The sequence below is a fragment of the Ruditapes philippinarum genome, unplaced genomic scaffold (genome assembly GCF_026571515.1).
Source record: "Ruditapes philippinarum isolate M1 unplaced genomic scaffold, ASM2657151v2 ctg526_1_1_1_1, whole genome shotgun sequence".
NCBI lineage: Eukaryota > Metazoa > Mollusca > Bivalvia > Venerida > Veneridae > Ruditapes > Ruditapes philippinarum.
The window spans coordinates 899-103623 of NW_026857311.1; the positions used below are offsets into that span (position 1 = coordinate 899).

Genomic DNA, 102725 nt, shown 5'->3' on the forward strand with positions numbered 1-102725 from the left:
TTTTGGCAGAGTTATGCCCCTTTTACTTTGAAAACAATATGAAATTTTCAGTTTCCGTTTATTATCTCCCCAATGGTACAACACATTCAACTCAAACTTGACATATGGATGCGTCAAAGGAATGCGCAGGTCAAGTTCAAATTTGGTCATGGTTCAGTGATTTTTGGCAGAGTTATGTCCCTTTCACTTTGAAAGTAATATGAAATTTTCAGTTTCCGTTTATTATCTCCCCAATGGTACAACACATTCAACTCAAATTTGACATATGGATATGTTTTTGGAATGCCCAGGCCAAGTTCGAATTTGGACATGGTTCAATGATTTTTGGCAGAGTAATGCCCCTTTCACTTTGAAAATAATATGAAATTTACAGTTTCTGTTCATTATCTACCCAACAGTGTTACATATTCATCTTAAATTTGACATGGATATGTCAAAGAAATGGGCAGGTCAAGTTGTAATTTGGTCATGGTTTGATGATTTTTTGGCAGAGTTATGTCCCTTTCACTTTAAAAATAATATAGATACATCTTAGGAATAAGCAGTTTAAGTTTGAATTTGGTCATGGTTCAATGATTTTAGACAAACTTATCTTTCCTGAATGTTGGTAATATTTTGAACTTTCAGTTTCAGCACTCATACTTTTAGCCATTATTTTGGCAACAAATATGCAATATGCTATTTTTAAAAGGTTAAGACTGAATAATTTCAGTGCCTTGAACATTGTATGAAAATGGTTTGTGTTAACATTGAAAAGTTCTTTTAGGGCTTTGAACTTAAAATGAAAAAAAAAAATTAATGCATTATCTGAAATTTTGGCTGCATGCGGGGGCATCCGTGGCATGATGACACATTTCTAGTTTTTATTTTATTTTATTTATTTAAAAATGGCGAGTGCAGTAATAATGATGATTGGTGGTGCAGCGGTTAATGCGTTAGCCTTTTCGGGTAGTAATTATTTGTTTTCACATATGGGTAAAAATAGTGACGAAGAAAGAAAAAGACACGATAAAGCGATGGAAAAATTACAAGAAGAAACAACTGCATGGAATGAAAAGAGAACAGAAAGATTAGATTTTATTAATGAACAAATGAAAAAGGAACGTCATGCTACGGAAGAATTTGATAATGCTGATACAGCAATGAAAGAATATTATTATATTACTGGAAAACAATTACCGGCTTTACCTCCTAAACCAGTATTAAGTGATTTTTACACTCCGTCAGAAGACCAGAAAAATAGAGAGATTGCATTTATTGTTGGTGGTATGGCATTAACTGGTTTTCTTGTATATAAAATTAAGTAAAATAACCATAAGGTAAAGTATCTATTCCATTATCACATATATATCTTTTATCATCAAATGGTGACATACTTATTTTATTTATTTCATTAACATACATTTCGTGTTTATTTGAGTTTAGTGTATACATTTTATTCATTTTAGTTTTATTATTAAACAGACAATCTTTATAATCATCAAATTTAATATCTTTCTTTATTGTTGTTTTTCCAATTCCTTTTAATTTTTTTTCTTCTTCTACTTTTTGATTACTTAAATCTGTTAACGTGAAAGAATATGCTTTACTTCTCAGGAAAACTATTTCATTCATAATTTTACCATTAAGTTCATCTTTAAATTTACCAATTACTTTTTTATTTTTTTCCGAATATAAAGGATGATCTTTAGGATAACCTGATGTATCTAATTCATCTTTTATTTTTTCCATATCTTTATAAATATCTTTAGTTTTAATACTTAAGAATATAGAATCGGTATCGCTTGCAACTAATTCATTCTTTTCCCATAATTTATTAACAACATTATAATAAAAGTCATACATTAATTTTTTTGAGTAATCTAATACAGCTTGTCCTAAATAAATAGGTTTATTAAATTTAACGGAAGTAACATTATTTATTATTGCAACAAAGTTATCGTTAAATATTACTGAATCTTTAAAATTTGGTTTGTTTATATATTTTTTTACTTTGTCTTTATTGTTAGATAATATAATTTCACTTCTTCCTCTAATATTTTCTAATGTCTTTCCGTAGAAACTATTGTTCATTAACTTCCATAAGTCTTTTTCAAAATCTGATTTTCCATCCTTTCTTTGTTCGGTATTAAAATCAATATATTTTTTTAACCATTATTTTCTTCAAAGGAAATAGTTCTATATACTTTTGTTACTTTCATACCGAGTTTAATATATTCCTTTAAAATACTATTATGAACAATATATTTCTTTTTATCATATAATGTTAAGAATAGTTTTTTTTCTTTACCTAATGGTTTATCTCCTAATAAATTTAATTGATAATCAGATAATTCTTCTTTGTTTACTTTTATTTTTTCTGGTGCTAGAGGATATCTAAATGTTTTCTTTTTGCATTTATTTGTATATTCTAAATCACATTTAATGATACATCCTCTACCTTCTGGAATATTCTTATAATAGTTGGGATCTTTTTCCCATTTAAAATCTCTTGTAGGTAAAGGTTTTGACATTGCCCAACCGTATAGATTATTAGCATCTAGGTATAATAAATACTTTTCTTCTAGAAAATCGTTTAAGTTTCCTCCATTCTTTAATATTTCTAAACATTCTTTCATTTCATTTTCATCTAATATTCTATTTCCTTCATCATAGTTAGGAGTATACTTATTAAATGCTTTTACATGTCTAGGACCTAGAACACCAGAAAATCCTCCTCTAATTCCTTTCTCAAACATTTGTAACATATCATAATCAGTTAATAATTCTAATTCTATTTCTGTATATTTTAATCCACATTGCCATGTTAAACCCGGTGCAGAATAACAATAACAAGGATCAATTTCATGATGTTTTAAAAAGAATTTTCTAAACTTTTCGAATGCATCTGTCAATATCAATACATCAGTTTTAAGATATAAATCATGATAATCTTGTAAAGTCTTACAATTAAAAGTTTCCCATACTTTTGTGCATGATTATATTCTTCTTCTGTAATTGTTTTTTGAGTTAATGTTGAATAAAATTTATCTATTGAAGGTAACTCTTTTTCTTTTAATCTTTCAGTAGAATCTATGTATTCATATGGATAGAATCCTTTTTGTTTTAGAAGAGAAACGTCATAGTTTGTAAATTCTTTTTCTAAAATAGGAAACTCATCTAGTGATTTAGCAATATCTGATAAACCTTTAGACAAAAATCTGTATGAATCAAGGAATCTTAATTTTTTAAATCTTGTTCCGTAATCTATAGAAATATATTCTTCTGAGTTTTTAGAAAGAAGTTTTACTTTATTATGTTCATCTTCATACTTCATCAATTCTTCAACTAAAAAGTGGAAATCATAATGAGATCCATTATGAAAGAATACAGGTAAAACTTTAATTGTTTCTTCTTTAAGGTATGTATAACTTATAATTTATTTTATTAAATATACTCATTAATTTTTCTATATATTTTTCTAAAGCATCATCACCAACATAAGAAAAGTATTGTGATTCATAGATTTCTGGTTTTTCCGAATGAACGTATATTCCATAACTATTTATTTCTTGTTTACTTATCGGGTTTATATAAGATTTATTAGGATTTGGTTGAGATGAGTTTATAGGAATATTATTTGATTCAAAATCAGAATAGATAACAAATGGTAATTTATCTTTAAAATGATAATTTGTAAATTTAAGAGTATTTTTACCTGGTTTAGGCATTATTGGTTTACCGGATTTATTCTCATAACATATTTCTTTATGTATAATTAATGTTTTTTCTCTTTGAAATCCTTGTAAACAATTTCTACATATAAATGATTTATGATTATTCTTATCATACATAAAACTATTTAAATCTTTAATTAAACAATAATGAGTATTTTCATCACTTTCAATATATAATAGATCAATTACATTTTCACTTTCTATGTTTGAAACATAAACTGGATATAAAGAACGTTTATCTGTTTGATTCTCTAACGCAAATACGTTGATACTTAGATTATTTTGTTTCTCTACTTTTGGTATATCTTTTATTGATACAGGATATTCAATTCCTTTCATGTTAATTTCATTTTCATATTCTTTATATTTAGTTACTCTTTGTTTATCTCTAGAAGTAGGATATAACTTTGATAATATAGACCAAAGAAAACATTTATTTTCATTTTTGTTTTGAACATTAATAATATTATTTGATTTAAATTGAAGAGGAATATAAGATGAAGCTTTCTGATAATCATATTTATATTGTTTTACTATTACACTTTTAATATTGTTGAAAACAAAACCAGATCCTCTTTCTTGAAATTCATCTATCCAAGCTTCAAATTTATCTATTAAACTTACATAGAATTATGATATATTGTTTTGTGTTATGATAACTTGAACAGGATGAGAGTAATGACTTTCTATTATATCAAATGCCATAGGAGTTGAAAATTCACTCGTCATTATTATTTTTATTTTGGAAGGAAATTGATTAATAACTATTTTATCTTTTAATAAGTTTATATGTTTAGTTATATCCTCTTCATCTATATCATTAATAATAATTTCTGTACTAATATCTTTGAATGATTTTGTTTTAGCTTTCATTTTACTAGGCTCGTTTTGATTTTAAAATAAGTTTTTATAATTTTTTAAGTATGATTTGGATTAATCCAAAAATTACCACAGTATCTTTTAGGTGTTTTTCCTATAACACGTTTGAAGTTATTAGTTTTTTCACAAATATCACAGAAAAATTCATATATTGAATAAGATTCATAGTTATAATCATCAAAAGAATGTTGATAATGATCAACCTTTATACATATCATATCTTTATCACAACATTTTGGTCTATCAAAATTTAGAACTTTACCACAATCTATTCTTTTTTCTTTTAATTTTTTATTATGTGGAGAACCATTTTTATGATTACCATAAATACCTGCATTTTTAAATTTTCTATCACAAACATCACAATATTGTTCTTTTTGTTCCCAATACATTTTGCTAATGACTTAAAATTTTATATATTTTAAAGGGAAAATAGCAATTTACTATATTACTATGGTGTGTAAAAAACGTTATTTTAATGATTTATTAGTTAAGAAATAACATTTTATGTAATTAAGACGTTATTTTAGTGATTTGGTTACTTATCATTTTGGGGTGAGCTAGACTCGTTCAGTTATCATACTACTGAGTAGTGTGATATGCTACTATTACCTGAAAAAGGGAAAAAAACAATTTTTGGGTGGTGCGCTAGACACGCTCAGAGGCCTTACTACTCATTAAGATGTTACATGGGGTACATGAGACTCCATCTAAATGTTGATAATTTACGATACCAAAATAAAAGTCATCACGCTTATCATATATTTTTATGTGAATAGTATCGTTGTTGATAGTAATATAACGATCCAAAAAAAGAGGCATTAAAATTTCAATTATTCAACGATCGAAAATATAACTTCTATGATTGTATAAACGAGGCCATTTTTACAGCCTCCACACGGCAAAAATAACATTGACATAGCAAAAAAATGAGAGAAAAAAAGTTTCCTAAAGACCGTCCAAAATGATGAAATTAAAGAAATAAAATATAATGATAAAAATATAAGCACACCTTTGTGGATAGGGACCTTGAATCAAAAATATCCAGCTGGCTATATGATTTCTCGTGATTTTGCTTAAGTGCCTGCTCGTACCTGACAAAATGCACCGAGGGTTGGTTTTTATGCCCCCACAATGTGGGAGCATATAGCATTGCACTTGTCCGTCCGTCCTTCCGTACGTCCCGAAATCTTGTGAACGCAACTCCTCTAAATCCGGACGGCAAATTTTGCTTAAACTTCCAGGGATGAACAACCTTAATGTGTAGATGGTAGTAAAGGAAGGAATTTTCGTTGCGAACAAATTTAACAGAATTATAGACCTTTGTTTTTTTTTTTCACTATATACTACGTAGAAATTTTGTGAACGCAACTTCTCTTAAACCGGATGGCAGAATTTGCTTAAACCTCCAGGGATGAACAACCTTAATGTGTAGATAGGAGTAAAGGAAGGTATTTTTGCTGCGACCAAATTTAACAGAATTATGGCCCTTTGTTGATTTTTTCACTATATACTATGTAGAAATTTTGTGAACGCAACTCCTCTTAAACCGGATGGCAGATTTTGCTTAAACTTCTAGGGATGAACAACGTTAATGTGTAGATGATAGTAAAGGAAGGAATGTTCGCTGCGATCAAATTTAACAGAATTATAAATACCTTTAAACGTCTATTTCTACAGAACTAATTGATAACTGATCACCAAACTTTGTCTGTAGCATTCTTGGGTAGTCTTTAATCAAGTTTGCACATATTGATTTGATTGGCCCCGTTTAAGCTAAAGCTTAAATGCCCCAGGAAATGACATTCCTTCAAATTATTGTTTTAACATATTCTATGCTCAAATTTATTATAAGAAAATATTGATAATGGATAATTTCCAACACTGAAAAGCAGTTGTTTCTGGTGAGCGAATCAGGGCCATCATGGCCCTTTTGTCTTATTTGTACAATTATTTAGTCAAATTTTAAAATAATCTTCTTCTCTATAACCATATGCAAAAGCTTAGATGTTTGGCAAGAAATATTGGACATTTGTAAAATATGTCCCTGTTCCTAAAATATTTGCACCACATAAGTTGTCATGGATTTTCCTTATATTTATTTGGAAAAAAACTTCTTCATCTCTAAAGCCACAAGTAATTTTAGAGCAAAAGTGGCATGAAATATTATCTAGAAGATATCAACTTAGATTGTTCAAATTATAGCAAGGGATAGTCATAGATTTCTTGACATGTATACAGTAGATTTTATTAAAAACCTCTTCTCTCAAACAATTTAGGCTAAAGATTAGCCATTTTTCATGAAACATTGTTATGTAGAGCCCTACCAAGTTTATTCTAATGATAGCCTTGGGTTTAAATTTGCCCAAATCTGGGAAGGTAAATAGCTTTCCTAATATGTTTATATTTGTCACTTACATGAGCTACAGCTTGAATATTTGGCATGAAACATAGTATTGTTAACCCCTTCTATGTTTGATAAAATTATGGCATTGAGACTAAATGGGCTCCAACCATGAGATGGCATGTCCACCTGTAAGGGGCTATGGATTTTCCTTATATGTATAACAACGAGTAACTTCCCTTGCACCCATTGACTTTACATAACAGTCATTGACTTCCATAACAACCAGTGACTTACATAGTAACCAGTGCCATATGAACCTGTGGCTTCCACTGTAACAATTGACTTTTCATAGCAACCAGTTCAATAAGAACCAAGGATTTCATAGCAACATTAGGGGCGTCCGTGGCCGAGTGGATAAGGTTGTTGACTTCAAAACCACTTGCCCCTCACCGCTGTTGGTTCGAATCCCGACAGGGACTTTAATACTTTCATGTGAGGAAGCTATCCAGCTTGCTTACGGAACGTCGGTGGTTCTTCTCGGGTGCCCGTTCATGTCTGAAATAATGCACGGAGGGGCACCTGAGGTCTTCCTCCACCAGTAAAGCTGGAATGTCGCGATATGATCTATACTGTGTCGATGTGACGTAAAACCCAATCAAACAAACAAACAATCATAGCAACCTTTGACTTTCAATAGCATCCAGTAACTGTCATAGCAATCAACCACTTTTATACCATTTTTAAATTTTGCTTAAATTACTGTGACTGTTGTAAATATACAACACTTATAAACATACTTACACATTGAATAATTTATTGTTTAGTATAAAATTGACTTGTTAATGACCTTGACATCCTATGAGAAGACGTTAAGTGTGGCCCTTGATTTATACAATGATAAATTTACATGAATTTTGTCAAATGATTTCTTTCTATCTGCCAGCAAATGAATTAAGTTACAATGCAACTTATGGCAAAATATTTGGGGCATATGGCTTTATTTGTCATGTTTTAGGTTATAGATGGGCAGCATTACTTGTAGCAGGAAAAGATACGGAAGATGCAAACAGGGTTGAAATATCAAAGGCTTTGACCAAAGATGTTAAGGACTTGGAGAAGCTGTTGACATCTCTTGCACCTCGAGTATTTGGGATAAGGTTTGTAAATGATCTGTGTATTGTTCACCAGCGTAGAGTTTGTCAATATATTTCTTTTTCAATTAATACATTTCAATATCAAATTTTTACCAGGTTTTCAACGAAAATGGGGTTATTTTATTGCCGAAGTCGGCGGGTGGGCGTTCGGGCAGGCGTCAACTTTTGGTTTCCCCTCAATTACTTAAGTTTGCTTTGGCCTGACACCAAACTTGGTGTGTAGGTACCTTATATCAAGAGGCAGCTTGGGATTGCTACCCAGGTGTCTGTGATCAAGGTCAAGGTCACTGTAGCTAAAAATAGAAATTCAGTTTCAGCTCAATAACTTGAGTTTGCATTGGCCTATTGACACCAAACTTGGTGTATGCCTGTATGGATAGCTTATATCAAGAGGCAGCTTTGGACTGCTACCCTGGTGTCTGTGATCAAGGTCAAGGTCACTGTTACTAAAAATAGTAATTCAGTGTCCGCTCAATAACTTGAGTTTGCTGTGGCCTATTGATACCAAACTTGGTGTATAGATAACTTATATCAAGAGGTAGCTTGGGATTGCTACAAAGGTGTCTGTGCTCAAGGTCTAGGTCACTGTTTGCTTTGAATTGTTGACACCAAACTTGGTGTATGTGTAGGTTATATCAAGAGGCAGCTCGGGATTGCTACCCAGGTGTCAAAAGTCAAGGTCAAGGCCACTGATACTAAAAATAGAAATTCAGTTTCTGCTCAATAACTTGAGTTTTGCTTTGGCCTAATGACACCAAACTTGATGAATGAGAAGCTTATCGTTGCAGCTTTGGATTGCTACCAAGGTGTCAGGTGTACCCAGTTTTCACGAAATAACTTGAGTTTGCTTTGACATTTTGACACCATACTTGCTTTGTAGCAGCTTTGGATCGCCACTTAGATATCTGGGAGCAAGGTCATGGTCATCTGCTTACAATAGAATTTTCAGGTTCTTCTCAATAACTTCAGTGTTTATTTACCTATGTCACATCAAAACTTGGTCGTTGAAAACCTGGTTTTCGTCGCATTGCGGCGCTTCTTGTTTTTCCATAAAATTTAATAAATTGGCATTGTGCATTTTAATTCTAAATATAAAAGGGGGTGTATTCAACAAAGTGTCACAGTTCTGAACTTGTCATAATTTAGGGGAGGAAGTGTGTAAACAGCCAGATAGCTTAGTTGACTGAGCATAGCTGTGGATCAGTATTATGTGCCCAGGTCAGGCTGCACATTTATCCCAACCTGTGACACAAATATATGGTACCTTAATCCCAAAAAGAAAAAAAGTGCTGCCTTTAATCCTTAAAGAAATTAACAAAAATATTTATATTCATAATAGAAATTGAAAACCACAAAACTGTCAGTTTAAATTATATTTTTAACTGGTTTGTATGAAAAAATCATGCAGTTACGAGGGGTTATCCAAAAATTCGTGGACTTTCTTTGTTGCGTAAAATATATTTGAGATATTGATTAGAAATTCTTACACTGCTAAGAAGAATAAATAACAAATAAACACAGAAAAATTCATGTTAATGTCTTTTTATATTACAACAATATTTAATTTTACATAAACACATGTCAGCGACCGCGGCGCACTCCAAAAAGTTATTGACGTCAACGTCATAGTATTTAACTCGTACAACTTATGCTCCAACGTTACGTTAGTCAATAACCATTACTGCTTCACAACGTAATGTCCATCACTAATTTTATATGCCACTTAAGCAATTATAATAGTGAAATTTTATTTTCTCTGTTCGCCTTCTGTTTTTTGTTGTTGTTTTTTTTAAATGTTTTTGTAAGTGCCATTCCCAAATTACAACAAATTTTATGATCATGATATTTTCTAATTTCTGCGTGTCCGTCATTTTCCCGTTGTAAACAATATCGTCGATTGGCGTTTCTGGCGATTTCAACAAAAATTAACGGAAATAATGTCCATAATTTTACAGAATTACTTGAATGACATCATAGAAGAAATATACGATGTTTAGCGGGTTTTCTACGTTAATTAGTAGTTTTTTAGCAAAAAATATACGATGATTAACTGCGCTTTTCTACCGTGCGCCGGGTGCCGTGTATGTCCTTATTTAAAAGCAATATAAAATCATTATTTATTGACACAGTTAACTGTTCGTTTCAAAACGTGTTGATAATATTCTACAATGTATGCTGATAAAATTTCATTACAATACACGTCGACGTTCAAAAGATATATAAAAAGTCCACGAAATTTTGGATAACCCCTCGTATATCAAAGAAAATCCAATAAACCTAAAATGTTCAATTCGTCCATCACAACATTTTTATCAAATTAGCCCTCCTACAGGTACAGTTACTGTTGACCAAAACTGAAATGGCAATGGTATAGGTACCCATAGAACTATTATCTAAGACATACCAATCTTTTGTTAGTACCATATGTTATGTAGAACAAGGTACACATAAGAAGTGCCCTTTCACATATCTAACAGTCATATGACGATCTGTTTAATCCGGGCATTCATTTTCCAGAATTTACCATTTGACACTCAAGGGAAAAAAATCTTTGGGATTGTGTTCAAGTTACCAAAGCCCTTAATATGCTAATTGCAAATGCAGAAGATTTTCTGCTGTCTTAGGCAGTTCCATACTTTAATAAATCTTGTAAATGTCCTTAAGATTGCGAATCAAAATTGTATATTGACAGAAAGAACACAGTCAGAATGATTCTGAGAATCCATAATTTACTAAGGATGTTTAAGCCACATAATATTGTTGTTGTTTTTTTTGACATACAAATTTATATAAATTACAATTCTCGGTTTTAATCGGTTGTAATTACTGGCCCATTTTTGCCAGGAGAACTTATTTCACTAAGAATCGAGATGATTGTATATTTCTTAATGCTTCCATGTCGCCATTTCTGGATTACTTGTAACGCAAGGACATTGTTCAGACATTTTAAAACAATATTTAATAGAAATGCTGTAATAACGTTGCTACTGCATCTTTCTAATTTGCCTTACCTTAATTGTTCTATTTACTTAGGATAAATAATACTGAAGTTTCTAGAAGCTCAGCCTGGCATCATCATGAATTTATAAACTAGCATATCCCATTCAACGAGCACATGTAATTTGAGCATGAGTCACTTGTAAACAGTAAAATATTTTGTAGCATGTTCATAGTGCATTCTGACTAATTTTAAAGCAAACATATTTATAAATAAAGATTTTATGACAAAATTTTATTAACTTTTCGAACAACAATCTTGAAAAGAGTGAGAAGATTTGCTGTATGCATCGACCATAGCGAGTCAATGCTTTCTGACGGGGTTTATATATGTTCCTTTTCCTGTTCACAATTCTCAGATACTCTCTATGCTTTATTTGCTACTGTGTTTTTTAAAAAAACACCCATCAGTTCCTAAATAAACCTGACTATTTATGCATACATATTCTTTTCAGCAACAACAACGTTCGAACAGTTGTACCCTCTGCTCCAGACAAAATAGATGATGGAGAAAAATTATGGCCAAAGTTCAAAGAAAGCATCCGTGACTTTAGTCAGAGAACAGATATAGATACCATGCTCATATATATTTCCTGCCATGGAGCTCGATCAAATAGGTCTGAAGATTTCAAGTTTCAACTTGGATCAAGTCCAGATGACAGTATCACTCTTCAGCAATTTGAAGAAGAGCTAGAGCTTTTGGGAAAGATTGAAAAACTGATAATTGTGTTAGATCGATGCTACCCTCCATTGGTAAGATTAGAGAAAAGGGACAGAGAATACATTCAGATGAACTCTTGTAAGCAGGACCAGAAGGCGCAGATGGATATTAATGGAAGCCTCTTTACAAGATTTTTTATCAGAGGATTAAAAGCGAAGTCAGAGGGGAAAATTTGTCCAGATAATTGTGAGCCTTGTATTGACTACTGGGATGGGAGTAAAGATTTCATAACAGTTTACAATTTATATGACTACATCAAAGGTCATTTAAGTGATGAACAAACTCCATTCTGTACGACTCAAGTGACTGATCATAACATTGCATTCTACACAGGTGATAGAGTGGAAATACAATTCAGTCATAAAGACTCCTCTAAAAACATACCGCTTGATCATATTAAAGATATGGAAGAATTGAAAAAGAAATTGAAAGAAGCGTTTGGTCGTAAGTTATAACTTTTATATATCTTGAGAGTTATATTTCAGTTCAAGAATTTTTGACAGTTATAGATACATGATTAAAAAAAATATTCTTACTTTATCAGATTCGATTAAAAATATGCAATATCTTGCATCAAAACAAATACAAAAGCTAGATAGCTTTTACCTCACCTGTCACAAAGTGACACGGTGAGCTTTTGTGATCGCCTTTCGTCTGGCGTCTGTCTGTCAATCAGTCGTCCATCCGTAAACTTTTACGATATCTCCCTATAAGCCGCTAAACCAATTTCATCCAAATTTCACAGGAATGTTCCTTTGGTAGTCAACTTTAAAAAAAGTGTTCAAAGAATATAATTCCAAGCAGAACTCTGGTTGCCATGGCAACCGAGAGAAAAAAAACTTTAAAAAATCTTCTTTTAAAAAACTGAAAGAGCTAGAGCTTAAATATTTGGCATTAAACATAGTCTAGTCAGTGCCTACAACGTTTGGTTAAATAAAAGCCCTGGGATCAAAATTGGCCCACCCCGGGGGTCATTAATTTTCCTTATTTGTATAAAGTACAAACTTAAAAAAAAAATTCTTTTAAAAAACCCAAATAGCTAGAGCTTAGATATTAATCATGAAACATCTTCTAGTGGGTGCCTACCAATTTTTTTTTTTTTTAAATCCCTGCGGTCATTGGCCCGCCACCCCATGCCAAGGGGTCATTGTTTTTTCCTTTATGAAAAACCCAAAGAGCTAGAGCTAAAATATTTAGCATAAAACATCTTCTAAAGTGTGTCTACCAAGTTTGTTCAAATAAGGGCCCTGGGGTTAAAATTGGCCCCGCCCCGGGGATCATTGATTTTCCTTGTATGTGTATAGTAAAAACTTGAAAATCTTGAAAAACTTGAAAAAGAACTAGAGTTAAGATACTAAGCATGAAATATCTTCTAGTGAGTGTCTACCAAATTGGTTCAAATAAAAGCCCTGGGGTCAAAATTGGCTCCGCAAGAGGGTCATACTTTTTCTCAATATGTTTATAGTAAAAACTTAAAAAATCTTTAAAAAACCCCAAGAAGCTAGAGCTAAGATATTTAACATGAAATATCTTCTAATGGGTCTTAACCAAGTTTGTTCAAATAAAAGTCATTGGGCTAAAACTGGCTCCCAGGGGGGCTATATACAGGTGAGCGATTTCAGGGCCATAACGGCCATCTTGTTTTATCTTTTTCAGAAGAAAGAGATGAAGTCTGTATACTAAAAGATACCTTCAGGAAGGTTGAAAAACTGGACCAAAATCTCGATTGTGACACCATAGACAAAGTAATGCTTGCTTGGGTCCAAAGACACAGACTATATGTTACTTTTAACCCTTAACTATATTGTTAATCCAGTTTTTAATGTCCCCCTTTGAAAAGGGCGCACATATATTGTTTTGCAAAATGATGTCTGTTTGACAACTGGCACACTATTGAACCCATACTTTCTTAGTTATATTGATTTTATCCAGTAAAAACACTAATTGATTTTGAGGTCATGGGTCAAAGGTCCATGTCATATTGACATTGTATCCTACCAATAATTTGACAACACATAAGCCCTTGGCCCTAACACTACTTTGGTGTATTATTATTTGCTAATACATGATCCCTATTTATTATGTGGTCGCATATTCATAGGTCAAGGTCCAATTGACCTTGTATGTCCACATTGTTTCCCGACCGAACATGTGTAAATAACGATGGGTCCTTTTGCCTCAAATTACATAGGTGCATTTGTCTTGGCCAGTAGATGACCCCCTTCTTTTTTTTGGTGGAAGACCAAGTTCAGATTGGTCTTGACTTTAATCTTGCATGCGAAAACGTTTTCCGACATGAACTCTTTATTTATATTTTTGCATTTTATACTGTCAATATATCCACTGTTGGTTTCGTTTAAGCCAATCATTCTTAAATTGCTCTTATTTGCTTCGTGTTCAAGATAATAATTTCAGTACCAATTTCTCGAAACTCTTACATTTTCAGATCAATTTTATCACTAAATATTCAACCTCTAAATATGGTCTCTCTAAAAAAAATGACCTGAACTTTTTAATTTCAAATTCAATCAACATCAGAAACTCGACCATGGTTTGTTTCTATGTTGCCAGAATCAGTTAACGTTAATTGACCAAGAATGCGACAAAATTTACTGACCTAAGCAGAATTTTTTCATGAATAAGGTTTAAAATTTTCGGTGAGCCGATAAATATTTGATTTTCGAGCAATAAACAATTTTATACCTGTTTGTATAACTATAAAATATTGATAGGATCAAGGTTACGCACACTAGACTTGTAAGAATAACTATTAAGGTTGCAAACATTCTGTAGTGTATATCATAACTTGTGTAAGTAGTGTATGGCTTATATACTCTCCTTTCCCAATACTTGCTTGCGACCATGTTGTTATTATAATCAAATACGCTCTCTGCATGTAATTTAATCAACACCTATACTTTTTCCTGAATACAGCCGACCAAGTATAAGAATAACGAATTACGTTGTTTGTCCCCATTTGCTCCCGTATGTTTTATAGTGCATTATCACAACTGTTATGTAAAAATATTTAATACATACAATGTAAACAGTCAAACCGGACGCACCAGAACGTATAAAAGTGCAGGTTACATGTGCAAATTGATAAAATGTAGCGCAATATTAGCAAAGTTTTCTAATAGAATTCCATTAAGTTCACTAATGCAATAGAACACAAAATAACCATTTGGTAATCCAAAATGGTCTGTTTACACCCATAAAAAATATTTCTTCCGGCTCGAATGAAAATGACAAACGTTTCAATTGTACTAAGAGCACTTCAAAACAATCCAGAGCCACCAATACGATGAATATTTCGGACCATAATTCAACTTTTAGAATCAGTGACCACTCTGGATAAATGAAACAAGAAAAACATAATGTGAAAATTGCTGTCTATTAATAAGATAATGAAAGAGGAAATAATTTCATACCGCCTTTGAAAGCACTAGCTTAAATAATTATCAGCCAGTATTGGAGTCAAGGATTCGAAAGAATGGAAAATCACTAAGATAAAGAATTGGCAATTTGGCAAGGTGAGGTCCCTGAAGAACAATAAAAACTAACATGATTAGAAGGAGCCGGTTCAAGCAGTCGTTTTGTTTGCTGTGGTTGTATATTTGTATGTAGCACGAACATGTATATTTTACATATTATATCTATAGTTTTATGAGACTATTACCTGTTTGAAGGTTAAAGTGAAAATAAATAAAGAGTAAATATTAAATTATAACAAAGGATTGCTAGCCATGTGGATTCAAAATTTACACCCATATCTGTGTTTGAAGCTTTCAACTTACTGAAACACTTTCTGATGCGTTCTTGTAACCAACCACGACGGTATGACCATTTATCTTTGTATGTAAGCATCGTGCCATAAGATTTATTAAAGGAAAGTGTACACATATACAAGTTTGTATCATATGATATATTTGTTTACATGCCTCAAAGATGTATTAGTCATTTGTATGAATTTGTATGATTATTGTCATTGATTAACCACGTGTTAATGTTACTGTCATATCTATGTAAACATTTATGAGTATATGTTAAAGAATTATTTGTATAATCTGCGCAAAGGAGTGCCTTTGAGTTTGTAAATTTTAAAAGTCAGAAATCAGCTCACAATATTTTTGAGCATTTTTTTCTAAATTGCATTTCAATATTTGTTATTTTTCTCAATTATTCCAATTATGACTGTATGCACAATAACGTTTTTGATTGTATCGTACCCAACTATTTGCTCATATTTTACCCAAATTTGATTGTTGTATTTCATGAATTTTGTAATTTAAGAATATATACAGAAGATGGTTTGTTATGACAAAAAAATCGTAGTTATGGATATTATTCGTACCCAGATAAATGCAATATGTTTTAAGTGTTTAGTAACGAACGTTCTGAGTTCAAAAGACTAATATTTTGAGTTAAAAGGTAAAATATTTAGTGACAAACATTTTGAATTAAAAGGAGTTTTCTTACCTTTTTAGGCACTTCCCTCCATGACCTTTGTCGTCAAAAATCAAATATGTAATTTCAGCCATTTATTTAACAACACATATCGAGCTAAACAATATACAATAGAAATGACAGTGCCCTAATACTTTAAACAATTGCTAAGTTATAGAACATTTATGTAAGAATTATTTTCTTGTTTGCATTGATAGACTGATGTTTTCTTTAAATTGATTTAATTTATACTATTGATTCATGAAGGTACATGTATATGCCTTAAACATGAAACATGAATTGATTATGAATGAAACAAACAAAACCAACAGATGAAAGTTATAAACATTACACTCTGGACTACATTAACATTTTCTTGGTGAAGGTATTGAAATATCTAATTTGATTTTACGTTCAAAGTATGTATTTATGACCCTTGGCATGTACATGTAGTTATTGAATTGTCCGTCTGTCCGTACCATGTTAACATAGACCGGTTAATTGGATGTATCCTAAGATCTATCTATACCATGGCTCTTACTTATCAATACATAGAACATGATCTTAGTAAATTACATAACTAATGCCACCATTTCTTCCAAGAAATTACCAGTTTTAGCACTTTGAATATGGATATGGTTACCTTAACCGGCAAGTTGTATAAATTATATCATAAATTTGTACTAATGGCTTTATTATGGCTTCATAATGTAACACAAGATTATCAAGTCCACATATATATAGCTCTATTTAAATGGAGAAAACGCTCTGGCGTCATTTGTATCAGCTATTAACTATAACGAAAGTTATCTAGTAACTTGTATGGTCTTTTTCTTTGAATTGGATTAGGGGTAAGTGGGTCAGATTTTATACATTACAGTTGCTAATACTGCCTGTATTCATTGATGATATTTTTCATTTTTGGAAGGAATATACCTTTGATTGTCCTATGTGTGGAATCTGGGCGGGGTGGGGGGACATTTTATGTTGCGAAACACATGCCTGTTAGATACGAAGGAATCACAAGGTCAAGGTCTGACACCTGTGCTAATAGCTTTTTTGTGCTTTTACCAATGTTTCATATTTTAAGAAAATCAAACAGTACCTTAGGTGGTGCTTTAAATTTGGGGTCACTGAATTGAAGGTCAAAGTCTTGCATTTATATACCTGCTAGATTCTTATTGGTAAGTTGACTATTTTTCAACTTCTCCATATAGCAATGACCTGCCAATTTATATTTTTTACAATAACAAATGGTCCAGACTCTGTCAAGTTATATAACTGTGTTTACAATTTTTGGGCATTTTGTCTATAACTGAGTGAATGCCATTGCTAAACCTTTTTGAAAATTTGTTGACAAGAATCTGGGCGGGGGGGGGGACATTTTATGTTGTGAAACACATGCTTGTTAGATACGAAATGCATTAATGTCGTTTTTATAATGAGTATGAGATTGCAGTGCCTTTAGACTGTATAATATGATTGCATTTTATATTACATAATTATATCTAGACTTAAAGTTTGCTGTATATGTTCAGTCGGTTTCTCTGGTTGTATTAATACTTTGTTTTGTATAACCAGATTTCTAATTTTGTATAATAAAATATTTTCATTATATCTATGTTTTCTTTATTAAACCCTGCAATATGATGTGGCAGAGGCAACATGAATATTGAAATAACTTTCTCCCGTCTGTACGTCCGTTGTCTCCATCGATTCTGTAAATCCTTTACCTTTTTTAGGATTTTCTTTGTTCAAATATACATTTCATCAAGGCAATGTGCAGAAACCTTGCCGACTGTGTCGTCTATTCCTAAGGGTTATCATTGAAAGTCAAGTATCAGGCAATGTAGCTCTGTTCCATTAATCCTGTACCGCTTGAAGGATTTTCAGCATTTTGAATCTTAGAAGTCTCTAGATAATATTACAAAAAATGTAAGAAACAATCTCGACTTTAATAACTTAAAATAAGGATGTAAAATAGAGTATATGTTAAGCAAGTCACGTATACTGTCATACCGTATTTTATGCTTAAGGTAGACCATTGGTAAGAACGACTCCGTGGTCGAGGAGTTACCGTCGATGACTTCTAATCCGATTACGTCTCTGGTGTGGGTTCGATCCCCGGGAGATGCTTTGGTAGTTTAGCTCGGAGGAAGGTATTCTAGTACTGGTGTAACTCTCCAGGAACGATGGTTAGGAAATTACCCGCCTATATGACTGAAATACTGTTAGGAAAAGGCGTAAAATGAAACAAACAAACATGGGTAATGGGCACTATAAGGAACTTTAAAATTGACAACATAGGACAGTTTTATGTCTTTAAGGTCACCTGTATACAAAATTTAAAGTCTTTTGACGTCGTATTTGTGATATGCAGGCTTTATAAGCTAAGATCCCTTTCACAATTCCATTTTATTTAGTTCCGCCCATTGTTTTCTCGTTTAGGGCACATGTATTTTTTCCTTGGGGACCATATGCCGCTTTTCATGGAATGGCACTAACGTGTCACATTGAAGGTTCCATGATAACCGCCATATGAACACATCTGCGGATGTTTCAAAATTCTAAATTTTACCAGTTCATGTTAAATGTTGAATTCTGCTTAAGCCGGTGCTAGGGGGCATGGACAATAGTTTGCACTTGACATCCATGAACAGGCTCAATCAAACCGAGTTTGCAACATTTTCAATTTTGCTGTGATGGGCTTTTTAAGGGATTCTTATTTCTCTCTATTTCGAATAAAATTGACCATGACGTTTATGAGTTATGGATATATTTCTGAACTTAAACTTTACGATTACTTTTTCAGAAATGAGGAAACTCCTAATAATCTATAATATCATAACGAAAAATGTTTTCCTATTGTTCATTGTCAAGAAACAAATAATAACATTCTGGTAACAGATTACACGAGCAAAATGATTGTTTCTTAACAAATTTGTTTTCATATGTATAAATGTTACCCCACTCCACCCCCTTTAAACAATTATTTGACTATTCCCCTTTATAAAAACCATTTTTAAAATATCCCTGAAATATACCTTAATGACGGGCTGTTTTCAAAGTTTGCCTAAATTTTCTTAGATCATGCAAAATATAAAATACTTTTATCGTGTAGTTTTTATTAGCTCATTCATTAATTTCTTTTCATTTATATAATTATTTATTCATTTATTTATCAATTTATTTTTTAATTCTTATTATGTTATTATGTTTTATTATTAGCTCACTGGTGCACCGAAGGTGAGCTATTCGTATCAAAGGAGGATGCTTTGCGTCCGTTATCCGTCGTCATGCGTCAACAATCGTCTTTTTCTCTATAACTGCTGGGAATATTTACTTCAAATTTGATCTGTAGCATCCTTGTGACAGTCACACTTACATTTGCTTATATCATTTCAATTGGCCCCTTTAAGGGGTCAACAGAGCTAAAAATAAAAACCCTTTAAACATTTTAAACAACAGAACTAATTGATGGATGATCTCCAAACCTTGTCTGTAGCATTCTTGGGTAGTCTATTATCAAATATGCTCATATTAATTTGCTTGGCCCCTTTTAGGGATCTTTAGCAAACTACCCGCCTATATGACTGAAATACTGTTGGGAAAGGGCGTAAAATGAAAGAAACAAACAAACAAACTCTCAAATTATAAGAGATAACAACATGAAACTTTGAAGGTAGATAGGTCTCATTGGGTAAAAGTGCAGTGCTAAAGAACCATAACTCTGCCTTGTCTTATTTTGAAGTTATTGCCCTTTGTTTATTTGTACGTTTTGACTTTTGTCCGGGACAGATGAACCACATACATTCCTGAAAGATACTCATATAAAGAACTGTGGGTGGGTTTTATAATTAATAAGTCGGTAACGATCGATGTTCGATTAAATTTTCTATTGGCACATCTCATGTAACGCTCTTTAGATCATTAAGGCATGAAATTCTAAATAGGCATTATTAAAATATAGGGGAAAATCACCGTTCTGCTAGAAGGCTCACCTGACATAGTAACCTAGCGGGGCATTCTAAAACTGTTAAATCAATGCTCTGCTGGTTTGTAAATATATGTTCGTCCTGAATGCTCAGCTGGCAGCCCAATTGTGCGGGGCATTCCGTTCCGGAATATAGTATGAAATAAATGTTCTGCTGGAAAACTCAGTTAGGAAAATAATTTACCAATATGTAACGAAATATTGAGAATAAACAAGACCCTGGTGGTTTTTAAATTATACTCTTATATAGATAAGATAATTATATTAAATCTGTAAAATCGGTAGTTTTCGATGACCAAAATTTGTTTTGGTACATCTCGAGAAATGTTCCAATAGATATTAATTTACAAAAATATGCTGTTTACTGCTTATTTCACTCTTAAAGTAGATTGATTAATATAAATTAATAAAATATTATGATTAGATGATCTAAGATATGATATGACTTAACATGATAAAGGTATAAGAAAGATATACAGGATATTTGTTTATGTGTAAGATGAATTTTATTTCATCTCGTGAGCTTTAAAATCAGTATTCCCACGAGTGGCGTAGCTGAAAAATAAGTTTGACATTCAACGTTAAATGGAGATGATGTTATTTATTATATTAAAATATAATGATCACTTATTTTAATAATAAAAACAAATAATTCCAGTAGAAGAAAAAGTCACACCATCCGACCTTATTTCCGTTACTAAAGTAGAAGTTATATTAGACCAGACATTTAAGGAACTCCACCAAGTTTTTTTATATGATGCAACAGGAAATATGCTTTGGAGATAACTTTTCCTATTTATGTAGGTCTAGAGCAATAACTTTCAGATCATTCACTCACTCTGTGTTTCAAGACTTTTTGTTTTGTTTTATAATTGTGAAAAATGTCCCAAAATTTAAAGCGTTTTATTGCTGTTTTCTCAAATCGGCTTTTCAATTTATTTATAAAAAATGTCATATACTATCTATCGCAATCTCTCTGTTTTATGTGCTCCAGCGGGTCTATGAAAAAAATCGATTTTTTTAGCTTTTATACTTCAGTGGAGTTCCTTTCAGCCAAATTGAATCATATCAGTTATGAATCGTAAAAGTAATGGGTGTATAATTAAATATATATTACCGTGTATTGACATCATGCACAACTTGTAAACAAATACAAATGCAGATTATAGGCTCGAGGCTTAATATTAACATTTAACACCATATAAAATGATATATGTGTTTTTTTGTAAAACATATTTATAAATTATCTTGTATCGTGATATAAAACATTTAGTCTTCAAATTTACTGCGTGCCACATTTTTACAGGGTTTCATAAACAAATTAATCATGTCAGTCCATATATAATTAAATAATTAGATAATCGATCCGTAGTAGATGAAATCGTTTTAATAAACAAAAAGATACATGGGTAAAAAAAACACTATATTACGAAAAAATTTTAATTACCTCACGCATTTAATTAAAAGTATTGGAGAGACCTCTCCACAATGTTGAGGATGACAGCTGGCGGCATCTATTTTTGCGTATTAATTTGAAGTAAATGAATCCCACTAAAATCATTCGAACCAGTCCATAAACATTGCTATGCGCATGCTTCGCTACTAAATACGACTTTACCAGCACTATTAAGTGTTGAGAATTATTGAGGTTTATAATATTTTAAGCTATATAAATTGATTTTTGTTTTGTTAATAATGATTTCGAAAAATAGCAACAGTAAACATTTTTAATTGCTACAATATTGTGAAATTTGAAACAAGTCCTCTGTTTTTATTTATAATGGTGTATCTGGCCAACATCTCTTTTACTCATTTTGTTGTAAACAGTTTAGGTCATTTACAGGTAAGTTATTTATAGATACATCCTTCCTCAATCCAAATTAGATGAATGTCGCGCAACAGTATAAGTTGCATAGAATCAGCTTTCCCAGGCATGCTTGTTCTAAATATTTAAATGTCGCGCGCAAATTTAAAGTACTACTTTTAGCCCTGCAGCATCACAAAATATCAGATTTTATGAATGAAATTCCTTAGCTGGAAAAAACAAATTAATCAGTGTACTTTTCTGCTGTTAAAAAGTTTAAAGAATTGTCCATCAAAAGTCTATCTTGTACGCCATAAACGGTACCAATATATTTACTTTATGCAAGTATATGTTGCACTTAGTTGAATTGATGAACAAAAAGTTATTCTAATGAGTAAACATGTACATTATAATTTAACTATTATGTATTTGTATATTCACTATATCTGAATCACTTGTGCGCCATGTTGAACATTGTTAAGGCATGCCAGCACTTTTAATATAGGTCGCGCAACATTCAGGTCGCACAAGGAGCCGTGAAACTAGTTTCTACATGTTGGTCGCACGCCAGTCTACTTTTGTACACCACGCTATCTGCATGCGCAAACAAAAGCTTATACAAGTTAAATGATGATGCTGCCTCCAAATGATGTGAACAGGTAATAAATGTACTAAATCAGCCCAATAACAGTTGAATATCCCAAGCACAAATATTTTTTTCTCCATGTTCTAGGTATGTGCTCGTTGTTTAATAATTAAGTTACATATTTTTTTGAAAAAATTGAACCTAATGATTAAATTCGCATAGTAATACTATGTTTGAAATTCTGCACAGTTTGTCTGTATTGTTAAAGATATTGAGTTTGGGTCGAAATATAACGATTCTCAGTTACACGTTGTTTACTTATTTATAAAAGATTAAACTATTTGACGAAACACAAGATTGCATATTTGTTTACAATTCACATACCGGGAAATAAGGTAAAGAAAAAAAATCTAAGCAAAAGAGAACAATCGATTGTCACAGAATCCATTATTTGTGATACATTTTGTTATTTCTTCTCATGCCTTCTTATGAGAAGGAAGAACTATGTTTTGATGAATTTCTGAGACGTGACGGTATTAAAAGCATTCAAAATGTACATGGAGCGCGCCTTTTTGTTTTATGGACAGCGCCATTTTGATTTTAGGGAGTTTTACTTTTAGTTTAGAGGTAAACATAGTTACTAAAAGCAAACGACACACAACGGTATAATTGTGATCATTGAACAAAAGAAGCAAAATTTATAAAAAAGAAGCAAATATGTTAATACTCTTCACACATTGTATCTGAACTACAATATTAATGCCATTCTGCGTGTTTAAATAATTTATTCGTCTCCTGTAAATGCGTAATGCACCCCATCCCTTCAAAATAGACGAGTCTATTTGTTTATTGCATCTGTCTAAAACTTAACGGTTGAGAGAGAACCGCCTCTCTGATAGTGGGCGTGGTTCAGGCTTTGTAACTTGAAATTCAACGATTCGTCCTAATGTTGTACAGTAAGACTGCTGGGAACCAGACTGTTATCGTTACTCACATACCCAAGATAAAGGCTGTTTGAAGTGAAAATGTAACATTTTTCATTGACGCACTTATAGTTTAACGTGTTTACGATAATTTTTTTGACGTCACTTCAATAATTTAAGTGAGGAACTCGTATATTATTAGTTATGAAAATTGTTTACAGGTTATATGGCCTTATATAAACGGCTATTTGTAAATATAACCCGAGCCGCTATTGCAAACAGCCGTTTATATACGGTCATATAACCTGTCAACAATCTTTTTATCGAATTTATATACAGCAAGTATCATTTTTTAAAGAAAAAAAGTAAAATTTCTTCATGAATGACAACAGCCGTGTATATAAATGTCACGATTATCCAATGAAAAGAAACGTGCAGTATTATAAAATACAAAAACAAATGTTGCTGTAATGCAGCAATTGAGAAGCCCTGCGCAACGTAATTGTGGTCTTAGAACAAAATAAGCAAAGTTTATAAGAAATGGCAAATATGTTAATACTCATCACACATTGTATCTGAATGCCTGTTTAAATAATTTATTCGTCTCCTGTAAATACGTAGTGCACGCCCAACCTTTCAAAATTGTTTATTGCATCTGTCTAAAACTAAACGGTTGAGAGAACCACCTCTCTGATCGTGGGCGTGGTCTAGGCTTTGTAAATTGCAACTTAACGATTCGTCCTATTGTTGTACAGTAAGTCTGCTGAGAACCAGACTGTTATCGTTTTGGAATTAGTGATGTTGGCATAAATTGGCATTGAGTTAGTTAAAATTATTGAACGAGTTGACTGAAATTAGATTGTGCGAGCCTCTGGAAAGCATAATATTAATTTATTCAATTAATTCAATAAATTTCAATAATGAACATACACGAATATAATATTTTCCTTATCACTTACCCAAGATAAAAGTGATTTTACGTTTGAAGCTGTTTGAAGTGAAATAGTGATATTAATGCCATTTTGCATGTTTAAATAATTCATTCGTCTCATGTAAATACGTAGTGCACCCCCATCCCTTCAAAATGGACGAGTTTATTTGTTTATTATAACCCCGCACAACGAAGATGTAAGGGGGTATACTGGAATCAGCTTGTCCATCCGGCCGCAGTCCGGGTTTCCGGACGTCTCCCCGTCTGACCGTTCGTCGGTTTTTCCTTATCCGCCCAATAACCAAAGATTCCTTTAACCCACAGTCTTCATATTTGGCATGCTGATTAGTCATGTCTAGTAGATGATCCCTTTTGATTTTGAGGTCGCTGGATTAAAGGTCAAGGTTACAGGGGCCTTGACTAAAAAAAAAATTGTCCGCCCAATTACTTTAGATTTCTTTGACTCATAGTCTACATATTTGGCATAGAGATTAGTCATGGATAGTTGATGACCTCTATTGATTTTGAGGTCACTGGGTCAAAGATCAAGGTCACAGGGGCCTTGACTTAAAAATCTTGTCCGCCCAGTAACTTAAGATTCCTTTGACCTACAGTCTTCATATTTGGCAATCAGGTTAGTCATGACTTGTAGATGACCCCTATTGAATTTGAGGTTTCTGGATCAAAGGTCAAGGTCACAGGGGGTCAAGGTCACAGGAGCCTTGAATAAAAAAGCCTTCCCGCCCAATAATTTATGACTTCTTTGACCTGCAGTCTTCATATTCGGCATGGAGGTTAGTCATGATTAGTACATGACCCTTATTAATTATGAGTTCGCTGGGTCAAAGGTCAATGTCACAGGGGCCTTGACTAAAAAGCTTGTCCGCCCAAAAACTAAAGATTCCTTTGACCCACAGTCTTCATATTTGGTATGAAAGTTAGTCATGATTAGTAGATGACCCCTTTTGATTTTGAGGTCACTGGGTCAAAGGTAAAGGTCACAGGGACTTTGACTTTAAAAGTTTGTCCGCCCAATAACTTAAGAAACCTTTTACCCACAGTTTTCATATTTGGTATTGGGGATGATTTTGACTAGTAGATGGCCCCTATTGATTTTTAGTTGACTGTGTCAAAGGGCAAGGTCACATGGATTTTTACTATAATAAGTTTGTCTGCTCAAGTGCTTAAGAATGCCTGTCCGCAGTGTATTGATTTTGACATTTTCACATTTGAAGCATGTAGAATACATAACTTAGCAATGCCCCAGATTTGGCAGGGAGGTTGTTTTTGAGCTCTAAATGGCCACTGTTGATTCTGAAAAAGTGGTATGCGGGTGTATTCACGCCATGACAGTGACAGTTCTAGTTGCATCTGTCTAAAACTTAACGGTTGAGAGGGAACCGCCTGTCTGATAGTGGGCGTTGTTTAGGCTTTGTAACTTGTAATTTAACGATTCGTCCTAATGTTTAAAAGTAAGACTGTTGGTAACCAGACTGTTATCGTTTGTGAATTAGTGATGTTGGCATAAATTGGCATTGAGTTCGTTAAAATTATTGAACGAGTTGACTGAAATAAGATTGCACGAGCCTCTGGCAAGCATAATAATAATTTATTCAATTAATTCTATAAATTTCAATAATGACCATACACGAATATAATATTCTCTTTATCACATACCCAAGATAAAGGATGTTTGAAGTGAAAATGTAACATATTTCATTGACGCGCCTATAGTGTAACGTGTTTACGATAATTATGTTTGACGTCACTTCAATAATTTTAAGTGAGGAACTCGTATATAATACAAGTACACATGTTGCTGCAATGCAGCAGTTGAGAAACTCCGCGCAAAGAAAATGCGCTCATTACAGATACATTATAAAATCATTCCTGCGCAAAGGTCATTATCTATTCAGATTAAGTACTATTGTACATTATTCCGGAAGTTTTGTAAATCATTTTTTAATTCCGTACCCGGGTGAGATCCTTTCGTAAATGTTGCACAGGACGGAAAATAAAACATGCATTAACGGATAACATCACGCGAGCTGAGCATTTTTATAATGGATGATCCAGGGCGCCATGTATAACTTAATATAGCTGGCTGCCATTATATTTTTTCCATGTTCACGTATACACATCTTTATTGTTCAACTGAAATAGCCAATTTAGAATATCAACACACTATGTGTCCTAGATAGATACTTTATTTCCTCCAGAATTGAAAAGCATGAACATATATAGCCTACAAATTATATTACAAAAATATATGCAAGATCAGAAAAAAATCAGATACATTACATATAACATTGAACATTGGTGAAATATTTTCATTTATCCAATATCGTAATAGACAATGCATTTAAAATATCAATTGCATACAGAAACCTTAATATTAACATAATAAATAATAAAAATATTGATTAACAAATGCATGTATAAAGCCTACATATTTGACATAAATCTGCGATTAAATAGTCAATTCATATGAAGGCATCTTGCTGGATGCCCGACCCCTGCTTAGGTGTTTCCGTGGCAGTCCGCGCAAGCCTTATCTCATTCTAACTAGGACCAGGGTTCGTTTCACACACACAGGCAGTGCCCATACAAAATATAAATGAAACACATAAACTTTTGTAACTAAACTTAACTTATTAAAATTTATTAATATAGATCAATTGTTTAACTCATACAAATATGTCATCGTATGCCTAATAGTCCTATATTATTATTCCTTATAATGTAGCAGATTATCAGCTAAACAGTGTATCGGTTAAGGTTTAATGGTTACAAAATAATGTAGATACCAAAGATACTGGTAGTGTACGCGCAAGATTTGGGGTTTTTACTTATATATTTCCTATGGATTTGGGCATTGAGATCCACACTTTGAATAGAAACCTTTCTGGATAAGGCAATTCGTTCAGTCTTCACTGGCAATAGTAAATATATAAACCACTGTTAACAATAACAAACAAGTGAAAGTTCACTCTAGTTAACTGTCACAGTTTTCACGTGTTAATTCTAAATTTCGTCCTTCAAATTAGTCAACTCAATAGTAGAACTTTTCTACCAGACGACTGATATGAGATGACGAACGATATGCTAATCGCGCAGTAATTTATAGTACCTCCCTTGTTAACGTTCATCACATTAATTATTTAATAACATGAGACCGGCCAGTCGGCAAATTCAGAAATGTGACCAATATATTTAAAGTACATAGATTACATTGAACTTATAACCTCGTTATGTCAGCCATTTAAGAATATAGACAAACATTACACATGTTTATTATAGTAAATATGCATCTGAAAATCATTATAATTCATATTATATGAAAAAGGCAAAGCCTCAAAGCGAGCTCGATGTACTTTTAACGTTAAATAGTATGAAATAATCGCTCATTTTTATTTCAAATGCAGTGACGAGTGCGTGTGACGTCACGTGTATTGTGTAAAATATGGCCCCGCCCCTGTCGTTAAATGAATAACGAGTTTTGAAAACGTTGATAAAACTTTGTTTGTTTATTTTATTTCACTCTATAATTTTTCAAGCGAAATAAAGATTATTAAAGTGAAATAAATGTAAAACTTAAAACGTTTGCGACATTAATGTTTTGCACGTGCTGTTTGGCGCTACATTGTGACGTCACGTAAACAATACTTTAAACGTCTGTACAGCGTTAACGACTGAATAAAAGATATTGGTGTTCGGAATTATTTTCTTAGTTAGACCATTTTCTTTCATTCTAGATAGTTTTCACAACAAAATTCGACAAAAAATTGTTTTTATTTATCAGATTTTTCAAACAAAATGGCGCTTTCAATTTTCATTTTACATTTTACACAGCTTCCGTTATTCTGGTTCCCTGTCCAATTATGGTTCCCATAGACGTGCGCGGGTAACCAGTCTTCACATCCGTTTTCAGTCAGAATTCCTCAGTTTTTATCGTTATCTTTAAATTCGAAAAGTTGCGATGTGTCCAATTTGGTACTTCGGACGAAAGTTTTCAAAACCATCACTTAGCAGGTACTCGCGTTACCGTAAAGCTCGCTTTGCGAGCAGGCCCTTCGGGCCAGCTCGTCGAGCTCGCTATAAGATAAACGCAGTTACATAGAAAGTAATAATCAAAACAATGCGATGGTTCGTACTCAGAAATATTCGTACTCAAAGTCGGAAAATGAATAAATGTATAAAGCATTGATAAAATAGCCTGAGCATCACATTACCCCCACCTCTCAGGAATCGGTCCCCGATTAAGAAGTGTGTAAGTTAATTTTTACATATTTTTTTTTAAATATTTATTTAAAGGTACACTATTAAATACTTATTATCATTATGCTTAATTGATTACTGAAATACATGTAAATAATTAACAACACCAATTAATTAAGAGTTATGTTGTTCACTTGTATATATAATCTTTTTATAACAATTTAACAATTCAAAATAACAATTTATTTACAATTAATAGTAGGAAGTCTCTTTAAGGTTACAAGTACCAAAGCAATTATGACTGTGGAACCAGTGCAGATGTCTATAAAAGATGTAAGTATACAGCCTTTAAATAATTGTTTTGTGTCAATGATTTAAAAATATCACTTTTACTTAACATGCGAATAGACTTCCATAACATATGAAAACAATAATAATTTAACATGTCTAAAAGTAAAACCTTATAACATTGTTTCATAATAGTACATGTATATTCCACAAAGATAATAATTCAAATGTCTTTACATATTCTTAATATAAGAAATGTGTAAGTCTCATCTGTTAAAGTAAGCAATTATGTCACTTATAATGCACTAAGTGTTCATAAATTTTAATATTTAGTAACATTGCATTACAAAGTATAATGTCATATGTTATATTAATAACACTACATGTATACATGCGTATTTAACATACATGTATTTTATTGCGTCAAATTATTTTACACAAAAATTTAATGTTCATTGTATTATTTCTTAAAGTATTTCAGACACACTGAACTGTGCATGGCACAAAATCCTGTAGAATAATCACAAAATATGTATATCACGTAAGTATGTGTTTGTCTCACAATTAAAGTTAAGATAATTAATTCTCACGAAATTGATTAAAGTTTTTTTTTTAATAAAATTTATGGCAAAATGTTTACTTTGAAATATTTGTTAACACTAAAATTAGTTGGAAATATTAAACGTGAAATTTATTTGTATAAAAGTAAATTAATCTTTTAAACTCCACTGAAGATATCTGTAATACTGTTCCTTTAGTTTGTTCATCAGGCTGATATTGTGTTTATCGGTAAATTTCGTTTGTCATATGTATTTCTTTTATCTAAAAATTCCTTTTATCTTTCAATAATTATTTTCTAAATATTCCTTTTATCATCCTGTCTATATTTGACATTATAACACTTTATTTATTCTTGTTTAAACATTTTCTTTTAAACTTATCCTTTTGTCACTGCACTGTTTTTCCAGCTTTGGGAGGTTGAAATATTTCGCCTCGAGTTGTAATGCAGCCAAACTTCCTCTGTCTGATGGTAAAAGATCCCTTGAAAGGTTCATCACTCCTTGTTGACGGTATCTTAAATGATTTAAGACATATGGGAATATGTCAATGAACAATTCATCTTTATTTAGCACTACTTTGTCCATTATGCCTTTCACGGTGGTATTTAAAGTTGAAAATTTTCTTCCTCCTACATTCAGCGTAACTATTTCGATCTTTTTTGTGTTTCTTCTGTTTTCTTACTATGTCTTTCCTCCTTGTCCTTTGTGTGTTGTCTCTTTTCTTCTACTCTTCCCTTTTCTTCCTTTTCTTTCTCTGCTTCCATGTTTCTCTTTTCTTTCTCAAGTCTAAGTTCCTTCTCTTTTCTCTTTTTCTCCTCTGCTTCTTTTGTTTCTTTCTCTTTTCTTTCTTTCTCAAGTCTAAGTTCCTCCTCTTTTCTCTTTTTCTCCTCTGCTTCTTTTGTTTCTTTCTCTTTTCTTTCTTTCTCAAGTCTAAGTTCCTCCTCTTTTCTCTTTTTCTCCTCTGCTTCTTTTGTTTCCTTCTCTTTTCTCAAGTCTAAGTTCCTCCTCTTTCCTCTTTTTTCCTCTGCCTTTTTCCTTGCTCCATTCTCTTTCCTTTTCTTTTCTATTCTCTGTCTCTCCTCCCTTTCCTGCCTATGCTTTTCCTCCGTATCCTTCACTTCTTTCTCTTTTCTTTCCTTCTCAAGTCTAAGTTCCTCCTCTTTTCTCTTTTTCTCCTCTGCTTCTTTCCTTGCTTCATCTTCTTTTATTTCCCTTTCTATTCTGAGCCTCTCCTCCCTTTCTTGTCTCTTCTTTACCTCTGCTATCTCTCTCCTTTCTTTCTCTTTTCTAAATCTTTCCTGTTTCTCTTTTCTTTCATTTTCAATTCTTAGTCTTTCCTCACTTTCTTTTCTTAATTTCTCTTCATAACATGGTTCCACAATTTGAAAGTCCTCCTCCAGATCAAGTAGATCCCTAACAGCGGTTACCGTTTCATCTTCTCTCGAGCTTGTACTACTTGATCTGGATGTGTCTGAGGATTCAGAGCTACTTGAGCTAGAACTTTCCCTTCTCCTTTTCGTACATCTATTTTCTCTGCTTTGCGGCCTTCCCCTCTTTCTTTCGAATAATACTGGTCTTGTCTGTTTCCTTATCATATTATACCCTTGCCTTTTGTCTATTATCAAATCAGGAATTGTTAGTTTAAATCTTTCCATTATGTCATCAGCTTCTTTCCCTTTTTCACCTGTAGCCTGCACAAACCTAATTTAATTTTCCTTTTTGTCGTGACAAGTATTTGCTTGCGGTGTGTTTCTATGATAGACCTTGCAACAGAATCGACACTTCCATGTCACACCAGAGTGCTGTTCTAGAATATGACTGTAACATCTGCTTCGGGTTGTAAAGGAGATATCTCCACAAATCTTACATTCAAAGGGTTTCTGAAGATAGACAAAATAAGTTTCCTAAGTATAAACTTCATTATCTCTATATTTATCCATTAATACATTTCGTGAATGTACAATAAATTACTTTGTTTCAACAAGTTAATGAAAGGTAATTTCTTATCAAGTATATATATTACGTCAATGTTCAATGTATATAATAACAGTCACTTATATTAATCTTTTCAATTTATTAATAAATCCATGGTGAAAGAATCATATAAAATTATCTTTTCATTTTAAATAAAATATGAAAAACAAGATCAACAAGGAAAGGCGGCGTTCAATGAACGCAACCCCCATATGACCCAGCAACAAGAACCAATGGCAAGGAGCCCAGGCGGACCCCAAACATAAAAAGGACAGGGCAACGACACGTTAATCAATAAATGATAAATAATTTGTAACTGATTAGGAAAGACATTATCAACTGAATATGATATATCTTTATACAATGTAGCAAAAATTAGCAACAACAACAACAGAACAGTAACAATAAAACTAACGCAATACCAAACAGTCTATACTGTTGTGAATTATAGGTGTGCTATTTACACCTATTTATTTAATTAATGTATGCTTTTAGCTTATCATGATGAACAACTCTAGGTCGTTCTCTCTGACTACCCTTTATTCGATATAAAATGTTGCTAATTTTTTCAATTATTTGATATGGACCTTTCCACGGTCTTGTTAATTTTCCACTTCTACCAACTTTTCTCTGTGGGTTATAATACCAAACAGAATCACCTACTACATAAGAAGTCTGATTAGCATTTAAATCATAATTTCTTTTCATAGCATCACTTGAAATTTTTAATTTCTTTCTGGCAAAATAATGAATTTGATAAAGTTTTTCCTCTAATTTTCTTACATAATCACTGGCATACCTGTTTTCTTTTTCAGGATTGTCTACAAGAGGAGCTCCTATCAATAGGTCAATTGGCAACCTCATCTGAGTTCCAAACATCATAGAGAATGGTGTGACACCAGTAGATTGATGTACAGCAGTGTGATGTGCCATCATGCAGAAAGGTACATACTTGTCCCAATCGTCACCATTTTCAGAAACAAATGCCGTTAACATGTTTAGGACACTTTTATTAGTTCTTTCTACAAAACCAGCCCCTTGAGGTCTAAAAGGTGTATTTCTTGCCTTTTTAATGTCAAACAGTTGACAGAGTTCTTTAAAAAGATTAGACCCAAACTGTGGACCTTGGTCTGTATGTATACTATAAGGGTATTCCAAATCTTTGAAAAATATTTGATATAAGTGCATCTGCTACTACTTGAGTTTCTATATTTGGTAATGGGATTGCCTCAGCCCATTTAGAGAAATAATCAGTGACTACCATTAGATATGAATTATTTTTTTCGGTTTTCCCTAAAGGACCTACAAAGTCTACCCCAATTCTTTCCCATCTTTCTCCGGTGACAAATTGTTTCATATAAGCTTTTTGTTTCTGACGAATTGGTTTTCTGGACTCGCACACAGTGCATTTTTCTAATCCAGTCTTCAATATCTTTTCGTAAGCTATAACCAGAAAAACCTTTGTCTAACCCTAAATATTGTTTTTCTTCACACCTAAATGAGCTGATGTTGTTGAATTATGCATTTGTGTTAATACCTGTTTAATAAAGGACTTTAGGAAGAATAATCTGATATTCTAAACTGAGTTATCTATGTCACTAACCCCATTTTCTGTAAAGGATATCTTCTTTAATTATCAATGATTCCCACCTATACCAATAATACTTATATTCGGCATTATATTTAAATACCATATTCCAATTTGGTTTGTTTCCAGACAACACCCATTCGGACACTTGACCATTATTGAATCTTCTCTTTTGCAACTTGGCTAAGAGCTCTAAATTTAATTCATTAATATCAATGTCACTGTTGTCTTCAGTATTTTGTGTTTGTTTGACTTCATTATCTGATTGTTTGGTGCTTGTTGATGGTTTATTTAGGTTTGTGTGTGAGTTATCCTTATTTTTGTTCAAGCAGAGATTACTATCTTTATTGGACGGACCTGGTAAACATTCATGTGAAGTGTTACTGTCAGACTTGGCAGACCTTATCCCTATAGTTAACATTTCACTAATTTGACCTTGAGACTTGACAGGTTCTTTGCATCCTGTCCTATTAATTTCCTTTTCAGTCAGCAAAGGTTTTCCATTTTCTATTGTTGCGCCAGACATTGTTTGACTGACCACCATGCAACAATTCTTGGAAGCCTTATCTAGACAATTGATCTTACTTTTATTTAGAATAGTAACTAAATCTGCACATTTATCTCTGTCCGTACAGACATTAACACAAAAGGTTTTACATATATCTCTACTTGTCATATTTAGTAAAATAAGACAAAAAGCAACTGTAATAGAAATTGGAATTTGGGTAACTACCACTATTATTAAGATAAGACTTAATATTAATTTTTCAGTTGTGACTCTACATAGACTAAAGTTAGTATTTTCTGAGCTAACACTATCGCTCGGTTTGTTTTCAAAGACAGGACAAACAGAAACAATTTCTGTACATAACACCTTTTCGTTATTTTGATCATGTTTGTCTTCAACACGTTCACAATATGAACAGCTTTTGTTATAACAGGGACGACGACTTAATGCGTCAGCATTACCATGTATTTTACCTGGTCTATGCTTTATTTCATAGTCATAATTTTCTAAAATGCTTACCCAACGACATATCTTAGACTCGCATGATCTGTACGAATAGTGAATTTTCTTCCGTATAAATAATGATGGAAATGTTTTACCGCAGTAACGACAGTCAGTATTTCTCTGCGTGTCACGCAGTAGTTACGCTCAGATCTTGAAAAACACTTAGAAAAATAGGCGATTACTTTTTCTTCTCCGTCTTGTACTTTATGGAGCACCGCATCCATACTTGAATTACTCGCGTCTGTATCAAGTATGAAATAATCATTTTGGGTAGGGAAAGCTAGTATAGGACTTGTTATCAAAGCTGTTTTCAAAGCTTGAAATGCATTTTCACATTCAATTGTCCACTCAAATTTCGTATCTTTTTCTGCTAAAGTATGTTAGGGTTTTGCTTTGTTTGAAAATTGATAAATGTACTTTCGGTAAAATGAAACAAGTCCCAGGAAACTCTTAACATCTCTAACATTTCTTGGTGTGGGCCATTCTTTAACACTTTTAACTTTTTCTGGACATGTGGAGGTCCCTTCTTCACTTACAACATAACCCAAAAATGTTACCTGCTTTTGAAAGAAATGGCATTTTCTAGGATTTAATTTTAAGTTTGCTTGCTTTAATCGCTGTAAAGCTTCTTCAAGGTGTTTTAAAGTATCATCAAAGGTCTTTGCAAATAAAATTATATCATCTAGATACAAAACTAAAGTTTTCCAGATAAGACCCTTAAAAACCATTTGTACTAGTCGTGTGAATACACTTGGACTATTAGACAATCCAAATGCTAACTTTTTAAACTGCCATTGTTGACCACCTTGAAGACTAAAAGCTGTTTTCGGTCTACTCTCTTTATCAATGTCTACTTGCCAAAAACCTTTTGACAAGTCACAAGTACAAAACCATTTAGAACCTGATAAAGCGTCAAGATTATCTTCAATTCTTGGCAAGGGTTGGTATTCTTTTTTTGTAACTTCATTTAATTTGCGAAAGTCACAACAGAAACGAACAGACTTGTCAGGTTTTGTAACCATAATGATAGGTGATAACCAGGGTGAGCAAGCTGGTTCGATTATCCCGTCTTCTACCATTTTCTTTATTTCATTTTCAGCCACCTCTCTTTTTGCTAGAGGTATTCTATAAGGATATGTTTTGATAGGGGTACTGTTTCTAGTATCTATATGGTGTTCCACTAACTTTGTGTGACCTATATCTCTATCATTTTTAGAGAATACATCTTGATACCTTACTAAAATTTGCTTAAGTTTAGCTTTTTCCTCAGTATTTAAATGAATGGAGGACCTTTCAAAAAGATCAGTTAAATGTGCTGGTATTTCAGTATTGTTTGGACTTGCAACCTTCTCTTTGCTACTGCATACACTGAATTTATTAGGTGAACTGTTCTCATTCACTGTTACAGACTCTAAATTACCCACAACTGTATTTTTATAAATTTTGCAAGGTTTTGAATTGAAATTAGCAATTCTAATAGGAAAATTACCTGTATTAGGATCTACTAAAGTTTTGGCTACCAGTAAACCAGATTTTTCTACAAAATTTGTGTTGGCCTCTATTATAGCTGAACTATTCTTGTCTACTGCATCTAAAGGTTTACCCTCTAAAATTATTTCAGTTTCTGGTGGTATTTCTATTGTCTCAGCTACAACTATTCTACAACATGTGTTTTCATTATCCTTTTGGTGCATATAACATGGTATCTTATCTCCTTTTAACGTTATGTACTTTTTACTGAATATTATGTCACACTGATTTTGTAATAGAAAATCTACACCAAGTATACCACATTGCTGTATTTCAGGATATATTACAGGTCTTTCTGAATATGGAAGCCTTTCTATTGTCTCTTTATCTAAAATGCTTACATTAGCTCCACTATCTACTAACATTGACACATGGTTACCATATAAATATGCTGACAAAAAGTAACCATGATCTGAGCCTAGATTATTTAGTGCAATCTGGGACCTGCATTTCTTGTCAAGTTGTGGCCCCTCCAACTTGGCATTTGTTCGTTTCCCTGATTAAAATTTTGATTTCTTCTATTATCATACCTTGAACTTGGTTGGTTTTCATTAGATCTAGCATTATACTTAATATTCCTATTTTCATGATAGTTTCTAAAGTGATTGAAATTTTGTCTTGTTTTCTGTCTATTAACTTCAGGTCTAAATTCCTGAGCTTGATATGGTCTGTTAAATGTAGGTTTCGACATGTTAGGTTTAGGTAGGTAAGGGTTGCTATGAGAACTATTTTGTGAGGATATAGAATTTGTAGGGTTTTCAGTTCTTTCCTGTACACTTCCTATCAGTCTACTTCTCTGTCTGTCAGCAAGCCTATGAGCTTCCATCCTGACAGCTATTTGTTCAGCCTCAGATATGCTTTTTGGGCTAACTTCTCTTAATCTTAGTCTAATATCAGACTCATTCAGGGCATCTATAAAACTATCTAAAGCTAAAGCATCAACAACATCTGGGTTTGCGGTCGGATATGCTTTTCTTGTCAATTTACGTATTGACTGGGCCAGTTCAGGAATGGACTCCCCCTTTAACCTTATTCTAGTTTTTAGTTGAGTACGAAATACTTCGGCCTTATTTTCAGAACCAAATCTGCTCTTTAGTTTTAAAATTAAACTGGAGAAATCTCTTCTTTCAGTTTCAGACAATTCTGTTAACAGAGATCTAGCAGTACCTGACAATGTACTTGCCAAATATAAGGACTTTTCGACATATGTCCACCCATTAATTTCAGAAGTTATTTCAAACTGTGTGAGAAAATCATGTAGATCTTCTTCTCGACTAAAATTCTGTGGTTTCATTTTCAAACCAATTCTCTTGTCATGAGATATCACATTATCAGCAGATCTTACATTGAAATTTTGGCCTATATGATTATTACTAATATTACTTGGTCTTGATGTTGTTATATGAACAGGAATTTGAGGATTAACATTATGCTCAAAATGTACATTGTTTCTATAATGATTGAAACTGACCTCATTATCAGGATGTTCTAATTCAGACAACCGTGATCTAACAGATGAAATATCATTTTCTACAGTACCTAGTTTATTTTGTATTTTACTAGTTACATTTTCTAAAGTAAGGCTTAAAGTGCCTATTTCGTTTACTAGATTTGAAATTTGACTTCCCATAAAATTCTCAAGACTATCAATTCTAGAACTAGAATCATATTGTTTTTCATTAAATACATTTTCAGAAGAGCTTTGATCGCCTTCACTATAATTACTGTTATCCATTGATTCAGTGTTTTTCGGATTCACAACAGAATAGCTTTGATCAATATCTGATTCAGCAATTTTGTAACTAAGTAAATTATATAATTTTATCAAGGAAACAATTTAACTAACAACCTGGAAATATTTATATATACTATATTTCTTATTTGTTACTTATCATAAAGACTTATAATGTAAGTTCATAATTCTGTACTAATTTACTATTATAATTTTGTCACTGTAACTTCTCACAAGTGTCAACTTATTATATCATTATCTTTTCCAGGTTGTCAACAGAACATCAACAGATAACCTTCCAGTGTAGAGAAAACAGAACAGAAAACTGTCAACATAACAACATATCTTATCCCAAATATTTTAACTTTTCTTTAAATTGTCTAGACAATTGTCAGGAGTATTCAACTTTTCAAATGGAAACTTGTATTTTTTTTTCACTTATGTGTAATACTAACCAAATTCCAAAAAAAGTCCTTGTTCTTATCTATATTTTCATAATCAATTTATCTAAAACATTTGTGATAACCATGATCTTGTTAACTAGCTAGACCTTGTAAATCCCACTTCTGACACCAGATGTGGTGCCCAGACCCCTGCTTAGTGTTTCCAGGGCAGTCTGCAGCCTCACATTAACCCAGGGTTCGTTTTACACGGCCCAAGTACCAAATTATAAATGAACACATAAGACATTTTGTAACTTAAAACTCTTTTAATTAAAATATTATATAGATCAATTTGTTTAAATATAAATAGTCATGGATGCCTAAAGTCTATTATTATTATTCCTATAGATGACCAGATTTCAGTAAACAAGTACCAGGTTTGGTACAATATAATGAGATACCAGATCTGGTAGTTACCAGATTGGGTACTATACCGGATTGGGCATTATACCAGATTTGGAATGAACCATTTCTGGAACAATCCGTTCTCTACACTGGCAAAGTAATTATAACTGTTAACAATAACAACAAGTGAATTTTACCTGTAACTGGTCCATTTTCGGTAATTTAATCGTCTACAATTATCAACTCAATAGAGAACTTTTCTACCAGACGACCTGATATGAGATGACAACGATATGCTAACGCGCAGTATTTATAGTACCCTGTGACGTCATCACATTAATATTCAAAACGGTATGACTAGATATCGGAAAGGGCCCCTTTCCGCGAAAAGGACTTGACATGATCGGAAAGGGCCGATTATATGCTTATTAATGGCATTTTTTCAAAAAAGATTTCACTAAATATAATGACAATTAATTAAAACAAACACCTTTGGAATTTAACTGATATTATTCCCCCATATTTTTTTAGATTTTAAAAGATAATCTATCAGTCCTCGAAACACACTGATCGGAAAGAGCTTAGGATTTATCGGAATTTTCTTACATAGATCTATTAGAACTATTTCAGAAAATATTATCAATATTAAAATATGTCAAAGAAATAAACAAATATATTTATATTTTTGTCCTATATTTGTTAAGTTATTTAGCACAATAAGCCAGTCATCCCTGCGTTGCTCGGAAAGGAGTTGGCATAATCGGAAAGGAACTATTGCTTTCATATCAATGGAGATATTTGAAACAATTCAACGAATGTTATGAATGTTATTTGCAATTACTTATATACACTCATATAAATATATAGTTATGCTTCATATTTGGTAAGATATTAAGACAGAATATGTTCAATATTCCATATTCCATTCCCCTGTCTGATCGGAAAGGACTTTATTATGTAAAAATTATGTTCTTATTTAGGGTTTCTATAAAGTATATTAAACGTATGAAGAAATGACTAGATTTGATCAAATGAATAAATTTCTTAAATGTGAGCGTAACATTTATTGATCATCTACACATTTGTGTCGTTATAGATATAATACGGGTGGTTTGGTGCAATTTAAATACATGTATATTACCATTTGAGCCCCTGAGGGATAACTAGATTTGGGATTGTTAAATTAATTCCCGTATTACATATATTTGGAATTGAAATTATTTCCCAAGTACATATATTTGGATTTGAAATCATTGCAATTAATATACATGTATGAAACAGAAACATTCAAATATAACTTGGAATACAGCTTGATTTTAACTTCAAGATTTAGACATCATCAGTGTATTTATATTTAATTTATTTTTTTTCACTTGCCTTACAGATAAAATGTGTATTATTGTAATAACTTGGATTTCCCCCCAAATTACTTTTTTCTACTGCGACCTAATTTACAAAATTAATTGGCATCAATACAGATGTGTAATTATCTGATTATGACCTTAGATATTTTCAATGATAAGATTAACGCGCTTGTTAACATAACAAGATAAGATAGATAAAATTGGTATATCACCCTGATCATTATTGACGTGCGCGTGCACACACGCCAGATTCTAACAAGTGAAAGTCTCAAGCTATGCAGTGACTATGGCGGAGCAGTTTTATAACAGCAGCCAAGCAGGGATTCAAGTTCAAATTAATTTGGAGTGTGTGTCTGTTTGCGTTTATTACATGTTTTACTACATTTATATCCATTTTCGGTAGAAATAAAACAAAATTTATTAAGCAAGATTACATGAAAATAAACGTATGTCAGCATATAAGAATAGATAATAAACATTTATATATACAAATGGCAACTGAAAATCATAATAATATAAGATAAACGCAGTTACATAGAAAGTAATCATCAAAACAATGCGATGGTTCGTACTCAGAAATATTCGTACTCAAAGTCGGAAAATGAATAAATGTATAAAGCATTGATAAAATAGCCTGAGCATCACAATATCAATGGCAATATATCACTTGTGACGATAACTGTAAAACTTAAACTTCACATTCTATGTTTGGCGTGGTTTAGGCTTTGTAAAGTGCAACTTAACGATTCGTCCTATTGTTGTACAGTAAGTCTGCTGAGAACCAGACTGTTATCGTTTTGGAATTAGTGATGTTGGCATAAATTGGCATTGAGTTAGTTAAAATAATTGAACGAGTTGACTGGAATAAGATTGCACGAGCCTCTGGCAAGCATAATAATAATTTATTCAATTAATTCTATAAATTTCAATAATGACCATACACGAATATAATATTCTCTTTATCACATACCCAAGATAAAGGATGTTTGAAGTGAAAATGTAACATATTTCATTGACGCGCCTATAGTGTAACGTGTTTGCGATAATTATGTTTGACGTCACTTCAATAATTTTAAGTGAGGAACTCGTATATAATACAAGTACACATGTTGAGAAACTCCGCGCAAAAAAATATAAAAATCGATATGTAAATGGGCCAAAACAAAAACTTTAATGGACTTTACTTTTTAAAATGTCATTTGCATGTTTCGCGGCAAAAAATGATGTAAATCATTAAAGGGCGTCCAAGCAACCAATGCAGCAAATGACGATGAACTATAAGACATCTAATGACAAGATGTACTTATAAAGTTTCCAATGGTTCATTGGATTTTACCAGAATTGTATATCATAGATAAATGGCTGACTTGGAGGACAAAATACATTGTTCATCATGAATTTTGGTAGGTTTGCTAGAGATTAGAATAGTATATGTACTTTCTTTGGAACATACAAAACAGTATTCAAAATGAACTAAGTTTTTTTTTTATTATTATTATAATATATACAAATAGTAACAATAGGGACTAATATAGTAATACAATGTATTACATTCACATTTTCAAGTCAATTTAAAGTAATGATTTCTATTATTGCCTGGGATTTAAGATAAGTAGATATACTTCAAGTCCCAGATAAATACTGAAAGTATAACACACACTGGAATGAAAAATGGGATGAATTTTAAAAGACCAAATTTATAAATTTTTGTGTTATACACGTATTATGGTGATACATTATTTATCAATAAAATTGAAGACTGTTACCTGAATTTTAGACAGGTACGAGGAAATTCATTAACATCATGTTCGTTGGATTCAAATATATTAAAGCTACTTGACATTGGTGATCAATAAAGTGTTATTGTTAATTGATTTATGGGAGATCAATCTACTATTTTGTTGATTTGCTTCAAAACCCTGTGTTTACATCCCTACAGATACACCCATAACATCTCATGTTCAAACTGCAGACGAAAGTTTCTGTTGTTAAAATGTCTCAGTATTCGGCAAGTCAACAGTCCACTCAAACCACCATAAAACCGATTGCCTAACGAAATAGAAAAAACATATTTCGAGAAATCAGGGTCAATTTAAATATTCACGAAATTAAATTTCAAAAGTGCAATCAGGGCCATAAAAAGATAGGAGCTATATACCGGAAAATTCCTACGGAAAAGACAATTTCAAAATAAAAATACTATGATATAACAATTCGTGAAAAATAACCTGATTTATTCGTAAAGAGTGCATTTTTTGTTGAATATGTTTGCATTTCATTTCCTGCAAAATTCTCCAGTTTGTTATTTATTGTCCTTTAGACTAAAATTACTTCTATAAATAGATTCTCGGTCTTTCACAATGTTAAGGTCATCTAGCTATTTAAAGCTTTTGAAATCATGTACAGCACTAATATACATATCACTATAAAACAATAAGCAATTTCATGTAGAAGAAATAATTAAATCACAGAGTTTAAATTCATTTTTGTTTTGTCTTTTGTTCCCGTTCTTATTCATCACGGATTTATATTCCGTGTATTCATTAATTAATAATCACCGAAGGGGAAACCAATATATGACTGTACATAATAGAAATCGAAAGGAGTTCTAGTTTTTAAGGCATTTTTCGCATTGAAATGATTTTCTAATTTTTCACCTCTACACACGTGCGTATAAATTTGGCGTATAGGCAGCTACGCAACTGTAAACATTGCCCATAGTTTGACCAAACAATATAATTTCCTGATAACTAATCTAGCATTAAGTGCATCATTATAAATTTGGCGACAAGTAAAGGCGGAGCCGTACTTAAACAGAGGCGGAGCAAATAAAGTGAGTGACACTCTCTCGGTCGTTACCTCTCTCAACCGTTAAGTTTTAGAACGATCGCCGAAAACGAAAGTGCAAAGGTAAACGTCGAGTTCGGCTTAGGTAATGTTTTAACTTATTTCTCCACTGTTACTTAACCGATTTTTCCAAACTTAACCACTTTGTAAAGCTAAATATTTCTTGTTTTAAAGTAGCATTAGCTTATTTTCTGCAATTGATTATTTCTTTGGTAAATTGACGATATATATGACGTATGTATTTCAGAATTTTGCGAACGATGATGATATTTACAAATAAACTAAGCCCAAAACGCATTTGGTTGTATCAAATCCCGTATTTGATATTAAATATAGTCATTCTTCTATGTATGTAGAGTGATCATCCATGATTTCAGTCGACTTATTGCAAGATTTTTGAAAAACGACCTTTTACTTTCAATTTAGATGTTTACTGCGGGGGTATGACTTAATACCGGATATGACTATAAATACCGGATATGACTTATATTTTACCAAGTAACTATTTTTTAGTAATTTTTCTTGGTACGATGTTTTATAATAATAAAATGATTTTACATGCAAAATATAGTTAAATTTGGTCCATAAATAAAAAAGTTATAACTTATATTCGAATTACCATCTATAAAAGTCATATCCGTAGCGGACAGAATATACCGAATATGACTTATATTATATTAATTAATTATTGTTTTTCTACTTTTCATGATTCGAATTACGTTCTATAAAAGTCATATCCGTAGCGGACAGAAGATACCGAATATGACTTATATTTTATAAATTGATTATTTTTTATTGATGTTTCTTGATACGATGTTTTATAATAATAAAATGACATTGTAATGCAAAAAATCGTTAAGTTTGGTCCATAAATAAAAAAGGAATAGGTTATATTTGTTGCGTTTTTTTTATAAAGATCATATCCGTGAAGACCAGAAGATACCGAATATGACTAATATTTTATAAAGTAATTGTTTTTGTTTTTTTGTCTGGATGTGATAACTAATTACAATGAAATGAAATATCATGCAAAAAAATCGTTAAATTTGGTCCATGAATAAAAACGTTGTAAATTATATTCCTTGCGTTTTCTATAAAAGTTATATCCGTGAAGGACGGAAGATGCCGAATATAACTTATATTTGATAAAGTTTCTGATTTTTGTTGGTTTTTCTTGATATAATAATTTAAAATAATAATATGTAATTACATGAAAGAAATCGTAAATTTTGGTCCATAAATAAAAAAGTTTTAAGTTAAATTTGTTGCGTCTTCTATAAAAGTCATATCCGTGAAGGACGGAAGATACAGAATATGACTTATAGTTTATAAAGTTTCTGTTTTGTTTTCTTAATACGATATTTTATAAAAATAACATGTTATTACATAAACAAATAGAAAAAATTGCTTCATAAATAAATAAGTTATAAGTTATTCTCGTTTACGCTTATGCAGGCAATAAAGGATATATAGTAAGGCGCAGACTATAGATATAGAGTGTTTTCACAAAACCCAGGCAAAGTAGAACAAAAAGGTGTAAATTAGACACCTTCATTTTCACCTTATATTCTCTGCGTTTCTTGCAAGTACCATATACTCTACAGTATATTGTCTGCATGTTACTATATGTTCTATACAGTTGATAAATGAAAGGAAGAGTATATATCTATATTATCTGCGTTTCTTGCAAGTACTATATACTAAATATCATCTGCATTCATTTATATCATACCATTCTTCATAATTAAAATACTTAGCATTACTTTCGTGTATTTTCAGGCTACATTTACAATTGACATGCTGTTTTCCGAAGTGCAATAAATATGGCTACATCAGTAACAAAAGGTTTAAAAACATTTTAAATGACTAAAAAAGACTAAAATTTAATAACTTTGACTTATCTTTTTCAACTTAACTATATGAATTATATGGAGATCTGTCTTACGTTCATGCTGTCTTATCAGATTTCAGATTAAAAGTTTTGTGACTGCAGTGAATTCTTTTACTATAACATTTTCATTTCTTAAGGTATCTAAATACAAACTTTCAAACTAGAAATATATGTTCCTAATGATTACCCACATAATATTTGACAAAATTCATATCTCGGTAGCACACTTTGTTTCATAATTTTCCTTTTTTGAACTTAGAATTTATGTTAAAAGACGTTATTTTTACTATTAAACTTCTTCATTTCATGAAGCGTATTCTTTAAACTTTAAATATTTGTTTCTTATTATCACCTACATAATATATGACAAGATTCATAACAATAGCACGAATGTGTCCAGAATTATCCCCCAACCCCTATTCTTTGCTTTTTCTTCTTTATTTTTCAAAGGATTACTTTAAACTTTATTTTTTAAGTTTTATATCAACTTTGATATCATAATAATAAAAATGGGTCAATGACAGAAAAGGCCGGGTTGCATTTGAAGACCAAAGATCATGAGGCTGTGATGTTATGAAAAACATTGACCATTGACCATTCATGTTGAAAATTTAACTAAGTTGGTAAACAGGAAGTGGATGAGCTACACACCTGAAATCGAATAAAACCGTATGGGACCATGTGTAAATGCTATATGCCAAATATCAAGAGGCTGTGATAAGTAGTTGCAGAGAAAACATTTACGAAAATTTTCTACCATTGACCATTTATGTCGAAAATTTAACTAAGTAAGTAAATAGAACGTGGATGAGCTACACACCTGAAATCGAATCCCACGGTATAGGACCATGTGTCAATGCTGTATGCCAAATATCAAGAGGCTGTGATATGTAGTTGCTGAGAAAACTGTTACGAAAATGTCCTACCATTCACCATTAATGTCGAAAATTTAACTAAGTGGGTAAACAGGAAGTGGATGAGCTACACACCTGAAATCGAATCCCACCGCATGGGACCATGTGTCAATGCTGTATGCCAAATATCAAGAGGCTGTGATATGTAGTTGCTGAGAAAACTGTTACGAAAATATTTTCCCCGCCCGCCCGCCGCCCGACATTCACCATACTATAACCCGGATTTGCACCAGTGCAACCCGGCCAATAAAGGTTCATAATTCTAGCGTAAATATTTTCCGAAGTATCGTCCTGTTAAACTTCAGGAATTTAATAAAGACTAAAAATGTATGTTTATCATCACGTCAGCTCCTGTTTAATCCGAGTACATAAACAGAAGTTTCTTCATATTTAATTATAGTGTGGAACAGTCTATCTTAATACCATAAAGGTGAATTAAATGTTGCACATTCTATTGATACAGCGTTTGACTGATTATTGTTAAAGTAGGTAATAAATGTCGCAATAGCTTAATCGGTAGAGCCCTAAGTTCAGAAGAAACCTAATGAATGGCGGTAGGGTTACAGTCTTTAAAACAAAAAATTGTGTGTGACTGTGTTTCTTTTGTTTCGTTTGCCTCCTTTATGTACGAAACGATAAAGCGTGTTTTATTTGATTGATATATTTATGTTACTCTTTAAACGGAGTATCTTCATCTCATTTATTCCACTTTCTTGCAAATCAAGCAGGCGTTTCCGTTAATGTTACCCATGTTGGAAATTTCATCTGGTATAGGGGGTGCTAGATGAATCGCCTGCTGTGCAATGGCACGCTTCGGATGACGTAATTTGACCGTTATGAATGAATGTAATCTAATACGCTATTGAAAGAAAAAAGTAACGGCTGTTAATGACATAGATTTCAATGGACAATTGTTTCATTAAGGTTAAGAGTTCAAAATATAATGGAATATGGTGATATATGCCAGGCAAAATTGATGTTCGGATTAGAATTTATGTCCCCCAGGAACCCAAATGGGCGGGTCCCCAGGGGATGGATATTCCGATCCAAACTGCAACATATGACAATATGATTATCAATCTCTTTTTCCATTTCTTATTATGTATGAGCCGCGTCACGACAAAACAAGCATAGTGCGTTTGCGACCAGCATGAATTCAAACCAGCCTCGCATACGCGCAGTCTGATCAGGATCCTTGCTGTTTGCATATCAACCCTTTTACAAGTACTGAAACTGATAGCGAACAGATGTTCAGGGTGAGCTATTAGTATCAAAGGGGGATATGCTCCAGCGTCCGGCGTCATGCGCCAACAATCGTCTTCTCTGATACCGCTGGGCAGATTTAATTCAAATTTGGTCTGTAGCACCTTATGACAGTCCCACTAGAATTGCTCATATTATTTCAATTGGCCCCTTTGAAGGGTCAACAGTGCTAGAAAAACCTTTATACCCCTTCTCCTGAACTTATTGATGTATGATCACCAATCTTTGTCTGTAGCATTCTTGGGTAGTCATTTATCAAATTTTCTCACAGTAATTTAATTGGCCCCTTTTAGGGGCCTCTAATGTTAAATAGAAGATAAATCTGTCAACATCAGCATTTACTGAACTAAGTGATGGATGATCATCAAGCTTTGTAGCATTCTCATGTTGTCTTTTATCGAATTTGCCTATATTTATTTGATTGTCCCCTTTAAGGAGCCACTTAAGCAAGAAATAGGAAAACTTTTAAATATCTTATACTGAACTAATTGATGCATGAACACAAAATTTTGTCTGTAGTATTATTAGGTAGTCTTTTATCAAATTTGCTCATATTAATTTGATTGGTAATTTTTGATGCCAAATAGAATTTGATATCAGCTCAAGTTGATATTTTTGATATCACGTGACCTACTTTCTTGCTTTTTTATACACAGACATGAAATTTCGAACAAGGGTGTAATACTTCATGCTGAATTGATCTTTGATATAATCTTACCTTTTTTTTTGATATTGACCTACTTTCTTGTTTATTGACATACAGACTTAAAATTTGGACTAGGGATGTAATCTTTGATGCTGAATTGAATTGTGATATCAGCTTACCTACTATTGATATTATTGACACCATTTGACTTTCTTTCTTGTTTTTTGACATACAGATTTTAAATTTGGACATGGGATGTAATTTTGATATCAAATTGAATTTGATATCAGCTTACCTACCTTATGCTGGTATTTTTGATATTGCATGACATACTTTCTTGCTGTTTCACACACAGACATGGAATTGGAATCAAGGATATGATTTCTGATGCCGAATTTAATTTTTGATATTTTCTGACCTTCTTTTGATATTTTTTGATATCATTTGACCTACTTTCTTATTTTGACATACATACTTAAACTTTTGACTAGGGTATAATAAATGTGATGCCGAATTGAATTTTGATATCAGATTACCTTCTGATATTTTTGATATTGCATGATCTTCTTTCTTGCATTTTGATGTACAGTCATGAAATTTAGACCAACGGTGTAATTCCTCATACTGAATTGAATATCAATATCAGAAGACTTACATTTGACATTTTTTATATCGTTTGACCTACTTTTTTGGTTTTGACATACAGACTTGAAATTTGGAGCAGTTACGTAATTTCTGATGCTGAATTGAGTTTTGATATCAGCTGGCATACTTTTGATATTGTTTGCGCTATTTTCATTTATTTCTTGACGTACTGTTATGTGACCATATAGAATGTATAAAAATAAAAACTTTAAAAAAATTGTTGTTCAAAACTGTAACTTTCAAACGTCTACACCTAACATATTTTGCATGTGACATCAATGTTTTTTATTAACAAAAGTTATAAAAGATTAACCCTGTTATAGTGGCCATTTATTCTACATTTATTCTAGATAGTCTTATAGGCTCACACTTGAAGGATAGATATTTTTAAGAAAGCCTTTCCAAAATTTTCAGACAATATATTTCATTTTATATTGTGAATAATGAAATGATGGGTCAGATAAGTGATCTAGGGCCATCTTGGCCCTCTTCTTTATTTTATAGAAATTTATATAAAAAAACACACAAAACAGTGTTGTGAAACTATATAAATAAAGGGCGAAGTTGAATTTGACCTGGACTTGCCTTTTGGCAAGTTCATTTGAAAAATTAGTTCTAAAACTGAAAAACAGTTGTGTAAGCGATTCAGGCCCTCTTGTTTACTTGTCCTTTTGGAAACGGCCAGAAATCTTACACCTTTTTTCGCTTAAAAATGACTTTATCCGATTTCAAGTTTATTTGTTAAAAATTACTTCAAATCTTTTTGTCTAACAAAAATCAACAATTTGTTTAACTTCCAAGGATAAAAGTATTTTTCAAATGGCTATCTGTAAAAACCAGTTTGATCGCATGACAAAAATAGGTTTCTCAGGAAATCTGAATTTCAAAGAAAGCATACACAGTGGTCATAAAGATCTACAAAGATTGAAAAATTAGTTGTAAAACTGAAAAACAGTTGTGTAAACGATTCAGGCCCTCTTGTTTACTTGTCCTTTTGGAAACGGCCAGAAATCTTACACCTTTTTTCGCTTTTATAAACAATTTTATAGCAGTATTCCGGCCCATTTACATTTTGACTATAAATTTAAGCAATGGTTACAGATGATTTTAAAAGAAATATGATTTTCCGACATCTGAGTCATATGCATCTTTGGAAATTACTTATGGACACGGAATAGAGCTTTAATTATTATTCATGTGCATTTGAACTGGAGCTTATTTTTAAATATAGCAATTTCTCCAAATCTGATTAAAATCAGCTCCTCAATAACGCTATGCATTAGGATCTGGTATCCACCAATAGATAGTCACCTCCTTGTGGTCTTTCAAATAACCAATCATTTGCGAGTTATCAATATTTTGAAAGCGGTGTGGTTTAATTTTAACTCTTGGAAAAATAATTCTGAGTAGGTAATTTACACGATTTCGAATCAAACATGGCGTTTTCCATATAGCCGACAGGTAAACTGGCAAAACAATCTTGCCCACTTAAAAATGACTTTATCCGATTTCAAGTTTATTTGTTAAAAATTACTTCAAATCTTTTTGTCTAACAAAAATCAACAATTTGTTTAACTTCCAAGGATAAAAGTATTTTTCAAATGGCTATCTGTAAAAACAAGTTTGATCGCATGACAAAAATAGGTTTCTCAGGAAATCTGAATTTCAAAGAAAGCATACACAGTGGTCATAAAGATCTACATAGAAGAAATAAGTAGTCAGATTGCATGTTCTCCATGGTAACTTTAAACAACAGGCAAATCTTCAATATATACAAATTGCTGTACTATTTTAATTGCAATTAACGGTACTGTATTGTATGAAAATCAGATTAACAGCTTGAAAACTGCTAAGTAACTAGTACGGTTAATTTTTAGCTAGACTTTAGCATGTTATTCTTCTGGCTAATATAATTTTTGGCCGGAATGTACGTGTGCAAACCCGGGTTAGAGTATGGTGAATGTCCAGCGGCAGCGTGCGGATGGACGGGGAAAAAGTTTTCGTAACATGTTCAGCAACCACTAATCAGATCCTCATGAAATTAAGTATACAGCATTTACTTGTAGTCCCAAACCGTGGGTTTCAATTTTAGGTATGTTGCTCATCCACTTCCTGTTTACTGACTTAAACAGGAAGTTAAATTTTCAACATTAATGGTCAGTGGTAGGAAATTTTTGTAACATTTTTCTCAGCAACTACTTGTCACAGTCTTTTGATATTTGGTATACAGCAGTAACACATCCCGGTCGGAAAAATCCATCTTATCCCAGGATTTTTATGGAAAATTAGAGGCTTGAGTATTGGAATGCATTTCTAAAAAAAAGTAAATCCCTTGATACATATAATCAAACGCTCAAACGCTCCGCTTCCTATATTGAATAAGTTAAGTGGACAATTCATTTCCGGAGCTTCTATTTTTAGTTTCGGGATAATGTTTTCAACAAAGCTTAACAATGCTATGGTGCATCTTCCCAAGATAAAATTACTGAAACACTTGATTGAAACAACACAGAATTTTTTCCCAACAAAAAATAAAAGCTGATGTGCGCTTTAATTGATATCAGTATCAGAAATGAGGAATGATGAAATTTGTATCAATGTACTTTTATATTTTTCAGATGAGACAATTTGTAAAAGAGTTCTAAATAGAAGTGTCAGGAGACTTATAGAAGATCTTGATGTTATTACAGTATTGGATTACTCCATAGAGAAAGAATTTCTTTCGGCAGTAGAATGTCGTGATATCAAGGTATGTTTTTATGTGTGTCATTGGCACACCTCATTTGTTCATTGGCCATTGTCTGTCATCAAAAATATATTCAAATGAAAATACTCTTCCAAATTTGATTACTTTTGGCAGAAATGTTCCTGGCCTAAAGTTTAACCCAGTTCAAAGGATTCTGGTACATTAAGCAAAATATAATTAAAAATACATTTTTTTAATTCTTCTATTACAAAAGTGTAATGCCCACAACTTATATATTGCATTGAAAATGGTCTAGTTGGTCTCTTCAAACTTTCTTTTTCAAAAAAAGCCTGGAGTCAAATTTTTAACTTGTGTTTTCCCCTGAATGTATATAGCAAAAACTTCTCCTTTTTTAATCAATACAGGCTTAAGTTTAGATGTTAGGTATGCAAAATTGTTAGTGAACCTCTACCCAGTTTATTCAAATTATAGCCTACGGGTCAAAATTGACTTCTGGATTTTAGTTCTGCCTCTACAGATTAGTGATTCAGTAAGTTTGGTTTGCTGCACTAATTTGCCGCCAGAGCTAAAAATAGAAAAAACTGCTGTCGGGATTTCAATGAAACTTCACAGGAGTGATCGGTACCATCCCTAGTTATTGCCCACACCTTCTGCTTATACTACAAAAAATGGCTACAAGAGCTATAAATAGAAACATCTTGTCCGGCTTTCACAGTTCAAATTGCTGGTGGAATTTCAATGAAACTTCACAAAAGTGATCATTACCATCCTTGTAAGCATTTCACCAGCATGTTTTGCTCAGATGCCCAAAATGCCACCAGTGCTATAAATAGAAAAGTGTTATCCGTCTTTGCTGCCGGATTTCAATAAATAGGAGTGATCAATACTATCCGTAGTTGTGCATATCTCCCACACTTCCTGCTTGGCTGCTTTCACAGGTTTAACTGTGTTGTAACTGCATGTGGGAGTCAATGAAATTACATAGGAGTGATCAGTATCATCCCTATATGTGCATATGGCCGGCACGTTCTGCTTCACTGCACAAAATGACTGCCGGAGCAATAAATAGAAAAATCTTGTCCAGCTCTACAGGTCATCCACAGGTCTAACTGCTTGCATGATTTAAATGATCACTTCAATACCAAGTTGTGCATATCCCCGGAACCTTTTGGCTCCGCTGCACAAAATGGCCGCCAGAACTAAAAGAAAAAAATCTTGTCCGGCTTTAACAAGTCAAACTGCTGGAATTTCAATGAAACTTAACTTGAATGACCAGTCCCACCCCTAGTTGTGCATATAGCGGGCATGTTTGGCTTTGCTGCAAAAAATGGCACTCGGAACTAAAAATAGAAAAATGTATCCGGCTTTCAAAGGTCAAACTGTTGACAGGAGTTAGCCCAAAACTCACAGGTGTGATCAGTACCATACCTTGTTTTGGGAGACTATGTTTTTGAGACAAAAACCCCTTCTTGTTTTTCTAGTGGAAGTTATTCATACCCGGACAAACAGCAAGTGTGGATATACCAACATATTTAAATTGGAAGAAAAGGAAAACTAAAAATATTTTCCTTTAATTTTATTTAAAAAAATGTTTAAAACCACTTACCTCTAGATAGTAAATGAAAAAAAAAACATGTAAATATTAAATACTGATATAGTTGGGTTTTATGTGTAAATCCATTATAACTGACATCTTACTCAAGTAAGAATGTGGACAAAATCGTCAATAAAGCGTATTTTTCCTTTGCATAATATACTACGTTAATAATGCAGTAGGCTGTAGCTAATATAAATAGGGGAAGATAATTCATATAACACGGTCACGTATTATAGATGTGTCTGTTAAAATCACTGTATCCCGCCGATTTCTTTCAACTATGTAACTATCATGTTGTTGATGAGGAATTTTGAAATATTAGTAAGACGGCAGTTTTTCTGTTATGTTTTGGAGGCATTCTGCTTTAAATTTTTAATTGTTGCTTTAAACAATATTAAAAGTATGCCAAGTGTGACTGCCGCCCCTGGGACCATTAGATGTTATTTAACATTTGATTTGAATAACTTTTTTTTAATGAAATTGAAAACTAAATGTTTTATGCAGTGCTTTGGTGCTATTGTATTTCTAAATGAAAGTATCGTTTCATTGTGTAGTTTTTAATGCCCGGATTTCAGGATGAGAAAGTTACTTCAGATAAGATACGAAAAGTCATAGAAAAGGTTAAAGAAAAAGGTGTTAAGGGGTATGAACAATTTAAGCATCTCTTGGAGCTGGCGCGTCAAGAACATTTGGTGAAATATTTGACAAATCAGGAATCTGTCATACAGAAGGAACTTCAGGATGAGACAGCCAAACAAGAGAGAATCAAGAAACAAATTGGTAAATTGATAGAGAACATCTTTATATACATGCCTGTTTATCCTAATCAATTGTCATTAAATTGAAAAAGTGGCTATCAAGTTTAAAGTAATATTTTGAATATTTAAAAAGACAATTATTGGGAGACAATAATAAAAACGCATTTGTGATAAAAATTGAAGACCCGTTATATCTGTTGCTATTGATGCTAGCTAATGACATTTCTATATGTGTAGGCTATATAAGCATTTAAATACATACACTTCAAAACAACAAGAACCCCCCCCCCCCAGAAAATGTAAATTAATTTACCTTTAATTTGTATCAGCATCCATATTTAGAACATGGCAGAATAATAAAATATTGAACCTGACAGACATGTTAATCACAATGACGTGATCTGCATAGCCAAGGTCACACCATGTAACCATGCATAATGTATGAATGTCCGCTCTCTATTCTTAAACCACATGGAAACCACATGGAAAGAAATAAAAACTTTTAGTAGAAATACTAATAGCATTGGGACAATGTGCAAGAAAAACAGGTTTTGGCTTCAATACTAAAACTTAGACATTTGGAGTGTAGCATTGCCTGGTGAAATTCTACATCATGCCCCTTGGATTAGCATTTGCCTTGCCCTTAGGATCATTTACTTAATAGAGACTTAAATAGGAAAATACATAAAAATAATCTTGTGTAAAAACTAAAATGGTCAAAGCATATATATCTTGTATATATCATTACCAACTGTAACAAAAATAGCTCTGTCTGGAATGGGGGAAGATCATGTACATGCATTTATTCTACGCAAACTGAGGGCCTCTCTGTCTGGTAAGCCACTAAATCGAGTACAGACCCTGGGTATGTCATTGTCATACCCTAAAAGGATAAATTGTGATGCACCTATTTTTATTATGCCCCCGCCATAAAATGACTGGGGCTTGCTCAGCAAAACAATATAATTGGAAAAAACCTAAGATTGTATTAAATGCCCTTTCAAATTTGGTCTTCTGCAAATGCTTACGTATCTTGTATTTTCATTGTATTGGTTTTACATGTGTTAAGCTAAAACTTTCAATCTCTTAACTATATAGTAGATATTATGCAATTGGTAAAACGACTGCAATCATTTATCCCTATTTAGTTTGTATATCACATCTTCATTCCAAATGATTTACAAAATACAGAAATAAAATTAATTTAAAAATGGATCAGGTTCTTTTTCAGCTGCTCTAGGGAGAAGAGCCGCCACAAATGAGGACTTAAATTACATTTCACAGTGTATTGGTTCAAACTGGGAAATACTAGGACCACCTCTTCTCAAGAATAAATCAACGGTTACAATAGAACATATAAAGGAGGATCACAGATCATGTCAACAACGTGTGTATAAATTACTTCTAATGTGGCGCCAACAGACTGATGACCAGTCACTGGCTCATTTGTTTCATTTGATGTATAAAGCGGGTACATCTGTCACTATTGATTGGAATGAAATTGCACACAAACTCAAGATTGAAAGAAGGGATATTCATGCATGTAAGTTCGGTGTTAAGTTTTCAAAAATATTTTTTTAGATGTCAACTTGCTTTTACTTTTTTATGTCACCGTAGCAGCTACGACATGGAACATTGTCTGGGGGACATGTATAAAGATGCCCTGCCGAAGGAGACACAGTGGCCTCCTTTCTGATCTTTTGATGTAGAAAAATCTGGAAAAAGTGTTATCCTACAGAAGCATTAATGACAATAAAATAACTTGAAAATTGCATGAAACTCCGGCCATGTGCTCAGTTTGAAATGTAAATGGAATTTTATACATGAAATAAGCATGAAATTCCGACCATGAATTGAATTAAAATTCAGCTGATTCTAGATTTTGACTAAGTGACCATCATTTTTGTCCTTTGATGTACAACCATGAAATTTGTGCACTGTTTAAGATGTAAAAATGACCTTGGTATCAGTTTACCTAGATTGTGATGAAGTGACCTCTTTTGTGATTACAATTCGATCATCGTCCGTTTGTCCGTAAACTTTTACTTGAAACAACATCTCCTCATAAACCACTAAATCAGTTTCGCCCTAACTTCACAGGAATGCTCCTTTGGGGTCACATTTATGAATTGTTCAAAGAATTCAATTCCATGCAGAACTCTGGTTGCCATGGTAACCGAAAGAAAAACATTCTTTTAAATAACCAAAAAGGCTAGAGCTTAAAATATTTTGCACGAATTATCTTCTAGTTAGTGTCTACCAAGTTTGTTCAAATGAAAGCCTCACTGTCAAAATTGCCCCCAGGGGGGGGGGGGGGTCATTAATTTTCTTCATATGTATATAGTAAAAACTTAAAAAATCTTCTTTTAAGAAACCCAAATCTAAGATATTAAGCATGAAACATCTTGTAGTGAATGTTAACAGAGTTTGTTTAAATTAAAGCCCTGGAGCCAGAATTGGCCCCATTGGGGGGTCATTGGTTTTCCTTCTATATTATTGTAAAAACTTAAAACATCTTCTATTAAAAAACAAAAATCGCCAGAGCTTAAATATTTAAGATGAAATATCTTCTAGTAAATGTCTACCAAGATTGTTTAAAAAAAAATCCTGGGGGTCAAAATTGGCCCCGCCCAGGGGGCATTTATTTTTCTTATATGTTTACAGAAAAAAAAATCTTCTGGTAGAAAACCCAAAATTAGCTTCAGCTTAGAAATTAAGCATGAAACATTTTCGAGTGGATGATTACCAAGTGTGTTCAAACAAAAGCCCCGGACAGTCATTGGTTTTTCTTGTATGTATAGAGTTCAAGCTTAAAAAAAATTCTTTTGAAAAGCCCAAAGCGCTAGAGCTTAGATATTAAGCATGAACAATCGTCTAATGTATGTCTATCAAGTCTGTTCAAATAAAAACCCTGGGATCAAAATTAGCCCCGTCCCAGGAGTATATTGATTTTCCTTATATGTATATTGTAAAAACTTAAAAATCTTCTTTCAGATAACCAACATAGCTAGAGCTAAGATATTATGCATGAAACATCTTCCAGTGAGCGTCTACCAAGTTTGTTCAAATAAAAGCCCTGGCATTTTGGAATTGTTGTTTTCCCTGAGCAAAAGCAACCAATAATGTTTAGCACATGTACTATTTTAGATTCAAATATGAACTTTGTGATATCAGTTTAAGATTGATATTTTATATCTTCTTTTTGTTTATAGTGTACAAAATTACTTGTTCATTGTCATGGAGAATTTCTATATTCATATGAGCGATTTCAGGGCCATCGTGGCCCTCTTGTTTATATACAGCTTTCACATTTTAACAGTGTGCCACATTACAGGTGTAAAACTGAAATTTGATATTAAATGACCATGATATTAATCTAGTGATCTACTTCCTTGTGTTTGACGTACAGCTATGAAATTAGGACCATGCATAAACTATAATTAGAAAAATATATTTTGCGTGAAGTATGGTATAGTGACCGACATTGTTCAAATAAACACTAGCTTCCACTGCTTTCCTACAAATAACTGTCTGTCTCCCGGTGAGCTCTTTTGGGTCAATGCCCCATTTTTAGCTCATCTGTCACAAAGTGACAGGGTGAGCTTTCTTGATCGCTTTTCGTCCGGCGTCCGTCCGTCGTCCGTCCGTAAACTTTTACTTTAAATGACATCTCCTCATAAACCACTAAGCCAATTTTATCCAAACTTCACAGGAATGTTCCTTTGGTGGTCACCTTTAAAAATTGTTCAAAGAATTTAATTCCATGCAGAACTCTGGTTGCCATGGCAACCGAAAGAAAAAACTTTAAATATCTTCTTTTAAAATACCGTAAGAGCTAGAGCTGAGATATTTGGCTTGAAACATCTTCTAGTGAGTGTCTACCAAGTTTGTTCAAATAAAAGCCCTGGGGTCAAAATTGGCCCCGCCCCAGGGGGGGTCATTTATTTTCCCTATATGCATATAGTAAAAACTTAAAAAATCTTCTTTTAAAGAACCCAAAGAGCTAGAGCTAAGATATTTGGTATGAAACATCTTCTTATGAGTGTCTATGAAGTTTGTTAAAAAAAAGCCCCGGGGTCAAAATTGGCCCCGCCCCAGGGGGTCATTGATTTTCCCTATATGCATATAGTAAAAACTTTAAATATCTTATTTTAAAGAACTCAAAGAGCTAGAGCTAAGATATTTAGCATGAAACATGTTCTAATGGGTGTCTACCAAGTATGTTCAAATAAAAGCCCTGGGGTCAAAATTGGCCCCGCCCCGGGGGGTCATTGATTTTCCTTATATGTGTATAGCAAAAACTTAAAAATCTTCTTTGAAAAAACCATGAGAGCTAGAGCTAAGATATTTGACATGAAACATCTTCTAGTGAGTGTCTATCAAGTTTGTTCAAATAAAAGCCCTGGGATGAAAATTGGCCCCGCCCCAGGGGGTCATTGATTTTCCCTATATGCATATAGTAAAAACTTAAAAATCTTCTTTTAAAGAACCCAAAGAGCTAGAGCTAAGATATTCAGCATGAAACTTCTTCTAATGAGTGTCTACCAAGTTTGTTCAAATAAAAGCCCTGGGGTCAAAATTGGCCCCGCCCCAGGGGGTCATTGATTTTCTCTATATGCATATAGTAAAAACTTAAACATCTTATTTTAAAGAACTCAAAGAGCTAGAGCTAAGATATTTAGCATGAAACAAGTTCTAATGGGTGTCTACCAAGTGTTCAAATAAAAGCCCTGGGGTCAAAATTGGCCCCGCCCCGGGGGGTCATTGATTTTCCTTATCTGTACTGTATGTGTATAGCAAAAACTTAAAAATCTTCTTTGAAAAACCCAAATAGCTAGAGTTAAGATATTAAGCATGAAACATCTTCTAGTAAGTGTCTACAAAGTTTGTTCAAACAAAAGCCCTGGGGTCAAAACTGGCCCCGCCCCAGGGGTGTCATTTATTAACTATATGTGTATAGTAAAAACTTAAAAAATCTTTTTTTAAGAAACCCAATGAGCTAGAGCTTAGCTTGAAACATCTTCTTGTGGGTGTCTACCAAGTTTGTTCAAATAAAAGCCCTTGGGGTAAAATTGGCCCTGCTGGGGGGCAGGGTGGGGCGCTATATACAGGTGAGCGACTTCAGGGCCATCATGGCCCTCTTGTTTACATACAGGTATATTTGGACCATGTCTACAGTTTAAGATTAAACATATATGTAGACAAATGCTATAATAGTTCATTTATATTTTGACCTAGTGACCTTCTGAATTCTGTAAATTCTACTGCGTTATCACAGTTTCATTGATTAGCAACTAAAAATGTAATATTGTTACTGTTTGATGTTGCTAATGTATAATTTACAGTGTGAACTCAACTGTAGGATTTTTTTCACAATTGAAATCTTGTATTTATTTATCATCTGGAGGCCAGTGAATTGAAAGGATTTACTTCAAACTATAATATCATAATAATATGACAACGTTTATAAATTTAATATCCATATTTCCAGAATTATCCCCACTTTAATTTAAAATATTCCTCTTTTATTCTACATTTTCTATATTAGCTTACCAGAACCGAAGGTTAAGGGTTATTTGTATCAAAAGGGGATGCTCAAGCGTCAATAGTCCGTCATCATATGTCAACATACAGTTTCCCTAAAACTGCTGGGCACATTTACTTCAAACTTGGTCTGTAGCATCCTTGTGACAGTCAGACTTCAATTTGCTCATATCATTTCAATTGGCCCCTTTTCGGTGTCATCAGAGCTTAAAATAGAAAAAAAGCTTTAAACATCTTCCTCTACTGCTGAACTAATTGATGGATGATCACAAAACTTTGTCTGTAGCAATCCTACGTAGTCTTTTATCAAATTTGCTGATAATAATTGGCCGCTAAAGAGCTAAAATAAAAAATAAAAACTTTAAACATCTCCTACTGAATGAATTGATGGATGAGCAGTTGGTATCCAGCTAGCTGACCTCTCCTGTCATATAACATGACTGTGTTTCATTCCTAATTATAGAATGATAATTCATTTTTTAGGTAAAGAATATCAACACCAAGTACAAGAAACAAAGCAGCAGCAAGATTCAGGTAATACAATATACTTTGTTCAATACTTTACACGCTTTATTTTTAGCTCACCTGTCATAAAGTGACATGGTAAGCTTTTTGTGATCACTTTTCGTCCCGCGTCCGTCTGTCGTCCGTCCGTAAACTTTTACTTGAAACGACATCTCCTCATAAACTGCTTAGCCAATTTCATCAAAACTTCACAGGCATGTTCCGTAGGTACTCAACTTTAAAAATAGTTCAAAGAATTTAATTCCAAGCAGAACTCTGGTTGCCATGGCAACCGAAAGAAAAAACTTAAAATATCTTCTTTTGGAAAACCGAAAGAGCTAGAGCTAAAATATTTGGCATGAAACATCATCTAGGCGACGTCTACAAAGTTTGTTCAAATAAATACCCTGGGGTCAAAATTGACCCGCCCCGTTAGGTCATAGATTTTCCTTATTTGTATATAGTAAAACCCAAAAAACTTCTTGTTAAAAACACAAATAGCTAGAGCTTAGATATTAAGCATGAAACATCTTCTAGTGGATGTCTACCAAGTTTTTTTGTTTTAAAAAAAGCCCTGGGGTAGAAATTGGCCTCGTGCTAGGGGGGTCATTGATTTTCCTTATTTGTATATAGTAAAAACTTAACAATGTTGTTTTAAAAAAACCAAAATAGCTAGAGCTTAGATTTAAGCATGAAACATGTTCTAGTAGGTGTCTACCTAGTTTGTTCAAATAAAAGCCCTGTGGTTACAATTGGCCCCTCCCAAGGGGGGTAATTGTTTTTTCCTATATGTATATAGTAAAAACTTTAAAAAAATATTCGTATAAAAACCCCAAAGAGCTAGAGCTTAGATATTTATCATGAAACATCTTCTAATGGGTATCTACCGAGTTTGTTTAGATAAAAGCCCCTGGTTTAAAATTGGCTTTGGCCCTGAGGCTTATATACAGGTGAGCGATTTCAAGGCCATCATGGCCCTTTTGTTTATAAATCTTTGTAGATATTATAAAATTATATATATGTATATAAAAATTTTGCGGATACTTTAATAAATTATATCATAGATCGGTCCTTGAAGTACTTCTTCATATGACATAAAATAATAATTGTTTGTATATGCTTATATTTTCGTAAAGGTGTGAAAAGGAATTTTCTTTTTATTAAGCGAATGTACTTGTCTGTTTTTTTTTAACCTAACTCGGTCATGACATACTCGTGAAATGATAAACCAACTAGTACAAACAGAAAAGGACAAAACCGTAAAAAATCAAAAATTACAAATGAAAAAAAAAATGTTTGTGCATGAAATAAATGTTGTTTTTTCAATAGTAGTCTCACTACTCTGTTTGAAAAATAAACAAATTTGAAATAAGATAATGCTTATTGAATTCACTTAATAATTGTGTGTTTTGATGTCCCGATAGAAAACATTTATATGAAAATAAACAATGTTAATTTTTTAGGTCAAGAATATCAAAGGCAAGTACATGCACAAGAAACAAAGCAGCAGGAAGATTCAGGTAATAAAATAATACTTTGTTCAAGCTTTATACATTAAAACTTATTCACTGAATGATAATCCATTAATGTTTAAATGATGCTGCTTTTTTGTCTAAATCTAATAAAACCTGTGCATACTATGACATGTTTAATTCTAGCTTAGTGACATTATTTCATAAACACTGCAATAACTGAACATGCAAATTCGTGTTCTTAACACCTTGAAATGAAATTTAAATGTATTAAAACTATTGTTCAAGAATGATGTTGATGTGAACAGGAGACAACACTATAACATTGTGAGTGTTAGAATGTGGACTTGGAAGCTACTAATGGTTTTCATTACAACACATTCAAAACAGAATTTTGCAAATACACAATACAAAATTATACCTTTTACAACCGCTTATATTTTAAATCAAAGCATTGCATAAAAATAAAATGTCAGACAAAATATTTTGTTGACATTTGAGCAAATACTGTCAATTTATTATTATACTTTGATTTAAAATATCAGCCGTTGTAAAAGGAATGTTTTTGTATTGTGTATCGAAATTGCTAAACTAGTTTGTTGACATTGATTTTCAACGTGTTTAATTAGATAAAATGTGTATCGAGTGTGCAAACGGCGTTGCATTCCTTGTGTTTATTTATAGTATATAGGGGTACATTTCCCGTTATTTTTTAATGATTTGCTTATATTTTTCAAGGCTGAAATTATTGAAACATGTGACACTTGTCGGCATAAAGTGTCGCATCTGATAGTGTTCTTTTGTTAAAATGGAACAAAGGCCTTTTTAAAATCCCTTTACCCCTTATAATACTATAATAAAAAAGTCTCCTTGTACTTTTACTTGTCAATTTTACCACCTGTCCTCTCTTTTGTATTTTTTATGCTTGATATTAATGAAAAAGTTTTCACAGATTTTCTCATAATATTATACTTTAAGCAGACTTTCATCCACTTCATTTGTAGATTCAAAAAAGTCTCCAAAAGATTCTTGTATATTTGATGGTCGATTGATACTTCTTGATAGCAACCAGATAAATGCTTTGGAAGCTTCATTAGATAAAAAGCCGATAGGACAAGGTGGAATTGGTATAGTGTATCGTTGCAGTAAGTATATTTATTTTTTACTTAAGAGCTTTTGCTGCATTCATATTCATTTTTTGATGATCTTGACTTCATATAATCTACATACAAAATTGCTGAATAACTTTACTTGTTTTAAGCTCGATGATTTTTCTTTAAATAAGAAAAAAAAAGATCTCCAAGTAGACCACATTTACATTGACCTTAATCATAATGACCTTGGCATTCAAGTTCAAATGTCTAAATTTTGCTGACTTGCTATAAGCGGCTATAACTCCATTTTTCATATTATGTTATACCCCCTGGCGTCCGACCGTCCGTTTTTCCGTTCGTCCGTCTGTCCGTCCGTTTGTTAGCAATTTGGTTTCCGGAGCATAACTTAAGTTCCATTTGGCTCACAATATTCAAACTTCATAGGATGATTGTCCATATTGGGTGGAAAACCCCTCTTGATTTTTAGGTCACAAGGTCAAATGTCAAGGTCACTATGACCTTAAAACTGAAAACAGTTTCCGGAGCATAATTTAAGTCCCATTTGGCCCACAGTGTTCAAACTTCATAGGTTGATGGTCCATATTGGGTAGAAGACCCCTATTGTTTTTGGGGTCACAAGGTCAAAGGTCAAGGTCACTATGACCTTAAAACTGAAAACTCTTTCCGGAGCATAACTTAAATCCCATTTGCCCCACAGTGTTCAAACTTCATAGAATGATTGTCCATATTGGGTAGAAGACACCTATTGATTTTGGGGTCACAAAGTCAAAGGTCACTATAACATTTAAATTGAAAACAGTTTCCAGAGCACAACTTAAGTTCCATTTGGCCCACAGTGTTCAATCTTCATAGGATGATTGTCCATATTGGGTAGAAGACCCCTATTGATTTGAGGTCACAAGGTCAAAGGTCAAGGTCACTATTATGTTAAAACTGAAAACAGTTTCCGGACCATAACTTAAGTTCCATTTGGCCCACAGTGTTCAATCTTCATAGGATGATTGTCCATATTGAATAGAAGACCCTAATTGATTTTGGGGTCAAAAGGTCAAAGGTCAAGGTCACTATAACGTTGATATTGAAAACAGTTTCTTGAGCATAACTTAAGTTATATTTGGCCCACAATATTCAAACTTTATAGGATGATTGTCTATATTGGGCAGAAGACCCCTCTTGATTTTGGGGTCACAAGGCCAAAGGTCAAGGTCACTATTACTTTGATATTGAAAACAGTTTCTTGAGCATAACTTAAGTTCCATTAGGCCCTCAATATCTAAATTTCATATGATGATTGTCCATATTAGGTCGAAGACCCTTATTGATTTTTGGGTCACAAGGTCAAAGGTCAAGGTCACTATTACCTTAAAACTGAAAACAGTTTCGGGGGCAGAACTGAAGATCCATTTAAACCACAATATTCAAACTTCATAGGAGGATTGTTATTTGAAGGATGTAATACTTTATTTAATTCCAATGTCTTACAAATGCTTTATCTTTACTTAAAAAAGCACTTTCGGGCATATAATGCTCCGCCTAGCGGTGCTCTTGTTAATAGATTGTTTTATACTTGAACATAATAATCTTTAAGGATTGACCTTAAAGCTAACATGACAGACCTTGACCTTCACTCATCATTGTTATTAATTAATGGATTTACTTCATACTTTGACAAAACAACCTTCCGGACAAGACCTTCTATAAGGTTTAATTGACCTTCAATTTGAACTTTAAATAACCTTGACCGTCAAGAAGAGTTATTGAATTTTTATTAGATTGTCATAATATTGTTTAGTCTACTGATATGATTTATATATATATGGACAAAACAAAACTTATTCTACCCAAACTTTTGGAATAAATTAGATGTAACTTTGCTTAAAGAGAAAGACAAGGTTAGAATTAAAACTTGATTTCAGAAAAAGAATACTATAAATAATAAATCTGCAATTTTTCTGCCGCCAAATAATACTATTAAACGGATGATAACAAAATTTAAATCGCTAAATCACCGATTTCTACAAATCAGTAAGCGCGGCCATGTTTGTGTATTGGCCGTATAAAAACAGGTGCGCGTGATGTCATTTCCCCACATCTTTAGATTTATGATAAATCTAATTGAATCGTAGTGAAATATTAATATAATAAAGTATTGACAAGACAATTTAATTTTCACAGGAGGTGTAGAGGAGATTTTTTTATGGTTCAAAATACGTAACAATATCCAAAAAATAATAAAATTAAAGAAAAAAAAAATCAACGTCTACCGGTCGCACCACTTCAGGCCAGTGATGCCCGTTACTCTAAACAGTGCTATGTTCATTAAAGTCTCATTTTAATGTAATTAAACAATATTTCAGAGATTTAATAAATACACATGTTATTATTTAACAAAGTTTCACAATCAAATAATGCAATTAAATAAACAAACGCACCAACGAATAATTGGCTGTTAATTATTGAACAGCGATAATTATCATTATTATAAAAATCCTACTAAAACGTGTTCTTAATAGTACATGTAATTAAATTTTTGCAGTTTGATTCTGACTTTCAAATTAAAAGGTGTGTTGATGTAGACATTTCAAAAATATAAGCAATTCTTTTGAAAAGTAAATTGTTAACATGTCTGTCCACGTATGAAGCTGCGCTTAATATTAACTGCAGGCAAAACATTTTTATTGGCTGCTCAAAAATCTAATTAGCATAATTTATTCAAACAATTTCTTGTTCTTACTACTTATGTCTAATACTGTGCAATGTCCATTTTAATTGTTCCTAAATTGCACCAAATGTTCCTGTCACACTGTGTACTGACGATTTTTATTGCTCCTTGCATGCCTCTGTGCCGACAGACCTTTTGATCATGCACAATGTTGCCCTGATTGGTTAATCACCCTTGTCAAATATTCTAATGACGAAATAGACATCTATTTTTTTACACTTCATCAGTGAACTGAATGACCTTATGGGAAATTTAGTTCCACACCTGTCAAATTATACTGTAAATTACAGCATGTCATAAAATAGCAACACATTTTATTCAGTTACCAATAATCATTTTAAATATTAAGTAGATTCATGATTTTTTGTTATTGGATTAAATTTACGGTAGTAGAAATGCGTATCTGTGTGGGAAAGGAATTGGGTAAGTAGATAAGGTGGAAAAAAAGCTATAGGGAACTGGATAAACCCGAGAATATGCGTAATTACAGGGGAATGGGCAACCTGTTGCTGCTGGTACCAGTTTTGACTGGGTGCCTAAATAACCTAACGGACAGTTTTGTTTTCATACGATATTAGTCTGGCTGCCGATTTTCCTGCGCCATTCTCAATTTTAGCGTCAATGCTGAAAATCGCGTCCTCAGCAGATCTTTGCATATTGGATTTAGTTGATATTTTACGCTGAAAAAAAAAGATACATGACCGGCGATGTACCCTATTCGGACAGCTTGTCTAGCGAAAATTAAGTACAAAATAAAAGGATATATCGTCGATTTGAAGAAGTTTCTCATAGAACCCAAATTAAATTGATGGTTTATCTTTGAAAATTAAGCAGTCATTGCTTATATCATGTGGTGGGATCATCAGCAAGCTTGAAAATCGGACAAATGGTAATTAATGTCGCGGCGTCTTCAATTAATTAATTAAAGCAATTCAGTTCCATATGATGTTTTCATAAATAATATATAATGTACGCAATAAGATTAATAAGTTCTTCATCAAGATATATTTCAGTTGTACCAGCGTGTACACCTATACCGGAAGTGGGTGTAACACGTCACAATCTCGGTCTCGTCTGTCTCACGAGAATGACAGAACGCCAAAATGGCGGCGCTCATTAATTTATTTCTCAAGTAAAAAATAGTGTCTTAAAACATGAATTTCTCACTTATAGGATTGATGTCAACAGAAAAACTGTCATGGTACCTCTTTTTAAATGATGAATATTTATATTAGACAGACATCAATCCATCCATTCCTATTCCTTTAATAAGTTACTCTCGTTGAAACGTTTTTGAAATAACTTGGCACTATCACCAATATTATGAGATGTTGAGCAGAGCGCAATAATTTGGTTGCTACCCCAAAGGTCAAGGTCACAAATAAAGGTCAAGTGTTAATAGGTCTACATTTCGTGTCTGCTCCATAACTTTTAAATCACTGAAAATGTTTTTGAATTAAGGTGGCCACCATGATAAGTCGGGGTTGCAGAGCGCAATAATTGGTTTGCTATCCCCAAGGTCAAGGTCGTATTTAATGGTCAAGTGTTAAAAAGTTTACAGTGTGTCCTAAAAAGTTTACAGTGTGTCCCCTCCATAACATTTAAACATCTGCAATGTTCTTAAGATTACTTGGCAGAAATGATCACATTATGACATCATGTGCAGAGCAGAACAATCATGTTACTACCCTCAAGGTCAGGGTCAAACGCAAAGGTCCAAAGTTTAAACATCTATTTTTCATGTTTGCTCTTTAACTTATTTTCAATTCAAAGGTTTTGAAATTACTTGGCACAAATGATCTCAACAATGACACAATATACAGATCACAATATCCAGGTTGCTAGCTCAAAGTAACATCCAGCAGCCAATTGTATAAACAATTTAACCGCGCGGTTACCACACGGTTACGGTAACCAGCCCGGTAACATCGTGGTAAGTGATTGTATAAAAAATATCAAAACCAATAACCGCGCTTTAACCAAGGTTAAATCTAACCCAGGTACTGAAGCTTGGTAACCGCACGGTAACCAAAAAAAACATGGCGGACATTTTACGTGTAAGCACAGACAACCCCACAATTCCGACGAATTGACAGATAGGTGACTGATTTGACGGACGAGGAGTTACAGAAAAGATATTGATTTCCTGCCGACAGCATTAAAAAACTTGTCAGACTTCAATGACTGTTGCTTTTAGCTCACCTGTCACAAAGTGACAGGGTGAGCTTTTGTGATCACTTTTCGTCCGGCGTCCGTCCGTCGTCCGTCCGTCCGTCGTCCGTCCGTCGTCCGTCCATAAACTTTTACTTTAAATGACATCTCCTCATAAACCACGCTTTATTTTTAGCTCACCTGTCCTAAAGTGACATGGTGAGCTTTTTGTGATCACTTTTCGTCCCGCGTCCGTCTGTCGTCCGTAAACTTTTACTTGAAACGACATATCCTAATAAACCGCTTAGCCAATTTCATCCAAACTTCACAGGAATGTTCCTTTGGTGGTCAGCTTTTAAAATCGTTCAAAGAATTTAATTCCATGCAGAACTCTGGTTGCCATGGCAACCAAAAGAAAAAACTTTAAATATCTTCTTTTAAAAAACCCAAAGAGCTAGAGCTTAGATATTTGGCATGAAACAGCTTCTAGTGAGTGTCTACCAAGATTGTTCAAATAAAAGCCCTGGGATCAAAATTGGCCCCGCCCCAGGGGGTGATTGATTTTCCCTATATGCATATAGTAAAAACTTAAAAAATCTCCTTTTAAAGAACCCAAAGAGCTAGAGCTTAGATATTTGGCATGAAACATCTTCTAGTGAGTGTCTACCAAGATTGTTCAAATAAAAGCCCTGGGGTCAAAATTGGCCCCGCCCCAGGGGGTGATTGATTTTCCCTATATGCATATAGTAAAAACTTAAAAAATCTCCTTTTAAAGAACCCAAAGAGCTAGAGCTTAGATATTTGGCATGAAACATCTTCTAGTGAGTGTCTACCAAGATTGTTCAAATAAAAGCCATGAGGTCAAAATTGGCCCCGCCCCAGGGGGTCATTGATTTTCCCTATATGCATATAGTAAAAACTTAAAAAATCTTTTTTTAAAGAACCCAAAGAGCTAGAGCTAAGATATTTAGTATGAAACATATTCTAATGAGTGTCTACCAAGTTTATTCAAATAAAAGCCATTGGGTCAAAATTGGTCCCGCCCCAGGGGGTCATTGATTATCCCTATATGCATATAGTAAAAATTTAAAAATCTTCTTTTAAAGAACTCATGGAGCTAGAGCTAAAATATTTAGCATGAAACATGTTCTAATTGGTGTCTACCAAGTTTGTTCAAATAAAAGCCCTGGGGTCAAAATTGCCCCGCCAAGGGGGTCATTGATTTTCCCTATATGTATATAGTAAAAGCTTAAAAAATCTTCTTTTAAAGAACCAAAAGAGCTAGAGCTAAGATATTTAGCATGAAACATGTTCTAATAGGTGTCTACCAAGTTTGTTCAAATAAAAGCCCTGGGGTCAAAATTGGCCCCGCCCAAGGGGGTCATTGATTTTCCCTATATGTATATATAGTAAAAACTTTAAAAAATCTTCTTTTAAAGAACTCAAAGAGCTAGAGCTAAGATATTTAGCATGAAACATGTTCTAATGGGTGTCTACCAAGTTTGTGCAAATAAGAGCCCTGGGGTCAAAATTGGCCCTGCCCCGGGGGTCATTGATTTTCCATATATATGTGTATAGCAAAAACTTAAAAAGTATTCTTTGAAAAAATCTAAATAGCTAGAGTTAAGATATTAAGAATGAAACATCTTATAGTGAGTGTCTACAAAGTTTGTTCAAATAAAAACCCTGGGGTCAAAATTGGCGCTGCCACGGGGATCATTGATTTTCCTTATATGTGTATAGGAAAAACTTAAAAAACATCTTTGAAAAAACCCAAATAGCTAGAGTTAAGATATTAAGCATGAAACATGTTCTAGTAAGTGTCTACAAAGTTTGTTCAAATAAAAGCCCTAGGGTCAAAACTGGCCCCGCCCCAGATGTGTCATTGTTTTTAACTATATGTGTATAGTAAAGCTTGAAAAATCTTCTTTAAAAAACACAATGAGCTACAGCTTATATGTTTAGCATGAAACATCTTCTTATGGGTGTCTACCAAGTTTGTTCAAATAAAAGCCCTTGGTTAAAATTGGCCCTGCCGGGGGTAGGGGAGGGCAGATCATTGTTTTTCATTATAAGTTTGTACATCATGAAACGTCTTCTTATAGGTGTCTTCCAAGTTAGTTCAAATAAAAGCCCTGGGGTTTAAACTGGCCCCGCTCCGGGGGCCTACATACAGGTGAGCGACCTTAGGGCCATCATGGCCCTCTTGTTTTGTTTTTTTTTTGTGGAAAGAAAAATACGACGGAACCAAGCGCTGATACCACGAAAATGTTTAATCATTGTGGATTTAAATACACAAAACGCGGTTTTCATCTGCATAGATGACACACATGTAAAAATACAATCGCAAGAACAACCAGACGAAGCAGCTATTGTTAAAAAAAACTTCAACATAACATTTATTTTCAAGCAGCTTGTGATCACAGTGCATTTCAACAACTGCATAAATAAGATCTATACTGTACTGTATACATGTATTTAGAAAGGTCTTACCTGTCAGTGTCTCTGCAAAAGTTTAGTCTATCTACAGTAGATTTCTACATGTATTAAGAGATTAATACACGGCAGGAGAGGGCCGGAAGGTGATAATCGGCCCGCAAAATGAATAATGGACCCGAGGGCTTTAGCCGGAGGGCCATTATTCATTCAGGGCCGATTATCACCTTCTGGCCCTACTCTGACGTGTATTAATGTCTTTAATACACTTGGTAAGTCTAATAGATCTGGTAGCATTTAAAAAAACACACAAAAAAAAACAACAACAACAAATAGGATCTACTTTGAAGTTCTTTCGTTGAAATTCTTGTCTACTGTACTCTTCTACTGTTCTGTACAGAGATGTTTACTGTTTGTGTGTTCAAAGCAGTAGAATCTAGAAGCAAGTTTTATTTTCCTTTTTTTTTGGAATGAATTTGTCGTATTATTTCTTCAAATTTCAATAGTAACAAATATGTGTTTGTACTAAATACGCTTAAGCTCTCACAATAAAAATAAAGCGATTCGTGCTGACAACCTACTTTCACTTTCACAGTTAACTGTTTGATGACGTAAAATATGACGTCATTGTTTCAGTTTGTGCACGTGCACATGTTCTGCGGGCTGATAACTAGTTCTCGGCCCCGGGCCGCAAACTCATAATAGGTCACGTGACACTCATAATCAGTTGAAATCATAGGCAATTTTGTTACTATATATAGTAACAAGTGTATTAAAGATTTATAATATCCCTCGGATTCACTCCTTTATGACACAAAATCACAAATAAATATAATATCACAAAAAATTATCCACGATCTCTTATTTATATTTATACTTAGTCAATGTATAAACTATCTTGTAAACTTGAATGAAGTTTCTACGTCATAGTGTATACGATGACATCAATAATATTGATTACATCACAGCTTTTTGTATGGAAGACAGGTTTTGCCATAATTATTGTTCAACAAGCACACGATCTCTGCAGTTGTAGAGCATACATACATAATATATATACATGAGATAATATGTATAGATAATTATGTTACTTGTTCAGTAGATCTAGATCTATAGCATATTATTTTTAAATTTTATAGACAACATTTAAAAAATGTGGGCCTACAGTAGTAGTCTACGGCTTAATTGGTTTTGTTTTTGAATTTCCCGCGGTAAACATATATCTTTTCACATTTTATGATAAAATAAATTAGAATTAGATCATTCTTGGTCCATATCATCATTATCTAGCAATAAATGCAGCGAAAGAATTTAATTTATAATATCAAAGTCAAGCATAAGACATATAAAAAAAGCACTATTCAACAAGACAAACGATATCTAAAGTTTGTCCGCGAAAATTACATCACGTCGTGGTGCATCATTGGTAATATTACCATGGTTAAATTTTCAGTTTTGCGTGGTTAGGTTTTTTGTGGTTAATTTGTTTATACAAATGGAATATCCGCGCGGTTACCTAACCACAATATATACTGCAGTAATTAACTTACCGTGGTATATTTTAACCATCGTTTATACAATTGGCTGCTGGTCGCTACTTCCGAGGTCAAGGTTATAGGTTCTCCATAATATTTTGGCTTAAATAACTTGGAATAAATAATCACAATCATGAGGCAACATGTATGTGATATGCATGGCACAACATCAAGGCCATGGTTTGTTAAAGTCAAGAAGTACACATTCATTTCCGATATGTTAAGGATTTAGCCGTCCTTCAAACAGCTTGTGTTGTTTTGTTCTGTTTGGTTGTTTGTTTGAAGCAGAAAAACATATAATTCAGGTAAAATTTCAGATTAGTTGCTGAATTGATTTAAGCACGATTTAGAAAATGAGTGTTGTTCAATCATTGCGGTGTTTCTGTTGCTGTCCACAAAACTTTAACCTTGATCATAGCCTTTTAAGTTCTTAGTGTATTTTCTTCATTTTCTTGGGATGACCTTCAAGCAAGCCAGACTAAACCTGCCCTTCGTTCAAAAATGACCTTGACTTTCAAGGTCAAATGTCTAAATTGTGCTTGATGTTTGCTATAAGATGCTTTAACCTTGTTATTTTCTTATTTGGTTTATTTGCAAGCTGCATTAAAATATATTTTTAGGTTAACCAGACAAGCATTATTGAATTTCTGTTAAGTTTTCATAATTTTGTTATTTATTTAAGGATCAGATTTATATTTTGACAAAACAACGCTTGTGACGTAACAAACATGTTGAATAATTTAGATACGACCTTTACCTTTAAATGGCTTTTACTGCCAAATGATTGAATTCTGCTTATTTTTTAAGAACATTTTCATTCATTTATGAATAATTACTCATACTAAGACATAACAAGAAGCGTGACTTGATTGACATAATGAAATAAATAAAAATAAAAACTTTGTTTAAACCGTTTATATGTTGGCTTTTAGAAAAAGTTAAAAAAAAGTCGTTAGTGGCTCTTGTTGATACGTTCTTTCTGTATTTGTACAGACAGTCCGGATATATTTGGCATTCCTGTGGCTGTGAAGAAGATTAATACAAAGGGTGATTTGAAAATTGAAAATCAAGTCAGAAGGGTAATTTCATTATATTTCTTTAGCATAACTAATAATTTACATGTACAGTTTATGTAATCAACTTCATCAACATTTTGAACCGATATCTATACAGTACAGTTAAGTTAATTTAGTAATGCAACAAGTTTCATGCATTACAGTTTCAGCTGTTTAAGCTAAAGTGTTAATGAAAGTTTTCATAACTTACAAAGCATTTTTGTAACAAGTGACTAAAATAATTAAAAATTTTGAAATATATTGTTGACATAACAGGTTTATTAAAGAATGTTAAAACAGATTATCGAAATTCTTTCATTTTAGGAGAAAATTGCGTGTAGACTGATGAATCCATTTATACTCCCTCTCCTAGCTGTTGTTGAGAAGTCAAATGAGTAAGCTGAAACAGTAATGTTTAGAATTTGTTTATTGTTTGACAAGCCTCTGCTCTATCATCGTCTGCCAGTATTGCAATAGGGTTATCTTTATAATATCTGTCCTCACATCTAATATACTGTTCGTCCAGTTTTGTGTCAAGATTTTTACATTTCTTATTTCTGACTTCGGTGCTAAAAAGGATAAAACATGCTCCCCAAACGGAGAGTATTCAGTGGTCATTTTATCCTTAAATCCATCTGTTGGTCCTGGACATAACTCAGAAACTACAAGAAATATCAAGAAAAAACGTTGAAAAAAGCCATGCATAAGAACCTTATCTCTGCCTTACCTTATTTGGAGTGATTAAAGTTAAAGAGGTATCAACATGAAAGTTAGTAGGTAGAAAGACCTGATTAAGTAGACGTGCAGTGCATAAGAACAAGAATTGTTACTTTGCCTTGCCTTAATATGAATTATTGCTCTTTCATTTTTACACTTTTAACTTTGTTCCGGACATAACTCCGAAACAAAGAGCAGTTTCAACAAGAAACGTAAGAGGAAAAAGATGTCATTGAGTGGAAATGAAGTGCAATAAAACAGTACATGTATCTTTACCTTGCCTAATCAAGATATATCAATAAAATGAACAAGATACGAACTCTCTGTGTCTAAACTTAGACTTATTAAGCCGTAGTTAATTGACTGATGTCTCAAAATATTTAGTCGGTAGTATACCTTAGGTAGTCCTCTAATTTAAGGGTCGGACTAGCAGATGACTGTTATAAAAATCAATGTCATTGGTGCTAAAACTTTGCTCTTAAACGTTTTTTTCAAATAATCTTTTTGATGACTTGAATTTGGTATATCAGAGGAGAGAAATACACTCTGTCTACACTTCCCATGTGATATTGACTAAACGTTCAAAGAAGCTTTGTCATCATGTGTCCTAAAGCATTTTGTTGAGATTTTGTGATTCAATCATTTTCTGAAAACACTCATTTTCTACTACAGTTCTGAAGCGATTTTGAATAAACTTTGTAAGAAGCTCTGCAAACGGTTTTATGATTCAAAGAGTTTTGATGGAATTATTGCCGTTTGTTTAAATCAACAACAACAAACACTATTACATTATATAAATTAGTTTCACTTGACATTTACATGTGCATCGCCATCAAGAGCCCTAGCGCATATTGTCAATGTTTAGCAAACCGTTTTGGCAGAATGATGACCCTTTGATTTTAACTCATCTTAGCACAATGAGCTATTTGTGAGCTATTGTCAACCCCCCTACTATCCGTAAATATATATATAGTTTAAACTTAAAAATATTCTTCTCTGAAATTAAAATGGCTTGAGCTAAGATATTTTACATGAAATATTTTCTAGTGGACCTTTATTTAAGCTATTCAAAGTAAGCCTCAAATGTCAGAACAATAGGGTAAAGTACGAATTTATAATCTAAGTGCCATACGTGTTTTACGTTCGAGACTGCGTTGGTCAATGTTTTTTTATCCTTATCAATATTTTCATGATAATTGAAGCTATATATAATTTTTTGATGTTGCTCATTTTCTTTTATTATGATCAACTTAATTTTGTAAAGTCTATACTCTTTTTAAATAACATGGTTTAACCCATTACGCGAAATACACGCCTTTTAACGCCTTTTTCACTTCCCCCTTGTTTTGTTGTCTCAAATGGTGAAAAATACCTTATTTAGGCCCCCAACACTTATTTTTGTTTGAGAAATGTTGTTAAAAAAGTGACCATTTTTTTGGCGCAGCCCCCAAACCAAAAGTTACTTCAGGGGGTTGCCAGAAGGGGGAAGTGCCCCCTTCTGTTTTTGGGGTTTGAAGGGGCGGCAGTCTTCCTCATCGCCAAGAAAATTTTGGACTTGGAGAGGCTAAAAATGACCCAAGATCGATCATAAGGTAACGTGTAACCAACGCTGAAAAGCATTTGACTCTATCTCAATCCATTGAGAAGTTGCAGCACTTTGAAATCTATTTTGATTGAAAAAATCAACTCAAAATAGTGATTTTGCGCAATTTTAAGATGTCCCCTCGTTGCCATGGTGAAAGAAAATTTAAGCCTGAGCATGTTGTTGCAAAGGCAATGATCCAGTCAACATTTGTGCCAAGTTTGATTAGTATTGAAGCAGTTTTTATAGTTTTATAGCAATTTGGACTTGTAACGGAAGACTTATTTTAATGAAAACTGCCATTTTTCACAAAATGCTCATGAAGTAATGGGTGAATGAAAAAAATCAAAAAATCTACAAAACAACAATTTTTCTTCAAATTTATATGATAGGCCATGTTTAAACATGGAAAAACGCGATTTTGGGTAATTTCAAGTATTTTCATCATTTTCTGTTAATGAAAAAAAATCAAAAAATCTACAAAACAATTTCTCTTCAAATTTATATGATAGGCTATGTTTAAACATGTAAAAACGCGATTTTGGGTACTTTCGAGTATTTTCATCATTTTCTGTTAACCCATTACGCGATATACACGCCTTTTAACGCCTTTTTCACACCCTTGTTTTGTTGTCTCAAATGGTGAAATAATGTCTTATTTTGGCCCCCAACACTTGTTTTTGTTTGAGAAATGTTGTTAAAAAAGTGACCACTTTTTCGGCGCGGCCCCCAAACCAAAAGATACATCAGGGGCTTGCCAGAAGGGGAATGTGCCCCCTTCTGTTTTGGGGGTTTAAAGTGGGGCGGCAGTCCCTCTCATCGCCAAGAAAATTTTGGACTTGTGAGAGGCTAAAATGACCCCAGATCGATCATATGGTAACATGTAACCAACGCTGAAAAATATTTGACTCTATCTTAATCCGTTGAGAAGTTGCAGCACTTTGAAATCAATTTTGATGAAAAAATCAATTCAAAATAGTGATTTTTGGCTATTTTGAGATGTCCCCTCGTTGCCATGGTAACAAAAAAATTAAGCATGAGCATGTTGTTGCAAAGGCAATGGTCCAGTTAACATTTGTGCCAAGTTTGATTAGTAATGAAGCAGTTTTTATAGATTTATATCAATTTGAACTTGTAACGGGAGACTTTATAATGAAAACAGACATTTTTCAAAAAATGCTCATGAAGTAATAGGTCCAGAATTCATGTTTAAAATTAATTCGGATTAAAATCAATAAATGTCATTTCAATGCCGTAAAACACACTATAAATCGATTAATTTACAATAAACTGAAAAAAAAAAAGAAAGAGTGGGCCTAAAACAATGTCATCAGTAAGGATCGAACCACAGGCCTCTCAATTATCTGGCATTCACTTAACCGAATGTGCTATTGTGAATTAACGAAAACCTTCACATTAAGCTTGTGTGACTTTCAAACATGACTAATACACTCCACATTAGTTGTCGTAAACTACACGGACCAAACCGAAGTGGGATCGAATATTGAACTAAGAGCTATAATGTAATTGACAGGTCAATAAAATCAGACTATACCAAAGTTTCTTAAAATAGTGCCGAGGTGTCAAAATTTGCCCTGCCGCCTGGTCATAGATTTTCCTATGTACATAAAGTTAACGTTGACCAAGTGACCTACTTTCTTGTCATTTATGTACAGCTATGAAATTTTGATCATGTGCATAGTTTAAGATGTAAAATTGAACTATGACATAATTTGACCTAGATTTTGTGTTTATATGCACAGTTTCAGGCGTGTAATGAAAGTCTGATATTAGATAACCTAAATATAGACCTAGTGCCAAACTTAGTTTTAAATTCACCTGTCACAAACTGGCAAGATGTGGTTTCGTGATCACAATTCGTGCGGCGTTTGTCTGCCTGTAAATTTTTACCGTAAATAAAATCTTCCCATAAACTGCTCGGCAATTTCATTCAAACTTCAACAAAATGTTCCTTTTGGTGTCTACTTAAACAATTGTTGAAAGGATTTAATTCCATTGTTACCATGGAAGCCAAAAGAAAAGTTAAAAAATCTTCTTTAAAAATCCCGAAAGCTAGAGCTTAGATATCATGCACTTAAGGGCAACTGAGGTATCCCTGCACCAGTAAAGCCGAAACGTCTTCACGTAACATATACTATATATCTGTGTGACGCAAAACCAAATCAAACAAACAAGGAAATATTTAGTATGAAACATCTTCTAGTGGGTGTTTGCCAAGTTTGTTGAAATAAAAGCCTTGGGGTCAGAACTGGCTCCGTCCACAGGGGGACATTTATTTTCCGTAAATATAAAAATAACTTCTTTAAAAACAGCCTAAGAGCTAGAGCCTAGATATTCAGTATGAAACTTTTTCTAGTGGGTCTCTACCAAGTCTTTTCAAATAAAAGCATTGGGGCCAAAATTGACCCCGCCCTTGGGGGTCATTGATTTTCGTTTCAGTTTAAGATATTTTATATGTGCTTTTGTTTATAGTTTGCAATATTACTTGTTCCTTGTCATGGCTAGTTATTTTAAGCTCACCAGAACCAAAGGTTCAGAGTGACCTATAAGTATCAAAGAGGGATATTCTGGCGTCCGTCGTCCGGCGTCATGTGTCAACAATCACCTTCTTCTCTGAACTTGTTGGGCAGATTTAACTGAAATTTGATCTGTAGCATCCTTGTGAGAGTATTGTATTAGATTTGCCCATTTAAATTTGATCGGCCTCTTCTAGGGGTCTCTAGAGCTAAAAATAGAAATAAAACTTAAGACATCTTCTTCTACAGAACTTATTGATGGATGATCACCATACTTTGTCTGTAGAATTCTTACGTAGCTTTTTGTGTCGCCTTGAAAAGGTGACATATAGGGATTACTTTTGTCGGCGGTGTCGGCGGCGTCTGTGTCGGCGTCGTTGTCGTTGTCGGCGTCGGCGTCGGCGTCCGCTAAAGCTTGTCCGGAGCATAACTCAGTCACTATAAGTCTGATTGACTTCAAACTTGGTATGCATGCTTCTTTCAATAACCCGAAGTGCAGTGCACAAGGACCGGTACTCTGCAGTTCTTATTTTTTGAGTTATTGCCCTTTGTTAATTGTCATACTTTAATTTTGTCCGGGCCATTTCTCTTCAACTAAAAAAGCTATGGACTTGAAACTTCATAGTGCACAAGAACTGGTACTCTGCATTTCTTACTTTTTGAGTTATTGCCCTTTGTTTATTTTCATACTTAATATTTGTCCAGGCCATTTCTCTGAAAGTATAAAAATTATGGACTTGAAACTTCATAGGATGATAGATTTCATTAAAAAGAAGTGCAGTGCATAAGAACTGATACTCAGCATTTCTTATTTTTGAGTTATTGCCCTTTGTTGCTTTTCTTACTTTATTTTTGTCCTGGTCATTTTTCCTCAAGTATGAAAGCTATGGACTTGAAACATCATAGAATGATAGATCTTATTGATAAGAAGTGCAGTGTACAGAAACTGCTGCTCTGCACTTATTATTTTTTTAGTTATTGCCCTTTGTTATTTTTCATATTTCATTTTTGTCCTGGCCATTTCCCCTAAACTACATTGTTCACAAGGCGACACATCCGACTCGCGGAGTTCTAGTTTATCAAATTTGCTCATATTTTTTTAATTGGCCCTTTAAGGGGCCGCGAAAGCTAAAAATAGATAAACCTTTGAACTTCATCTCCTACTGAAATAATTGACGGATGATCACCAAACTTTGTCTGTAGCATTCTTAGGTAGTGTTTTTTTCAATTTGCTCATATTGATTTGATTGACGCCTTTTAGGGGTCTCTAGAGCTAGAGAAAACACATTTAGACATCTTCTTCTACAGACCTAATTAATGGATGATCACCAAATTGTGTCTGAAGCATTCTTACGCAGGTTTTTATCAAATTTGCTCATATGTATTTGATTGGCCCTTTAAGGGGCCGCTAAAGCTAAAAATAGATAAACCTTTGAACTTCATCTCCTACTGAAATAATTGACGGATGATCACCAAATTTTGTCTGTAGCATTCTTAGGTAGTGTTTTATCAATTTGCTCATATTGATTTGATTGACGCCTTTAAGGGGTCTCTAGAGCTAGAGAAAACACATTTAGACATCTTCTACAGAACTAATTAATGGATGATCACCAAATTGTGTCTGAAGCATTCTTACGCAGGTTTTTATCAAATTTGCTCATATGTATTTGATTGGCCCTTTAAGGGGCCGCTAAAGCTAAAAATAGAAAAACCATTGAACATCATCTCCTACTGAAATAATTGATGGATGGTCACCAAACTTTGTCTGTAGCATTCTTAGGTAGTGTTTTATCAATTTGCTCATATTGATTTGATTGGCACCATTTAGGGGCCGCTAAAGCTAAAAATAGAAAACTTTTAAACATCTGCTTCTACAGAACTAACTGATGGATGATCGCCAAACTTTGTCTGTAGCATTTTTAGGTATTTTTTTTTAAAATTTCACTGAAAAGCAGTTGTTTCTGGTGAGCCACTTAGAGCCAACACGTCCCTCTTGTTCATATACAGTCGAGTGATTTCAGGGCCATCATGGCCCTCTTGTTTTTTTCCTATAACAATTTTGATATTTTGATCTGAAATTGATTTTTGATATCAACTGAGCTAGATAATTTTACCAAGTGACCTGTTGAACTAGGTTGTTTACATACAGATATTAAATTTGGGCCAAGTGTACAGTTCTAGATGAAGTGGCCTATTTTCTTGTCCTTTGATGTACAGAAAAAACATTTTGACCATATGCATAGTTTCAGATGTAGAATTGAACATTATGAAAACAATTCATAGTACATCAAGTGTTACGTAAGCTTCCTATTAAGAAGAGGAAAAACTGATTTTGCCATTTCTTAATTTCTTGTAATTGAACCGGCATCCATGTGTCAATCCGTACAAGGTTAACCTAAAACAGCAAGTTGGCTTTTTATATGCCCGAAAGAATTTCGGGTATATTATGTTATACCCCCTGACGTCCGTCCGTCCGTCTGTCCGTCGGGCTGTCCGTTATCATTTGGTTTCCGGAGCATAACTTTCAGTTAAGTTCAATTTAGCGCACATTTGTGATTTACAAATACGTTCTTGTTTGTTCATAATCATTGAAAGGTAAGTCTGTTTAGCTCTTTTGCAGTGTTATGCTCCCATTTTTACTTTGCAAAACTATCCGGTAATAAGAAATGCGGAGCGTGCTGTTTTGAGACTGCTTTTATCTATAGGAGGGGGATAAGGTAGTAAGTTACTGCCACTTGTCAATCTTTTCATAATCTAGTATAATAAGTTTTTTACACTTAAAGTTTTTGAGCTTGCATCTTAAAATCAAAAAGATATATTTTTATACTTCAACAGTAACATGTTATAATTACTTATTTACTTAAATCATTTTTTCAGTGAATGTTGGTTTATATCTCCTTATTGCGAAAACGGTGACCTCCATGCTGCTATTAAAAGTGGTAAAGATAAAAAGAACAATACAAGCGATATAAACATAAATAACCAAGCTACAAGAGTAAAGATTTTGCTGCAGATTGCGCTAGCGATTCAGTATATTCACACTGAAGTGACAAACGTCAGGTATCTGTTTACTCATTCCTTAATAATACTTCTTTTTGTCGTACTTGATTGTCTTTTAAAGTTTAGATCTATAAATTTTAGTCAATCAAGGTACAATCGAATATTTACAGATACTTTTTTATGTCAGTCAAGTTGTTTATTACATACATTGTGTTTTTGTAAGTTAATTCAATTTTTTAAATAAAATATTTTACTGTATTTGATATTAGAGCTTAGATTTTTATCATGAAATATCTTCTATTGAGTCTCTACCAACTTTGGTCAATTTAAAGCCGTCGGGTCAAATTTGGATCATTGATTTTCCTTATATGTATATATCATAATTTCATAAACTAAAACATTTTCTTTTCAAAAACCCAAAGACCTAGAGCTTAGATATTAAGCATGAAACAACTTCTAGTTGATGTATTCCAAGTTTGTTCAAATAAAAGTCCTGGGGCCACAATCGGCCCTCCAAAGGGGATTATTGTTTTTCTTTATATGTTTATAGTAAAAGCTTGAACAAATCTTCTTAAAAAAGGGCTTAAGCTTAGATATTTAGCATGAAACATCTTCTAGTGTGTGTCTACCAAGTTTAATTTCAATTTGGATCAATAATGTGATTTATGTAAAAAAAGAGACAGCGGCTTTTATCTTTGATCATGACAGAATCACTGCATCTTGTTGGCGGATGAATATCCCCATTTTTTGTACCAAATATATTTATGTTATTACAAGAACGCCTTGGAGGATTTCGTAAAACCCATGTGCACAGTTTCGTTTTTTTCGTCATTACATGCCTATTTTCTTTTCATATTGACATTGCTTGTGTCGTATTAAGGCTACAACAATAACTAAACATTCAAGTATAAGGTTGTTTTTTTACCTTTTACGATCACCCAGGATGGACATTATTCTGTCCTTTTGAGCTCAGTTGGGCACAACATGCTCTTTTTGACCCCTTAATCCGTCGTCGTGCTTTATGCGATGGGCTTTTTTCGTAGTCATGAATTAATTAACAAATGTCATATTAACCACAAAATTTAATAAAACCTCCTTGTCTGTAAGTACAAGGCCACCAAAAGTTAGCGCGGTTGGGCCAATAACTCCCATTTTTATTGATGGTTCCTGAAATATCATTTTATTATATGATTTCCCACACGATCTTGTTGAATAACTATAAGGATTATATTGGCTGTTTTTGTTATCATTATACTCCGAGAATCCTTTCTCAAAATTATATTGATTCAGTTTTGCTAATTTCTTCCAAGAAAATGGTTGACAAATTTGGACTAGACAATTCTTGTTATAGCATGAAGTATATACTAGTATTTAATATTTCATGATCATCTCTAATTTCATGATCCTCTCTATATGGACATAACGGAAGATAATCTTTACCCCCCAGTTAAGCTTTAAGTAATACTTTATACTTTAAAGTAACAAACTGAATTCCTATACTCATTTCAATAAAGCAATTATGTTGTATTCAGGAATGTAGTGATTATCCATAAATTTTAATTTCATTTTATTTTAAAACAGAGGTCCAATTCTTCATAAAGACATTGCATCTCAGAATGTTGTCCTGGATAAATATCTAAATGCACGCCTTATTGATTTTGGACTAGCCCGAGAAAAACAGGACGCATCAACAACCTCCGGAGGAAGAAAATATTATGAGCATCCTGACGTTGGTGATGGTAAAGGTGCCAAAGAATGCTATGATTATTATAGCTTTGGAGTCAGTAAGTTTACAGAATGCTGTTTTTAACGGAATTAGTTACAACAGATTTAAAACAGCTACACGATTATATTATTATAAAGGTCAAATAATGCAACTGTTTGCAAGTAACTTAAATCTAAATTTGCAGTTTGTTCAGGTCGAAATTCCAAACTAATCTAAGCAAAAGCAATGAAATGCTTTTGCAAAGGAAACAAACGAGTTATTTCGTTTTACACTTTGAAACGCTTTAAAATATTTTGTATCAGCAGCAGGAGTTGAATCAATATTTAGAATGCTTAAGTATTAGCTTTATAAACAATTCACAGTTAGTCGAATATAATACCATTTGTTGAAGATTTTTAAATATTGAATCTTTTTATTGTTATTGGGTGAAACTACAATACCCAGAGCTTTAGATACCTCGTGTATAATATTACACTGTTGACTTTAACAAAACTGGTATTAAAAATTAATCATGCATTTAGTGCCAGTATTGGTCCTGTCTCAGGGGCCACATAGTCAACAAAAACTTATTTAAAAAAGGGATTAAAGTCTCAAATTGTGTAAAACTAAAATGCCTAGAGCTTTGTTACTCAGCATTGTGCTGTAGACCTCAACAAAGGTGATATGAATCATGTCCTGTGGGTCAATATTGGGGTTTGCTAATATTGTACAGACTTATTTAGGAAAACTCATATAGGTTTGACGTTGTGTGAAACCTCAATTACTAGTAATTAGAAATTAGACATGAATATGTAGATTTCAAAAAGTTGTTGATCATGATCCTAAGCTCAAATTGGTCCGACCTTTTGTGGCACATTTGCCTTATTAGACTAATGTATAGAAAACACATCTAATCTTTTATTTGAAAACAACAGTGCCAAGAGTAAACACTATTTAGAATGAAGCATTGTCATTAGAGATCTACACATTTATTTATGTATCATGCATAAAATGCCCTCACCTGAGGTCATTTAATATCATAGGATGATTAAAATAAAAGGTTTTTCGGACAAGTTCCATTGATAAAATTGACTCGGTTTTACCCTTTCAGAGAAATTGCACGGTTTCGTGACTGGATCTCATCCGGTATTGAAAGATTATTTTGATAAAGCAAACAATATTTCATTCGAGCGTGGCAGAGTTAGAATATTCATCATTTTATCCAAAAACGAGATGCCAATATCGCCGCCTTGTTCCGGTCAGACCCTTTAAATTTAACTTAGAGTTATGGCCCTTGATTAGTTATGCAATATGCATATAGTGCAATAATCATTTCCACGCTACTTCTCTGCAACTACATGCTGGAATTCAACGATACTTTACGTGAATCTTCAATACCAAGAGAAGATGCGCATATCGTCCCTTGTTCTGGTCAGACCCTTAAACTCTAGAGTTAAACCCTTGATTAGTTATACAGTATGCATATAGAGCATTGATCATTTCCACGCTACTTCCTTGCAACTACTGGCTGGCATTCAAGACTTTTTATGGAACCTTTTAGTTAAAAGAGGAGTTGCGTATATCGTCACCTTGTTCCAATCAGCCCTTCAAAACAGAGTCATGACCATTGATTAGTTATGCAATATGCATATAGAGCAATATTGCTATTTCTTTTTAACTGCTAGATTGATTGCAAGAAGACTATGGGAACCATCAATATGAAAAGGAAACATGAATGCAATGATAAATTTATGTAAATAAAGCCTCCAGTTGTTGTGTTAGTAATAATCCGTGGGGGTATAAATTCAAGAATTCGCTTGTTCTATTTAAGATCATTTTAATTTTCTAAAAAAGAATTAACATTTACATTAAACGATTGTTGGTGAATATATTTAGGTATAGCCCAAAATAATTTACACGTAGAGTATCTGCAAGTTTCATTTTGACAGAAGTGTAAACTTATAAATACATGTGTTTAATTGTCCAATCAGATCTATAATTTTTCTTAAACATTTTACAAAATGTGCGGCCATGATTTACTTTAAACCTTTGAATGCTTCACGCCGCCCTTTATTGCATGCTGATTGTGATAAACCTTTTCTAATGTTTATTAATTATTGTTACAAACATTCTGTCTTCTATATGAGCGTGGAAAGGTTAAAGAACTACTCGGTGTTTTGTATGAATTTATCCGCTTCTTCTTGTAGTGAAACAAAGCATATATGTTGATATGTGATTTAGTATGGACTTTCGAATCGATTTTGCTCAGGAATAATTCCTTCAATTTCAGTTTTATGCACATAAAGGTTTATAGTTTAATGAGACCAAAACCAATTGTGTGAGGATTTACGTACCTAGACAGTGACATTTTAAAACAATTGGTACATCGAATAAATCCATGTAGTGCCTATTTATTGGTTTACATAAATTTACATTGAAAGTGATGTTGTTATGTTAGATAAAAATGTCAGTAATGTTTACTATTTCCAAACATAAACATCACTGGTTGAGCATTTATCCGGCAAATATACTCTGCAAAGAGTCATCGTGATCGACGTCGTTTTCGGTGTTTAATAGTGATTATGTCTGTCGCTCTGGTTCAAACATGTTGAACTAAAAATGAATCTTCATCAGTGATTTTTGCATTAATTTCATCCATTATATTAAAGTAAATGCAAATTAAACGACAAACAATGCGATATATCTTTATTATGATCTATCAGTATTTTGCGTTAGGATATGTGTACGTCACTTCTTGTTTCGAGGTCACATTTGCATAATAATCCAAGGAGCGTCTATACCAGTGCGATATACGGACATTTAGTGGGGGGGGGGGTAAAAGTCTAAAGTAATAACTAGTAATTCTACTAGTAAATTAGAAAAAATGAACTAATTTAAGTTAGAACTATATGATCAGATATCAAAATTGGCATATAAATATAAAAGCCACTGACTTAAAACAATTATTTAAGTGATCCTTGTTAAATAGGTCTGATTCGAAAATTTGTTCATTAATTGTTGATATCTCTCTGAAGTAAACTTCAAGGACTCGAACATTCCCTAAAATTCACCAAGAAGGTTTTACAGAACATTAACAAATGAACGTGATTAATAATAATGTGTAATGTAATAATATTAATAACTATAAATTTCAGATGAAATAACCTTCAGCATAGAAATCAGTATCTAAATAGGATCTAACATGCATGCTTTTTATACTTTGTTTTGTTTAATACTGTATTTTTTTCATATGCCTACAAGTTATTCGAGAAATGTTAACTAGCCTTGGACCTGAAGGGGAGGATAATCATTTCTTGAAGAAAATGGACAAAGATCGGATTGGAAAAAATCTAGACGTAAGTAATGAGTCCAATTTGTAGCCATACAAATGTTTCTCTTAAAATTCATGTTTTTTATTCCAAAAATACTAGTACTTGAAATATCCTTTCGGCATTTATGCTCGTTTTCGTTTACAGATGTAGGGGTGTCTTGTTTAAATTCTGGTTATGTCGACGGGTGGATGGCCCATCAGACTGGCAGTCATAAGCAATTTCACTGCGCGCAATTCCTCCTACATTTCGTGAAGGATTTTGGTTTATTGGCTTATACGGCTTATTGGTTAGTTGTGCGATTGACTTTCTACTTGCATTTCTTAAATTGTCCTGTGTCCTGGTACATATTGTCAGAAATTGTGATTTAGACACTTTTGGTGGAATTATGGCCCTGACTCACACTTCTGTTCTCAACTCCAACTATATTTCTCAATCGATAATGATTTTACTTTCTCAGAACTTTCGTCATCAAGTGTCCTGACGCATATTGCCAGTGTTTTGCGATTCAAAAATTTTTGTTTGAATTATGCCCACTGTTTTATTGAAAAACAGAAACACGATTCTGTTCCTAACTCCTTTTTTCTTTTCTCAAGTTATTTTGGCTCAACATTAACAAAAGCTGTCATCAAGAGTCCTCATTTTGGTGGAGTTGGTTATGTGAAAGTGAAGACTCAATAGTACTCGTATAATAAGAAATATAGGTATATTACGCTCAAATATTCATTATTTGTTGTAGACAGATGTATGGAAATTTAAGGAAATAGGGGAAACCTAAATGAATTGTCCTTTAAATGTTTGGTGGAAAAGCTGTCATCAAGAGTCCTCATTTTGGTGGAGTTGATTATGTGAAAGTGAAGATTCAATAGTACTCGTATAATAAGAAATATAGGTATATTACGCTCAAATATTCATTATTTGTTGCAGACAGATGTATGGAAATTTAAGGAAATAGTGGAAAAACTAAATGAATTGTCCTTTAAATGTTTGGAGGAAAAAACATGGACTATTAAAAACTTCAAAACAGATGTGGTAGATCCATTACGAGTATGTAATATTTTTAATTAGATATATTAAAGGCTTAAAGTCATATGAAAGGCAACTGTTCATGATTCAGCAGCATCGATTGACTTCTCAGAAATTTTTTCTGTATTACAGTTTATATAGAGCTTTAATTTGCTTTTTGTGGTTATTGTAAACATTTCAAAGAATAAGGGTGACATGTTTCATTAATAGGTATACTATATGATAGATGACAAATTCTTTAGATATGAACATTTTATTTCCTGAAGTCGCACTGCCTTAAACGTAGTTTACAATAAATTTCATTTTATAAAGTACTTGGTCCCAATCTATTTATTTTACAATGCAAAAATTTTGAATTTCATAGCTGTGTGGTCATTGTGTTTGTTTTGTGGTCATCATCTCTACGTTTATTTTAGGAAATAATGAAATCTGATTTGGATCGGGAGATATTTGAAAATGATGAGGAGGAAAGTACATGTCATCAATGTATCATCAATCCTATCGGTAATTCGTTATTTATTGAACTAAAGCTAATTGTATAACATGATTGTATGAAAGAATGTATATAATAATGTTTCAAGACTACAATATAACACATCTACAATATCATGTGATTGATACATTTTGTTATCCATAAGATAGTTTCACAATTCTATAGATGTGGATATGCTTACACAAGATTATCATGTAAACGTGACATGTTTCAAGTTTTGATGACATGACCACATGTGTTTTGAAATGTTTTTCTGTAAAATTGCCCTGTTTAGATACAGAACAATACTAGTAAAAAATTAAGTGTAAATTTGGCAAAAAAATGTTGATTAATTTTTTTTGTTTAGAATAATTTGATCAAATTAAATTACAATTGCATCATTGTAAAGTTTTTGTTACATATATAATCCACTTTTACGCAAACACTTAAAACGGTTGGAATTTCAGCTAAATATTCTTCGTTGACTAAAGATAATGACAACTGCAGTAAAAAGATAAGAGTATGTATGGCTTGCGAGAAAAATTGTTTTCTCAACCCAGTAACCTGTTATTGCGGTGCAAAGCTGACATCCATGATAGGTATAATTACATACATATTGCAGTCATATTATACTCATAGATCTATATACCAATGTAACATTGTTCATGAAGGTCATTACTGAACATACACTTGCAGAACGACTGTTTGAATCGCTTTAAATCCACCATTGTGCTTAGTGAATACATTAAGTCCTTACATTTGCTTCCCATTTTACGACTTTAATAATATTTCATAAACTTTTAAAACTGTGAGTGTAATGAACATACATGTATATGCACGTAGGTTATGCTTGCAAATAAATCCGAAGATAGAAGTCAGACTATTGGATCATAGATTTAGGCTTGTCTAACCTCACAAAACATATATTATTTTATAAATCTAACGAATTTCAATTATTTATAGTCTCTTATTATGCTTTGGTGTTGTCGCTTAACAAACACTTTTACTAATTTGATGGTACAATAGTGGCTGAACATGCATAGTTATTTACTTTATTTCTTTTTACTAAGGAAGTAAATGGGGAGCATTACTTGTTGCTGGTGATGATGAAAGTCAGGAGAGGGCAGATGCCATGAAAAATGAAATACTAGAATTAGAGAGAATTGTAACATCTCTTGCTCCACGCATTATTGGTATAAGGTACTCATGAAAAGGAACTATTAAGTATTGATCATTTTAAACTTTTTTTTCGATTTCTTAAATGACATGAAATGTACATTTTTCTATACATTTTACTGTCCACTATCCGTTTGAGGATAACAAAATGTATTACTCGTATACAGTGCTTGGAAATTATTGTTTAATATGTTTTATAACGACACCAATGATATACTTAATGACTTTCTATGATACATAACATTCAGAGATATAAAAGACATGTTATATATATATTTTTTTGAAAATAATTAATTACTTTGAAGTTCTTTTACTGTAGTAAGCATAAAGTGAAAACAGTTGTGCCGGATGATTCAAAAATGGAGCCCGATACGGAAGAATCTCCGACATGGACAGAAATTAAAAAGCATATAGAGAGCTTCAGTAAAGATGAGGATATTGATACATTATTGATATACTTCTCGTGTCATGGTGGACGCTCTGTCGGGGGAAATATGTTTGAGCTTGGAAAAAAATCAGAATATGTATCATTGGATGATTTTCAAAAGGAGCTACAAAAATTGCATAAAATTGACCGACTTATTCTTTTCCTCGATCGATGTTATCCTCCAAAGGTTACATTGACAAATGAGAAATTTGTTCAGATAAACGCATGTAGCAAGGATTTAAAAGCGGTTCTAAACGAAGAAGGCAGCTTGTTTACAAAGTATGTCATTCAAGCATTGAAAGCTAGATCAGAAGAGAGAGAATGTTCCAAGGACTGCAAGCATTGTTATTCATATTGGAACTCGAGAACAGAATACGTCTCTATTTATAGCTTATATAATTACGTTGACAAACACTTAGAGCTAAAGGCACATAGACCAGACTGGAAATTGGAAAGCTTTCGGGATAACATTGCTTTCTTTACAGACGAGGTAGTAAAGATAGAATTTAAAAAAGATGGTTGTAAACCTATCCATCTATCTCTTGGATATCTTAAAAGTATGGACGAGGTCAAACAAAAGATTTTTTTGGCTTTTAAAGGTAATTATTTCATTGATATATTGAAATAAAGAAACATTTATTTAGAAAGTCTTTTGAAAACATAAGGCAAAAAATTGCTTTGAAATTACGGTTATCAGAAAATTTATTGTGGTTAAAGTTTTAAAATCAAGATTTTTGTCCTCTTTTCAAAATAACAATGAGATTTTGTTTGTTAACTTTAATATTTTTTACTTGCACCTGAAACCATTCCTTACACATTTGCAAAATAAATAAACTTATATAAAGATAATTTCTACTTCTTTGGAGATTGTAATTTAGATTTCAGTATGGCATTTGCTTTCAGTTGATAGAAATACGCACGAAGTCAAAATACGAAAAGACACGTTCCGGAATGATCAACAAGCAGACGATGAATGCACAACCTTAGAACAGGTCATGGATGCCTGGGTACAAAGGTTTCCACTTTCGGTTACCTTTCATAAGAAAGAAGGGACATAGAGAAACTATGTCAAAGACGATTGAATGGGAAGAATTATTGAAAAGTAATTATGAATTGAAGTCTATGAATGAATCCGTTAAACAGGATGTAGTTTACAATATAATTGTTACCTTTATGTTTACTTATATTAAGATATAGAAGTTATTATATACATAGAAATCCCCTTATTGAGCACTAATGTTCTATATAATCCAACCTTATAATATTTAAACCACTTCATTCTAGATACAAAGCGACTGTCATAACCCATATGATGATCAAAAGCATAAATTATCCCTTATGTTTTAGGTAACTAATAATCTTACTATATGAAAAGATATTGGTACTTTCAGTAACACAAAGATAAATGTCAATTTGAGCAAGTTTTTCAATGTACAATTCACTCATGCTTAAGTGATTTGGATATTAAAATACAAGTTACATCAATTTATGGCATAAAAATCTAAGCAATTTGTTTTGTATGTAGAAAAGAAATTTTATCATTTGTAAATAATAAATTGTTTTCTTTTTTCTTTTTTTAAAAATAGTGTGGTGGTTTGTCACTTTTAATTACTTTTCCTGTCTCTTTTACAAATTATTTTAATATGAAGATTTTTTCACAATTTACAGTCTGATGCCACATTATCTATGTAGAGTGAAATGCATCTTCTGTTTTCAGTTTTCTGTAAAATTTACTGTTGCAAATGTTGTTATTCAAGAATACTTTTTAGCTCACCAGAGCCGAAGGCTCAGGGTGAGCTTTTAGTATCAAAGGGGGATGCTCCGTCGTCCGTCGTCATGCGTCAACAATCGTCTTCTTCGCTGAAACTACTATGCAGATTTACTTCAAATTTGGTCTGTACATAGCATCCTTGTGACAGTAACACTTGAATTTGCTCATGTCATTCCAACTGGCCCCTTTTAGGGGTCAGCAGAGCTAAAAATGGAAAAAAACCTTTAAACATCTTCTTCTACAGAACTAATGGATGGATGATCACCAAACTTTGTTTGTAGCATTCTTGGGTAGTCTTTTATCAAGTTTGCTCATATTAATTTGATTGGCCCCTTTTAGGGGTCTCTAGGGCTAAAAATAGAAAAAACCTTTAAACATCTTCTTCTACAGAACAAATGGATGGATGATCACAAAACTTTATCTGTAGCATTCTTGCGTAGTCTTTTATCAAGTTTGCTCATATAAATTTGATTGGCCCCTTATAGGGGCCGCTAAAGCTAAAATAGAAAAACCTTTAAACCTCTATTTCTACAGAAGTGATTAATGTATGATCACCAAACTTTGTTTGTAGCAGTCTTAGGTTGTCTTTTATCAAGCTTGCTAATATTATTTTGATTGGCCCCTTTTAGGGGTCTCTAGGGCTAAAAATAGAAAAACTTTTAAACATCTTCTTCTACAGAACTAATTGAGGGATTATCACCAAACCTTGTCTCTAGCATTCTTGGGTGGTGTTTAATTAAGTTTGCTCATATTAATTTGATTGGCCCCTTTTAGGGGCCACTAAAGCTAAAAAATAAAAATACCGTTAAATGTCTCTTCCTAGAGAACTAATCGATGGATGATCACCAAACTTTGTCTGTAGCATTCTTAGGTAGTCTTTTTTCAAGTTTGCTAATATTATTTTGATTGGCCTCTTTTAGGGGTCTCTAGGGCTAAAAACGGAAAAACCTTTAAACATCTTCTCCTACAGAACTAATTGATGGATGATCACCAAACTTTGTCCGTCGCATTCTCGGGTAGTGTTTTATCAAGTTTGCTCATATGAATTTGATTGGCCGCTTTAGGGGTCGCAAAAGCTAAAGATAGAAATACCTTTTAATGTCTATTTCTAGAGGACTAATTGATGGATGATCACCAAAATTTGTCTGTAGCATTCTTAGGTAGTCTTTTATCAAGTTTGCTAATATTATTTTGATTGGCCCCTAAAAGCGCAAAAGCTGAAAATATAAATACCTTTAAATATCTTTTTCTACAAAACTAATATTTAGAAGATCACCAAACTTTGTCTGTAGCATTCTTGGGTAGTGTTTAATCAAGTTTGCTCATATTAATTTAATTAGCCCCTTTTAGGGGTCTCTAGGGCTAAAATAGAAAACTGTTAAATGTCTGTTTCTAGAGAACTAATTGATGGATGATCACAAAACTTTGTTTGTAGCATTCTTGGGTAGTCTTTTATCAAGTTTGCTCATATCAATTTGATTTGCCCCTTTTAGGGGCCGATTAAGCTAAAAATAGAAATACCGTCCTTTAAATGTCTTTTTTACAGAACTAATTGATGGATGATCACCAAACTTTGTCTGAAGCATTGGGTAGTTTCTTATCAAGTTTGCTCATCTTATTTTAATTGGCCCCTTAAAGGGGCCGCTTGAATTAAATATTCATTAAAACATTTTTTACTTCAGAACCAATTGATGGATGATCACCAAACTTTGTCTGTAGCATTCTTGGGTGCTCTTTTAAGAAGTTTGCTTATATTAATTTGATTGGCCCCTTTTAGGGGCCACTAAAGCTAAAAATAGAAAAAGCCTTCGAGCATCATTTCCTACTGAAATAATTGAAAGATGATTACCAAACTTTGTAGCATTCTTATGTAATCTTTCAACAAGTTTGCTTATATTAATTTGATTAAGCACAGAATATTTCTTTTTTTAAATAAAAAAAAAAAAAAAAAAAAAAAAACTACCATTGATTTATCATAATAATTTACATGTGTTATATAATATATGGCTCGTGAATGCAGAGGGGTCAGATTTCAAGAATATTTAGTGTAAAGGTGTGGGGCGTGGCCCTTTCCTCCTGTGGTGATAGTAGTGATGTCATCCTGGGGGTCTGCATGCGCTGTGGGGAGGTATCTGACTCCCTCGGTACTGGACCTTGGTGTAGCAGTACTCATGCTATCCAGGTTCGTTAGGTTCAATATTCCTTTAGTCTGATGTCGCTGTATTCATTCTTTTATCAATCGTTCATATATTTTCTGTTGTAAAGTATGACAACAAAACAATGAAAATCATCAATATGCATTTAAAGTAGCTTTTAATATTTATTTATGAGTTTATGTTAAAAGGCACATTATTTCTTACACATTTATATATTGAAGACAATTTTAATGTATGACAATAATATTGTAAAGTGAGTTTTAAGGATCTTTAAGTTATATTGTATTAATATGTAAAAATAATTCCATAATTTATACTTTTAATTAGTTCATGCAAAATATTTTTAATGTTCATAATCCTGTTCATTTATATTGTTTTAGACATATATGATTGATGTAAAGCGCCTTTGAACATTTTAATGAAAAGGGCGCTATATAAATGTGGTATTTATTATTATTATTATTATTATTAGCCCCGTTAAAGCTAAAGCTTAGATGCCCCAGGTCATTGCAATTCTTAACATTATTTTTTAAACATATTCTATGATCAAATTTAATATTAGAATATATTGACATTCCAACACTGAAAAGCAGTTGTTTCTGGTGAGTGACTCAGAGCCTCATGGCCCTCTTGCCTTTTAACATTTTGTGTGACATCACTATAATTTTTACTAACTGATTGTTCATTTAAATACATTTTAATATTTTTTAGATTATTTATTGCATAGAGGATATCGAATGAGTGTGGTTTAATACTAAATTTATTGAACGAGTTGAATAAAATCACATTATGCGAGCCTCTTACGAGCATAATATTGTTTTATTCAACGAGTTCAATAAATTTAGTATTGAATCTACACGAATATTATATTCTATTTATCACATATTTAAAACAAGAACAGTAAATTGTTAAAATCAGTAATTTTTCAATGACGCGCCCATAGTGTAACGCTAACATTAGCGCACTTTAACGCTATGTTTCTATATAGCGCAAATGACGTCACGTCATAGTGTTAATACACTAGTGAAATATCGTTTTTATTAAATGGCTTTATTACACTCCTTCGCCGCGGTTTATGTGATTAATCTTTTTAACGTGTGATCTGTTATTCTTACCTTAATGAATTTCTACAAAAAACATCATAGACTTGAGGGTTATCTTTACATTTTGTTATAAACTTTATGTATAATTTACATTTAGAAACATTTGTAACAAAGTTTTGATATTATGGAGCTTTTTTATATGCCCAAAAACATTTGCTGTAAATATATATTTTTGTTTGTCGTCTGTTAGCACTTACACGCCCAGTCTGTATCTTTTGAGCCAATATTACTGATGAGGACTTTGCTACCTCGGGTCAATGTCAATGTCACACTGACATATAAGTTTATTTATAACAAAGGGAGATTACAGTGTATGCATTTGTTAATATGTTCCCTTTCTCTGTATATAAACATGTTTTCTCCCTATATTATCAAAAATATATTTCTTTATTAAGATATTGGCAATTAGAATTCTAACAACGTTCTATTATTTTGTATGGAAGTCAAAAATACTACTTGGTTCACATATTTTTACTTTTAAGGGTACACTGTTGGTTAGAAAAACATCTTACATGCTCTAAAACCATTATGTAACGATGTAAAAGTCATAGTTACACTTTGAAAGATTAAGTAACACAGAGAAACTGAGTCATTCAATAAAGATGACACCCAGGTTTAAGTATAACCTTCCAAAAGTTATAATGATATTTGTGTAAGATCAATGTTTATACGTCATGGGTGATGAGAGATATTCCTACAAAATAGTAATGTTTTTTAAAGCGTATTTCCTTCTCGCTATCTATGTGCACACATGTTTGAGTTGTTATTTATGTTTATTGGTTTGTTTTTGCCATTCCTTTTGTATTTATATATCTTAGTATATAAGCATCATATTGTCAGATTTATGAAAGAATAAGTGTACAAATGTACAATATAAAGGATATCTTTATACGCTGAAAGTTGTATTTGTCATTCATATGAATTTATATGATTATTGTCAATGATTGACCGCACGTAAATGTAAACATTTATAAGTAAATATTGAAGTGTCAATTGTATTATCTGTGCAAATGAGTGCACTTGAGTTTGTACACTTTACAAGATAGAAATATAAATCAGCTCACGATATTTTTTGAGGATTTTGTTCTACATTACACTTATGCTTTTGTTATTCGTGTCAACTTATTCAAAGTATGAGTGTATGCACAATAACTTTTGATAGTTGTATCCCACTATTTGCTCGTATGTCAGATAAGTTTGTTGTGTTTTCATGATTTATGTAATGTTTAAGTGTATAATAACTCACGTTTTGAGTTTAAAAGTAAAGTGTTAAGTAACTAACATTTTCAGTTTAAAAGGATGTTTTTACTTTATTTTTAAGCAATTTCTTGAACTTTGTCGTCGAGAATTAATTATATGATTCCAGCCATTTATGTAACAAATCATAGCGAGCTAAAATATACAATAGAAATGATTGTCCTAACAATTTAAGCAATTGCTTTGTTATAGAAAATTAATTGTTTTTATGTAAGAAATGTTAGACTGATGTGTCTAAATTGATTAAATTTATGCTAGATGATTCATGAAGGCACATGTATATCCTTTGACTAGAATAAATTGACTATGAAAGAAACAAACAAAAACAACAGAGGAAAGTTACAAACATTATACTCTGGTTAACATTTACTTTTTCTTGGTGAAGGTATTCAAAATATTTAATTTGAATATGCTTTTATGCCCCAGGCATATTGTAATTGAACCATCCGTCTTTCCGTACAAGGTTAACTTAAACCTTAACCGGATTTAAGTTCTTTCTGTACCAATGGTTTCATAATAGTAACTTATTCTAATCAATACATAGTACATGATCACAGCAAGTATCCATTTAGTTAATGCCCTTTTTAGGACATGGATATTGTTACCCTAAAGTGACAAATTGGATATATCTTAAGTTCTATTTGTACTAAATATAATTTACACACTTGCTTATCAAGTCCACAGAACTCTGTTTAAATGGAGAGGAAGCTATGACGTCATACATCTTTAAACATGTCATCAGCGCTTATCTTTCATACAACATAACATTTTCGTGCAATTGTCCGAGCCCATGTTTTAGACAAGATATGTATGCTGTGATATAATCTAAAATTTGTTTACATTATCAGAAGTGATCAAAAAAGTTGCAAAATGTAAATGAAGCTTTAAGGTCAAGAAAATTTAAGATGTTTATAATTCTCGGTAATGGGTGAAAATGAAACACATTCAGTTACGTAAAATCAGATTTCGGAATAGTTCAACTCCAAGGGTCAATAAATCTCATGCAAGGGATTGTGGATCTGGAAAAGAAATTGTCCTTCTAGAGTTTCTTATCCCTATGTAAAAAGTCTCTTTCAAATTAAAAACATGATATTGGTAAGTTATATAGCTGCGCCAACTATTTTTCCAGTTATTTCCTTTGTATTCACTTTGAAAATAGGGCATGATACAGTTAACCTATTTCAGCAAGTTGCATTCATCTTAACTTTCTCCTTACAACTTATTATTAATGATATATTTCATATTTGGCAGATGAATACCTTTAATGGGTCATGGTCCGCGGTGCTAAAATAGATTTTTACACTTTTGTCCATAAAGCCTTCATTTATTGACAGATGTCTTTCATATTTACTAGGAAGATAATTTGTATGGTCTTTTCCTTTGGACTGAATTAGGGATTAGTAGGGTCAGAAATAGAATTATATACATTTGTTTATAGTGCTTTTATTATTGATGATGTTTTTCATATTTGGAAGGAACATGTGTTTGATGATCGAGTGTTAGAAATCACAGGGTCAAGTCACCTGTGCTAACAGATATTCTTGGTTTTTTTTTTACCAATGTCTCATATTTATAAGGAACATACCTTAGGCGGTCCTTTAATTTGGGTGGATTTTGTAGTCACGGGGTCAAACGTCAAAGTCTTGCATTTATTTAAAATTGATAAATCTTAATTGGGGAGTTGAATGTTTTCAACATCATCATGATTTGATTGTCTCATTTTACGCCTTTTTCAACAGTATTTCAGTCATATAGGCGGGTAGTTTCCTAACCATCGTTCCTGGAGAGTTACACCAGTACTAGACAACCTTCCTCCGCGCTAAACTACCAAAGCATCTCCCGGGGATCGAACCCACGCCAGAGCGGTACCTGGATTAGAAGTCATCGACTCTAACCCCTCGACCACGGAGGCGGTTTTCAACATCATCCAAAAATAATAACCATGACCTGCCAATTAATATTTTACACAATAGCAAAAGGTCCTGACTTTGTCAAGTTATATAACTATGTTTACAATGTTTAGCATTTTTTGTCTATAACTGAGTAAAAACCTTTGACTTAAACTTTTTGAAAATGTGTTTCTGTCGAGCATATGGGCGGGGGCATATGTATTTACGCAATACATTCTTGTTTAATATGAAATGTATGATCAAACTTTGTATTATGCATATAAGAAAACAGTGCCTTTTGACTGTATAATATGATTACATTTTATAATACATTATTATACCCATACTTAAAGTTTGCTATAAATGTGAAATCGGTTTGTCTGGCTGTATTAATACTATGTTTTGTATATCCAGATTTCTGACTTTGTATAATAAAATATTTTCATTATATCTATATTTTCTTTATTAAACCCTGCAATATGATGTGATGAATATTGAAATAACTTTCTCCCGTCCATCCGACCGTCAGTCCCTTGTCTCCATCGATCCTTTACCTTTTTAGCTCACCTGACACAAAGTGACAGGGTGAGCTTTTGTGATCGCTTTTCGTCCAGCGTCTGTCCGTCGTCCGTCTGTAAACTTTTACTTTAAATGACATCTCCTCATAAACCACTAGGCAAATTTCATCCAAACTTCACAGGAATGTTCCTTTGGTGGTCACCTTTAAAAAATGTTCAAAGAATTTAATTCCATGCAGAACTCTGGTTGCCATGGCAACCGAAAGAAAAAACTTTAAATAACTTCTTTTAAAAAACCCTGAGAGCTAGAGCTTAGATATTTGGCATGAAGCATCTTCTAGTGAGTGTCTACCAAGTTTGTTCAAATTAAAGCCCTGGGGTCAAAATTGGCCCCGCCCCAGGGGGTCATTGATTTTCCCTATACACATATAGTAAAAACTTAAAAAACTCTTCTTTTAAAGAACCCAAAGAGCTAGAGCTAAGATATTTACCATGAAACATCTTCTAATGAGTGTCTACCAAGTTTGTTCAAATTAAAGCCCTGGGGTCAAAATTGACCCTGCCCCGGGGGGTTATTGATTTTCCCTATATGCATATTGTAAAAACTTAAAAAAAATCTTCTTTTAAAGAACTCAAAGAGCTAGAGCTAAGAAATTTAGCATGAAACATGTTCTAATGGGTGTCTACCAAGTTTGTTCAAATAAATTCCCTGGGGTCAAAATTGGCCCCGACTGGGGGTCATTGATTTTCCTTATACGTGTATGTTGATAGCAAAAACTTCAAAAATCTTCTATGAAAAAAACCAAATAGCTAGAGTTTAGATATTAAGTATGAAACATCTTCTAGTGAGTGTCTATAAGTTTGTTCAAATAAAAAGCCTTGGGTCAAACTTGGCCCCGCCCCGGGGGTCATTGATTTTCCTTTTATGTGTATAGCAAAAACTTAAAAATCTTCTTTGAAAAAATCCAAATAGCTAGACTTAAGATATTAAGCATGAAACATCTTCTAGTAAGTGTCTACAAAGCTTGTTCAAATAAAAGCCCTGGGGTAAAAACTGGCCCCGCCTCTGGGGTGTCAATGTTTTTAACTATATTTGTATAGTAAAAACATAAAAATCTTCTTTTAAAAACCCCAATGAGCTAGAGCTTATTAGCATGAAACATCTTCTTATGGTTGTCTACCAAGTTTGTTCAAATAAAAGCCATTGGGTTAAAATTGGCCCTGGCGGGGGGGGGCGGGGACTGGTTTTACATTAACATTATATGTGTGTAGTAAAAACTAAACATCATGAAACATCATCTAATGGGTGTCTTCCAAGTTCGTTCAAATAAAAGCCATGGGGTTTAAACTGGCCCCGTTCCGGGGGCCTATATACAGGTGAGCGACCTCAGGGCCATCATGGCCTTCTGGTTTAGGATTTTCTTTGTTCAAATATACATTTCATCAAGGCAATGTGCAGAAACCTTGCCGACTGTGTCGTCTTTTGCTAAGGTTTATCATTGAAAGTCAAGTATCCGGCAATGTAGCTCTGTTCTATTAATCCTGTACCGCTTGATGGATTTTCAGCATTTTGAATCTTAGAAAACTCTAGATAATATTAGAAAAAAATGGAAGAAACAATCTTGACTTTAATAACTTAAAATAAGGATGTAAAATAGAGTATATTTTAAGCAAGTCACGTATACTGTCATACCGTATTTTATGCTTAAGGTAGACCATTGGTAAGACCGACTCCGTGGTGGAGGAGTTAGAGTCGATGACTTCTAATCCAGTTACCTCTCTGGCGTGGGTTCAATCCCCGGGAGATGCTTTGGTATCTTAGCTCGGAGGAAGGTATTCTAGTACTGGTGCAACTTTCCAGGAACGATGGTTAGGAAATCACCCGCCTATATGACTGAAATACTGTTGGGAAAAAGCGTAAAATGAAACAAACAAACAAACATGGGTAATGGGCACTATAAGGAACTTTAAAATTGACAACATAAGACAGTTTAATGTGTTTAAGGTCACCTGTATACAAAATTTAAAGTCTTTTGACGTCGTATTTGTGATATGCAGGCTTCATAAGCCAAGATCCCTTTCAAAATTCCATTTTATTTAGATCCACCCATTGTTTTCTCGTTTAGGGCACATGTATTTTTTTTCCTTGGGGACCATATGTTGCGTTTCATGGAATGGCACTAACGTGTCACATTGAAGGTTCCATGATAACCGCCATATGACCATATCTGCGGATGTTTCAAAATTCTAAATTTTACCAGTTCATGTTAAATGTTGAATTCTGCTTAAGCCGGTGCAAGGGGGCATGGACAATAGTTTGCACTTGACAGTACCATCCATGAACAGACTCAATCAAACCGAGCCTGCAACATTTTCAATTTTGTCGTGATGGGCTTTTTGAGGGATTCTTATTTCTCTCTATTTTGAATAAAATTGACCGTGTCGTTTATGGATATATTTCTGGAGTTAAACTTTACCATTACTTTTTTCAGAATTGAGGAAACTTTTAATAATCTATATATCATAACGAAATATGTTTTTCCTATTTTCCATTGTTAAGAAACAAATAATAACATTCAGGTAACACGAGCAAAATGATTGTTTCTTAACAATTTTTTTTCATCTGTATACATGTTACCCGACCCAGCCCCTTTAAACAATTATTTGACCATTTCCCTTAATAAATATAAAATATTTTTGAAATATCACTGAAATTTACCTTAATGACGGGCTGTTTTCAAAGTTTGCCTTAATTTTCTTAGATCATGCAAAATATTAAATTCTTTTATCGTGTAGTTTTTTGTAAGCTCATTCAGTCATTTCTTTTCATTTATCTAATTATTTATTCATTTATTTTTGAATTTATTGTTTTGTTTTTAATAGTTTTTATTATTAGCCCACTGGTCACCGAAGGTTCAAGGTGAGCTATTAGTATCAAAGAAGGATGCTCTAGTGTCCGTTATCCGTCGTCATGCGTCAACAATGGTCTTCTCTGAAACAGCTGGGCATATCTACTTCAAATTTGGTCTGTAGCATCCTTGTGACATTCACACTTACATTTGCTCATATCATTTCAATTGGCCCCTTTAAGGGGTCAACAGACCTAAACATAAAAAACCCTTTTAACATCTTCAACTACAGAACTAATTGAGGGATTTTCTCCGAACTTTGTCTGTAGCATTCTTTAGTAGTCTTTTATCAAATGTGCTCATATTAATTTGATTGACCCCTTTTAGGGGTCTATAGGAATAGAAAATAGAAAAACCTTTAAACACCTTCTTCTTCAGAACTTATTGACCAAACTTTGTCTGAAGCATTCTTTGGTAGTCTTTTATCAAGTTTGCTGTTATTAATTTGATTGGCCCCTTTTAGTGGCCGATAAAGCTAAAAAAAGAAATACCTTCAAACGTATATTTCTACAGAACTTATCGATGGATGATCAGCAAACTTTGTCTGTAGCATTCTAAGGAAGTCTTTTAACAAGTTTGCTCATATTAATTTGATTAGCCCCTTTTAAGGGCTGCTAAAGCAAAAAAAAATAGAAATACCTTTAAACATCTTCTTCTACAGAACTAATTGATGGATGATCACTAAACTTTTTCTGTAGCATTCTTAAGTAGTCTTTTATCAAGTTTGCTCATATTAATTTGATTTGGCCCCTTTTAGGGGCTGCTAAAGCTAAAAAAAGAAATACCTTTTAATGTCTATTTCTACAGAACTGATTGATGGATGATCACAAAACTTTGTCTGTAGCATCCTTAGGTAGTATTTTACGAAATTTGCTGTTATTAATTTGATAAACCCCTTTTAGGGGTCACTTAAGCTAAAAGTAGAAAAACCTTTGACTGAAATAATTGATAGATGATCACCAAACTTTGTAGCATTCTTAGGTAGTCTTTTATCAAGTTTGCTCATATTTATTTGTTTGGCCCCGTTTAAGCCCAAGCTTAAACGCCCAAGGTCATGGCATTTCTTCAAATTATTGTTTAAACATATTCTATGCTCAAATTCAATATTAAAAAATACTGACAATGGATAATTTCCAATCCTGAAAGGCAGTTGTTTCTGGTGAGCGACCCAGGGCCTTGTTTTATTAAATTTTGAAAATATCTGGTATCATATTTGCTATTATTTGGCATTTGTAAGCAAATAAATACCTATAATAATTATATAATTAAAATCAAGTACTTTTTTCTTCCATAAGGGATCTGAGAGATACATAAATAATGTTAAAAAGAAAAAAAGTTGTTCCTTCTAGAGTTCGAACCAACGCCCCTCAATTTCAATGTAGTTGACAATACTCTTCAAAGTAGAGGTAATGCATTACCCGTAGTCTACCTTAAAATATATAAAGAGAAGGCCTTTATAAGCTCTGCTTTCGGACCCATTCCTTAAATCCAACAATTCGTGTCTTCATTGTGTATATCAATTATTGGTAATAATTGTTTATATACTGTAATGTTTAAACTAAAACAATGATTATCTAAATAAATAAAATGATAAATATATATTATTAAGATCGATAAATCTAAGTAAAAGTACAGAACTTGGTCTAACTGGAAACAATGGCTACTCAGAAGCTTAAAAGTTGAAGTTTCTAGGTATCGGACGATAAATTTATGCGAAGTAATTAAAATATGTTGTAAATAGAAATTAGTTTTTATCTGGGTTTTAATATCCTTTATTCATCATGATAAAATGATAACTACCTACCCTAGAAAAGACAGCCAAAATTATTTTTATTAGCGTGTTGAGCAAACTAGCCGGGCATTCGAAGCAAATATATTGTAAAATCGATGTTTAACTAGATGCTCAGACGGCCGATCAAACTACGAAATTTAACGTCACATGAAAAATAAGACCAACAAGGAATGGTGGCATTTAATGAATGCCTCCCCATGCACGATCCAGCAATATAGGGTCACCGGCAATAAATTAAGGTGCCCAGTAGGACATCAAACAAAATAGAACTGGTACAAGGTTAATTGACCAAAAAAGACGTCCGTAAACGGTAAAATGTGCGTTTTTGCATCATACAGGATTTTTTTTTCTTTATACCCTATCACTAGGTTGTTAACCTATATAAATCAGAATAGGAAGTCATTGAAACCGACAAGGAAATTTAAGAAGACGATTAATCAATAGGCATACATAAGTAAAAAAGTGTAGGAAAAAACAAAACAAGGTACACAAAGGTGTCACCACATAAGCATGAAACAAAACACAAGATGTTCATCTGAGGGACGTTGAGTCGCGCCGCTTTGAAACAGACATCGGCATTTGCACTATCGTCTAATGGTGCATCAAAGCAAAGGCGTTTGTGTTTTTGTTACTTTTTACATGTACGACATCTGTATGCTACAAACAGCTATTGTGGAATTACACAACTATTTTTCTTTGAGGTAAATCAGATCACAATAACTTTCGGGTTAATGTGTATAAAAAGAGAAAACTTCGTCACACAGCTTTAATCAGTTTGCCAGTATACAATTAATGAAAGAGAATTTAGTTGCTTTTATTGGTATTTGTATTGGGAACCAGACTGTTATCTTTTGAGAATAAGTGATGTTGAAATAAATTGGCATTGAATTACTTAGATTTATTTAACGAGTTGATTGGAATAAGATTGTTCGAACCTCTCGCAAGCATAATATTAATTTATCAATTCAATAGATTTCAATAATGAACATACACGAATACAATATTCTCTTTATCACATACCCAAGATAAAGGCTGTTTGGAGTGAACATTTTACATAGATGCGCCTATAGTGTAACGTGTTTACGATAGTTATGTTTGATGTCACTTCGATAATTTTAAGTTAGGAACTCGTATATATAATACTTCGCGCAAAGAAAATGCGCTCATTACAGATACATTATAAAATGTTGCCTACACAAAGGTCATTATCTATTCAGATTAAGTACTTTTGTACATTATTCCGGAAGTTTTGTTAATCATTTTTTGCATAATTATACTTATCTTATGCACTATCCATGAGAGAGGGACCAGATGTTAAATTAAAAAAAATGCTCTCACTAATACCTACCTGGTAAGGAAAGTAATTCAATTGAATACAAACAAGACTTACAAGACTTGTAAATGTAATGTGACATGACAGTCGGCTATGAACGAAGCCATCCGATTATTTGGTTCTCAAACTTAAAAGCGCTGCGCATTTTGCACACGGCAAAGTTGGGGCCACGTTTGAATTTATCGAAAGATTTTGTCAATGGAGAAAAACGGCGATAATTTTGATGTTTATTTCGGCTGTTGCATTGTTTATATTACCGTTGAAGTTTAAGTAAGAATTATATCTTCTGTGTCGATGGACCAAATGATTATGTGAAAATATTTGAAATGGAATAAAATACACGTTTATTATGACGGTAGGGGTGCAGATTTTTTCCGGCGAACATATTTATCTTGTGTATTATTATAGATGTTGAAATATGATTTTTTTTCAAAACGGCTTATATTAAGCTTTTTTGATATATATGATCAGTACATGTGCTGGGATTGACAAATATGCATTTTATTTGGATTTTAAAGGCGTTTTGAGCTCCAAACCCCAAGTGTGTGTATTATTATAGATGTTGAAATATGAATTTTTTTCAAAACGGCTTATATTAAGTTTTTTGATATATATGATCAGTACATGTGCTGGGATTGACAAATATGCATTTTATTTGGATTTTAAAGGCGT

At 32.9% G+C, this 102725-nt stretch overlaps 3 protein-coding genes and 1 long non-coding RNA gene across 6 annotated transcripts; 3 read left to right on the forward strand and 1 right to left on the reverse strand.

Moving 5' to 3' along the window:
• Positions 1-6971: 6971 nt before the first annotated feature.
• On the forward strand, positions 6972-17877 carry LOC132749351 (uncharacterized). Its single transcript, XM_060739080.1, has 3 exons — positions 6972-8099; positions 11549-12258; positions 13471-17877. The coding sequence occupies exons 1-3, from the start codon at positions 7837-7839 to the stop codon at positions 13611-13613; spliced, it is 1116 nt and encodes a 371-aa protein (XP_060595063.1). The 5' UTR covers positions 6972-7836; the 3' UTR covers positions 13614-17877.
• Positions 17878-30170: 12293 nt separating this feature from the next.
• LOC132749357 (uncharacterized) lies at positions 30171-31243 on the reverse strand. The gene has a single exon (XM_060739088.1). It carries the CDS (start codon positions 31217-31219, stop codon positions 30209-30211), a length of 1011 nt encoding a protein of 336 aa, XP_060595071.1. The 5' UTR covers positions 31220-31243; the 3' UTR covers positions 30171-30208.
• A 35-nt stretch (positions 31244-31278) lies between these two features.
• On the forward strand, positions 31279-38087 carry LOC132749347 (uncharacterized). The gene is made up of 3 exons (XR_009628397.1): positions 31279-31472; positions 32354-32482; positions 37669-38087. It is a non-coding gene; the product is annotated as an uncharacterized LOC132749347 (long non-coding RNA).
• Positions 38088-42347: 4260 nt separating this feature from the next.
• Positions 42348-95951, forward strand: LOC132749356 (uncharacterized). 3 transcript variants are annotated; one of them, XM_060739084.1, is made up of 19 exons: positions 42348-42484; positions 44179-44244; positions 50377-50507; positions 52638-52842; positions 54040-54363; positions 58848-58898; positions 60332-60388; positions 61345-61485; positions 71293-71378; positions 71679-71749; positions 79068-79250; positions 80772-80974; positions 84157-84251; positions 85152-85271; positions 85667-85754; positions 86190-86321; positions 86793-86922; positions 87218-87924; positions 88229-95951. In XM_060739084.1, exons 2-19 carry the CDS (start codon positions 44223-44225, stop codon positions 88381-88383), a joined length of 2901 nt encoding a protein of 966 aa, XP_060595067.1. In that variant the 5' UTR covers positions 42348-42484; positions 44179-44222; the 3' UTR covers positions 88384-95951. The 3 variants fall into 3 exon arrangements, with proteins under 3 accessions (XP_060595067.1, XP_060595070.1, XP_060595068.1); XM_060739085.1 differs by having other exon boundaries at positions 42349-42484; positions 54052-54363; XM_060739087.1 differs by lacking the exon at positions 60332-60388.
• The last annotated feature ends 6774 nt before the right edge of the window (positions 95952-102725 follow it).

Coding starts and splice junctions, on each gene's coding strand:
- LOC132749357 (XM_060739088.1), bottom strand. CDS start 31,219: ATGGAAAGATTTAAACTAACAATTCCTGATTTGATAATAGACAAAAGG.
- LOC132749351 (XM_060739080.1), top strand. CDS start 7,837: ATGATAAATTTACATGAATTTTGTCAAATGATTTCTTTCTATCTGCCA. Junction 8,100..11,548: donor CCTCGAGTATTTGGGATAAG/GTTTGTAAATGA, acceptor TATTCTTTTCAG/CAACAACAACGTTCGAACAG. Junction 12,259..13,470: donor ATTGAAAGAAGCGTTTGGTC/GTAAGTTATAAC, acceptor TATCTTTTTCAG/AAGAAAGAGATGAAGTCTGT.
- LOC132749356 (XM_060739084.1), top strand. CDS start 44,223: ATGGCTACATCAGTAACAAAAG. Junction 44,245..50,376: donor GGCTACATCAGTAACAAAAG/GTTTAAAAACAT, acceptor TATATTTTTCAG/ATGAGACAATTTGTAAAAGA. Junction 71,379..71,678: donor TTGAAAATCAAGTCAGAAGG/GTAATTTCATTA, acceptor CTTTCATTTTAG/GAGAAAATTGCGTGTAGACT.